The 144,179-nt window shown below is 40.5% G+C and overlaps 2 protein-coding genes across 3 annotated transcripts; one reads left to right on the forward strand and one right to left on the reverse strand.

The window, feature by feature from the left end:
- Positions 1-228: 228 nt before the first annotated feature.
- Positions 229-52,106, forward strand: ccser2b (coiled-coil serine-rich protein 2b). Of its 2 annotated transcripts, XM_079577139.1 has the most exons (16): positions 229-361; positions 25,248-26,242; positions 27,078-27,245; positions 29,446-29,625; positions 31,047-31,114; positions 32,669-32,926; positions 35,824-35,914; positions 37,187-37,262; positions 37,447-37,530; positions 38,578-38,680; positions 39,796-39,879; positions 39,982-40,068; positions 42,763-42,885; positions 43,031-43,130; positions 45,498-45,537; positions 51,918-52,106. In XM_079577139.1, exons 2-16 carry the CDS (start codon positions 25,291-25,293, stop codon positions 51,958-51,960), a joined length of 2,457 nt encoding a protein of 818 aa, XP_079433265.1. In that variant the 5' UTR covers positions 229-361; positions 25,248-25,290; the 3' UTR covers positions 51,961-52,106. The 2 variants fall into 2 exon arrangements, with proteins under 2 accessions (XP_079433265.1, XP_079433266.1); XM_079577140.1 differs by lacking the exon at positions 45,498-45,537.
- Positions 52,040-61,010, reverse strand: LOC306978380 (uncharacterized protein; the record flags this gene model as incomplete). Its single annotated transcript, XM_079576903.1, has 3 exons — positions 52,040-52,226; positions 56,837-57,261; positions 60,471-61,010. 3 exons carry the CDS (start codon positions 61,008-61,010, stop codon positions 52,040-52,042), a joined length of 1,152 nt encoding a protein of 383 aa, XP_079433029.1.
- Between the last annotated feature and the right edge of the window lie 83,169 nt (positions 61,011-144,179).

Raw genomic sequence — 144,179 nt, forward strand, 5'->3', positions numbered from 1 at the left:
TTACGGACGAAATCACCGCGGATACGGAGAGAACACACGCCTGGGTCACCGGGTCTGCCTCAAATCCTACTTTTAAACCCTGTTACGGACTGGATATTTGTTGAAAACGTCACCGAACCGACGACAAACCGCAGAGAGAGTCGAGCAGCGCCGAGGAGGAGGAGGAGGAGGATAGCCGTCTTTACGACCGCCCTCGTGGGATTTTAACACCTTTTAAAACACTGGGATTACATTTCAGCAACATAAACATCTGTACATGACACTAGACTGTTGTTTTTAGGCTGTAAAATGGATGAAAGCCGCTGCTGTTCCGCGTTGGGTGTCGGATGCCGCCGCCGCCGCTGCTGTTAGCACTTGGCAGGTGAGTTTCGCCTCCTCGAGCCTAAAGCTGCACAAATGTCGCTTTATTCACTTTATGTTGATTTATCTCACGCATTTCCACCCCTGTGTCGTCACATCTATGCGTAATCGTGTTGTTTAAGGCGGGAAGCGGTGGTGTTGTGGGTGAAATTAGCCCTAGTTCGGTGAGGAAGATGCTCCTGCGGCTGCCTGATGGATGAGCTCATGTAGGTCACTCGCGCTGCATAAACGTGGCTCATTAAACGTTTAGAAATACACGGGTTTAATGGTGTTTGTCGTGGAATGAACGTCGGGAGTTGCAGCAAAAGCCACATGGATCAAAAGGGTTGACGGTTGATCTTACCACCCGCCTGAAACAAGTGCATTCTGTCCTCTTTGGCCATTATATAGGGCTGTGTAACGCCTCGTTTGAAAGAAAGACCCGCAAAACTGATCTTTTTCCTCACGTTGTTGCTGTGTTGTGTCACCTTTTGTATGTTTTATTTATTTATTTATTTTGTCACATTTTTGTTGAATTTGTGTCACTTTTTGGTTGAATTTTTGTCACTTTTTGTCATTTTTTTGTTGAATTTTTGTCACATTTTTGTTTGAATTTTTGTCACATTTTGTTAGAATTTTTGTCACATTTTTGTTGAATTTTTGTTGAATTTTTGTCATTTTTTTGTTGAATTTTTGTCACATTTTTGTTGAATTTTTGTCACTTTTTGTGTGAATTTTTATTGAATTTTAGTCACATTTTTGTTGAATTTTTGTCACATTTTTGTTGAATTTTTGTCACTTTTTGGTTGAATTTATGTCACATTTTTGTTGAATTTTTGTCACATTTTTGTTGAATCTTTGTCACTTTTTGGGTGAATTTTTATTGAATTTTTGTCACATTTTTGTTGAATTTTTGTCACATTTTTGTTGAATCTTTGTCACTTTTTGGGTGAATTTTTATTGAATTTTTGTCACATTTTTGTTGAATCTTTGTCACTTTTTGGTTGAATTTTTGTCACATTTTTGTTGAATTTTTGTCACTTTTTTGTTGAATTTTTGTCACTTTTTGGTTGAATTTTTGTCACATTTTTGTTGAATTTTTGTCACATTTTTGTTGAATTTTTGACAGTTTTTTGTTGAATTTTTGTCACATTTTTGTTGATTTTTTGTCATTTTTTTGTTGAATTTTTGTCACATTTTTGTAGAATTTTTGTCACTTTTTGGTTGAATTTTTGTCACTTTTTGGATGAATTTTTGTCTCATTTTTGTTGATTTTTTGTCACATTTTTGTTGAATTTTTCTCAAATTTTTGTTGAATTTTTGTCACATTTTTGGTTGAATTTTTGTCAAATTTTTGTTGAGCTTTTGTCACATTTTTGTTGAGCTTTTTTCTCCTCCGTCTGAGTCAGTGTTTAAGCTGCTCAAGAAGTTAGCATGATATTGGTTAGCACCTGTCAATGGCTTCAACACGATAAACACACGGGTGTCTCACATGTATGAACACTGAGGAAACACTACAGTAACATCTCAGCTCTGACCTCTGTCACGTGTTGTATCCAAGGCTAGATGATTGGAGTGTGGTTCAGGGCTTTCACTTGGAGAGGCTTATTGTGTTGAAGCTAAATGCTAACCAGTAGCATGCTAACGTCTTGAGTGACACCGACTCACTGGTTTCTTTACATAAACGTGCGTCTCTGGGGCCGTGTTTTCTTCTTGAGCAATGATCATGACTACATAAAAATGTCACGGTCAGTCAGTTTTCTTTCATTTATATCCTGAGTAGAGATATTGTTACGTGTTGTAGTACTGCATAATTCTACTTTGGTATCCAAAAATGGCCGCCACAACAACAAAAGTCACATGACAGAAAGGCAGGTATAGCCCCAACTCGTCTAAGCTTAAGCAAGAACATATCACACATGGAAGAACTGTGGCCTGTTCCTTTAATGATTTATGAGGGGAGATACAGCTGCTAAAAGTACAATTATTACTATTTTCAGGGTTATCATAAGGGACAAGTTGTCAATCGTTCCATCCACGCAGCTTTTCCCTCACAGATTTATAATGGAAATGGAAAATGTGATTAACATTTTTCTCACATTGTGACACTTATAGACGCCATTTTTCCATGTCTTGTACTTTACTATTTCGCTTTTTAACCCAATAAAACAAAGCAGAATTTGAACTTTCCCCCCAAGCTATAAAACCCAAACGATATATGCAAATTCTAGGATTGGGCCGCCACAATTTTCATTATTCCGTTCATTTGAAAGGCAAATGCAACGGCAGCCTTTATACGAGTGAAGAAGAGCAGAAACAAGTCACAGCTCATAATATCTACAACATATAAGAAAACGTATAAGAAAACCTGCTGCCAGTGACGCCGCACTCTTCTCTTGTCTTTAATCCGTGACTTTCCTCAGTAATTAATGACTTTAGTGTTTTATTATCAGTGTTTGTTGAGCACTTGGTGATTATTTGAAGTGTTTTACAGCTTCACGTTGTTTTGAGTCATTGGTGACTTGCATAATGATCCACCGCAGTCCAATGTGTCACTTCGGGTGTGTCATGTTTTCTTTACGATGTTTAGATAAAGGTTCATGTCTGTAAAGTCCTGGATTAAAGGCAAGGAACCGAGGACGGGACCAGAGCCTGAATCAGAGTTGGTTTTATTGCCTTGGTTATGAACAGGTTCACAACTAGGAAACATATAACTTTATAATAATAAACTATAAAAAACAGTAAGACTATAAGGGCACGTGTAAGAAAATTAAATTGAAACTATGATAAAGACAACAATCTCACATAGAGCATCAGCGTGAGTGTATTTTCATATCGATTCATTGAGTGTTAGCGGTAAATATGAGTGTGGACAGAACACATAGTGCAGGAGTCTGGACCTGTAACACCAAACCATCAAACCATTTCAAACCAAATGAAAGTCTCAAGGAGCTGCAATAGTTTTAACGTTTAAACGACCGGACAAAACTGATGAATATTATTGTTGATTTGTTTACAAGCAAATTCACACTAGTAATTTAAATGAATTATGCTTTGTTTTTTTGCAGCATTCTGTTTTATGCATTTTAGATACTATATATTTTTAGCCGCTTGCATTGATACAAAATTTTGATCCCAAACGCTCCGAGCAGCTGGAGTTTAACCAACAGCAGTAACTTCAGCTTCTGCGGCTAAAGCTAAAGGTAAAGGTAAAGCTAAAGCCCATGTGTTTCTTGTTGTCACTGCTTTTCTCTTTGTCTAAGAGTCTAGTTTCTTACTCAGTCCAGGTTTAGTCCTGGTTTAGTCCTGGTTTTTAACCAGTTTACTGTAAGTCCTGGTTTAGTCCTGGTTTAGTCCTGGCTCAGACCGCGGCTCTGCCATCTCTGATAATGACTGAAGTGTGAGTAAGTTACAGCTTTGCTTCTGCATTTGTGCTGAAGCTGCTCATGAGTTCAGGCTTTTTTTTAGACTCACTGTGGATCATTGATTGACGTTTGGAGAGAAAAAGTACCGAAAATTAGCACCAAAAAAAAAATTGAATGAATTCACAAGTCTGTAACTGAGATATCGGGTCTTGTTATTGTTCATGAGTCTGATGCGGAGGGAAAAACTGTTCATGTGGCAGGAGGGATGGGTCTGTATGGACCATAGCCTCCTGCCTGAGGGGAGAGGGGGGGGAAGAGTCCATGTCCAGGGTGAGAAGGGTCAGCTTTGATCCAACCTACACCCCTCTGGGTCCTGGAGATTTGGGAACCGAGGACGGAACCGAGGACTGAACCTTGAATATGGGGTGAAGCGAAGCTGGTATTGAATCAACATTTCTAAACGTAGCTGGTATTGAATCTAAATTTCATGTAATAAAATGACATTGTGTGACTTTTTACTGCACAAGTCCATCAAAAGTAACAAAAAAAAAGTCCTGCCGTTCTTCTGTTAGATGGGACGTCCACCTCACAAAACCCGACGATGTAGCGTTTAGTGCCTTCAGTGTGAACTCGTCCCGGAGACTCCACATTCCTGCGTCCTTCAGCCCATTCTTCTCATTCTTCACTCTCACTTGGCCTCAAGTCTGAAGCTTTTGGGTCTGAGAGTCTCACGGCCTCTTCGTCAAAACAAAGCAACGAGCGCCGTTTCCCACAAACGCGATCGGGCTTCGATTGGAGATGAAGCTTTTCCACCGACCGCAAGTGGAGTTTTTTGAATTTGAAAGATAAATATGACACTTTCTTCTCCACTACATTTTTTCTAAAGGCTCTGAAGTACATTCGTCTTCATCCACAGTTTGAACTCCTCCTCCAGAGACGTTGCAAATCCGGCGGGTTGTGGGATTCTTGCGGAGCCTGAGGCGTTTCCATAGAGACGGGTCTTTGGCTCAGACACTGGCTCCTGTTGTGAGGAGGGGACCACAGTGAGGATCCTGTTTTAGTCCTGGTTTAGACCTAGTTTGGTCCTGGTTTAGCCCCTCAGAGTCCCTTTCATTGCGACGGCAGGAAACAGAGATTTGACAGACATTTCCTGTTGATGTTTTAGCAGATCTGAGTCTGGATCCTCGTCGGTTTCACCCGTTAGTCACGTTTTAATTGAAGATTTTGCTCAGACGCTGTGGCTTAACTTTATAACCATTACAAAAGAAATACAGGATGTTTTCACTGCAACACAAATAATGTGTTTTCCGCCACAGTCTGTCAAAATAAGACTTAGAAATGACAGAATGTCGACAAAAACCTGGCTTTATTAGGAAAACTCTAATTGAATATGAACTTCTGCATGTTTCTAAGTAGGGCTGGGACCGTTATATTTGTTTTCGATACCGATACTTGAACCATACTTGGTTTTCGACACCGATACTAAATAATTTGTCATATAGAACATACAACAAATAATGTTTCTTTTCCTTACATTTCATTTCTTTTGCATTTGAATCATTTGTTTGAGGTGAAACAACCAAGAAACTTCCTTTGAAAAAAAAAAACACTTTCCAAGTCCCCCCCCCACTGTTAACAATGGTTTTCATGTTTTTTTCTAAAATTTTTCATATTTTTTCCACTTTCCCCCCCCCAATTTTTCCACCTTGTTTCCTCAGTTTTTCCACTTTTTCTCCCCTATCTTTCCTCCCCCCCAGTTTCCCCCCTTTTTTTTTATTTCACTTTTTCTACGTGCTTTCAAAAATGTTTCCCAATATTTTCATTCCCCCCCCAATTTTTCCACATGTTTTTTTCCCAGTTTTTCAGCTTTTTGTCCCCCAGTTTTTCTACTTTTTTCCCCATTATTTCCCAGTTTTTCACCCAATTTTTTCCTCCTTTTATCATTTTTTTTTCCGGCTTTCACTTCCTTTATACATTTTGATGACCAACAGCATTAACATCTTGAATATAAGGTTTTTATATTTCTTTTCAGTATCTGCTTTCGATACTTCATATCACGAGTACTAAACCTTTCTTCTTTCTCTTCTTTCTTCTTTCTTTTCTTTCTTCTTTCTCTTCTTTCATATCACAAGTACAAAACCTTTCTTTCTCCTTTCTCTTCTTTCTCCTTTCTCTTCTTTCTTCTTTCTTCTTTGCTTTCTTCTTTCATATCACGAGTACAAAACCTTTCTTCTTTCTCTTCTTTCTTCTTTCTTTCATATCACGAGTACAAAACTTTTCTTTCTTCTTCTCTTCTTTCTCTTCTTCTTTCTCTTCTTTCATATCACAAGTACAAAACCTTTCTTTCTTCTTTTCTTCTTTTCTTCTTTCTCCTTTCTCTTCTTTCTCCTTTCTCTTCTTTCTTCTTTCTTCTTTGCTTTCTTCTTTCATATCACGAGTACAAAACCTTTCTTTCTTCTTCTCTTCTTTCTTCTTCTCTTCTTTCTTCTTTCTCTTTCTTTCTCCTTTCTCTTCTTCTTTCATATCACAAGTACAAAACCGTTCTTCTTTTCTTCTTTCTCTTCTTTCTTCTTTCATATCACGAGTACAAAACCATTCTTTCTCTTCATTCTTTCTCTTCTTTCTTCTTTCATATCACGAGTACACAACCTTTCTTCTTCTTTCTTTCTCTTTCTTCTTTCTCTTTCTTCTTTCTCTTCTTTCATCTTTCTCTTTCTTCTTTCTCTTTCTCTTTCTTCTTTCTCTTTCTCTTTCTTCTTTCTCTTCTTTCTTCTTTCTCTTCTTTCTCTTTCTTCTTTCTCTTCTTTCTTCTTGTTTCTCTTTCTTCTTTCTCTTCTTTCTTCTTTCTCTTCTTTCTTCTTTCTCTTCTTTCTTCTTTCTCTTCTTTCTCTTCTTTCTCTTCTTTCTACTTTTTCTTCTTTCTCCTTTCTCTTTCTTTGTCTTCTTTCTTTCTTCTTTCTTTCTTCTTTCTCTTCTTCTTTCTCTTCTTTCTCTTCTTTCTTCTTTCTCTGGGCTGTGTCGTGCTCAGACGTCAGTGGAAAAATGGAACAAACGTTTCCGTCTCAGGTCTGAAACTTTAATCAGCTCCGACACGACAAACGACTGAAATATAAATGATGTGAGGTTCGACTTCAGACTCGACCTCGGGCGGTTTTGAACTTCTGTGCAAAAACATGAGGCAGACGTGGCTTCAATTCTTTCACTTTTTTCATGGAGTCGTGCAGCTCGAGTTCACAGGCTTTTCCATTAGGCCAGTGTGAACAACGAGGTGGGCAATGTATGAATATGGAAAGATTTGTAAAATAAAAAGATTGAGAAAAATCAGGGCAAAATGGGGTAGAATAGATAAATAAAATGGGATGTAAAAGTAGGAAAATGTGAAAAAATAAAATTTAGGATAATGGGAAATAAAATAAAAAATACATGTGGGAAAAATGTAAAAAAAAAAGAAAGAAAAAGCGAAAGAAAAAGAAAAATGGGGAAAATGTAAAGAATGGTAAAAGAAATTTGGGAAAATAAGGAAAAAAGGAATAGATAAAATGGAGGAAAACGGACAAATTTGGCATGAATAAAAAAAAGAATGAGACCCCCTCCAGACAAAAACCATAACATAAAAACAGGGGACGAGGGGTAGCTCATAAAAAATATTTAATAGTATATAATATTTGTACAATTAAATTAATTTATATATAAGTAGGGCTGGGTAAAAGCTCCGTTAGGGGGCGGTATCGAAAATAGGGATTGTCCGATATGAAATTTTTCTGCCGATATCGATATCCGATATTTGCCTTGCTGCTGTGGCCGATATCCGATATTTGCCGATATTTATTTAGATATGCGCGAAAATGCGACATAACGCCTAATTTTCACGGGTCATAAACATGACAGAAGTCAGCAGAGTAAACGTGAATACAGACATGATCATCACTGTAAGTTAGACCTACATGATGACAGAGGTCATGTTTACGTGTCGTAGCCTTTAGCCTGTTAGAAGCTATGCTAGCGCTAACAAACAAAGTTATAAATCTGGCGTCAGGACGGAGACACTTTCGCAACACTCACCTCAGATGTAGCGACAAATAATCCATCAGAAAATGATTCCTGTTAATCCTGACTCAGAATAATGTCCATGGAGGCAGATTTAGTCCAGTTTGTTACAGCAGCAGCTTGTGTCTCTGCATCTCTGTGGTGTCCAAGTGTCCGCTCCACTTTGTTTAAACTTAGTAAAAACATATTTTCTTTTGGAGACGTGTGAATTTATGCTGGAGTTCTTTATTTTTAGGAGCCACTGTTTATTTTAGATAATTTGAATAAACTGTTGCCCCAGTCAGGTAATTGTAGCCCGTCTACACTGCTGCTGCATTCAGGTGCGCTATGACATTACGGTGCAGTAAATAATTAAAAGAAAAAATAATAATATCGGCCGATATTTCCCAATATCGGCCATCCCTAATCGAAAATCTTTTTTTTTTTCTGTACTTTTCTCTCCAGACGTCAGTAAATGATCCACAGTGAGTCTAAAAAAGCCTGAACTCATGAGCAGCTTCAGCACAAATGCAGATGTTTTCTTAAAGCAAAGCTATAACTTACAACACTTACTTAGTCATTATGGCAGAGCCGCGGTGTGAGCCAGGACTAAACCAGGACTGACTAAGAGACTAGACTCTTAGACATCAGCTTTACCTTTAGTTAAAGCCCCACAGAGCCTGAAGTTACTGCTGTTGTTACTATGTGGATCTGTCTCTGCAGCTCAGGAGGTAATAATGTCCTTTCTGTCTTATCGCTGCTTAAAGCTGTAATAAGTAACTCTTGCCCCTAGAGGCCATAAGTGCAACTGTAGGTGTCTTGGAGAGTAAATACTACGCTGACAGGAAAGGCGAAGGGACAGAGGGATATTGTACATCCAATTATACAATGGAAAAAAATAATTCACTCAAACTTGCCTGTAAATACTGTCTAAAGTGACGTTAGCCCGCAGTTAGCTTTGCCCGTTAGCCTGTTAGCTTCTTCTTCGTGATTCCATTAGTGTGTATTGGTAACTCCGGTCTGGTGGTAGTCAAGTTGCAAACATGGTTTTCTGGCCAGAGACACCAGGGGGCGATGAAAGACCCTCCAATCATCCCATAAACACTTATATTACCCCCACAGCTACTATGGAAAGGATTTATTAAGGTAAACATGTTACTTAGTTCTGCTTTAAGTGCGAATTCTGCTCAAAAATGAAGTTTCCGTTGTGCTGTTTTTGGATTTTCTCCTGAACAATACTTTTTATTATTATTTTAATTTAATTAAAATAACAGGTATCGAAAAAAGTACCGTTAAGGCACTGGTACCAAAAAGCAGGTATCGTAGTAGTTTTATCGGGAACGGGACCCAACCCTAGACATCACAGTTTAATAGAACCGGCTCCAGAGAACTCGACACGACACTCATGTTTGGTCAGGATGTGAACTTAAGACTGCAGTGAATTTACTCTGTTTGTTCGAGCGTTCGTGAAGTCTCGCCCACAGAGGTTCTGCGTCGGCCACATCGGTGCAAAACTCTTCCTTCTCATCGTTCTCATTGAATACGGGCGCTTTCTTGTCGGCTTTGTTAATAAAACAGCAGAGCAAATACAACACGATGCCTCTATGTGGTTTCCTACGTTATGAGAGTGTTTCTGCCCTTTAGTGTCAGTTCAGGACAGTTTTCTTATTATCATGGAAGTCCCACATTCATTTTTGTCGATGTCCCCCAGCCCTGATAATAGTGAGTCATTTCCCGCCTGAACCGAGAGGATCTTTTTCCTCACGTCATCAGATTTTTTTTTTCCATCATTTTTTTGTTGGGTATTCAACTCATTTTTGTAACTTTTTTGTCATTTTTTGTCAAATTTTTGTCACATTTCGTCCTTTTTTCGTTAATTTTTTAATCACTTTTTTGTCACATTTTGTCAATTTTTTGTCATTTTTTTGTCACATTTTTTGTCATTTTTTATCAGATTTTTGTCAGATTTTTGTCATTTTTTCGTCATTTTGTCGTCATTTTTTCGTCATTTTTTTTGTCATTTTTTATCAGATTTTTGTTATTTTTTTGCCATTTTTTTGTCACATTCTTGCCATTTTTTTGCCATTTTTTGCCATTTTTTGTCACATTTTTTGTCATTTTTTCGTCATTTTGTCGTCATTTTTTCGTCATTTTTTTGTCATTTTTTATCAGATTTTTGTTATTTTTTTGCCATTTTTTTTGTCACATTCTTGCCATTTTTTTGCCATTTTTTGCCATTTTTTGTCACATTTTTTGTCATTTTTTGTCAATTTCTTGTCAATTTCTTGTGACATTTTTGCCACTTTTTCATACATTTTTCGTCACTTTTTTGTCATTTTTTCGTAAATTTTTCATCACATTTTTGTCATTTTTTCGTCCAGTTTTTCGTCCATTTTTTATCACATTTTTGTCACATTTTGTCACATTTTTGTCAATTTTTTGTCATTTTTTCATACATTTTTTGTCACTTTTTTGTCAATGTTTTCTCACTTTTTTGTCACATTTCCATCATTGTTTTCGTCTCAGTTTTGTTGCTATTTTCACAGCTTTTTTCCAGAAGCTTTTTGACTGGGGTAAAGCCAAACTGGAGAAAATGTGCTCGGTTCAGGTGGGAGTTAAGAGGTTAAACAGTCATGGCCCTAAAACCTGACGCTGTGACGCCTCCTCCAGAGAAAACCGCTGAGTGCTCGGGCTCGGGCTCGGGGCAGGTCTGAGTCCGGTTTAACTGGATTCACTGCGGAGGGAGCGATATTTTAAACATTTAGACCCCGAAGCTGTTTATGAAAGAACCTGGGGCTCATCCGTTATTTAGATTTTGTTGCTGAAATGATAGAAGATGATGTCATTCTGCTGCAAAACATGTTTCACAAACTGCAGGTTCGATTCCTCGCGCTTTAAAAATGTGATGTTGCTGCTCGGCTTGTAAACCTGGAATGTTCCGCAGCGTGGCTTTAAATACCGTGGTAATGTTGCCGTTCTGTGTTTTTGCCGGCGTGGGTTTGTGGGAGAGGGTAAACAGAGTCCCATTGATGAGCTGCAGCCCACAGACCCTCAGCACACACGTCCGTCTGTTTACAGCAGGAAAACAGCTCCGAGTCGGGAGAACAGGCCCCGGGAGTGTGTCAGATGCCCTCCCGCTCCTCCCGCTCCTCCTGCAGCGTTTAACAGAGCCTGGGGCAGGGCAAATGTCTGCTTAAGAGGAGAATACATACATGTAGAGACATCCATTTGAAACTTTTGTAGATTACTGACAGAAATGTAGGACCGGGAAATACTTAAATATAACATTTTAAAACTCCATATAGTCCCTTTAAGTGGCGCTGCTTGAAGCTGTGTCGATGGAGTAAACTAAAGGGACATGTTTGTTGGAGGCTTTATTCATGAAATTTACAATGTAAAAAATGTACACAGACCCTAACTATATAAACAAAGTAGGTTTTCATTAAAAAAATGCTACATTTTATGTCATTTTTGCTCCATTTGAGTCTGTGTGAACCAGAAAACGATGAATCGATGCTAAAATAGTTGTCGAGTATTTCAATAATCGATTTCAGCCCTGTGATACTGGTAAAATAAAAGAAAGCAGAGACTGAAAAGAAATATAAAATCTTCAATATCTTCATATTCAAGTTTTGATGCTGTAGGTCATAGAAATATATAAAAGAAAAAAAGGGGGAAAAAAGTGAGAAATAAAAAGAAAAATTTGGTGGAAAAAATTTGAAATTTATGTGGAAAGTTTAGGACAAACACAACACAATGTGGGGGGAAAGTAAACAAACATGGAAAATGTGAAAAAAAAGTGTTAAAAACTGCAGGGAAAAAAGAAAAATGTGGAAAGTATTTTTTCTACCATTTTGTCGTTGTTTAACCTCAAGTAAATGATAAAAATGCAAAATAAATTAAATGGAAGGAAAAGGATTAAATGAACATTATTAATCTGTTTTATGGATTTATGACAATTTTTTTAGGATCGGTTTCGAAAAAAGAATTGTTCAGGTATTGATATAGAAAAAAGCCAGCCCTACAGGAATGTATTTCATTCTGTATAAAGTCAGTATAAAGGATAGAGGCCGGGTTTAAACAGATGCCCTGATCTGATCCTGGCAGTGCGTTTGTAAAGTCTGAGTCTGCAGGAGCTGCTGAAGATGTTGTTGCAGGAGCGGAATGAAAACCTGATCTTGAAACCTGATCATTAAAATAAGAAGTTAAAGAAGAACAGGAGACACATGTTTCCTGCAGTGGTTGTGTTTGGATAATCAATCAAAGCATTTGCGGTTTCGTTATGAAGTTATGGATCATTTACAGGCTCCGGTTTTGTCTGAGGCCGTTAGACTTCGGCCTCTGCTCTTCCGGTCGTTACGTAACGGCTCCGGCTTATCAATAACTCACGTCAATCCATATTTCTTAGATTAAATCTATACTTCACGGTCGAACCATTGAAATAGTCAGAGCTTTAGCACTGATTCTACTGAACAGCTGCACAGCAAAGGGGAGCAAGAGGAAGGGGGTGGGAGGGGCTCCTGGTAGCTCACATGGAGGAGCAGGAAGTGAAACCACTGGATATTTAGTTTCAGCAGTTTTAGATCAATATTCTCAGATCATAATCTAGTTTCTGGAGTTTTCAGATTATTCAAGAGACATGTAAACAACATAATCTGATGAAGATGTAATCTGATTTATTTCGGATCTTTCACCCTGACCGGGAACATAAAACGGTGGCTCAGTTGGTGGAGCGGGTCTCCTGATCAGAAGGTTGGGGGTTCGAATCCCGCCTCCTGAAGCTGTGTACTTTGGTGTGTGCATGACAGAGTGAATGGCTGAGTGGATCCATGCTGTAAAGTGCCTAATGTAGGAGGAAAGGCCCTTTTTAAAGGGACTATACAGAGTTTAAAAATGTCAAAATGAAGTATTTTCTTATTTCCTAATGTGTAGAATGAGCTCAGACCTGTTCACCACAACTGCCTCTAAAATCCTGCCCTGTCACTCAGAAGGTGTTAGTTTGGGTCTGAAGTGCCGTCATGCACGAGCTTAAAGGGGGGGGTATTATGGAAAATTGTTTTGAGTAATCTGTACAAACTCTGATGGCGGCCATTTTAGGGATAGGTTTGCCTGAGTCCTCCTAGGAACGCCCCCACCTCCTGGAGACGCCTCCGAGCTTTCGTCACCAGCCGAGTAACCAACCACTGCTCCTCAGCAGAACCCCCTCCCCGCTGATGCCACAGACAGCGTGTGGAGGGGGCGTGTCGGAAAGGCTCAGAGGTTCTTAAAGAGACAGAGGCCTATTTCAAGACATTCACTACAGCCATTATGAGAGAGACATTTTATACAAGGCAGTTATTCTAATGTACTGCATTTACAGACCAACAGAAGGTTTGTCATCATTGTAGTGTGATATAGACTGGTGCTGTGTGACTGAAAAAAGCAGAATACCCCCTCTTTAAATATGAACTTGATTGTCTCTGCAGCTCATCCCTCATAAATTGTTCCAGAAGCGATTATTTTTAGAGAATGTAGAAAAAAATTACCCTCCTAGGTCCCGCCCTCACTTATGGTCTTGAGATCTGGGTAATGACTGAAAGGGACAAGATCGCAAATACAAGTGGCCGAAATGAGTTTCCTTCCAGGGTGGCTGGGGGTGAGGAGCTCAGTTACCCGGGAGGAGCTCGGAGTAGTGTTCCGGATACCTCCTGGTCGCCTCCAGCTAGAGGAGGAGTGTGTGGATCAGGAGGTCTGGGCATCTCTGCTGAGACTGCGGCCCCCACGACCCGGCCCCGGATAAAGCGGAAGAAAATGGATGGATGGATGAAAAAACTAAGTGGTTGCATTTGTGCCGGCAAATGCAACCACGCACGCTTCTAATATATTGAAGAAGTCAGCTGGAAGTCGGCTAAACTTTCTGTGGATTTCCCTGTAGAAAAAGGCAGCAGAAGTTCCGTGTCCCAACATGATTTAATCTTCTGTTATTTCCTGCCAACTTCCCGACAGTTTGTTCCCCACAGAAGTGTTTATTTTTCACTTTTATGTTCGCCTTTTGCCGCAGTCCCGCACGGGCTCGAGAGCTGCCCCGGGGTAGACCGGCGGGAGCGAGGCTGCCCGTCTGAGCCCTGATGCGCTCTCTGCAGAGGACGTTCTCTTACCTCCGTGATTTCAGCCTTTGTGATTCGCTCACGTTCATTGTTTTGCTTCGGGAGCCGAGCGGATCATGTGACCGTCATCTATCATTCATCCACGGAGAACACGAGACTCTCAGATCCTTTTACAGCCAGTTCCAACTGAGGAGGAGAGACGTTTATCAAAACGTCTGCACCAACAGGGCTGCTCCCTGACTGACGACGTCCAAAAGAAGCTTAAGATTTGACATGGTGAGATCTTCTCCTCTCATTTGTGTCTCTGAGGTTGCTGTGGAGGTTCCTGGGTCACAGCGAGGCGTCCGAGTCGTGTCTGTCGCTTCAGGCGCTTTTCACTTCGCTGAACATCGGGGGCACGAGCTCTGACCCACTCTGCAGCAGCACATGTGCATTTACGTTTACTGTAAAGTGGGACAGAAGCAGGGATAAAGCAAGAGGCCGGTCACGATGATTACTATATCGACTTACAGATAAACAACACGTTCAGCTCTGTGTGTCTATCGTCTGTGCATTTACAGTGTTTCTACAGGCAGCAGCAGGTTTCATTCAAAGCTTTTAATGCCCTAAAATCCACATTTTTAACCCCTTAACTCCCACCTGAAACGAGCACATTTTCTCCAGTTTGGCTTTACCCCAGTCCAGAAGCTTCTGAAAAAAAGGTGTGAAAATAGCGACAGAACTGAGACGAAAACAATGATGAAGATGTCACAAAAATGTCACAAGAAATTGACAAAAGTGTGATAAAAATGTGATAAAAATTTGACAAGAAAATTACAAAAAATGGACGAAAAAATGACAAAAAAAATGACAAAAAAAATGACAAATGTGATAAAAAATTGACAAATAATGGACAAAAAATGAGTTGAATACCCAACAAAAAAATGATGGGAAAAAAAAATCTGATAACGTGAGGAAAAAGATCTCTCGGTTCAGGCGGGAGTTAAGAGGTTAATGCAACATCCATCCATCCATTTTCTTCCACTTGTCCGTTGCCGGGTCACTGCACCAGCCCCTGTGGCGCCCCCTGCAGGTTGTGGGTCCACAGAAGGACGGCCTCATGATTAACCGGGCCTGTTGGTCTCTCGTAAGGGGCTTCTGAACCGCTCTTTGTCTGACCCGTCACCTATAGCACCTGTTTGTCCTGGGAGCCCCTACCAGGCAGGGGCGGACTGGCCATATGTCCATTCTGGAAGAGCGCAGAAGGGCCACTGGCTCTTGGGCCACCAGTCTAAATTTTCTCCTTAACCTCTTAAACCCCCGCCTTAACCGAGCTTTACCCAAATCTAAGAGCTTAAAAGCAAAGCATCAAAATAGCAACAAGTGAGCCAGAAAAGCAACAAAACGGTGACAAAAAAGTGACTAAGTTGTGACGAAAACATGACAACAAAGCAATGAAATAAGCAACGAAAAACCAACAAAAAACATGCTGCAACAATGTGACAAAAGGGTACAATCACTTTTGTAGGTCTTAGCTTTCAAATGAGGTGTTATACTGTTGTGGAGAAGCTTTTAGATTTGGGTAGAACCGAACTGGAGGAAATGCACTCGGTTAAGACGGGAGGTAAGAGGTTCACATATATGTCTTTGTGGAAGTGCTGCATTTACGCTAATTCGGGCCAGGCTGGTCAGAGTCCAGGGCCCTTTTTCAGTCCCAGTCCATCCATGCTACCAGGGACACCAAGCCCCCGACACTCAACCCCCTCAAACCCCTCCACCACGTTAAGGTGGCGGCTCCAGGAGGGGATGAATGCAACAGATGTGATATTCAAAAGCAAATCGGACACAATGGGAAACTTTTCAACAGCAACAAAAATCGTGCCCAGTTTCAGCCAAAACCGCTCTTTACTGTGTTTTAGACCACCATTTTTGTGTTCAAGCAATGCCATTATTTTCCTTTATCTATTGAAATTAGATCCAGTGTGAATCCAATATAACGCTTTTAATATAGGTGCAGTTCATTCACTTTAAATGCGATGATTTCCATTTCATTTTGAGGCGAGACGAGACATCAAGTGCAAACATTGATTTTCTGGCAGTGGTCGATGTCAAGCATTTTTTTCTAGTTTTCTCCTGTAACATCTTAGTTTTCATGTTATAAAAAAGACAAAACTTACCCTGTGCGATGCTTGTTTTATGATGTTTTGTCGTGAGGCGGAGGAATCCAGGAAGTAGCAACTGCGTTCCTTAGCAAAGCCGTCGTTCTCACGGGTATTCATTCACCAACACTATAACTAAGGAAGCACCGATCCGATACTGGTGTCAGATATCGGAGCGATACTGAAAACAATATATCGGGAATCGACTGCGAATTTTCAATACTGAACCAATACCAGTTTTGGCTCTCAATACCTTAAAACAGGGGTAGGCAAGTTTTCTTGGCGGAGGAGCCGATTTTCTGTATTGTAAACAAACCGAGGGCCGAAGCCGCTGATTATTAGCCCAAAGTAAAGCACAACACTGGAAATTGACCAACTTAAATGAGATAAATTACTTAAAATTGCTTGAATAAAAGTTCTTCTATGTTGAATTTGAACTCGGTTTGAACTAATCCAAGATACAAATGCTATAGCGCCAATGGAACAAGAATAAAACCCACTTGAAATCAGACAAATCATTGTTTTTCACTTCAAATGACACCAAATTATCTGAATTAAGAGAATATTTACTACTAGAGGTTTTATCTCGTCTAAAACCAGAACAAATCTACTCAAACCTTAGATTTAATCTGCTCATTCAAGTAGATTTATGCCACTTCTTCCTTTAAACGATTATTCTTTGTCCAGTGCACTTTTTTCAAATGCCAGTGTTGTACATCATATATGACCTCATTGGGTGTATTGACAGTATTTCTTTCTCCCATTCAACTCTAATGTTAAAAGTACTCAAAAGTACTCAAGTTCTCAAAATCATCTTGAGGGCCAGAGGTGTGCTGGAGGGCTAAGTCTAAGTGAAAAGGTTTTTTCTTCCGTTTTTTCAGTGGGATTTTTCAATATGTAATTTCCAGCCTGATTTATTCATCTTTAAACCCAAAAAAACAAGAAAAAATATGACTTTTTTTTTACAGATTTTTTCACTTATGATGAACTTATTCAAAAAACAAAGAAGATCCAAAATCCTCTCTGAAAAAAAATCTCTGTCATAAAACATGCTTTAAATCTGAGTTTATCCATTGCTTAGATTTCGTCCCTGAAAATGGAAGAATTTTTAGCCACTAATGGTTAAAGTATATCGGCAATAATCTAAAAATACTCTTCTGAAGCCTGTGTTTCGTAACAGGAGGCGTTTCTGAGGCGCCGAAGGGTTAACGCTGGAGAAATAATAAAAACAGAGAACAGTGAACGCCTCATGACTTTCGCTCAGGCTCAGGCTGCAATACAAGACTGTAATACTGCAATACAAGTACTGCAACTACAACGGGATACAGCTCAGAGAGATTTGTACTTTTCCGATGAAACGATGGTAAGGAAAGAGAGAATTTCTTCTTCCACACCTTAACTCAGCTGCCTCATTTGAAAGCTAAGGCCAGCAAAACTCATCTAAGCTTCTTCCTGGTTTGTGTTGTCATGTTTTTGTTGTTTTGCGTCAGTTTTTATTTTCACTTTTTCATAGCTATCTGTGATTAAGCCACAAATATGTGACCAAAGCAAACGGTGAGAGTCATAACGAGGAAGAAGCCTAGATGAGCCGTGTTTCAGATGCTCTGTAGAGACGGTTTTCGGGAATGGGTTCCCCCCAGAGGAGAACCCGGCGACTTTCTGACGAACTTTTCTGCTTCACATAGGCCGTGTGTTGTGTTTTAGGAGTGAGCGATGGAGTTTCCCCCGGTCCGATCCTCTGAGCGGAGACACACAGCTTAACCTCTTAACTCCCGCCTGAACCGAGAGGATCTTTTTCCTCACGTCATCAGATTTTTTTCCCATCATTTTTTTGTTGGGTATTCAACTCATTTTTGTCACATTTTTGTCATTTTTTTTGTCCATTTTTTCGTCAATTTTTTATCATTTTTTTTGTCATTTTTTTTGACACTTTTATGTCACATTTTTATAATTTTTTGTCACATTTTTATTGAATTTTTGTCACATTTTTGTCAATTTCTTGCAACATTTTTGCCACTTTTTCATAGATTTTTCGTCACTTTTTTGTCAATGTTTTCTCACTTTTTTGTCACATTTCCATCCTTGTTTTCGTCTCAGTTTTGTTGCTATTTTCACAGCTTTTTTCCAGAAGCTTTTGGATTGGGGTAAAGCCAAACTGGAGAAAATGTGCTCGGTTCAGGTGGGAGTTAAGGGGTTTAAAGGAACAGGCCACCGTTTTCCCACACTGAGATACGTTCTTGCCTGAGCTTAGACGAGTTGATGCGTACCTGTCTGGTCTTTTATGTTGTTAGCATTTAGCCTCTCCTTGTCTCCTCTATGGGGCCAAACGAGGGTGAAGTTAGAAGCGACCAGGCTCTTCCACGTTTTCCCTATTTAAGTACAGTGACATGAGCAGTTACACGATCCAAGTATACAGAAAATTAAACCTGTCCATTTTCTCAGCGGATAAAAGGGGAACTATATTATGAGGCGTAATAACACCTTAGGAGTACTTTGACTTTACTGCACGACCCCAGTACCAGACAGGTACGCATCATCGTCTGAGCTCAGGTATGAACATATCTCAGTATGCTAAACCGGTGGCCTGTTCCTTTGACTCCGCCCCTTTCCCCTTTATGTGTCTGTATAGAGACGGTTGTCAATCACAGCAGAGCTCAAGGCATGAGGATGATCAAACTTAAACGCTTTTGGAAACTCCACGGCTTACTAAGAAGTTTTACTTTTCAGAGCAGACAAGAAATAAGACCATGTAGGCTGTATTATGAATCTGAGTATAAATGGGCAACTTTATTCATATTAAAGAGGGGGTATTCTGCTTTTTTCAGTCACATAGCACCAGTCTATATCACACTACAATGATGACCAAACCTGTTGGTCTGTAAATGCAGTAAATTAGAATAACTGCCTTGTATAAAATGTCTCTCTCAAAATGGCTGTAGTGAATGTCTTGAAATAGGCCTCTGTCTCTTTAAGAACCTCTGAGCCTTTCCGACACGCCCCCTCCACACGCTGTCTGTGGCATCAGTGGGGAGGGGGTTCTGCTGAGGAGCAGTGGTTGGTTACTCGGCCGGTGACGAAAGCTCGGAGGCGTCTCCAGGAGGTGGGGGCGTTCCTAGGAGGACTCAGGCAAACCTATCCCTAAAATGGCCGCCATCAGAGTTTTTACAGATTACTCAAAAATACGTGAAAGTGCCAAGGCAACACTTCAGGCATGTTTTTAATGAGGGAATGACATAAAAACATGATGTAAAGCTTGAAAAAGTTGATTTTGCATAATACCCCCCCTTTAATGATCAGCAGAATCCTTTAAGTTTATCTCCAATAACATCGATTCACATGGTAATCGTCCAAACTGAGTAAAGAAAAAATATATTTTTTGGCCAAATCTTCCAGCCCTTATAACGGCACCGAGTCCTATTTTACACCAAAGATGTTTTTGTTCCGAGTCCTGACTCCAACATTCCTGCCTCTTGCAGATTTGCATGTTATTGCTAGTTTTAGGCTCTTTTATGGACAGATTAAAGCCGTGGTTCATGTCAGGCCTTGGATTTTAAAGGTTGTGGTGTGGGTTGCAAAAAAAACCCTGACACGTTCAGTCAGTTTAAGTCTCAAATATCACCCCATTAAAACTCCATTTGCTCTGTGAAATGTTTAACCCCTTAACTCCCACCTGAACCGAGAACGTTTTCTCCAGCTTTACCACAATCCAAAAGCTTCTGGTGGGTGTGAAAATGGTGAAAAAGGTGTGAAAATGGCAACAAAACTGAGACGAAAACAAGGATGAAAATGTGAAAAAAGTGAGAAAAAATTGCAGAAAAAGTGACAAAAATTTTACGAAAAAGTGAGAAAAATTGGACAAAAAATGGAGAGAAAATGGACGAAAAAGTGACAAAAAATTGACAAAAAAGTGAGAAAAATTGGACAAAAAAATGCAAATAATTTGACGAAAAAGTGACAAAAAAGTCACGGAAATTTGACAAAAATTAGATGACTGCCCAACAAAAAAAGTGATGAAAAAAAATCTGATGATGTGAGGAAAAAGATCAATTTAGTTTTGTAGATCTTAGCTTTCAAATGAGGCGTTACACTGGCCTACAGGATTTGGGTAAAGCTGAACTGGAGAAAATGCTCCCGGTTCAGGCGGGAGTTAAGAGCCAAAATTGCTGAAGTATTTCCAGTGGAAAGTACTTCAAGGTCAAAAGTACAGATCTGCTTAAATATGTGTTGGGATCCTCAGTTTGCCGAAGCCTAAACCGCTGCTGCAGGTAAACAGTGACTCTGCGAGTGAAGGATCTCTTTAATTATTGACATTTGTCCCCGGTTCACACGTCACTTTCGGGCTCAGACTGAAACAGAATCAGAAAGAAAACACGTCGTCAGCGGAGACGGGGCTGGACCATGATCTCTGATGATGATGTAACTTCTGATACCGTGGAACATGTGATAAGTGTTCTGATGAGGCGTCACAGCAGGAGTTTGTTCTCTCACCTTTAAAGTGGAGACATCATGGTCGTTTTTGAAAGTTGAAACCATTTTATAGCCTCGTTCTTTGGTCATTAACAGATCTGGAGTAGAAATACGGCTAAAGACGGGAGAAATTAGGTTTTCATTCCACTCTTTAACCTCTTAACCCCCGCCTTAACCAAGCTCATTTTCTAAAAGGTACGACTTAAAAGGGATATTTCAGGATTTTTGACATAGGGCCTCATTTCCTAGTTATCCAGTGTTGTTCAGTCCTTATATTTAACCCCTTAACTCCCACCTGAACCGAGCACATTTTCTCCAGTTTGGCTTTACCCCAGTCCAAAAGCTTCTGGAAAAAAGCTGTGAAAATAGCAACAAAACTGAGGCGGAAAACAATGATGGAAATGTGACAAAAAAGTGAGAAAACATTGACAAAAAAGTGATGAAAAATTGATGAAAAAGTGGCAAAAATGTGACAAAAAAATTACAAAAATGTGACAAAAATTTGACAAAAAAAATGACATAATGTGACAAAAAAATAACAAATGTGATAAAAAATGGACAAAAAATTGACAAAAAAATTACAGAAATGTCACAAAAAAGTAAAAAAAAAAAAAAAAAGTTGAATACCCGAGAAAAAATGATGGAAAAAAAAAATCTGATGACATGAGGAAAAAGATCCTCTCGGTTCAGGTGGGAGTTAAGAGTATAGTGGTGCTAGGCTAGTGCTAGGCTAGTGCATGTCTATGGTAAGTAGTAGCCTACATTAAAAACAGTCTGACCCAAGCACAGTGCACCTGAGGCAAATCACTCATAACACCAGACTAACCACATCTGTGTCGACCATTTTGCATTTAAAATAACTTATATTTGATCAGCTTCCTGGTTGTAGCTTCGCAGCGGCGGAGTGATCTGCTCGGTTACCTGATCTACAGTAGTTTGTTTACCTGCAGCCGCATTACTGCAATTCACAAAGGAGCTTTCTACAAATCAGATATGGCAACGTTTGGAGGAAGAGGATTTTAATGCAGGCTACTAGTTACCATAGACATGCGCTAGCATAGCGTTAGCCTAGTACCACTAAACCCTTCAAATATAAGGACTGAACAACACTCTGGATAACTAGGAAATGAGGCCTATGTCAAAAATCCTGAAATATCCCTTTAACCAAATAACCAAAGCTTCTTGAAAAAAAGAGTCAAAATAGCGATGAAATCAAGACATAAAAACGCTGGAAAAAAGCATCGAAAGAGCTCAAAACCCGGCGCCATTTTTATGCATGAAGTACTTTTAAATGAAAACATAACATGACAGAAAGCTTGTTTTTTTCACTTGTATATTATGTCAGTATAGCAAAACTATCAAATCGATATGTCTTTATTTGACTTTTTCTTACCCTAGTCTCCTGCAGAGTCTCGCCTTAAAGAGACTAGATGCAAGTTGGTCATTTTATACTCACTACTGCCACTTCAGGTCTTATGCGTAACTGCAGCTTCTATATTAAGCTCACAGGCAGTTGTGGTGAACAGGTCTGAGCTCATTCTACATTAGGACATGGCTGGGACATGGAGGGGGAGGACATTTTTTAAACTCCGTCTAGTCCCTTTAAAGGTTTGTTGTTGCAATATCAGCTTTTTCCTCATGTCTTACTTATGCAAAGCTTCCATGCACATTAAAATCCAGTGATGTAGCCGCAGCTCGTAATCGGTAACTGAGTTTTCCTGGCGAGTTGAGAACGTTCTCCGCTCCAGGCCGCGTCCAGATGATCCTTTCACACCAAAATCACAAGTTCTTCCTCCCGTTTGAAGGAATAAAGGCTCGTTATGTCCGCGCTAAGATAAGCCGACCCTGTGATTGAGGTACGGTGGCCCTGCAGGGACAAATCTGCAGATATTATTAGACAGCGTGTGGCTGCCATGTGTCCAGCTCAGAAGGACGGGTCATGGAGTTATCCAAGAAGGTTTCTGTGAAAGAGGAGCTTTGTCTGGTGGAGCTTTGGGAGATGATAATGTGATCCACGCCGTGAAATCGAGATCAGATGGGAAAATGCAGAAATAATATTTTATGACCTTTTTAGAGGAGCAGACGACGACTGAAACCAGGAGTCTGTAATTATGTTTTCAGAGGCATTTTTCACCAATAAAACCCATTAGTCGATAAATGACTGAGTCTGTGTGGCAGAGATTTACATCATGTCCAATTTCTTTAACTGATTTCAAAGTACCCCTTGAGTCGTGGATTTATACTCTGTACCCCCTACCTTGAGGATTTTGCCAATATTATTACAAAGTGACCAACTAAATTAATATTATACAGTATTTAACAGTGTGTTGTGTTCAAAATGAAGCAAAAATACTCTCAAAATCAAACCATTTACTGAAAAACATGATTAAAACTAGGGATGCACCGATACCACTTTTTCTAAATCCGATACGAGTACGAGTACTTTGATTTAAGTACTCGCCGATACCGAATACCGATACGAGTACAAGGCATTTTCTTCAACATTCTTTTCTTTTCACAGCAGATTGGTTTGTAATTAGTTAATTTACTCATGTACATTTCCTTAAGTAAAGTAGGCGACACATTTAAGAGCAGTTATATTAGAATTGTGCTGATGCCATTTATTTATTTTATTTTCATTCATTAATTTTTAATTTTTTTTGCTGTGTTCATCACAGACAGAAAAGCCCATGTCCTAAAGCTCCTCAATGCATGAGCTTTATTCATTTATGTATTTTTATTTAACAATAGTATTGAGATGTTACTTAAATGGTCTCTTTTCGTCTTTACTTCAGCTCCTGTAGATTTTCTCGTGTGTTTGTAGTAACTTAGCGAGTAGCTTCAGCGTTTTCATTGTTCTCCTGCAGCTCATTTTCCCTCAATATAAACATGCTGTATGTCTTTAATTTGGATTTTCTGAGGACTTTTTTGGGTTAGTTTTTCAGATGAATAAAGCCCTGGGCTTAAAACGGCATCAGAATGGTATTAACCGCTAGCCGCGAGTTAGCCACGTTAGCCTGTATGTTGTAAACACTGCAGACGCTGCAGCTCTAACAACATTAAGCTCTGGTTAAATCCAGCTCAGACTCTGATTTAGAGAGCGCAGTCTGTAATAAAGTCAGCTCTATGTGGATTATTGTATTTACACTTAAGAATTCTCCAGTTTGTTGCTTCTTCTCTCCTCAGCTGAGAGCTGCGCCTCGTAGCTGCGCCTCGTAGCTGCGCCTCGTAGCTGCGCCGGCCGCACGTCAAATGGTATTGGTTTCTGGTATTGGGACCTCATGAATAAGTACGAGGTCCCTGTACCCCTGGTTGGGAAACACAGTTTTGCTTTTTGTGTGTGTCCGGAGCCATTTGGACAGCTTTATTGGAAATCACTGCAGTTACATTGACTTGGACATTGACTCGAATGTATCTCCTGGGGCGTTTTGCTTTGACGTTCCAACTAAAGGCTTGGCAGGTTGGATGTCCATCAGTGACAAAAACACCTGGTCATCTCGGTCCCACTTTGAGTGTTTTTAGTGAAGGTATTGAAAAAAAGTATTGTCCAGGTATTGGAATCGCAAACCAAACACCTGTATGGAAATAAAAGTTATGGTGTTGAATGGTCCGGTCAAATGTGGTGAAGGGAGCGGTTCTTCTAATGCACTTTCATGCAGGCTAAGCTTCCCCGACTCTGTCCCTGAACATAAAGCCTGGTGTTTGGAGTCGTCATGTCGTTTGCAGGCTCCGGTGCTTGTGAATGGAAGCTCCAGACAGGTGTTTGTGAAGGGAGGGGCTCATTCGGGAGTCTGTTAGTTTTAGAGGTGTGGCACATTCACTTTTATCCCTCTCCTTCCTAATCCACATTCAGAGCTCTTTTTATTTGCTGAGAAACTGCCGACTGCTGACAAACAAAACACACACTCACTGTCTGGATGAATGAAATATAACAGTTAAAGAATCACACACCTTTCTACAGCAACGTATCTCTGGTTTCAGACCTTACTTTGGACATATTACCAAAACCATTCCAGTCTTTGTCATTGGCTAAATGCAACCATTAACATTTAAAGAGGGGGTATTCTGCTTTTTTCAGTCCCATAGCACCAGTCTATATCACACTACAATGATGACAAACCTTCTGTTGGTCTGTAAATGCAGTAAATTAGAATAACTGCCTTGTATAAAGTGTCTCTCTCAAAATGGCTGTAGTGAATGTCTTGAAATGGGCCTCTGTCTCTTTAAGAACCTCTGAGCCTTTAGACACGCCCCCTCCACACGCTGTCTGTGGCATCAGTGGGGAGGGGGTTCTGCTGAGGAGCAGTGGTTGGTTACTCGGCTGGTGACGAAAGCTCGGAGGCGTCTCCAGGAGGTGGGGGCGTTCCTAGGAGGACTCAGGCAAACCTATCCCTAAAATGGCCGCCATCAGAGTTTTTATACGTGAATGTGCCAAGGCAACACTTCAGGCATGTTTTTAATGAGGGAATGACATAATAACATGATGTAAAGCTTGAAAAAGTCCCCCCCCTTTAATCAAAACACTGCTGAATATTTTCTGTTTTCTGAACAGTCATAAAAGTACAAAATGAAGTGAATTGTGAAGGGAAAATAATCCCAGCGCCGTGAAGTAATGCAAGTCTGCTTTGCAAAAAAGAATAAAAATGTGTTCATTTTTTTCAATAAAGATTAGAATCGTTTTTTTGCGATTATGCTAGTTTAAGTTTAAATGAAGTTTTTCCTGCGCAGATGAACCAGTGACGTTGTATTTCACGTTTGAGACTTTGTGCCTAAACAATCTCTCGTACATTATATTCACAGCCACTTGTTTCTTCCTATTTCCGCAGATTCTCTCCGCTGCGGCCTCCATGTTGAAGTGGGCGGGGCCTGATGTCAGCCCCGCCTCCCGTCACCATGCCGACCGCCGTCATGACGACCGCGCCCGTGTCTAGGCTGCCGAAGTTCAGCGCCTCATCATCGTTATCGTCGCCGACAAAGCAGACGCTAACGCCGAAAAACTCCAATAACGCGTCGCCCGTCGCTAACGCTGCTAACGCTAACGGCGACATGGGCCAGGTTTCCACTGTTAGCAACGGACTTTCTGCTAGCTCCGCAGCTAGCCGCCTCAGCAACGGCTTCTACCAGCATTCGGCCGCGAAAACCAGCTCGGTCGGCGCCAACGGCAGACCGAACGGCTTCATCCGCACGCCCACCAACTTCTCCGCAAAATGGCGCAAGGAGAACGTGGAAGACGCGACCGGCGACTTCGAGTACAAGCCGGGGAAGTGCGCTAAGAAACCGTCGCCGAACTCTTTCACGGGGAAGACGCGCACGCTGAACCCGAGCGCCGTTTCCAGCCCGAAAGCCGTCCCCAAAGCGGCAAAGGCGCCGCAGAGGTCGACGCTGAATTGTCTGGCGAAGAAGCAGAACGTCTGCGGTTTGACGAAATCGAGAAGCGAGTCGCCGCTGGAGGTGAAGAAGCAGGTGGCGGGGAGGTCCCACTCCAGCGACAGCATCGGCGCCACGCAGAACGCCCAGCTGACGGCGAGGGACAAGGCGCGGTCGAGGAGCCTGACGCAGGTGCAGAAGCAGCCGGCGAGTCCGGCGGCGAAAAGCAGCCGCGCCTACTCCACCAACCGAGCGGAGAGGAAGACGGCGGGCGGCGGGAAGGCGTCCATGCTGCCCACGACGATGATGAAGAAGCCGCTGACTCCGAGGCCAAACGGAGGAGGGAGTTTCAAGTTAAGAGCGGGGGTTTTTAAAGAGGCCGGGCCGATCAGAGCGCAGACGGACGCGAAGAGGAACCAGAGGAGGAACTCGGTGGAGACGCCGAGCAGCCCAGGTAAACTACGACCGGCCCGTAGCTTAACCTCTTAACTCCCGCCTGAACCGAGAGCATTTTCTCCAGTTTAGCTTTACCCAAATCCTGTAGGCCAATGTAGCACCTCATTTGAAAGCTAAGACCTAGAAAACTCATCTAAATTTGGGTCTTTTTCCTCATGTCATCAGATTTTTTTCCCATCTTTTTTTGGGGGGTATTCAACTCATTTTGTAGCTTTTTTTTAAAATCAATTTTTGGTCATTTTTTAAAATCTTTTTTTGTTGTCATTTTTTGGTCACATTTTTTGTCATTTTTTTTGTCTTTTTTAAATCAATTTTTTGTCACATTTGTCACATTTTTTGTCATTTTTTTGTCACATTTTTTGTATTTTTTAAAATGATTTTTTTTTCATTTTTTTGGTCACATTTTTGTCACATTTTTTGTCTTTTTTTAAATCAATTTTTAATCCATTTTTTGTCACATTTTTTGTCACATTTTTGTCATTTTATCGTCACTTTTTTGTCACATCTTCATCATTGTTTTCGTCTCAGTTCTGTCGCTGTTTTTCCAGAAGCTTTTGGATTGGGGTAAAGCCAAACTGGAGAAAATGTGCTCGGTTCAGGTGGGAGTTAAGGGGTTAAATCTATTGACATTTCAAATCTTGGCAAATACCGTATTGCAAGAAGCCACAATATATCACAAAATATTTTCTCTCAGTCTACCTTTGTTTTTGTCCCATTTTAGTGTCATTATTTTGGCACAAATTTATTTACCAATGCAGTATTTGAGCATTAAAGTTGACTTCCCGCTGCTGGATTAAGTGTTTAGTGTTGTAATTTCCCCGTCCCGTTCTCAGGCAGTTCTCCGGAGGCCCCGGACTCGCGGGGGCCGTCCTCGGAGCGCGGGTCCCAGAACGAGGTGTCGATGCTGGGGGAGACTCTGGAGGACATGTCCCTGTCGTCCACGTCGTCTCTGGATCGTCACGACACCAGCCAGGAGTACATGGACGACTTCGACAACCTGGGTACGTCCACGCAGATGTTCTATCATTATTATTTTCTAACTAAAATGAGACTAAAACTGTGACTGAAATGTCCAGATGTTTTTGAAAATGAAAAGAAGAGGGTAAAATTGTCAAAATTCCCAATGACTAGAAGAGCCTCATATCATTTAAATTCTCTGCCAAAGGAACAAGTCTGAGCTTTGTTCATGTGGGAGAACGAACATGACACACAGGACCTTGAATAAATATGATTATAATGAGTATTAAAAATTGACTAGATTAATCTTTAGTCGACGAAAATGGGAGAGAATCATTTCACTAAATCTTGAACGTAAAATTAAGAATGGACTGAATCGCGTTCATGCTGCAGTTTGACTGTGGACAGATGTGTTCAATAATGACTTAAGGTCAAGAGGGGAAAAGAAGTTTCAGGCCCCGTCCGAAACGAGCAGATTGGTCTTACGCCAAACCGGATGTGCGTCAGCGTCCGCCATGATAAGAAGCGTCCGAATTGGGCTGTCAGTGAGGAAGGAGTTAGGGGAAGGAGCCTCAATGCTAACTATCATAGCCACTTTAGCATAGGGACCTCTGATATTAACTAACAGGTGATTAGGATTCGTCATGTGCCATCCCATAAGCCACTGCACCTCCTCGCCCCCACCCTGTGATTCAACACTGTTGATTGACAGGCGCACATTTAAGATAAGATAAGATAAACCTTTATTGATCTCACAAAGGAGAAATTCACTTGTTACAGTCGGCTCAAGAAGATCACTCAGAGTTAATAAAGTGCAGCTGATACAGAGATTATTGCACATACTTTACAGTCTTATTGTACAGTCTGACAGCAGTGGGGATGAAGGCTTTGCGGTAGCGCTCCGTCCTGCACTGAGGGTGTCTCAGTCTGCCACTGAGAGAGCTGCTCAGCTCTTCTACAGTCCCCTGCAGTGGGTGGGAGGTGTTGTCCATGATGGAGGTGAGCTTGGCTAACACCCTCCTGTCACTCACCTCCTCCACAGAGTCCAGGGGGCAGCCCAGGACGGAGCTGGCCCTCCTGACCAGCTTGTTCAGTCTGTTCTTGTCCCGCTCTGTGCGGCCCGGGGCCCAGCACACGGCAGCGTAGTGGAGAGCAGAGGCCACCACAGAGTCATAAAAAGTCCTGAGCAGAGGCCTGCTCACTCTGAACGACCTCAGTCTCCTCAGAAGGTGGAGGCGACTTTGGCCCTTCTTGTACAGGGAGTTGGTGTTGTGGGACCAGTCCAGTTTATTGTTGAGATGAACACCCAGGTACTTGAAACTGTTCACCTCCTCAGTATCCTCCCCCTGGATGTTCAGCGGTGTGTGCGGTAGTGGCTTAATCATAAAAAAGATTGTGCACAAGCCAAACTTTATAAAAGTGACAAATCCATGTTGTCGTCCCCACAGCTCAGTCACATGTCAGTGTTAAAGAGTAAACTCAGTAAACGGACTAAATGAGACAGTTTGTGCTTTTGCTTTCATTTAGTAGAAACTTAAGCCACATGGATCATTTGCTTCTGTTGCTTTATGAAACGGCTGTGGAGATCAAATAACACTAAAGGGAAATGTGAAGCATCATTTGGAAGTCAATAGGAACCAGGAACCTTTGCAGCCAGTCGACGTTTCCTTACGGTTACAGGAAAAAGTCGGCCTTAAAAGTCCTTTCTTAATTTGTTCTTGACTAAAATAAAATGATATTGTAGTCATAAAACTAAACCTTTTTTAATAATGATTTTTATTCAATACATTTACAAAGGATATAAACATATAAGGAATATATTAAAATATGTTGTCAAAATGAACATGGGTTAAGAACAACAGAGTTAGATGAAGTTTGTCCCTTTAAATGTTGCAGAGAACGACTCAGCATGAGCAGATCAGACGGTCACACTTCATTACAGGAGCTAAAAAATTCAAAATTCCAAAGTGTTGATTTGCACGGGACAAGAATCACCTGAGGAACGTAAAGTTTGCTTATCACCGACTCGGCAGATTCTCTCGGACATATGATCACCTTCAGTTTGAGAAACGCGGGCCTTGTTTTAGTTTTAAAGGCTGATCCTTTGGTGAACATCATGACTCCCTGTAACGGTGGCGTCTCCTCCTCCTCTGCTCCTCCTCTCCTCTGCTCCTCCTCTCCTCCTCCTCCTCTTCCTCTCCTCTGCTCCTCCTGCTCTGCTCCTCCCCTCCTCCTCCCCCAAAGGTAACGGCGGCGTGGCGATGCTGCTGGGCTCCTGCTGTCAGAACGAGGACTCCGACTCGGGCCTGGACCGCTCCCGCTTCCACGACGACGAACGGCTGCTCGTCAACGCCGTCTCCGCCGCGACGGAGCTCTGCTTCCTCGACGACGGCCTCGACTGGAACCACATCCGCCTCACAGCAGGTCCGTCTCAGGGTTATTTCACACATTCCATCAATACTTTGGGAATGGCTGAATGATTTTTTTTTTACTTTTTGTAAACTTTTTTCTATATAAAAGTGCATTTTCTCCAGTTCAGCTTTACTCAAATCTAAAACCTTCTCGACTGGAGCTTACAGCCTGTAGGACTTGCGTAGCTCCCCATTTGAAAGCTAAGACCTACAAAACTGATCTTAACTGATCTTTTTCCTTGCGTTGTTGCCGGGTTTTTTCACATCCTTTTTCCTCAAATTTTTGCCACTATTTTGTTGAATTTTTGTTGCTTTTTTTTTTTGCACCTCTATCACTTTTTTGTCACATTTTTGCTGCTTTTTATAGGCTTTTTTGTGTCACTTTTTGATACTTTTTTGTTTTGTGTTTTCATCCTTGTTTTCTTCTCGATTTTGCGGCTTTTTTCAATAAGCTTTTAGATTTGGGTTAAGCCGAACTGGAGGGTGAGGGTTAAGAGGTTTAAACAACGAGGAGCTTGAGGCTTTAATTCAGGGGTGTCCAAGTGTCCAAACTACGGCCCGCGTTCCAATTGCGGCCCACTTTTAACTGGCCCGCTGCAAATTCTAAAGATATAATTGAATTTTTTATTATTTTTTAAAAATATAATTGAATTTTTTTTTTAATATGAAGAAAGCGCTCGACTGCATGTAATTCTCAGTCTTCACGCTCAGTGGCGCTGCTGTCTTGAACAAAGCCTCGGCATTTCGCTGTGGATGACCTTTTTTCTTTTGTTAAAAATAAATGAAAATCCATGAATAGAAAGCTGTGATGAACGCTGTTTTTTACTTTAAGCTTATTCAGTTAAAAAGCATAGTTAACATTTTATTTAATTTGCTACCTTTAACCCCTTAACTCCCACCTGAACCGAGCACATTTTCTCCAGTTTGGCTCTACCCCAGTCCAAAAGCTTCGGGAAAAAAGCTGCAACAAAACTGAGACGAAAACAATGATGGAAATGTGACAAAAAAGTGAGAAAACATTGACAAAAAAAGAGATGAAAAATGTATGAAAAAGTGGCAAAAATGTCACAAGAAATTGACCGAAAAAAATACGAAAAAATGACAAAAATGTGACAAAATGTGACAGAAAAATTACAAAAATATGACAAAAATTTTATAAAAATTTGCCAAAAAAATTACAAAAATGTGACAAAAAAGTAACAAAAAAATGATAAAAAATTGAAGTTAAAATTGACAAAAAAATGTGACAAAAAAATGTGACAAAATTGACGAAAAAATGAGGTTAATATAGTGGAGGTGAAGTTATATATCTGACCTCTACTGTACTGAGCGCGGCCCAGTTGTTTAAACATATGTATATTTTTGTGTGTGTGGCCCTCAGTGAAAAAAGTGTAGACACCCCTGCTTTAATTAGTATTTTTGTGTCCGATTCAGACCGAGATCACCATCTGCGCAGACTCTCACGGAGAAGACGGTCCAGCCAGCCGGACTTCCACAGCCAGGTGACCCTTCAAACACTCTACAGGCCTTAAACATTTTTGTAAAGCCAGACGTCTGTGCAGAAGAGAGACTCAGCTGCTTATTAAGTCTTCAAATAATCCGATTCCAGTTGGGATTACATCACCGCACTGTCGTGATCTTTCCTTTAAGAATGTAAACGTCATGAGCCTGAGTCATGTTGAACAAAAGGAGAGGCCCATCGTTCTCATACCTGCAGACGCGCCTTAAACACCTTATCGCTCCCCGGTCTTTCCCACGCTTTGTCATTCACAAATACTGGCATGTTTGGTATCCACGTGTAGCACGAAAGGATGGCGCTGTAATCCAAATATGGTCATTTCCTTTGTGGGAGACGGCGGCGGCTAAAGACGGGAGAAATAGGGCGCATGTGGAGACAAAGAGACTAAAGTTTACTTTCTTTCTTTCTTTCTTTCTTTCTTTCTTTCTTTCTTTCTTTCTTTCTTTCTTGCCTTTCTTGCCTTTCTTGCCTTCCTTTATTTCCTTCCATTCCTTTCTTTCCTTCCTTCCTTTCCTTCCTTTCTTTCCTTCCATCCTTCTTGCCTTCCTTTCCTTCCTTCCCTTCTTTCCTTTCTTTCCTTCCTTTCTTGCCTTCCTTTCCTTTATTTCCTTCCATTCCTTTCTTTCTTTCCTTCCTTCCCTTCTTTCCTTCCATTCTTGCCTTCCTTCCTTTCCTTCCTTTCTTTCCTTCCATTCCTTTCCTTCCTTTCTTTCCTTCCTTTCTTTCCTTCCTTTCTTTCCTTCCATTCCTTTCCTTCCTTTCTTTCCTTCCATTCCTTTCCTTCCTTTCTTTCCTTCCATTCTTTCCTTCCTTTCTTTCCTTCCATTCCTTTCCTTCCTTTCTTTCCTTCCTTTCTTTCCTTCCTTCCTTTCCTTCCTTCCTTTCCTTCCTTTCTTTCTTTCCTTTCTTTCCTTCCATTCCTTTCCTTCCTTTCTTGCATTCCTTTCTTTCCTTTCTTTCCTTCCTTTCTTTCCTTCCTTTCTTTCCTTCCTTTCCTTTCTTTCCTTCCTTCCTTTCCTTCCTTTCCTTTCTTGCCTTCCTTTCCTTCCTTCCTTTCTTTCCTTCCTCCCTTTCTTTCCTTCCTTCCCTCCTTCCTTGCTTCCTTCCTTCCTTTCCTTCCTTCTTTCCTTTTCCTTCCTTCCTTCCTTCCTTCCTTCCTTTCCTTCCCTTCTTTCCTTTCTTTCCTTTCCTTCCTTCATTCCTTTCTTTCCTTCCCTTCTTTCCTTTCTTTCCTTCCTTTCTTTCCTTTCTTTCCTTCCTTTCTTTCCTTTCTTTCCTTCCTGTCTGTCCTTCCTTCTATTCCTTTCTTTCCTGTCTTTCTTTCCTTCCTCCCTTCCTTTCCTTTCTTTCCTTCTCTCCCTCCCTTCTTTCTTTCTTTCTCGCCTTCCTTTTTCTTTCCTTCTTTTCCTGATGCTGTAATCCAAATATGGTCATTTCCTCTGTGGGAGACAGCAGAGGCTAAAGACAGGAGACATAGGTTCGCATGTGCAGACAAAGGAACTAAAGACCTGTCTTGATCTGTTCTGTTCTCCTCCAGTGCGGCTCGTCCCTGGACCTCTCTCCCTCGGACAGCTGTGGATCAGGAGGGACTTTCCTGTGGGACGAGGAGGTGGAGCCTCTGGGGGGCGCCGTCCACCTCCCGGTCCAGCCCTCGGTCCAGTCGACGGTCCGGCCCGAGATCCGCTCCCCTCGCTCCGTCCTCCAGAACGGCTTCCACCAAATCCAGAACAAGCGAGACGTGGAGAGAAGCGGCTCCCTGAACGTGGGCAGCCTGCACTCGGACGTCAGCAGCATCGTAAGGAATCAGACGCCCACACTCACCCTTAACTAGTTATTTACTATATATGTATTACGATATTGTAGATATTATTTGCCTGAAGGGGGCGCTATCAATCATCATTTACTTAACCTCTTACCACCCGCCTAAACCAAATGCATTCTGTCCTCTTTGGCATTATTTTTTCTAATTTTTTTGTTGATTTTTTGTTGATTTTTTGTTGAATTTTTGTTGAATTATTGTCACATTTTTGTTGAATTTTTGTCACTTTCTGTTGAATTTTTGTCACTTTCTGTTTCTGTTGATCAAAAAAGTATCCTGGAGCGTTGAGACTTATTTTTGTCACTTTTTCATCATATTTTTGTCACTTTTTCATCATATTTTTGTTGCTTATTCATCATATTTTTGTCACTTTTTCGTCATATTTTTGTTACTTTTTTGTCATATTTTTGTCACTTTTTCATCATATTTTTGCCACTTTTTCATCATATTTTTGTTACTTTTTCATCATATTTTTGTCACTTTTTCGTCATATTTTTGTCACTTTTTCGTCATATTTTTGTCACTTTTTCGTCATATTTTTGTTACTTTTTCGTCATATTTTTGTTACTTTTTCGTCATATTTTTGTTACTTTTTCGTCATATTTTTGTTACTTTTTCGTCATATTTTTGTCACTTTTTCATCATATTTTTGTTACTTTTTCATCATATTTTTGTCACTTTTTCATCATATTTTTGTCACTTTTTCATCATATTTTTGTCACTTTTTCATCACATTTTTGTCACTTTTTCATCATATTTTTGTCGCTTTTTCATCATATTTTTGCCACTTTTTCATCATATTTTTGTCACTTTTTCATCATATTTTTGTCACTTTTTCGTCATATTTTTGTTGCTTTTTCATCATATTTTTGTCACTTTTTCGTCATATTTTTGTCACTTTTTCATCATATTTTTGTCACTTTTTCGTCATATTTTTGTCACTTTTTTGTCATATTTTTGTTACTTTTTCGTCATATTTTTGTCACTTTTTCATCATATTTTTGTTACTTTTTTGTCATATTTTGTCACTTTTTCGTCATATTTTTGTCACTTTTTCGTCATATTTTTGTTACTTTTTCGTCATATTTTTTCACTTTTTCGTCATATTTTTGTCACTTTTTCATCATATTTTTGTCACTTTTTCATCATATTTTTGTCACTTTTTCATCATATTTTTGTCACTTTTTCGTCATTTTTTGCCACTTTTTGATCCTGGAGTGTCCTGCAGGTCATCAGGATGGGAAGTAAAGCTTCTCTGCTAATCACCCAAACCACCCAATATAGAAACATGTTTACTTAAAAAGTTGCATAGTGCATCTTTAACAGTTTAAACTAAAGGTCGGCATCGTTTTTATTCAGTTTTATTGGTCAGTATAGTTTACAACACAATATTACTCTGACTAAAACTACAACACAAAGGTTTAGCCGCAGGTAACAAACAAATGAACTTCACTGACAGTTTTTAATTTAATTTACTGCCAAAGGGAGCTCAGAATATCTTTAATTACGACAAACAGCAGCCAGAGAGTGATTATATTCCACTTTAGTCGTTACACTTTGGCAACAAGAAGAAAACTGTGGTGAAATTAAGCCTGAGTCACGTTTGGAATGTGTTTTAATGGTTTTAAACTCGCCCGGACTCGTTTCTGAACTTATTTAAATCTCTGTGACACTTTTGGATCTGCAGTTTCCCCTTCAGCCATCGCTCTGCAGCTTCTGCCAAGAACATGTTTGTTTTATGAGTCAGACAAGTCGCTCTTCCTGGGACGGACATGGATTTATCATGTTAAGAAGAAAAGTAAAAGCCAAAAAAGGTTCAGTGTTTGGGGAAATACAATCCTCTGGCTCCCTCTAGTGGACACAGTGTGAATAACTGAGTGAGTTTAAAGCCAGTTTGGTCTCACCTCGAGGCTAAACCAATGCTTTTTCTCCAGTTCAGCTTTACCCAAATCTAAAAGGTTGCAACCTATAGGCCAGTGTAGTGTCTTATTTGAAAGCTAAGACCTACAAAAGTCATCTATAAACATTTTCGTCTCTTTCATCATATTTTTGTCACTTTTTCATCACAGTTTCGTCACTTTTTTGTCATATTTTTGTTCCTTTTTCGTCACTTTTTTGTCATATTTTTGTCACTTTTTCATCACATTTTCATCACTTTTTTGTCATGTTTTTGTTGCATTTTCATCACATTTTTGCCACTTTTTCATCACATTTTCGTCACTTTTTCGTCATGTTTTTGCTACTTTTTCATCATGTTTTTGTTACTTTTTCGTCACTTTTTCGTCATATTTTTCCAACTTTTTTGTCATATTTTTGCCACTTTTTCATCATATTTTTGTTGCTTTTTCATCATGTTTTTGCTACTTTTTCATCATATTTTTTTTGCTTTTTGTCACTTTTTCGTCATGTTTTTGCCAATTTTTCATCATATTTTTGTTACTTTTTCATCATATTTTTGCCAATTTTTCATCATATTTTTTTTGCTTTTTCGTCATATTTTTGCCACTTTTTCATCATGTTTTTGTAGCTTTTTTGTCACTTTTTCGTCATGTATTTGTTACTTTTTCATCACTTTTTCAGCACATTTTTGCCCCTTTTTCATTGCTTTTTTGCATTCTTGTTTTCGTTTAATTTTTTGTTTCTATTTTGACACTTCATCAAGAAGAGAAACTGGAGAAAAAGCACTCGGTTAAGGCGGGGATTAGAGGTTAACAAATAAACTTTCACCTGGAAACAACAAGGCTTTAAATATTGCACTGATTGAATGTTTCTACATAAAAAAACATATTCCGTGTATATCCGTTGACAAAGTTGTCATCTGGACTGTGTTATATCCCCGGGAGCTCAGGTGTTTTTTCGTTCGGTTTGTGCAGGACGCGCTGAACGACCTGGAGTCATGTGACCTGGACGAGGACGACCTGATGTTGGACGTGGACTTCCCCGAGGACCAGTCCCTCACCAGCGGTACATTTACATATTCACATGTTTAAAGCCACACCGCGCGACTTTGCTTTCATCTGCTGTAGTTTTCTGATAAATGCCCGGAAACTTTCAATGGGAACTTTGAAATGTTGGGAATTTTCAAATATTAAAAATAGTCAAAATGCATTTATTAAAGAGATATTTCAGGATTTTTTTGACATAGGGCCTCATTTCCTAGTTTTCCACAGTGTTGGTGATTTCTGGAGTCCTTATATTTGAAGAGATTAGCGGTGCTAGGCTAGTGCTAGGCTAGTGCTAGGCTAGTGCTAGGCTAGTGCTAGGCTAGTACTAGGCTAGTGCTAGGCTAGTGCTAGGCTAGTGCATGTCTATGGTAACTAGTAGCCTGCATTAAAAACAGTCTGACCCAAGCACAGGGAAATCACTCATAACACCAGACTACACTTTTTCATCGCTTTTCCATCAATTTATCGCTTTTTTGTTGAGTTTTTGGATGTTTTTTTAAAAGTTTGTTTTACTTTTTTTACGTAAAACATTTTTTTTTTACACTTTTTTGTCACTTTTCCATCACTTATCACTTTTTTGTTGAGTTTTGAAAGTTTTACATTTTTTGGCGTTTTTTTTGTATTTTTTGTATTTTACTTTTTAAAAAATGTTTTGTTTTTTTACCTTTTCCTTGCACTTTTTTGTTTAAAACGTTTTTTATGTCTTTTTTTTTACACTTTTTCGTCGCTTTTCCATCGTTTTTTGTTGCATTTGATTTTTTATTTTTTTTAATGTTTTGACTTTTTTGTGTTTGTGTTTGTCGCTTTTTTTTTTGCTGCGTCTTCATCCTCATTTATGTCCCGTTTTTGTTGCTATTTTGACCTTTTTTTCCTAGTTATCCAGAGTGTTGGTGATTTCTGGAGATTTTTTTTTGGAGCAGTCCTTATATTTGAAGAGATTAGCGGTGCTAGGCTAGTGCTAGGCTAGTGCTAGGCTAGTGCATGTCTATGGTAACTAGTAGCCTGCATTAAAAACAGTCTGACCCAAGCACAGCACAGGGAAATCACTTATAACACCAGACTACCCATAGAAATGTCTGTGTCACTAGCCTAGCACTAGCCTAGCACTAGCCTAGCACTAGCCTAGCATCACTGCACTCTTCAGGACTGCATGAATAAAAAAAATAATAAAAAAAACACTCTGCATAACTAGGAAATGAGGCCCTATGTCAAAAATCCTGAAATATCCCTTTAATCAGTATTTGAGAGTAAATCCGTGTCAGGTTTAACGATATTTTGGTGCATGTCCCAGACGGAGGGTCCCACATGGCGGAGTGGAGGAGGAGGCAGCTCTGTTGGACTCAGGACGTCCACAACGACACAGACGGGTGAGAACAGGATCAAACCACACATTTCTGTTGAAACTTTGTGTAGTTTTTGCCCCTGATGTGCCGCTCCTCACACACCTGTATTGGGGGTGGCTTCCTGAACCTTTAGGCCACACCCACACCTGTTCGATGAAAACCTGGTGCACGTTATTCCCCAAAGTGACTTTATCTCGTCCTGTTCCAGTGAGTTCCACACAGACAGACTGAGCGAGGAGCAGCAGAGCAAGAGGAAGAGCTCGGAGCTCAGTTTGGATTTGTGCCTCGACAGGTGAGAGATTTAACCTCTGACCCCCGCCTCAACCGAGCATGCTTTCTACAGGTCAGTTTTACCCAAATCTAAAAGGTTACAGCTTAACGCCTCATTTGAAAGCTAAGACCAACAAAACTGATCTAAGATTTTTCCTTGTGTTGTTGCGACTTATTTATCACTTTTTTGTCACTTTTTTGTTATTTTTTCATCACTTATTTGTTGCTTTTGTGATGTTTTTTTTTACTTTTTAAAAAAAAAAGTTTTTTAACTTTTTTTAAAAACTTTTTTTACGGTTTTTTTTGCGCTTTTCTGTCCCTTTTTATCACTTTTTTGTTGAGTTTTGAAAGTTTTTTGTTCTACGTTTTTTGCCATTTTATTTTTTGTTTTATTGTATTTTATGTTTAACCTTTTTCTTACACTTTTTTGTTGACGTTTTTAAACTATTTTTTTTTACACTTTTCATTGTTTTTTGTCACTTATTTGTTGCTTTTGAGACGTTTTTTTTTTTTTTTTATGAATTTTGACTTTTATTTAGCTTTTTTTTTAGAAGTTTTTTATTTTAAACATTTAATTTTTTTAAACTTTTTTTTTACACTTTTCATCACTTTTCCATCAATTTATCGCTTTTTTGTTGAGTTTTGTTTTGAAAGTTTTAAAGTTTTACATTTTGGGGCATTTTTTTTCCCGACTTTTTGTAAAATGTTTTATTTTTTTACCTTTTTCTTGCACTATTTTGCTGAGTTTGTGACATTTTTCAACTTTATTTTTTTTAAATGTTTTTTTAATGTTTTTTTTTTTTTTTCTTGATCTTTTTCCTTTTTTCTCACTTTTTTTTTTGCTGCGTCTTCATCCCGTATTTGTTGCTATTTTTTTTTCACAAGCTTTGGGTAAAGTCAAACTGGAGAAAAAATGCTCGGTTAAGTTTACTCACCTCTGATCTGTCCTAAACAAACCTTAGAAGAGTTTTTGTCGTCTTCCTCTAAACCGTGTCGTCCCTGGGTTTTACCAAAGAAATGCCGGATATTGAAAGTATTTTCAGTGCAGGTTTGTGTTTCTCCTCCTCAGCCTGAAGTCGTGTCCGGGTCTGGGGGCGGACGTGGAGGAGCTGGTGGAGGATTGTTCTGCTGTCAAGTCTCAGCTGGAATATCTCCAGAAGCTCCTGCTGCAGGTAACGCGCTCCCCAGGTTCAGCCGAGGCTCTGGCACCGACACAAAAAACGATTCAGACGCTGCAGGCAAAACATGCAAACTTTCACTTTTTACTTCACTGTTTCTGATTTTGTCAAGTTTGAAAACCCAAGTGTGAGTCGAAAAACTCCACTCTGGAAATAAACTCTTTGTATTTAAACGTAGTGAGTAAAGCCTTGTAACACTTTAACCTCTTAACCTTTTACTTTTTAGTCATATTTTTTTCCCTTTTTCATCATATTTTTGTTACTTTTTCGTCATATTTTTGCCACTTTTTCATCATTTTTTTGTCACTTTTTCGCCCTTTTTTTTTTTCTTTTTCATCATTTTTTTGTCACTTTTTCGTCATATTTTTGTTACTTTTTTGGCCACATTTTTGTCACTTTTTCATCATATTTTGTTACTTTTTCATCACATTTTTGTCACTTTTTCGTCATATTTTTGTTACTTTTTCATCATATTTTTGCCACTTTTTCATCATATTTTTGCCACTTTTTCATCACATTTTTGTCACTTTTTCGTCATATTTTTGCCACTTTTTCATCATATTTTTGCCACTTTTTCATCATTTTTTTGTCACTTTTTCGCCCTTTTTTTGTTTCTTTTTCATCATTTTTTTGTCACTTTTTCATCATATTTTTGTTACTTTTTATCATATTTTTGTTACTTTTTCATCATATTTTTGTCACTTTTTCACTATATTTTTGTTACTTTTTCATCATATTTTTGTCACTTTTTCATATTTTTGTTACTTTTTCATCATATTTTTGTTACTTTTTCATCATATTTTTGTTACTTTTTCGTCATATTTTTTGTCACATTTTTGTCACTTTTTCATCATATATTTGCCACTTTTTCGTCATATTTTTGTTATTTTTTCATCATATTTTTCATCATTAACTGAATCTTCCTAAGTTCAGCTTTACACAAATCTAAAAGTTTATACCCTTTAGGCTCATGTGAATTATAAGCCCTTCAAAAGCTAATTTAAACAGATCTTTTACCTTGAATTTTTGTCGTTATCACTCTTTTGACATTTCTTTTGGTAGTTAAAGGGATACTTCAGGATCTTTCTGTGCCTCTTGTTTCATTGTAGGAGGACGATGCCGACGAAGACACTTTAACCACAGACACTTTAAGCCCGGAGACCGACTCCTCGTCCGACGGAACCGAGACTCAGGTGCGTCTCCGTAAAACATCTCCCATGATGTTTTGTGACGAGACTCCTCACGCTGTAGTTTAACGTATTTTGACTGCGTTTCCCATGATGCCTTGCTCTCAGGTGGAGGTGCTGCTGCAGGAAGTGCTTCAGCTCCGAGAGGAAGTGAGGAGCAGAGACCGCACCATCGCACAGCTCTCACAGCAGCTGGTACAAAACACTTTCATCACTTTGTTTAAAGCGGCTGTATCGGATTATTCTGTTTTTAAACCACACAATGAAGAGAAGTAAATATGTTTGGCAGTGAATGGCATTAAAGCATTACCATATTTTCCGGGCTAAGTCGCTCCAGCCGCCCTGGTCCCTCGTTAAACAGTGACGTCAGCTGAGAGGAGGCAGTGGTCAACAGTGATCAGGAAACATTAATTAAATTTATAAAAAATAAACATTATAAGAGGGATTTCCTTGATTGATGATTTGGGCATTTTTATCAGTTGTGGATAGGGCTGTCACGGTATGAAAATTTTACCTCACGGTTTTCGGTATTACCACGGTATTTTATTTAATGTGTGTTGATATGTTCAGAAAGCATTGATAGTCCTGCACAAACTGAAATAGTTTCAAAAAAGAAAAACAGACAAAGCCTTTTCAAAAGTGCAACTTTTCACATCAAAGTAAAGGAACTATAACGATGTGTTGTTGATCGTTTCCAGGGTATTACATGTGCTATTTATAGCGCCAGAAACGAAGAATATTTTTGAACAAGATAAACTGTCTATATCAGACACGGCTTATGTTGGCGGTGGCGCTGCAGCCGCACTATGGGGCGACTCGTTACATTCTCCCTCAACCCAAAGTCCCACATCAGCATTTCAGCTAAAACGCTAACGTTAACTTCCTGCTATAGAGGGAGACGGTCACGCAGGAGAGTCAGAGGTTCGAAGTGTCGCTGCTTTAGAGACACTTTTTCCTGCAGGTTCCACAAACAGGAAAACTGTCTCTATCAACTGTCCTTCAGCTTCTTAAAATACACAAAACATGTCCAGACTTCAGGCTCGGTCTCTGAGGCTGATCCTGCGCTGTCGTGTCGGACATGATTCCAGCTCAGAGACAGTTTAGTTATGGTTGTAGCTACAGAGGCGCCTGCGGCGACTTCAGCAGATGAGACGGCGGCTCATGAGGCTCATTTTGCCTAAACCGCGGGCGCCGTAATCCACCGCGGTAAAATATTTTTTAAGCAAGACAGTAATTATTATTGTCAACATTTTTACCGGGGTTTACCGTGACACTGGTAACCGTGACATCCCTGGTTGTGGATATGGTGTGAAGAGGGCGGAGCCTCTGACCTGTCCCACACACTGACCTCAGCTCATCCACTCTCGCTCTCTTCCGTGCTGTGTTTTTTTTTCGTCCCGAAGATAAAATACATTTGTAAATGGATTTTTGTCGGGCCGTTGTTTTTTCTATCATCTGGATAAAGAATCTGGCACAAGAACAACACGTTGAACTTGTTTGTTCAACTTTAAATGCATTTTGAACGACCCGAGGTAAGATCGGCCTTTGCTGCACTGACCCTGGAGGGGGCGCTGTGTCTTGCACTGCAGATCAGTATGATTTCTCTGCACCGTTTCGGAGAGGTTTTAGACACAATGGGGTGTTTTAAAAGTGAAATCTTTATTGACAAGACCGGCCTTTTATGGATGAAACGCTATAGTCGTTATCCTGCAAATGTCGGCTCAACAGGATCGTTTAACGAGTCCCAGTGATGGACACTTTGTCTTTTTAATTTACTGGCAATATCGTGAGAACTTTTTTTTTTTTTTTAGGTCAAATTTACTTTTTTTGGTAAATGTTATTTCAAAGTAACATTTACACAATTACTGCAATTTTGTTTACTTTATATTGAAGTCTACACACCATCACCAGCAACAAACCTCACTACGTCCCAACCTCTCCCAGCATCATGTTGTTCAAGCACTCATTTGTGAACTCGTTCCTCTCGCTTTTAACCCGTGATTCCCTTTTTTGTTTTGTTTTCTTCATTACAGTCAGTTCTCCGGTCCCTCACAAGTTTCTCGCCCCCTCTCCAAACTTTCTCCCTGCTGATCGATCACCGTTTTTGTTAATTTTCAGTAGTACAAGAGTAGCATATAGTGTTCCCCAAGCCTAGAGCGCCCTCTGGCTGTCAGTGTGAAAATAACAAAGATATCCGTCCATCCATTTTCTTCCACTTTTACGATGCCGGGTCGTAAATCACCCTGCACCAGGCCCTTACGGCTCCTCCTGCAGGTGGTGGGTCCACGGGAGGACGGCCTCATTGTTCCAACCAGGCCTGTCGGTCTCTCATAAGGAGCTTCTGAACCGCTCTTTGTCTGACCAGTCATTTAGGACCATGGGAGACCCTACCAGGGGCACGAAGCCCCGACAACAGAGCTCCAGGATCATTCGGGCTCAAACCCCTCCACCATATTAAGGTGGCAGTTCCAGGAGAGGAAAACAAAGATGTGAAATTATATATTTTGATACACAAAGCCCCAGCCAAACTATGAAAAGTGCGACTTGTAGTCCGGAAAATATGATACAGTGGGGAAAAAAAGTATTTAGTCAGTTTCACATAGACATTCTATTGGATTTTGGCCAAATACTTTTTTTCCCCACTGTAAATGTTTCTTTGGAAAGGGTAATACTGGCCAAAATACAAAAAACACATGCCGTCGCAGCCTTTCCGTAAATTTTATTCCCATATTACATTTTTTGCTCAAATTTTGCCCTTTTTTTTCCCATTGGTGGCATTAAAAAGATTATATTTAGGCCTTACATTTGACCTGTTGTTCTCGGTATAAACCCGGAGCCTCTTTAATTTCTGATTAAATTATGAAGCCTTTATCATGACTGTGTCCTCAGAGCGCTGCGGCGGCGTCCAGCAGGTGTCGCTGTTTGGACGTGGAGTCGACAGAAGCTCAGACTCAGACCAGAGAGAGAGACACGGAGACGGTGGCGTCGCAAACTCCCTGGACCAACATCACGGTGAGATCATACGTTTGAAATCCCTCAGAGACAGAAGCGTCGGACACAAAGAAGAACTCTTTCCACTAACGTTCCTCCTCCTGCTTGTGAATAACCTCTGTCTCTTGACTCCTGTATCTTCCTGTCGTTCGGGCGTAAACTCCAGGCGCCCGGGCCTTTCCTGTCTCCTCCGTGGCAGTACCAGAGATCCAGCCCCTTTAGAACCCGGCCTAAACCAGGACTTTCCCCGCATTATTCCAACAAACGTGAGTCTGAACCAGGGACTTCAGTTCAGCCGTTCGTATCCTCTTACAATGCGACTAAACCGCAGCAGTTCAGGGTTCCCACTCGTCCTGGAAATGTCTAATATCTGCAGTTTACCCCTTAACTCCCACCTGAACCGAGCACGTTTTCTCCAGTTTGGCTTTACCCCAGTCCAAAAGCTTCTGGAAAAAGCTGTGAAAATAGCAACAAAACTGAGAGGAAAACAATGATGGAAATGTGACAAAAAAGTGAGAAAACATTGACAAAAAGTGCAGAAAAAGTGGAAAAAAATGTCACAAAAATATCACAAGAAATTAACAAAAAAAATGACAAAAATGTGACAAAATGTGACAAAAAAAATACAAAAATATGGCAAGAATTTGATGAAAATTTGACAAAGAAATGACAAAAAATTGAGAAAACATTGACAAAAAAAGTGACGAAAAATGTATGAAAAAGTGGCAAAAATGTCACAAGAAATTGATGAAAAAATGACAAAAATGTGACAAAAAATTACAAAAATGTGACAAAAATTTGAGAAAAAAATACAAAAAATGACCAAAACAAATGACAAATGTCACAAAATGTGACAAACAAATCACAAAAATGTGACAAAAAATAACAAAAAAATGACAAAAAAGTTGCAAAAATGAGTTGAATACCCAACAAAAAAAATTGTTCAAATCTGTTGACGTGAGGAAAAAGATCCTTTCGGTTCAGGCGGGAGTTAAGATGTCAGCTTCATGCAGCAACAAGATACGAATCTGTAAGAGGCAATTTATGAGTGATTCTCTCATAAAAGTGGCCCCCTCGCACTATTTCTCTCTATTCGGATACAGAACTGTACAGAAAAGATGCAAAACGCTGCTTGTTTGATAAAAATCCGCCTCATATTTACGTCAAACCCGCTTTAAAGACGTTACATTTACAGTGGGGAAAAGTATTTGGCCAAAATCCAATAGAAAGTCTATGGGAAACTGACTAAATACTGTTTTTTCCCAGTGTAGACCCCGCTTAACCTTAACTCCCACCTGAACCGAGCACATTTTCTCCAGTTTGGCTTTACCCCAGTCCAAAAGCTTCTGGAAAAAAGGCGTGAAAATAGCGACAAAACTGAGACGAAAACAATGATGGAAATGTGACAAAAAAGTGACGAAAAATTGATGAAAAAGTGGCAAAAATGTCACCAGATATTGACAAAAAATTGATGAAAAAATGACAAAAATGCGATAAAACATTTGACAAAAAAATGTGGGAAAAAATGACAAAATGTGAAAAAAAAAATGACCAAAATTTGATAAAAAATGGCGAAAAAATTACAAAAATGAAAAAAAAAAAAAGACTAAAATGTGACACAAATGTGATAAAAAAAATTGATGAAAAAGTGGCAAAAATGTCACCAGATATTGACAAAAAATTGATGAAAAAATGACAAAAATGCGATAAAACATTTGACAAAAAAATGTGGGAAAAAATGACAAAATGTGAAAAAAAAAATGACCAAAATTTGATAAAAAATGGCGAAAAAATTACAAAAATGAAAAAAAAAAAAAGACTAAAATGTGACACAAATGTGATAAAAAAAATGGACAAAAAAATGACTTCAAAAATGACTTCAAAAATTACAAAAAAATGACAAATAAGTTACAAAAATGAGTTGAATACCCAACAAAAAAATGATAGAAAAAAAAAAGTCTAAATGTATTACAGATTTGATCAAATGTACAAAATCGACCACCTAGTCTTGCATTTTGATGTAAAGTAATAATATCTATATTTAGTATTTTTTTTAAGTCCCTCCTTCCTGGACCGTAGCAACTTATCCTCCCGCGTTGACCAATGAGATGAGCGTTTCCTGCGAACCAGCTTGTCAGGTCCAATCGGGGGAAGGGGAGGAGCTTGTTTACATTTGAAAATTCTGTTCCTGATCTCATTGTGCAAATTTGATTCTGTACTTTAAAATTTCCCTCTCTTAACTTACAGACTATCACTTTAACCGAGCGCATTTTCTCCAGTTTGACACTTTTGTTTCATGAAGCTTTTAGATTTGGGTCATTCCAAAGAACTGGAGAAAATGCACTTGGTTAAGAGGTTGATACGATGCGATGAGCAGAACTTTATTGTTTTATTGCATATTTTCGCTGTTTCTCGTGTCCTGAAAAATCCTGGAAAGGACCTGGAAAATGGTTAAAGGTAAAGAGTGGGAGCCCTGAAAACTGAGGTCGTATTTGAACTAAATTACAGAAGAGAACGACCTGTAGGTGCAGCTAAACCTCGCATTAACTCTGCTTCCTTTATTAACAACACGTCTAACCCTCTTCTTCACTGCTGTTCTCCCTCTGTCTCCCTCTCCGTGCTGCCCCCTGCAGGAGTGGAGAAGCTAGTGCTGTACTTCACTGACAAAGCCTGGTACTGTGTGACTGACTCCTCTCTGCCTGCTGCCCAACACCTTCCCCTTCACTCCCTCTCATTCATTAACTTTTATAAATGATCAGGGAAACCATTTTTCACATTCCTCAGATTTGGATACAGGATACCGGCTTCCGCTCCGTCTGACAGATTCACTTAAGAGTCATTAATCATTGTAAAGGCTCACAAGTAAATGAAGCTACAGCACATTTCGCAGAGACGAGAAGCCACGAAAGACAATGAAATACAAATGAGTCGCCTCACCGAGCACAGGCAGCGTCTTTCTCCCCCTAAATGAGACGTAACATTCAAAAAACGTCTTTTTTCGATGTGTTCAAACACCCTCTGGATCCACTGGGCATGAACACCATTAAAAGTCATAAAATTGTGGCAAAATAAAGGCAACACTTTAGTTTTTACTCCCATTTTTCAGCATAAATTACAATTGTGGAAATGGACTTTAATAAAGGCTTGACATACTGTGAGTCACTTTGCATTAGGGAGGCACAGATCCGATATTATTGACACTTCGTCTGGCCGATACCGATCCGATACAGTCTTTTTGTATTGTTATATTTTTATATATTACAGTACGTTTACCAGTTTTTTTTTTCATAAACATGCAATTGGTTTTGGCTTTAGCTTTAGAAAGTTTTTCAGAAGCAGATGTTGTAGGCAAATGAATTTATATCCTCCTGTGATGTGGAGGTTGTTCTGTTAAGATCGATTGTACAGTTTCTGTGATTTTATTTTGGCAGAATCTGAATTCTGTTTTGAAATGTGTCGTGTAAACTCATGAGGACATTTACTGATGTGCAAGACGCAATAATAACAATAAATCAAATCAAATAAATCAAATCAGTATCCGAGCTTTAGCCTGGCTAACACCAGACTAAAATCACAAGTGATAATTAGTCTCGAGACACCAATTCATTTTCTCATAGGAGAGGTTTGGTTTACGATCGTCCATAGTCGTTTATTGGGTGATACGAATATCATGTGTCTGCACGAGGCCACAGCCAATCGTATCATCGTACCCGCTGTAAACGTTCGAGCTAAACTATTTAGAACGCGGCCTAAAGTCACATCTGCTGCTGTCATGTTGGATGTGTACATTTTTTATTTTTATCCGTAAATAAACTACAAGCTTCTGTATCTCAAATAGCTCGTCATCATCTTGCCGTCCCTCCTCGCTCTGTGATTGGTTCCCAAATCCATGCGAACATTTCCCAACATGGTCCCCAGGCTGCTGTGCAGTTCCAAATGATTGGAGCGCACACAGCAGCCTGGCCTTAGCCAGGTTAATCCGAGCTTAGTGAAAGCATGAAAGCCATGAATCTGTGGTCCTGGATCTGCAGCGACTCCAGTCTGCGGGTTTACCGCTGTGCTGCGGTGCAGATCCAGGACCACAGATTCACGGTCGTCTTGTATCGGACCCGTCCAGTCATCACATCAGATCCAATCCGATACTCTAAAGCAGTGGTTCTCAACCTGGGGGTCGCGAGACAAATTTGGGGCGTTGCCAGATCATGTAGATAACATATTTTTATTAGCGTATATTATTATATTTTAATGTCGCAAGTGTGTGCTATTTTACCATTATATGTTCGTAATTTGATTAATTTTATTTTAGCCATTTGTTTTTTTCTTTGTTTTTAAAGAATGATGTCGGCTAATGTTCCGATTTCTCACGGTGTGACCCGGGCGGGGGGTTCCGAACCCCTTTAAAGGAATAGGCCACCGTTTTTACATACTAAGATATGCTCTTACCTCACTTTAGCCGAGTTAATATATCCCCGTCTGGTCTTTGTCCGTGCGCTCTGTCACGCAAACGGAGCACATACGCAGCCTCTCCCACATGTCACAAAGCTCCAAAAAAGCTCACGATAGAAGCTACCAAGCTCTTCCACATGTTCCCTATTTAAATAAAGTTACGTGAAGTGTTTTCATGCGAAGTATATTTACACAGAAATGTAGCATGTCGATTTTATAAGCAGATAAAAAGGGGGACTATATTGTGAGGCGTAATGATACGAGGAGCAAAACGTCCGCGCAGTAACTCCTAAAGACTTCCCCCGCTCACTTCCGTCAATAACCTTTAGGAGGCTCCAAAAGGTTGAGAAACACTGCTCTAAAAAAGCCTGATCGGCTACCGATGCTGAATATCGGATCGGCACATCCCTACTTTGCATGTAATGAATCTATCATATTTCACATTTTAAGTTGAATTACAGAAATGAACTTTTGAAAACTTTTGAAACCTGTATAATGAGGTGCTGTAGAAACTAATTTCCCTGCAGTTTTCAGAGCTGCTGCATTTGTCTGAATATAGACTCAAAAGTAGAGGAAAAATACACTCCTCAGAATAATGCCAGCTGTCTGTTCAGTTTTAACAGTGCGCTTCATTAGCCGGAAAAGTGAACCTTTAGATTATAATATTAAAACATGAAGTGCACTGTGGTGATTGTAATGAGGAACCGCAGGGTTAAAAATGAAATCTTCTCAGGGGGTTCATAAAGCCACTCATCTGCCGTGGCTTTGTTACCAAGAGTTTGCCTCCAACAATCCCAACACACACAAATGAGCAGAGACAAAAGTGCTTTTATTGGTTAAATCTACTGCTCCGTTTCTGGAAGAACACCTTGAACGTCAGACAATTCCCGGTGAAAACACAACTTTGTCAACAGGCTGAGCCGCAAAGTTAATTTATCTCTTTAAATTCCGATAACACTCGGGTTCTGCTTAATTTGCAGCTGCACAGAAGCCGCGTCCAGATTCCGCAGCTTCAGGCGTTTTTAATGCCTTATCTTAATGACACCATTCTCTGCTGGGATTTGTAAATTCACCGAAATAAACATTAAAGTTTGTCCTGAAAGTCTTTGAGCCGGAGTACTGGCAGGAAACGCCTCGGCCGCGTCCAAAAAACAACTTAAGACTCCGCAAGGTCGATCGGCGGAGTTCAGGAACATCTGCTCCCGCTTTTACTCATCGCACTTTTACGTCTCCGCCCACATTTGACTCGTCCTTTTGTGGCTTTGAGCCGGAGATTTACCCAAGAAGTGACTCCAACATGGCTGTGTGGCTCCCTGGTCTTTCCCCACGCTTATTCATTCACAAATACTGATGTGTTTGGTGTCCACGTGTAGCAGGAAAGGCCGAGATGGCGCTGTAATCCAAATATGGTCATTTCCTCTGTGGGGAGAGAGCAGCGGCTAAAGACGGGAGGAATAAACACGGGGAGCATGTGCAGGCAAAGGGACTGAACTTTAGGGCCTTCTATACATCCTTCCCTCCTTTCTTTCTTTCTTTCTTTCCTTCTTTCCTTCTTTCCTTCCTTCCTTCTTTCCTTCTTTCCTTCCTTCTTTCCTTCTTCCCTTCCTTCTTTCCTTCCTTCCTTCTTTCCTTTTTCCTTCTTTCTTTCTTTCCTTCCTTCCTTCTTTCCTTCCTTCTTTCCTTCTTCCCTTCCTTCTTTCCTTCCTTCCTTCTTTCCTTCCTTCTTTCCTTCTTCCCTTCCTTCTTTCCTTCCTTCCTTCTTTCCTTTTTCCTTCTTTCTTTCTTTCCTTCCTTCCTTCTTCCCTTCCTTCTTTCCTTCTTCCCTTCCTTTTTCCTTCCTTCTTTCCTTCCTTCCTTCCTTCTTTCCTTCCTTCTTTCCTTCTTCCCTTCCTTCTTTCCTTCCTGCCTTGCTTCCTTCTTTCCTTTCTTTCTTCTGTCCTTTCTTCCTTGCCTCCTTCTTTCCTTTCTTCTGTCCTTCCTTCTTTCCTTCCTTCCTTCCTTCCTTCCTTCCTTCCTTCCTTCTTTTCCTAATGCTGTAATCCAAATATATATATCCTTTGTGGGAGACAGCAGCAGACTGAAATTATGATCAAAACAACCCAATAACATTCACTTTAACACAGTTAGTGTGTTATTTGCATAATAGTATTTCTCTAAATCATCTTGGGGGCCAGAGGTTGTGCTGGAGGGCCAGATTTGGCCCCCAGGCCTGCGGTTGCCTACCCCTGGACTAAACTTTAGGGTCATTTTCATTCCACTCTTTAACAAGACTCCACACTTTACAGCCTCCCAAAAAAAATCCTTCTTAGAAACTTCCAAATCTTGAGTTTTTAGCCCAAAAAACAAGGTGGAATTTGAAGTTTGGCAGATGTTTCTTTTCTTATAATTTATTTAAAAACTAATCAAGATCCAAAATCCATCTGAGGAAATCTTTAACTAATAAATCAACATCTTTTCTGTCATTTTTTATCAGTAATGTTCAGTAAAAGTTTATAATTGATATCTCTTTTTTTCCCCCATTCACCTGCAGTGTCTCGCCTTGCCAGTTTACATCAAAGTGTTTTCTCCCATTCACTGATATTAACAGTTTTGCAAACACAGCTTATTAAAAAAACGCATATAACCTAAAAATGTGACTGTTTAGTTTGTAATGAGTTTTCTAATTTAGTTCCATTTTAGCCTCATTTTGTTTTCACACAATTAATTTGAAGAAACGTCCATTTCTCGTCATCCTTCCCTCCGTCTTTAATCCACTGTTCGTTTCCTTGTGTTTCATCCTGCAGTTCCCGCCTCCTCCTCCAGGGGTCACTGTTGCTCTGCGCATGCCTCTCCATTTCATCGACTGTATTTTCTGATTTTCACCTTTTCACTCCGATTCTGCAGCTTCAACACATTCGTTTGCAGCAAAAGCCTTTCCTTCTCCTGTAGAGCTCGAGTACTTTTATCATGCAGTACTTTTTACTTCTTGAGTCAGATCAAATGAAGTACTTTGACCAGCCCTGGATGTGACGATGGTCATTTGTGCCACTAGTTTTCACTTTTTTACAGCATATTAAAGGCAGTGTAATGCAAAGTTGGCTTTTTTCTTTTCTTCCTGTTGGTGTTTTCTCATCCAAAACAAGCCACTCGCACATGTTTGAATAATTTGTGGATCTTTCCCGGTGGCAGCTCCTAATCCTTCTCCAGAGGGTCTGCGTTTCCAGGAAATGCTTTCCTCACCTCTTCATCTCTGGATAAGCTTCAGTCTTTCATTGCGAAGTAAAAACCCCTTAAAGGAACAAGCCACCGTTTTTACACACTGAGATATGTTCTTACCTGAGCTTTGACGAGTTCTTTAGGACCTGTCTGATCTTCCCCCGTGCCTTCAGTCACGTAAACACAGCGCAGACGGCGTTAGCATTTAGCCTCTCCCTCTCTCCTCTATAGCTCCAAAACAGGTCAAGATAGAAGCTACCAAGCTCTTCCACGTTTTCCCTTTTTAAATATGGTTACGTGAAGTGTCCCACTAGAAAGTATAATACACAAAATTAAACAATGTGGATTTTCTAAGCGGATAAAAGGGGGGACTATATTGTAAGGCGTAATAATACCAGGAGTAGTTTGGCATCCGCACAGTAAAGTGAAGATTACTGCGCGGATTTCGAACTACTCTATAGAAGCTGCGTGACTTGTACAGAGCCTTTAACAAGCATAAAATATATTTTGGGAAAGTGCTGGCGCATTCCTACCTCATGGTCGAGGTCCAGAGTCCTGTGTCGTCGTCCGGGGTGAGTTGTATCTGTGAAACATTACTGCACTATATACTTTCTGCTTGTTATCACAGCCCGGCACGATGCACGTAAAAGGCATTGTTCACAAGTTATCAACGCTTCTTCAACTGTTCTCTGCAGCTCTCTACAAGTCACGCAGCTTCTATTGACGGAAGTGAGCGGGGGAGTCTTTAGAAGTTACTGCGCGGACGCTGTGCTCCTCATATCATTACGCCTCACAATATAGTACCCCTTTTTATTTGCTTATAAAATCGACATGTTACATTTCTGTGCAAATATACTTTGCACTGAAAACGCTTTTTTGGAGCTATATAACATGTGGGAGAGGCTGTGTATGTGCTCCGTTTGCGTGACAGAGCGCACGGACAAAGACCAGACGGGGATATATTAACTCGGCTAAGGTTAGGTAAGAACATATCTCAGTATGTAAAAACGGTGGCCTATTCCTTTAAGCTTTGGTTTAGTGGAATTGGATATTTTTTTAATGGTATTTTGAAGATTATTATTAGTCTCTTCGATGACAGCTCGGAACGCCATATTGTTTACAGCAGCGAACCCCCCCCAAGGCGCAATGCATTATGGGATTGCACAAGTAGCGAATGTGTTAAGGTTTAGTTTTAGTTAAGAGTCCCAAGTAATGCTGCAGCTAACGATGATCAAATGTAATGGTGCTATGCTAGCCACTGATACAGTCACTGGGTCAAAGGTCAAATCTGCACAAATTTAGCTTTAACTTAAGTTACTCAAGTAGAAGTAGAAAGTATGTGGTAAATGGTTGCTCCAAAAGGAATTCCTGCTGCTTCATTTATATTAAAGTATATTTTCTGTGTTTTTCAGCCTGCGATACTTACGCCCGATCCGAGCGTCCAGGCCCCACTGATTGACAGCGGCTCCGTCCAATCAGGAACCCCCTCTGAAGCCCCGCCCTCTCCCCTCGCCGCCTCCACCGCAGTCAAGGATCAGGCCAAACGCAGCCCGCAGCCCTCCAAGCTCCGCCTCTTCATGTTCTCCGGCTCCTCCCCCTTAAAGTCCGCCGCCTCGCTAAGCCCCGCCTCCAGCAAGCGCGGCCCCGCCCTCTCGCCGGGGAGCAGAGCCCGGCCCGGCCCCGCCTCCCCCTCCTGCCCGTCGCCCTCGCTGTTCTCGCGTCTTCCCAAACCAAAGACTCACTGAGGGCTCGGGGACGCTCATGCAAATGACGGGGGAACGGGCCGCCGAGCTAACCACGCTAACGCTAACGCCGTTTTAGTTCAGGAAACGCAGCGACGCCGCAAAGGCTCATGGGAAACGGAGGCAAACGCAAACAGGGAGAGGAGTTCGTGGGTCGTTTTTTGATGATGGAAACGTTTTGGTCAGATTTTAACCTCTTAACTCCCACCGGAACCGAGCACATTTTCTCCAGTTTGCCTTTACCCTAGTCCAAAAGCTTCTGGAAAAAAGGTGTGAAAATGGCAACAAAACTGAGACGAAAACAATGATGGAAATGTGACAAAAAAGTGAGAAAAAATGGACGAAAAAGTGTCAAAAAATGTACAAAAAAATGACAAAAATTTGACAAAAAAGTGAGAAAAATTTGACGAAAAATTGAGAAAAAAATGAGAAAAAAGTGACAAAAAATGGACAAAAAAGTGATAAGAATTTGACCAAAAAAATGTAAAAAAAAGTGACGAAAAAGTGACAAAAAAGTCACGAAAATTTGACAAAAATGAGATGCCTCCCCAACAAAAAAAAGTGATGTGAGGAAAAAGATCAATTTAGTTTTGTAGGTCTTAGCTTTCAAATGAGGTGTTACACTGGCCTACAGGATTTGGGTAAAGCTGAACTGGAGAAAATGCTCTCGGTTCAAGCGGGAGTTAAGAGGTTACATTCAAGTTTTGATGCTGTTGGTCTTCAAAAAAAAAAAAAATAATAGAAAAGGAGGAAATGTTTATAAAATGGGGAACAATAAGTGGAAAATTGGGGGTAAATTTAGAGTAACAATTAAGAAAAAAAATATAAAAATTATCGTTCTGGTATCTATTGTAAACCAAGTATCGTTGAAGTACTGGGATTGAAAAAAAAAGTAGACGTTTCTGTTCAGACTCCCTGAAGTGCAATGATCATTCATCAAGTCTAATAAACTAGGAACAAAAGGATCTTGGGAATTTCAGTTAAGTTTCTGCCATCTGTTATATCAGTCCACGAGCCTGGAGCTCCCCCTGCAGGCTTTAAACTGCATCTACAACAAACGCTTTCTGCACATTTGTCCTCGGTGCGTCTGAGAACCGTTACTTTCTTTTCAATACTTTAGCAATACATGGTTTCCGATACCGATGCCTGAACGATCCTTTTTCCGATATGATACTAAAATATTTGTCGTCAAGGACCAACATCGGGTTCATCTGCAATGTCAAGAAATGTGTGAAAAATGGGGACGAATTTTGATAAATGAAAAATAAGAAAATATTAGCGAAGAAAAAAGTAATTTAAAAAATGAGGGGAACATTTTTGAAATTATGGACAAAAAAAATAAAGAAAATTGACAATTGGAAGAAATTGTGGCAAAAATTTGAAAAAAATAAATAAATGTGAAGTTAAAAATTGGGGGGCAAAATAGGGGGGAGGGAATGGGGAATAAATTGGGGGGAAATGGAACAAATATTAATAAAACATGAGCAAAGATGAAGGGAAAAATTGGGAAATTCTGAAAAAAAAATTGACAATTGGAAGAAATTGTGGCAAAAAATAAGAACTGTAAAATAAAAAACTGAGGGCAAAGATATGGGGGGAAATGGACAAAATGAGAACAAATGTAAATTTTAAAAATGAGCAAAGATGAAGGGAAAAATTGGGAAAATATAATTTAAAAAAAAATTACAATTGCAAGAAATTGTGGCAAAAAAAAAAAGAATTTAAAATTGGGGCAAATATAGGGGGTGGGGTAACTAGAACAAATATTAATTAAAAAAAGGTGAAAAATAGGGAAATTATGAAAAACAACAAAAGACAATTGGAGGAAATTGTGGGAAAAATAAGAAAAAAAAAGTGAAATAAAAAAAATGAAGGCAAAAATAGGGGGGAAAACTGGGGAATAAATTGAGGGAAAAATTGGGAAAATAGAAAAAGATTTGTAGAAGCAAAAATATTTCTAAAAATGTGTGGGGAAATCATTATTTTAGCTGAAACGAGTCACTTTTAATGCTGTTCTTGGACCAACAGTGTCAAAACTTGGATCTAAAAATGGACGATTTTTTTTCCCAGTATCTGTTTTCGATACTTTCATTTCTCCGATACCGATATAATTTAACCCATCCCGCTCTGATATCGTTTAACGGTGCCCACCCCTCGTCCTCATCTGATTAACCGACCATTTAGCCGCCATTTTGAACCTGAACCTCCCTCCGCTTCCTGTCTGCGTTTGAATTCCCGCCCCTTTGAGTCACGTGAGCGGCACTAACCAATCACAGCCGCCGTAGCAGATTCAAGTCTCTGAATCAGACGACTTTAAATTGAAAACTAAAAGCGCTTTAGGAAAGATATTACTAACCAAACGTTTATGGATTATACAGAGAAAATAAGCTGAGAAAGTGTAACATGTCGTAAGTTATTATTGAAAATGTATTTAAACTGGAGTAAAGTATTTATTGTGACTTTGGAAGCACTGTGACTGACAGGAAATAAACGGTTAATTATGGAAACAGCTGGTCTGCTCGTTTTTTCTTTTTTTTTTACAGTGGTCAAGTCTAGATGCACTGATCAAAATGACTGACCTGAGTTTGGAAATACTTTTTATGGTTCAGCTTTTCTTCATTTTCAGCATCATTTCCATCGTGATTGTCATTGAAGACTTTAAACTCTGAATAAACACTCAAATTATGCTTTATATTTTATTCTTCAAAATGGCCGCCTTTTTTCTCCGCATTTCCTCAGTGAGCTTCATGAGGTCGTCCCTGAAGTGAAAGTTAAGATATTCCAGTGACAGAAATGACTTTTTTGCGCTTTGTATTTGTTTATTGCACTTGTCGCTGTAAATTGCCTGTGATCTGTAATTCTTCATTTTCTTGTGTAATTGAGTAGGAGCACAGATAGAAATTATCTTAGTGCTAAATCTGGTGCAGCCATTAATGTAACCGCACACTGTCCTTCAAATGAACTCAACTAAAACCATAGAACTACAGACAGATGTTTGGGTCAAGAACATTTAGAAAGAGGCTTTGTAGAACCACATGATTTCTTATATTGTATTTATTTCTTCTTTGTATTTTTTCTGTCTTGCCTCAGGCACCAAACTGCCGAGGACCGGCCCTGGTGCTAGCAAAGGTTTAGGAGGCATGATTGGACAATGTCCGGTTTGGGGCGGGGCTTTTGTAAAAGATCAGTTTTCTGTTGATAAAGCTGCATTTTTGGGGCGAAAGTGGCACAGATAGTAAGGCAAGGCAAGTTTATTTGTAGAGCACAATTCATACACAAGGCAATTCAAAGTGCTTCACAGTTGCATAAATACAAGAAAACAAATACAATCAATAAAAACATCAACATAAATTAATCAATTACAGTAAGAGGCAAGAGTGTAGATAAAATACTTTCAGTCATGTGCATTTTTAAGTCTTGTTTTGACTCACTCTGTCTTGAGCACTATTTTTTCTTGCTCGTTCACACAAAGTTACCTAACCTCTGTTTTGTCGTTCCTTCTCCTCTGGACGTCAACATAAAATGAATCAATTACAGTAAAAGGCAAGAGTGCAGATAAAATACTTTCAGTCATATTCACGAGCAGAAAGAACTGTTTTCAGCCTGGATTTGAACATTGTCAGAGTTGAGGCCTGTCTCACATCCTCGTGAAGACTGTTCCAGATTTTAGCTGCATGAAACTCAAACGCAGCCTCACCGTGTTTAGTCCTGACTCTGGGAACCACCAGGAGGCCCCTCCCTGAAGTTCTCAGGGCAGATAGTAGAGCGCGTCGCCTTGTGATCCGAGGGTCGGGGGTTTGAGTCGACGCTCACACTGATGCATGAATGAATGGGAGACTGTTTGCTCGTGATTTTTTTTCCTCCAGATTTCTTCACACAGGAGATAAACTCAATATTGTACATTTTCCAATACAGCAATTCTGATTATTATCTTGCCCACGTCTAACATGCACATTTGTAGGTTTAAAATCAGTCCCACTGTAAGGTTCACCGCAAAAAGTAATTAACTAGATGAGTATAAACATCTCAATTTGAGCACAATAATCCAAATTTTAGTTGTTTTGACTGGGCAAGTTGTTCTTGGGCTTTTTTCCTCAATTATTTCACTTGTTCTGTGACGTTTCTGACTCATTACAATACATTCCATTCTTATTTCAGGTCATTTTCTTTGCCAATGGGGTAAGAAAAACGGTCTTATCTCATTGGCAATTTTACTTTCTTATTTCAAGCGAGATTTACCCTAGAACTGGTCTGAAATGTCCTCAAACAAGCAAAGCAAACTGGGTCCGATCAGGAAAAGTGTCTAAATGAGTGAAAACCGCTCAAAACAAGATATATTTCCTCAATTCAAGTCATTTAAGCCAATGCTTGATATTTACTTTTTGCAGTGTTGGATCATTTGAATCAAAAGGTGAAACTCTTGACAATTAGGTCGGACAATTTTTTATCTGGTAACGTGAAAATCATAACAAAGATTCCAACGAATATCCATGAATCCCATCTCTATTGTAATATTCAATGTTCTTCTCCAGAACGTTCAGACGTGGGCCTTGTGTGGAGCGGCTCTAAAGGTTTGGCCTCAGACTGACGACTCTTCTTCTTGATTCTCTCGTCTCTCACGTTGATTCTCTCGTCTCTCACGTTGATTCTCTCGTCTCTCACGTCGAATCTCTTCCCTCCGTGTCTTCTCCTCCGGCGTCTCGTGGCTCATGTAAAAGTCTGAAGCCGATATCTCGCTCCAGACGTTCTCCGCAGCTTCTCCTCCTTCCTCGATGTCTGTCAGACGCTTCTCGCAAAGGGCCTTCGCTCGATCCTCTGCTCGTTTAGTCAGCTCCTCCTCCAGGTGTTTGCTGACCTGCTCCTCCAGAAGATGCTCATGAACAGCTTTGTAGTAAGGAAGGCAGCAAACATCTGTGCACCCGGTCTGGTGTTGACATCGACAGCAGCAAATCAACCCGACTTTAGCCAAGGTCCACAGAAGAAGGAAGGAACAAATTACTATCATCCCATATTCCTGAGGAACAAACAGGAATTTGACATGAGTATAACATACTTGTGTGAAGTTCGCCCCCCCCCCATAGTGTCCGATTTGCTTCAAAATGGTGTCATTCGTTTGTGCTTCGTTTGTGCTTCGTTTGTGCTTCGTTTGTGCTTCGTTTGTGCTTCGTTTGTGCTTCGTTTGTGCTTCGTTTGTGCTTCGTTTGTGCTTCGTTTGTGCGCACTTCGTTTTTGAGGTATTGATTGACTGTGGATCCGTCCGCATCAATAATTGGTTTTCATGTTTCTTCATCTTTTATTAAACTTCCGTCTTTTTCCTGATTTTCAGCAGTTTTCAACTTTTTCAAGACTAAAACCAAGACCCGAACCATGACCCAAACCAAGACCCAAACCATGACCCAGACTAAAAGCAAGACCCAAACCAAGACCCAAACCATGACCCAAACCATGACCCAGACTAAAAGCAAGACCCGAACCATGACCCAGACTAAAACCAAGACCCGAACCATGACCCAGACTAAAACCAAGACCCGAACCATGACCCAAACCATGACCCAGACTAAAAGCAAGACCCGAACCATGACCCAGACTAAAACCAAGACCCGAAACATGACCCAGACTAAAAGCAAGACCCGAACCATGACCCAGACTAAAACCAAGACCCAAACCAAGACCCAAACCATGACCCAGACTAAAAGCAAGACCCGAACCAAGACCCGAACCATGACCCAGACTAAAACCAAGACCCAAACCAAGACCCAAACCATGACCCAGACTAACACCAAGACCCGAACCATGACCCAGACTAAAACCAAGACCCGAACCATGACCCAGACTAAAACCAAGACCCGAACCATGAGCCGAACCATGACCCAGACTAAAACCAAGACCCAAACCAAGACCCAAACCATGACCCAAACCATGACCCAGACTAAAACCAAGACCCAAACCATGACCCAGACTAAAACCAAGACCCAAACCAAGACCCAAACCATGACCCAGACTAAAACCAAGACCCGAACCAAGACCCAGACTAAAACCAAGACCCAAACCATGACCCAGACTAAAACCAAGACCCAAACCAAGACCCAAACCATGACCCAGACTAACACCAAGACCCGAACCATGACCCAGACTAAAACCAAGACCCGAACCATGACCCAGACTAACACCAAGACCCGAACCATGACCCAGACTAAAACCAAGACCCGAACCATGACCCGAACCATGACCCAGACTAAAACCAAGACCCAAACCAAGACCCAAACCATGACCCGAACCATGACCCAGACTAAAAGCAAGACCCGAACCATGACCCAGACTAAAACCAAGACCCGAACCACGACCCAGACTAAAACCAAGACCCAAACCATGACCCAGACTAAAACCAAGACCCGAACCACGACCCAGACTAAAACCAAGACCCGAACCATGACCCAGACTAAAACCAAGACCCGAACCATGACCCGAACCATGACCCAGACTAAAACCAAGACCCAAACCAAGACCCAAACCATGACCCAAACCATGACCCAGACTAAAACCAAGACCCAAACCATGACCCAGACTAAAACCAAGACCCAAACCAAGACCCAAACCATGACCCAGACTAAAACCAAGACCCAAACCATGACCCAGACTAAAACCAAGACCCGAACCATGACCCGAACCATGACCCAGACTAAAACCAAGACCCAAACCAAGACCCAAACCATGACCCAAACCATGACCCAGACTAAAACCAAGACCCAAACCATGACCCAGACTAAAACCAAGACCCAAACCAAGACCCAAACCATGACCCAGACTAAAACCAAGACCCGATCCATGACCCAGACTAAAACCAAGACCCAAACCATGACCCAGACTAAAACCAAGACCCAAACCAAGACCCAAACCATGACCCAGACTAACACCAAGACCCGAACCATGACCCAGACTAAAACCAAGACCCGAACCATGACCCAGACTAACACCAAGACCCGAACCATGACCCAGACTAAAACCAAGACCCGAACCATGACCCGAACCATGACCCAGACTAAAACCAAGACCCAAACCAAGACCCAAACCATGACCCGAACCATGACCCAGACTAAAAGCAAGACCCGAACCATGACCCAGACTAAAACCAAGACCCGAACCACGACCCAGACTAAAACCAAGACCCAAACCATGACCCAGACTAAAACCAAGACCCGAACCACGACCCAGACTAAAACCAAGACCCGAACCATGACCCAGACTAAAACCAAGACCCGAACCATGACCCGAACCATGACCCAGACTAAAACCAAGAGCCGAACCATGACCCAGACTAAAACCAAGACCCGAACCATGACCCAGACTAAAACCAAGACCCGAACCATGACCCGAACGATGACCCAGACTAAAACCAAGAGCCGAACCATGACCCAGACTAAAACCAAGACCCGAACCATGACCCGAACCATGACCCAGACTAAAACCAAGACCAGAACCATGACCCAGACTAAAACCAAGACCCGAACCATGACCCAGACTAAAACCAAGACCCGAACCATGACCCGAACCATGACCCAGACTAAAACCAAGACCAGAACCATGACCCAGACTAAAACCAAGACCCGAACCATGACCCGAACCATGACCCAGACTAAAACCATGACCCGAACCATGACCCAGACTAAAACCAAGACCTGAAACACGACCCAGACTAAAACTAAGCAAAGACCAAGTCCCGAAACAAGATCAGACCAAGACCGGACCAAGACCACAACTAAGAACCAGACCAAGACCCGAACCAAACCCGAACAAAGATCAAGACTAAGAACCAAACCAAGACCAGACGACGCACCAGCGCACTTCGTTTTTGAGATATTGATCATTGATTGGTAATTGATAGTGTTCTATTCACTCCAAACTAGTGTCATTGTTCAGCTCTTCGTTTGTGCACATAAAAATGCACATAAAACGCTAATTTTATGTGCACACCATTTTGAAGCAAATCGGACACTATGGGGGGGTTGATCAATTATCAATCAACGATCAATACCTAAAAAAACGAAGTGCGCACAAACGCTAATTTTATGTGCACAAACGAAGCACAAACGAATGACACCATTTTGAAACAAATCGGACACTATGGGGGGGGCTAACTTCACACAAGTGCATAACATGGATTAAAATGTGCTTTTCCAATGTTGAACTTCACAGCAGAGGTTTTTGAGGATCTTTGACACTTACCACAGATTCAATTTTGAGCTTGTGCTGGAATTCTTTTTCTTCATCCACGAGTTTGTTTTGGTCTTTGCAGGGCAGCCCCTCGTGGTGAGGATCAGAGTTGGTCTTGATGCAGATGTACCAGTCTCCATCGAGCAGGACCGCCGTGAACCAGACGACGAACACAGAGAGGAACTTCAGCAGAATCTGACAGACGCAGCTCCCGAACACAGAGAGGAACTTCAGCAGTTTCTCACAGAAGCAGCTCCCGATCACAGAGAGGAACTCTGGCAGTTTCGGACAGCAGCAGCTCCGTTTGCTGGTGCCCCACTGGGTCCTGTGGTCGTAGGACTCGATGTACCCGAGCACCCAGGTCAGGATCAGGGCGGGCGCCGTCAGGTACAGCCCGTCGTAAACCTGCACGCCGCTTTTGCACGAGCACTGGAAGTTCATGTCGAAGACGCGCTGCAGGACGAAGAACAGCACGATCAGCAGAGACGTGCTCATCGCCTTCACGAAGAGTTTCTGGAGTTTAGCCACGACTTCTGGACCAACGTGCACCATGATGCCTGCTCGGATGTTCACTTCAGTGTGTGGATCTATTAGGCTGAGTCTTCTTAAGCACTTCTTTAGAGAAGCTCCGCCGATGACAGACCGACCACAGACTGACCACAGACTGACCACAGACTGACACTCTGCAAATACAGGCCACTGAAACAACACTTCTTCTTTACAAGAATCACATATTTTTATCGAGAATCTCATCATTCCAAGACATGAGCTCAAACTGCCCCTCCTGGAACCGCCACCTTAACGTGGTGGAGGGGTTTGAGCGCCCGAATGATCCTGGAGCTCTGTTGTCGGGGGCTTCGTGCCCCTGTAGGGTCTCCCAGGGCAAACAGGTCCTGGGTGACGGGTCAGTCAAAGAGCGGTTCAGAAGATCCTTATGAGAGACCAACAGGCTCGTTCAATCGTGAGGTCGTCCTCCCGTGGACCCACCACCTGCAGGAGGAGTCATAAGGGGCTGGTGCAGTGTGATTTGGGCAGCTCCAACAGCGGCCCCCACGACCCAGCAACGGAGAAGTGGAAGAAAATGGATGGATGGATGGATGGATGGATGGATGGATGGAGCTCAAACTGTCAAAGTTCTGTGCTCAGGTGGACAATGGAAAGGTTGAATTCACCTAACCAGGATAGAACTCATGAAGACGAAACAGAGTCCTGGTCCGGAGGCAGAGGCGACATTACAGCCACATGAACAGACTGAAGTGCACCTTCCCAGAGTGGAGTTCAGACGGTGGTTTCTCTTTTTCCGCTGCGTCCCTCGTAACTCCCAACAAAGTTTGGATCAGTCTCCCTGTTTGTCTGTGTCCCTGCAGAAGAATATAAACCTGCTTTGTCACGTTTTAAAGTATGAAGTGACTCCTGTTCTTTCAGTTGACGCTCATTCTGGAGTTTACCTCTCAATTCCCAGTCTGCACACGCCGTACTTGTGGGTGCAGACTCGGAGTGTTACGGTCCTGTACCAGACCTGTGGTGAGGCAGGTCCTGCACCAACCCCCCCCCCAGACTCGGGTCACAACTCTTCACCAGCCTGGAAACCATTCATGGATCCCATACTTCAAATATTTATATCATGTCCCGCCTTAAAGGAACAGGCCACCGTTTTTACATACTGAGATACGTTCTTACCTTAGCTTTGACGAGTTATTTAGGACCTGTCTGATCTTCACCCGTGCCTTCAGTCACGTAAACACAGCGCAGACGGCGTTAGCATTTAGCCTCTCCCTCTCTCCGCGCAGTAATCTTCACTTTACTGTGCGGATGCCAAATTACTCCTGGTATTATTACGCCTTACAATATAGTCCCCCCTTTTATCCGCTTAGAAAATCCACATTGTTTAATGAGCTTGGTAGCTTCTATCTGGACCTGTTTTGGAGCTATAGAGGAGAGAGGGAGAGGCTAAATGCTAACGCCGTCTGCGCTGTGTTTACGTGACTGAAGGCACGGGGGAAGATCAGACAGGTCCTAAAGAACTCGTCCAAGCTCAGGTAAGAACATATCTCAGTATGTAAAAACGGTGGCCTGTTCCTTTAACCGAGTGCATTTTCTCCAGTTCAGCTTGAACCACGTCTAAAAGCCTCATGACTGGAGCTCACAGACTACAGGCCAGTGCAGCACCTCATTTGAAAGCTAAGACCGACAAGACTCACCTAAACTCATCTTTCTCCTTGTGTTGCTGCCGTGTTTTCTCATTGTGCTTTTGACACTTTTTTTGTACTCACACCCCAATGCGGTCACAACACGAGGCTGAATCTTTTTAGCGTTTCTTAGAAAGCAGAAGAGACTGACCACATGCTGACCACAGGCTGACCACAGGATGCCACTCTGCCAAGTCAGGCCCTGAAAAACTCCACTGTGTTCGGCAACTTCTTCATTTCATCAAAGATCTGATCATCCCGAGACACGAGCTCGACTTTGCTTTCTCTTTCATTACAAATACTTCACTCCACTTTACTACACGAGTACTTATTCTTCAGAACTTGTTGCCTTCTCGTCTTTGTTTAGGCGAGGGCTTCCTGTTGTTCACATTAAAACTCACAGCTGTCGACTCCCCACAGGAAGCTCCCAAGGACAGACCCCCCGCCAAAGTAAGAGCCCGCACAACAGCCGCCTCTGATCCAGCTGCTCAGAGACGACTTTTACAAATACTTTATATGGAAATATGCACAGAGGACACGAGGAAGACTCTGGATCAAGAGATTTACTGCACTTTTCATTAGACACTCTTGTACGTCGGGTTTCACTGCTCTCCGTGGAACATCAGCCGCACTAATTGGGTTTATTTTTTTCTCTGTATACATTTGCATTTGATTCTATCTGTGCAATAGATAGAATAAAATGTTATCTATTGCATTTTATTGCATTTTATTCTAGTACCAAGCTCTTCCACGGGCACAAAGACCAGAGAGGTACAGATCAACTCGTCTAAGCTCAGGTAAGAACATATCTCAGTCTGGAGAAATGGTGTCCTGTCCCTTTAACTCAAATTAAATGCCATTTTAGATCATTTTGAAAGTGTCAGTTCAGCATGACGTCCATTTTCAACACGTATCTTTGTGGACGCCCCCAGTTCGACACTGGTGGCCAAAAAGTGTACTGCACCCATACTGTAAGGCACGGGTCATTGCTCATTTTCTCCAGTTCGGCTTGTCCCAAATCTAAAGGCATGAAAAGTGTCAATATAGGATGGAAACGCAACAAATGAATGACCAAAAGGCAAAAATAGAGCAACAAAATACATGAAACGAAAACACAACAAACTATGAAAACAAATCAAAAGTTACGGTCAGTTTTGTAGGTCTTGGCTTTCAAATGAGGAGCTGCCCCATCGGCCTGTAAACTCCAGTCCAGAAGCTTTTAGATTTGGCTGAAGCCGAACTCAGCCTCCCCGGTAAGGTCTACTCCAGGGTGCTGGAGAGGAGGATCCGGCCGATAGTCGAACATTGGATCCAGGAGGAACAATGCGGTTTTTGTCCTGGTCGTGGTACACTGGACCAGCTCTATACCCTTCATCGGGTGCTCGAGGGTTCGTGGGAGTTCGCCAACCAGTCCACATGTGTTTTGTGGATCTGGAGAAAGCGTTCGACCGTGTCCCTCGTGGTGCCCTGTGGGGGGTGCTCCGGGAGTATGGGGTCCGTGTCCCTCGTGGTGCCCTGTGGGGGGTGCTCCGGGAGTATGGGGTCCGGGGCCCTCGTGGTGCCCTGTGGGGGGTGCTCCAGGAGTATGGGGTCCGTGTCCCTCGTGGTGCCCTGTGGGGGGTGCTCCGGGAGTATGGGGTCCGGGGCCCTCGTGGTGCCCTGTGGGGGGTGCTCCGGGAGTATGGGGTCCGTGTCCCTCGTGGTGCCATGTGGGGGGTGCTCCGGGAGTATGGGGTCCGGGGCCCTCGTGGTGCCCTGTGGGGGGTGCTCCGGGAGTATGGGGTCCGGGGCCCTCGTGGTGCCCTGTGGGGGGTGCTCCGGGAGTATGGGGTCCGGGGCCCTCGTGGTGCCCTGTGGGGGGTGCTCCGGGAGTATGGGGTCCGGGGCCCTCTGCTAAGGGCTGTCCGTTCCCTGTATGACCACAGCAGGAGCTTGGTTCGCATTGCCGGCAGTAATAAGTCAGACCTGTTCCCGGTGCGTGTTGGTCTCCGCCAGGGCTGCCCTTTGTCACCGGTTCTGTTCATTACCTTTACGGGACGGATGGAGCGTGAGATGGACAGACGGATCGGTGCGGCGTCAGCAGTGATGCGGTCGCTGTATCGGTCTGTCGTGGTGAAGAGGGAGCTGAGTCGGGGCAAAGCTCTCGATTTACCGATCGATCTACGTTCCCGCTCTCACCTATGGTCATGAGATCTGGGTAATGACCAAAAAGACAAGATCGTGAATACAAGCGGCCGAAATGGGTTTCCTTTGCAGGGTGGCTTCGAGATCGGGTGAGGAGCTCAGTTACCCGGGAGGAGCTCGGTGTAGAGTCGCTGCTCCTTCACGTCGAAAGGAGCAGCTGGGAGAACACCTCCCCGCGGGCATGTCCTAGTGGGACAAGGCCTCGTGGAAGACCCAGGACACGCTGGTGGGACTATGTCTCCGAGCTGGCCTGGTGTCGCCTCGGGGTCCCCCCAGAACAGCTGGAGGAGGTGTGTGTGGACCGGGAAGTGTGGGCATCTCTGCTGAGACTGCTGCCCCCGCGACCCGGCCCCGGATAAAGCGGAAGAAAATGGATGGATGGATGAAGCCGAACTGGAGAAAATGAGCAATGAGAATTTACTTCGGGCGGTTTGGCCCTCGGTCCTTTGACGATGAAGAAAATCGGCCCTCCGCCAAGGAAACTTGCCTACCGCTGCTGTAAGGGCTTAGCATGACATAGGGCCTCATTTCCTAGCTATCCAGAGTGTTGTTGATTTCTGTAGATTTTTTTGTAATTCATGCAGTCCTTATATTTGAAGAGTTTAGTGATGCTAGTGCTAGTGCATGTCTATGGTAACTAGTAGCCTGCATTAAAAAGCAAATCACTTATAACACCAGACGACCCATATAAATGTCTGTGTTTTTTTTTTAATATGACCATTCAACGTTTGGAGGACGAGCCCGTGATTTTGAAGAGGTTTGTAATGCAGGCTACTAGTTACCATAGACATGCACTAGCCTAGCACTAGCCTAGCACTAGCCTAGCGCCGCTAAACTCTCAAACAGATGCACAGATGATGGAGAAACCACAGTCATGACCTTAGACGAGCTTGCTCCAGAAACGCTTGATAAAAACAGCATTAACCGAGCCTCTATTGTGTTATGTCTTCCCCGAACCAAAATGAAAGAGTGATGCATCGTGGGTAATGTAGTCCCCCACATTAAAACTCCATTAGCTTCACAATAAGCGTCCTTTTTTATGAAAACTGTGGCTCATTTGAACAGTCGTCAGCTGTTTGAGGTCTCTAATCTCCCCCTCCGAGTCCGTCACGCGGCGCAGACGAATGTGCTTTTAATGAACGCTTTTATTATCGTTATTGTGTTATATAAATGTGATTTTAATGCGCCGCTCACTTCATCTCCAGGGCACGGCGTCAGGGCGGTAATGATGAAAATAAATACAGGGAGAGATTGTGCAGACGCAGAGGAAACGGCCGGGTTTGGAGAAGACTCTGAGTATTTACAGACAAAAGGAAAAACAAGGAATGTACAAAAACAGATTCAAGAGAAACACAGAGTAGACTCGAGCTCTAATGCAGGAGTTCCCAAGATGATTTCGAGAGACACCAACCTCTTAACCCCCACCTGAGTCCAGCACGAGGAGAATGAGAATACAACAAAAAAGTTACGAGAAAAGAGCCACAAAAAGTGAAAAAAACTAAAACAAACGCATGACTAAAAAGACCAAAAACTGGACAGAAAATAAATAAAAAACTACAAAAAAAACATTCCAGCGGCAGAAACAGTACAAACAACACTGCAAAAAGTGCCCTACTAAAAACATGGGGAAAAAAATCTTAAAATAAGACATTTTGTCTTGTTTTAAGGAAAAAATTCTACCAATGGGTTAAGCATTTTTTTCTTGCTAAGAATTCTTATTTCTAGAATATTTTTCTCATCATAAAACAAGAAAGAAACACTAAATTTAAGCAAATAAACAGCTAGAATTAAGCAAAATGTCCTCAGAAAATGGAATAATTTAAGGAAAACATTCTTATTTAGTGAAATATTGTGGGTATTTTACTTAAATGTTGCTTGATTTAAGCAAAATGCATTTTTGAGCAAAATGTTCTTAATAAATACTTTTAAGAAAATATTGCCAGCGCCCGGAGACCCGTCTCCATGATGTGGAGCCAGGCTGATGGTCAGAATCACCTGCTGGAGGATTTGCCTATTGTACATGTTTTTGGTGGTAGACACGGGGAGAACATGCTCCACACAGAAAGGCCTCGTCCTGGTGGGAATCGAACCCAGGACTTTGAGCTGTGAAGCTGAGGCTCTAACCACTGTGCCACCGAGCCGCCCACTTTAAAGAATGAAATGTATTTTCCATCTGTGAGAATCAGTTCTTACATTAAGAGTTGTTGAGATCTTACATTTTCTTAAAATGTCATCAATCATCTTTGTCTAAAGCTGAAGAAGATTCAAAAAGTTTTTCTTTCTTGTTACAAGAAAAAATATCATGTTTTTTAGCAAATATATCTGAACAAGAAATGGCTAGATTTTATTTCCTAAAACGAGATTTTTTTTCTCAAGAAAACTTTGCTCGGCAAAACATTATTACTTTTTAGGGAACAAATAAAAACTTATTTCTTAACCTCTTAACTCCCACCTGAACCGAGCACATTTTCTCCAATTTGGCTTTACCCCAATCCAAAAGCTTCTGGAAAAAAGCTGAGACGAAAACAATGATGGAAATGTGACAAAAATGTGAGAAAACATTGACAAAAAAGTGACAAAAAATTGATGAAAAGGTGGCAAAAATGTGACAAAAATGTGACAAAAAAATGACAAAAAAAGTTACAAAATTGAGTTGAATGCCCAACAAAATAATGATGCAAAAAAAATGTGATGACGTGAGGAATAAGATCCTCTCGGTTCAGGCGGGAGTTAAGAGGTTAAAGCAAGATATTTTTTATTTGCTTAGGATCCACTTTTTGCAGTGAATGACGGACGACTTCTTGGCAAATGACAAGACGACCGGCAAACCAGCCTTACCTTTGTTTTTTGTTTTTTTTAGAGCGGGTCGTCTCATGATCGGAAGGTCGAGGGTTCGAAAACCCAGCTTTCCAACATCAGTGTCTACGTGCACTGGTGTAAGATTGTGCCAAACTGAAGGCCAGCAGCTCCGCTCATGACCAACACTGGAGCCCCACAAGGCTGTGTGCTCAGTCCACTCCTGTTCCTATTCCCAGCTCATCCACCACAACTGTGCACGTCAGATCTGCAGATGACGCTTCCATACGGGCACTTCTGAAGGACAGATGCTCCTTGGTACAAGGACTCCACACAACACTTCACACTGGTGCTTTGGTTTGTGAATGAGAGAGCGTGAATGGGTGAATGGACATTTGTTATGAAGCGCTTGGGGCCTAATGAACTTTTACCACTTCAACACATGACCACTAGGGGGCAGACTTTCCTTTTCACAGTTTTCCTCAGTCGCTTTGACACATTTCACAGAATAAATCAACAAAACAACTCACACTCATTTCAACGACAAGTTTGATCTCACTTTAAAAACGACTCAATCATTCGCCAAAATCTACTTTTTGCCACAAACTGTTTGAACTGTTGATGCTTTTTCCTGCTCTTTGGTTTGTTCCACACAGCAGGTCTAAGCTCTCAGACATGTTTGTGACTGACACGTGTGTTTGGGTTCAGACTTTAACCAAAGGAGTGAGAAAATGAAAAAATGTGACAAAAACTCAACAAAAATTAAAAAAAATGCAACAAAAAATTAAAAAAATTAAACAAAAAATCAACAAAAATTCAAAAAATGACAAAAATTAACAAAAATGTGACAAAAATTAAACTAAAATATGACAAAAATGTGACAAAAATTAAACAAAAAATGACAAAAATTAAACAAAATGTGACAAAAATTAAACTAAAATATGACAAAAATGTGAGAAAAACTCAACAAAAATGTGACAAAAAATCAACAAAAACTCAACAAAAATATGACAAAAATGTGACAAAAACTCAACAACAACTCAACAAAAACTCAACGAAAATGTGACAAAAATTCAACAAAAATGTGACAAAAATTCAACAAAAATTCAACAAAAATGTGACAAAAACTCAATGAAAATGTGACAAAAATTAAACCAAAAAGTGACAAAAATTCAACAAAAATGTGACAAAAATTCAACAAAAATTCAACAAAAATGTGACAAAAACTCAATGAAAATGTGACAAAAATTAAACCAAAATGTGACAAAAATTCAACAAAAATGTGACAAAAATTTAATAAAAATTCAACAAAAACTCAACAAAAATGTGACAAAAATGTGACAAAAATTCAACTAAAATGTGACAAAAACTCAACAAAATATGACAAAAATGTGACAAAAAATCAACAAAACATGACAAAAATGAACAAAAATGTGACAAAAATTAAACTAAAATATGACAAAAATGTGACAAAAAATCAACAAAACATGACAAAAAATCAACAAAAATGTGACAAAAATTAAACAAAAAATGACAAAAATTAAACAAAAATGTGACAAAAATTAAACTAAAATATGACAAAAATGTGAGAAAAACTCAACAAAAATGTGACAAAAAATCAACAAAAACTCAACTAAAATGTGACAAAAATTAAACCAAAATGTGACAAAAATTCAACAAAAATGTGACAAAAATTCAATAAAAATTCAACAAAAACTCAATAAAAATTTGACAAAAATGTGACAAAAATTCAACTAAAATGTGACAAAAATTAAACCAAAATGTGACAAAAATTCAATAAAAATTCAACAAAAACTCAACAAAAATGTAACAAAAATGTGACAAAAATTCAACTAAAATGTGACAAAAATTCAACAAAAATTCACCAAAAATGTGACAAAAACTCAATGAAAATGTGACAAAAATTAAACCAAAATGTGACAAAAATTCAACAAAAATGTGACAAAAATTTAATAAAAATTCAACAAAAACTCAACAAAAATGTGACAAAAATGTGACAAAAATTCAACTAAAATGTGACAAAAACTCAACAAAATATGACAAAAATGTGACAAAAAATCAACAAAACATGACAAAAATTAACAAAAATGTGACAAAAATTAAACTAAAATATGACAAAAATGTGACAAAAAATCAACAAAACATGACAAAAAATCAACAAAAATGTGACAAAAATTAAACAAAAAATGACAAAAATTAAACAAAAATGTGACAAAAATTAAACTAAAATATGACAAAAATGTGAGAAAAACTCAACAAAAATGTGACAAAAAATCAACAAAAACTCAACTAAAATGTGACAAAAATTAAACCAAAATGTGACAAAAATTCAACAAAAATGTGACAAAAATTCAACAAAAATTCAACAAAAACTCAACAAAAATATGACAAAAATGTGACAAAAACTCAATGAAAATGTGACAAAAATTAAACCAAAATGTGACAAAAATTCAACAAAAATGTGACAAAAATTCAATAAAAATTCAACAAAAACTCAATAAAAATTTGACAAAAATGTGACAAAAATTCAACAAAAATTCACCAAAAATGTGACAAAAACTCAATGAAAATGTGACAAAAATTAAACCAAAATGTGACAAAAACTCAACAAAAATGTGACAAAAATGTGACAAAAATTCAACTAAAATGTGACAAAAACTCAACAAAATATGACAAAAATGTGACAAAAAATCAACAAAACATGACAAAAATTAACAAAAATGTGACAAAAATTAAACTAAAATATGACAAAAATGTGACAAAAAATCAACAAAACATGACAAAAAATCAACAAAAATGTGACAAAAATTAAACAAAAAATGACAAAAATTAAACAAAAATGTGACAAAAATTAAACTAAAATATGACAAAAATGTGAGAAAAACTCAACAAAAATGTGACAAAAAATCAACAAAAACTCAACTAAAATGTGACAAAAATTAAACCAAAATGTGACAAAAATTCAACAAAAATGTGACAAAAATTCAACAAAAATTCAACAAAAACTCAACAAAAATATGACAAAAATGTGACAAAAACTCAATGAAAATGTGACAAAAATTAAACCAAAATGTGACAAAAATTCAACAAAAATGTGACAAAAATTCAATAAAAATTCAACAAAAACTCAATAAAAATTTGACAAAAATGTGACAAAAATTCAACTAAAATGTGACAAAAATTAAACCAAAATGTGACAAAAATTCAATAAAAATTCAACAAAAACTCAACAAAAATGTAACAAAAATGTGACAAAAATTCAACTAAAATGTGACAAAAATTCAACAAAAATTCACCAAAAATGTGACAAAAACTCAATGAAAATGTGACAAAAATTAAACCAAAATGTGACAAAAATTCAACAAAAATGTGACAAAAATTTAATAAAAATTCAACAAAAACTCAACAAAAATGTGACAAAAATGTGACAAAAATTCAACTAAAATGTGACAAAAACTCAACAAAATATGACAAAAATGTGACAAAAAATCAACAAAACATGACAAAAATTAACAAAAATGTGACAAAAATTAAACTAAAATATGACAAAAATGTGACAAAAAATCAACAAAACATGACAAAAAATCAACAAAAATGTGACAAAAATTAAACAAAAAATGACAAAAATTAAACAAAAATGTGACAAAAATTAAACTAAAATATGACAAAAATGTGAGAAAAACTCAACAAAAATGTGACAAAAAATCAACAAAAACTCAACTAAAATGTGACAAAAATTAAACCAAAATGTGACAAAAATTCAACAAAAATGTGACAAAAATTCAACAAAAATTCAACAAAAACTCAACAAAAATATGACAAAAATGTGACAAAAACTCAATGAAAATGTGACAAAAATTAAACCAAAATGTGACAAAAATTCAACAAAAATGTGACAAAAATTCAACAAAAATTCAACAAAAACTCAATAAAAATTTGACAAAAATGTGACAAAAATTCAACTAAAATGTGACAAAAATTAAACCAAAATGTGACAAAAAATCAATAAAAATTCAACAAAAACTCAACAAAAATGTAACAAAAATGTGACAAAAATTCAACTAAAATGTGACAAAAATTCAATAAAAATTCAACAAAAACTCAACAAAAACTCAACAAAAATGTGACAAAAATTCAACAAAAATGTGACAAAAACTCAGCAAAAGGAGGATTAATATGTTCATTGTTTCATGTGTCGAGCCTCACAGTAACATATTGTAAAATAGAAACAAATCCACTTGCTGACTCGTGTGCGTCCTGGTCTGAACTCTGCTCATATTTCCTGGTCTGAAACTCCGCAGGCGCCGGAATCGTCTCTGTAAAAGTCAGCGCCGTAAACCAGAGCTCAGACAGATTTACGAGCGGCCATCTTTAATCCGACGCCATCTTTATTTGTGGCGAGCGAAGGAGACGGCGCTCGACTTCTGACCTAAAGGGGAGAGGGAGGCCAGGGATTTAGCTTTTGTGTTTTCAAGTTGTAACACAGACGAAAGCTTTGAAATGAACTGTAGGCTTTTCACAAAATCCTTTTCAGAAGTTGATCATTTTGTAAGGAATTGAAGCAGATAAATACTCTTTAACACGGACTCTCAACAATATGGATTTACCTGACTGACTTATACTGTGCATTTCCACTTCCTGTTTCAAAGGAGTACCTTAATATGATTGATTTTAAACTCCTGTCCTTTTGGTTTCACTGCAGCCGTTTAGACCTTTGTCCCCCGTCCCACTTAGTAACATAATGTCCCACTTTTTTGACAGATTGTCCTCCAGTGTTTCCCAGTTTTCTGAGCCATTAAAGGATTTGGGCCAAAATGTCGGCCTTAAATGTCAGATTGTAAATTTATTTTTATTTTTTTTAGACTAAAAGGTTGAGAACCACTGTTTTATGCCATGAATTCATTAAAAAACAACAAAAAAAACAAACATTTTGTTTGCCTTGAACTATGCTCTGTTCAATTCTGATGAACTGTTGAAGTTGAACTAAAGGAAACCTCGGCTGTGAATGTGAACAATAAGAAGCTGAACTAAATCCCTGTTTTATCCAGGTTATTGTGAAATGAATGAACTGATTATGTGTTTACAGTCTGTCATCAATTTACAAACCTTATTTTGGTAGTTTTGTTTTTGGTCCCAAATCCGACATTGACCACTCGGTGGCGTTGTTGTGCAACATCTTTAGAATAAAAAGCTCAGGTTAATCAAATTATCTTCACCACCATCTTTCTGCTATAGATCCACCCATCTTACCACCAGAACCACCTTGTCCAATGGGCCAGCAGGGGCTGGAGCCCAGGGGCTGGAGCCCAGGGGCTGGAGCCCAGGGGCTGGAGCCCAGGGGCTGGAGCCCAGGGGCTGGAGCCCAGGGGCTGGAGCCCAGGGGCTGGAGCCCAGGGGCTGGAGCCCAGGGGCTGGAGCCCAGGGGCCAACCATAGTCAAGGGCCGATCAGGATTAACCCTAGAACTCTATCGCCGGGTGTTTTTCACCCGAGCAAATCCATGTGTGTGATGTTCCTGATGCTGAGTTTATCTGAGTGTCCTGGGTCTTTGTCTTGGACATCTCTGATGGCCTGGGTGTTTCTCCTACAGGCTCATGTTTCCACAGTGTTGAAGGTCGGGGAGGGTTAGTTATTTATTTATTTCTTTGCTCCTGTGTCTCTGGCCTGGTAACACAGAGTTATTTATGTTTCGTTTCTCTCTCCTGAAGGACACTGAGCTTCAGCAGAGACGTCTCACACATCCAGGAAACTACGTCACATCTTCCATTCTTCCATTTCCAGTAATTTTGGAGCATTTTTATCTGGTCGTCTCATGATGCTTTTCTTTCATTTTATTAGACATGACACAGTTTAATATAAAAGACTCACATGTGTCATGTTTTGATAGATTTTGATGAAGTTCTTTTTCTCGGGTAAAAATCACCGGCGTTAGTGATGGTGTTATGAGTTTAATATATGTTGAGACCATTTACATTTACATAAATGCATAGATTTGTTGCATTCAAGGATAACACGAAAAAACTTAATTTTGCATAAAATGTAGCATATTGTGACCTGTTTCTATCCATGTGTAATGTTGAGCCCAAAAACTAAAGGAAATGCTCCAAATACTGATGTTTGTGTGATACGTTTGAATTTCTGTCCCTTCACATTCACGACGTGTCCCACATTCTCTAACCCAGAGTTCAGCCTGTACTTTATTTATTCCCCTCAGTGATGAACTGAAAGAGCAGATTCTCTTTCCTCGTCTGTTCCGTGGTTTGTTCCTCGTCCGTTCTGTGATGAGGAAAGGTGATGAACTGAATGAGCAGATTCTCTTTCCTCGTCCGTTCCGTGATGAGGAAAGGTGATGAACTGAATGAGCAGATTCTCTTTCCTCGTCTGTTCCGTGATGAGGAAAGGTGATGAACTGAAAGAACAGATTCTCTTTCCTCGTCCGTTCCGCGGTTCGTCTCCGTTTTGTTGTGAACTTTTCCTCTCGCCTCCGCAGACTCTGATCCCGCTCTCTGATGTGATAATCCCGCTTTAATCCCGGACTTTTCTCTCTTTGGTTTGAGCGAAGCCTCCTCTGATCAGCCGCTCCCACAGCGCCCCCTGGATTTAGCCCCGGGTTTAACGCTTTAATTCCACTTCGGCCCAAAAAACCCCGAGAATCACAGAGGTTTCAGAGACAGATGAGTCGGAATCAGATACAGACGCACGGCGGAACTTTACAGGGTTTACATTTACGGAACTTCAGGACGTTTTCATTTCACTTTTACTACAACACTTTTTATTTCAGAGGGATTTTTATTAAAATCTAGACCATCATCATAGTGGTGGCAGCTCATTCATCAATTAACCTCTTAACTCCCACCTGAACGGATCCCATTTTCTCCAGTTTGGCTTTACCCCAATCAAAAAGCTTCTTGAGAAAAAAGCACCAAAACGGCCACAAAAAATGAGAAGAAAACAAAGATGTAAACACAACAAAAAAGTGACAGAAACGCAACAAAAAAAGAGACAAAAACTCAACAAAAATGTGACAAAAAATCAACAAAAAAGTGACAAAAAATCAACAAAAATTTGACAAAAAATCAACAAAAATGTGACAAAAATTCAACAAAAAATTGACAAAAATTCAACAAAAATGTGACAAAAACTCAACAAAAATGTGACAAAAATTCAACAAAAATTCAACAAAAATGTGACAAAAACTCAACAAAAATGTGACAAAAATTCAACAAAAATGTGACAAAAATGTGACAAAAATTCAACAAAAATGTGACAAAAAATTAACAAAAATGTGACAAAAATTCAACAAAAATGTGACAAAAATTCAACAAAAATGTGACAAAAATGTGACAAAAAATCAACAAAAATGTGACAAAAATTCAACAAAAATGTGACAAAAAATTAACAAAAATGTGACAAAAATTCAACAAAAATGTGACAAAAAATCAACAAAAATGTGACAAAAAATTAACAAAAATGTGACAAAAAATCAACAAAAATGTGACAAAAAATTAACAAAAATGTGACAAAAAATCAACAAAAATGTGACAAAAAATCAACAAAAATGTGACAAAAAATCAACAAAAATGTGACAAAAAATCAACAAAAATGTAACAAAAAATTAACAAAAATGTGACAAAAAATCAACAAAAATGTGACAAAAAATCAACAAAAATGTGACAAAAATTCAACAAAAATGTAACAAAAAATTAACAAAAATGTGACAAAAAATTAACAAAAATGTGACAAAAAATCAACAAAAATGTGACAAAAAATCAACAAAAATGTAACAAAAAATTAACAAAAATGTGACAAAAATTCAACAAAAATGTGACAAAAAATCAACAAAAATGTGACAAAAAATTAACAAAAATGTGGCAAAAAATCAACAAAAATGTGACAAAAATTCAACAAAAATGTGACAAAAAATCAACAAAAAAGTGACAAAAACTCAACAAAAATGTGACAAAAATTCAACAAAAATGTGACAAAAATGTGACAAAAAATCAACAAAAATGTGACAAAAAATTCAACGAAAATGTGACCAAAAAATAACATAAATAAGGTGACACAACACAGCAACAACGCGAGGAACAAGATCAGTTTTGTGGGTCCAATGCATTTGGTTCAGGCGGGTGGTAAGAGGTTAACCTTGGGATTTGTACTGTAGGGCCCCCTAGTGGACAGAAAGGCCAGCACTGACACTGGGTAAACACTGTATATTTATATAATCGACAGATAAAGTTTTAAATTAATGACTTTAAATTGAGTTTTCACCTGCAGTGTGTATATTTGACTAAAGGTCAGAGAAATAAAAGTGTGTTTGTGTGAATAAACCAGGACTAAAGTGAGTCTCGTATCTCTCTCTAATGAACCTTCTCCAGTGTTTTCATTTCCCGAGCCTCGGCTTCTGCTTCTGCTTCTGTTGTTTTAGTGAAATGAGGAAAAAGCGCTGTTTCTCTGAGCGTAAAATTAATTTACTTTTTCATGAAGACAAACAAAGGAATGCGCCGTGGGTTTATTGGAGAGCGCTGGAGCTACAAATACAGAGGAAATATGCAAAATCAGCACAAAACACTGTGAGAGATGATAAAGAGGAGATGGAGGAGGAGAGGCGTTTCTCAGAGCAAATATATATATATATATACATGTGCGGACAGGGAGCTAATGTTCATGTTTTATACATCTGAAATGTGTAAAGGAGGAGCCCAGGCCTTCGCTGACATCGAAGTTTGTGTCACATATGACTGTTTTAAAAATGTTGTTAAGCTACTTTGAGTTACTTTTGGCAAAGGCTGAAGGATTCACCTATTGTATATGTTTTTAGTTTTAGGGGAGACCGGAGGAAACCTACGCAGACATGAGGAGAACATGCAAACTCCACACAAAAAGGCCCCGTCCAGTTGGGAGTCGAACCCGGGACAGACGTCTTTCACAAATCCAGGTTCAATTTTAAAGCAATGGAACGAACTGTTACAGTGACAGGAATCAGTTTATGGAATAAACTCCAGAAAGAAGTGAAAAAGTCAGAAACTCTCCTGGAGTTTAGAATACACATAAAAGCTACAATGTTAAAAAAGTATGAAGTATGAATAATAAGTATGAAGTATGAATAATGTGGGATATTTGATTTGAACAAACATGAATACGACGTTTGTTTCTTTTTGACCATTTGTAAACATTCAAGAATACGAAGGTTCTGTATTTTATATATTGAAAAAACTGAATATAGAATACAAAAACATATGTTAATACTGTAAATATATATATATAAATATATATATATATATATATATATATATAGATATATATACACAAGACTGTAAATATATGTATGTAGACCAGTGTTAATTTCGTCGACTAAATTATTTAGTCTTAATTTTAGTCAAAGTGATATTTTTGTGACTGAAATTGGACTAAAACTAAATTAAAAGTTTTTCATGAGACTAAAACTGTGACTAAAATGTCCAGATATTTTAGTCGACTAAAATAAGACTGAATAAAAATGAAAAGGAGAGACTAAAATCATCCAAACTTCTATTGCCCGTCTGAAAGAGCCTCAGATCATGTAAATCCTCTGTTAAAGGATCAGCTCTGAGCTTTGTTCATGTGGAGCAGAAACATGAAGCAGAGGAACAAGATTAAATATGATTATAATGAATATTTAGTCGACTAAAACTAGACTAAAATTGATTGAATTGATTTTTTTGACTGAATCTCGACTAAAATTACATAACATTTTAGTCAAAAGACTAAAACTAAATTAAAATATGTTGTCAAAATTAACTCTGGTATGTAGACATAAATACGTACCAGTTTCCAAAGGACAACAGTGTGAAGTGTAAAGTGTGAAGTAACAAAAGGGGCAGATATTATGAGACTTGTTCTTCTCCTCTGCTCCGTTTCATTCGTGCTGTGTTGGCTTGGCGGTTTTATTGTGATTGCATAACATTACTTTTGAATGAAATAAATAAATAAAAATGAAAAATTCCAGCTGTGAAGCACATGCGCTAACCACTGTGCCACTGTGCCATAGTCATCACGCCTCCCTCCAATTATAAAGCCTTTGTCAAGAGTCATTGTTCTCATGACCTGCTCACTTGGCATTTATCTGTGACGGAAACTTTCCATCGGCCCATGGCTTTGCAGGTGTGTCAGAGACAGGTATGAGGGCTAACAGGTTATTGACAGGTTATAATCATAAGCCTCAATCATCCCTGTCATTACCAAACAGCAATAATGGCCATGTTATTAGAATGTCATCTGTTCACTGCTGTTTAACGCCAGCTAAAAACCCAGACAAATGTACAAATCTGTCTCCGAAATCACATTTTCGGGGGTTATCGTAGACAGCAAACTTAGCTGGAAGCCTCATATCGACCACATCAAAGGTAAAGTTAGTACAAATATTGGTGTCCTATATAAGGTTAAACACATATTGGATGAGGCTTCATTACAGCTTTTACACCAGTGTTAATTTCGTCGACTAAAATATTTAGTCTTAATTTTAGTCAAAGTGTTATTTTTGACGACTAAAATTGGACTAAAACTAAATTAAAAGTTTCTCATGAGACTAAAACTGTGACTAAAACGTCCAGATATTTTATTCGACTAAAACAAGACTAAATAAAAATGAAAAGGAGAGACTAAAATCATCCAAACTTCTATTGATCGTCTGAAAGAGCCTCAGATCATTTAAATTCACTGCCAAATGAACAGGTTTGTGCTTTATTCATGTGGAGCAGCTCCATGAAGCAGAGGAACAACATTAAATATGATTATAATGAATATTATCAATGCAAAGTCGACCAAATTAGTCTTAAATTTAGTCGACTAAATTGACATGCTGTTTTCTTGACTAAAACTAGACTAAAATTAAATTACATTTTAGTCAAAAGACTAAGACTAAAACTAAAATAAAATATGTTGTCAAAATCAACACTGTTTTACACTCAGCCTTAATTGTTCCTTTTATAACATACTGTATTGAAGTAATGCACCAGTTAAACAGAGAGGCTGTTCTTACTCCTGAAGAAAGCGATAAGAATTGTGACTCTCAAAGGTCCACGAGACACAAACAAACTATTCATAAAATTGCAGACCTTGAAATGTAATGAATTGGTCAAATTTAAAATACTACAAATCATGTGGAGAGTGAAAAATAAGTTGGTGCCAATACAAATCCAAAACAAATGTATGTTAATCACAGATAGTAACAACATAAGAAAGGGGCATTTCTGGGCACCATATTCACACACTTCACAAACACAAAAGGGGGTTTCTTGTAAAAGGGATCAGTTTATGGAACTCTTTGTTCAAAAATCATGTAACACAATCACTCAATTCAATCAAATGTGTATAAAAAAATGTACTTGGAAAATACGAAGGCAACGAAACATAAAACCAATGTTTGACAAATTTGAAACAGTCATTGATTTAGATGTAAAGTATTATGTAAAGTACCTTGATATGGGATAAAACAAATCAAAAACGGGCGAGCCGTCTGTTCAGAGCCAGCTCAGATTTTGGAAAAAAAAGGGGGCATGAAATTTATAAGACAATGTCTTCCTCATGCTCCTGTTCAGCATCGAATACTTTGCTGTTGCTGTTGTTGTTATTGTGCCTGTAATAACGCCATGGCTGAATAAAAAAAATAAAAAAAGGAATTTGAATTTGATGTACAAATCTCATCTGCTTCAAGCTTTTTGATCAAATATATACATATGTTTTTTTCATTGATTAATTATTAACTATAGCGTTTCACTGGGCTGCAAATTTACTATCATTAAACTGATTTTTATTCTAAATCACATTTCCCCGGCAATCCTGGACTTCCTCCACTAAATAAAAAACTTGGTCTATAAAACCGGCTCCTCAACCCAAGCACTACCTCAGACCATATTTAACCAATTTCAACCATCTGGCTCTAAAAATATATAAATTAGAACTGCTGTAAACTGACTTGGGTAAAAAAGAAAATATATTTGACTAACCATTGTACAGTTCTGTCTGATTAGTGAACAGCCTGGTTAAGCTGGAACAACATGTTATGACAGTCAGACAAGTATCTGCATGTGTTTGTTTGAACCAGAAGCCACAGGCTAAAGTAAGGCGGCCAAAAGGAACATTAAAAGAACATTGAACATTTATTATTCGGCATCAACTAAATGGAATCAGCCGTGCAACTGATGCTAAAGAACACAACTACAAGAGACTGGTGTGACAATTGCTCATTCTATCTTTGTCAAGGAAACTTCTGACTAATAAGAAGAACAGGATTCCTACACCAGTAAATACTCTTGGCCAATGTTTAATACAAAAGGTTATGACAGTTCATCTGCAGCACTGCCTGTTTACTTTTTTTTTTAATCATTTGGTCGGCCTTTACTCTTGCTCCTCTGTGTCCCCAGATTTGGAAGCCCTTTACTTCTGATCCAGGAGAGCTTTAAGCAACAACAAACGTTCAATCACATTGTCCGTGTATAAATACTATATACAGACAAACACCTGATCATGTGATACAATCAGTTAGTTATTGTCTCTGAACAGCTGATCATTGCCAAACTGGTTACAAAGCAATAACGGCCATCCGAGTGTCCCCTGGATATGACCTGTATGATCAAATCAGTGGGGGGGTCCGCCCCTTTACACCCGTCTCCAGTTGTGCTAGTGGCAGGCCGTGATATTGCAGCCAGCAGCCCAAAAAGCCCTTTTTGTCATAGACACTCATGTAAAAGGAGCAGCCTGTAAAATGGTCCACAGGGCATCTAGAGTTTCAGACTATGGCAAATATATTTCTTAAAAATTACTATTTTTAGGACATGGACTTTTTTTGTTCGAAAAAAAATTGTAAAGCATCAAAAATACATTTTTAAAAGTTTTCTAATGACGTGACGTCACCAGGGCCGTAGACGTGCGCGAGCGTGTGCGTGACGACTCATGAACGAGCAGATTCTCCCTCGTGTGATTTAGCGGCTGAAGTCTGAGCAAAACAAATGAACTGGACTAAAAACAAGAATAAACGCGAAATAACAAACATCTCAAGTAAGTTTATGTTTCTCTAAGTCTTTAGCCAAAAACGAAATATGAAATGTATGATGAATATAGCATGTGTTTATAGCATTGGATTATGGTTAATAAGAAACAACTAGTCTACATGTTATTAAACTCATTTCTGAAAATTAAATAATGGCACTAATAACCTGTAACTGTTTTATTAATTAAAAGAATACTACCAGCATTTAATGTACTTATGTACATGTATATTATTTGTGTAAGTAGAATGAAACACAAAAAAAATGCATGATTTCCGCATCTGTCCTGGATCCAGTACAGTACAGTACAGATAAATGCTATATAAAAAACAATATCTCACATTTTACCAATGAAAATGTAATATAAAACACTTTTGCAGTGCTCATTCTTTGTATTTCAGCCAAACAATTCTAGTTATGATGTTATACTAGCAAATACAGTGAAGTAATAACTCGATTTTTATCAATTCTATCACAATATCAAGACTTCCAGCACTTACGAAACTTCCCAGAAAAGTGACCGAGCGGAAGTTAATGAGCGCGGCTACGTACGTCCGAAGGGCCGCTAAGAGCCCGGTTGTTCCAAGAGCTAAACTAGCTTTTTAAGCCCCGCACTGACAAACTAACCCCCAAAGTCATCGTAGCATAGCAGCTTATTCGCCTGAAATGGCCTTAAAAAAACATTTTGTATTTAAAGAACGATGATATTAAGAGATTTTACTTTTTGCGTAATGGCGTCCGCTCCGCTCTGAAGCTTCGTCGGCAGCCGTGCGCTCACGCTGCTTTCACCCACTTGGGCCGTGGGAGCATAGATACAGGTGACGCGTCATACGGGTACTTTGGGCCGTTATGGCGGACGAAACTGGAGTAATGCGCCACTGAGCACCCCTATGTAAAGAGATAGGAGCTGGGACAACATGCCTCTTCCATGTATATATTTCTATGGATCAAATCCATAATCAAATTATTATTACTTGGCTGTGAGCAGCTGCTATTATTATTATTTTTTGATGACCCTGCTTTATAACGATATACACGGTGTAAGATGGACTCAATGTGCGATCATTTATAAAACTTTGAGATGTGCTGGAGAAGGCTTTTGCGAATGGTCACACTCTCCCGTCATCTTGGTGAAAAACTAACACTGGTTCTTTGGACGTGGAAGAAGCTCATTGGAACAAGGCCACAGAAAAACAATCCGAGCTAAAGGCGCTACGACCAGATATTAGAGCGTGTGACCTTTTTGTTAGTACTGAACATATATCGTTTGTGAGCAGTGTGTCGTGCAGTCACAGATAATGTGCATCTTTGAAACGTTATAAGTTCAGAGATGCAAAAACACATTTGTCTCAAATCGAAAACAGCAAAAACAAGCAGCAGAATCAGCAGTTTCAGTCAGACTCCAGGGAGTGGACAGGTCAGTACAAAGTGTTGTGTTTGTGGATTATGTAAAGTAAACTGAATAGAATCACTGCTGCAGCCACTCCTCTTTCTTTGCACGCCCAAATTGCCACATGTTACTGTGACATGTGATTTAAAAGGTGAGGCTGAGCTTCGTCCCCTGGCACAGGCGTAATATCAACCGGGCACAGAACATCGAGCACAACCATGGAGCTGTCCGTCCTCCACAGGTAATGTTGGACTGCACATTTGAAATATAGCTCTTTTTTTAAATTTATTTCAGTGACATAATTCTATATGTTTAATTGAATATTTTATTTTTGACCTATTTTTGGGACCCAGAAAGTCCCACTGAGATTAACAATCCATTTTTCAGGGGAGTACCCGGAGGAAGCCTACACAGACACGGGGAGAACATGCAAACTCCACACAGAATGGCCCCGTCCAGGTGGGAATCGAACCCGGGACCTCATTACAGCTTTTACACCAGTGTTAATTTCGTCGACTAAAATATTTAGTCTTAATTTTAGTCATAGTTATTTGTGACGACTAAAATTGGACTAAAACTAAATTAAAAGTTTCTCATGAGACTAAAACTGTGACTAAAATGTCCAGATATTTTATTCGACTAAAATAAGACAAAATAAAAATGAAAAGGAGAGACTAAAATCATCCAAACTTGTATTGACCGTCTGAAAGAGCCTCAGATCATGTAAATTCTCTGCCAAAGGATCAGCTCTGAGCTTTGTTCATGTGGAGCAGCTCCCTGAAGCAGAGGAACAACATTAAATATGATTATAATGAATATTATCAATGCAAAGTCGACTAAATTAGTCTTAAATTTAGTCGAGTGAAACTAGACTAAAATTGAAAGGTTTTCTTGACTAAAACTAGACTAAAATTAAACTAGAAATGCAATGGCTGCGCGATTGACTGCGGAATTGCGGGAAGCAAATGCAGAAATTGCATAAACTGTTCAAATTGCATAAATTGCCTAATTTGCATAATCTAATTTGCATAAACTGGTAAAATGCATAAAATGTCATGTTGCATAAACTGCATAAAGTGGTAAAATGCATGAATTGGTTAATTTGCATAAACTCTTAAGTTGCATAAACGGTTTAAAATGCATAAAGTGGTTAATTTGCATAAATTGTTAATATTGCATAAACTTTTTAAATTCCATAAACTGGTCAAACTGTTGAAATGGCCTCAGTGCTTGATTGGCAGAAGCACAAATGGCTGAAAGGCCTGGAGTCGCCCCATTGGCTGGATTCCCCCATACACACCAATGCAAACATTTCAAACTCTCGTATAAAAAAACTGGAAAACTGCAGAAGGTCAATTTTTTCTCAAAACCCACAAGTTGCAGAAGCTGAACATGCACAAAGTGCAGAAATTGCATAAAATGCAGAAAAAAGTGCAAAAAAGCATGGATTTGCGGCAGCCCCATTATAAGTCAATGGGAAAAATCTCCGACATTTTGGCCGATTGCAGAAAAAACGTAAATTGCAGAAGTCCCAAAAGTAATAGCACCTTCTCCTCAACATGCGGAACATTTTGATGCATAACTTGCATAAATTGCACAAAGCATGAAGGTGCTGAAAGCTCTAGAAAATCGGGAAAAAGATGGAAGAGGAATAATAATAAAGAACATGAAAACCAATAATTGACTGCGGAAGAATTCCGCAGTCAATCAATTACATTTTAGTCAAAAGACTAAGACTAAAACTAAAATAAAATATGTGTCAAAATCAACACTGTTTTACACTCAGCCTTAATTGTTCCTTTTATAACATACTGTATTGAAGTAATGCACCAGTTATACAGAGAGGCTGTTCTTACTCCAAAAAAAATGTATTAAAAAAAATGTACTTGGAAAATACGAAGGCAACGAAACATAAGAACCAATGTTGACAAATTTGAAACAGTCATTGATTTAGATGTAAAGTATTATGTAAAGTACCTTGATATGGGATAAAACAAATCAAAAACGGGCGAGCCGTCTGTTCAGAGCCAGCTCAGATTTTGGAAAAAAAAGGGGGCATGAAATTTATAAGACAATGTCTTCCTCATGCTCCTGTTCAGCATCGAATACTTTGCTGTTGCTGTTGTTGTTATTGTGCCTGTAATAACGCCATGGCTGAATAAAAAAAATAAAAAAAGGAATTTGAATTTGATGTACAAATCTCATCTGCTTCAAGCTTTTTGATCAAATATATACATATGTTTTTTTCATTGATTAATTATTAACTATAGCGTTTCACTGGGCTGCAAATTTACTATCATTAAAGTGATTTTTATTCTAAATCACATTTTCCCGGCAATCCTGGACTTCCTATAGCCTCCACTAAATAAAAAACTTGGTCTATAAAACCGGCTCCTCAACCCAAGCACTACCTCAGACCATATTTAACCAATTTCAACCATCTGGCTCTAAAAATATATAAATTAGAACTGCTGTAAACTGACTTGGGTAAAAAAGAAAATATATTTGACTAACCATTGTACAGTTCTGTCTGATTAGTGAACAGCCTGGTTAAGCTGGAACAACATGTTCTGACAGTCAGACAAGTATCTGCATGTGTTTGTTTGAACCAGAAGCCACAGGCTAAAGTAAGGCGGCCAAAAGGAACATTAAAAGAACATTGAACATTTATTATTCGGCATCAACTAAATGGAATCAGCCGTGCAACTGATGCTAAAGAACACAACTACAAGAGACTGGTGTGACAATTGCTCATTCTATCTTTGTCAAGGAAACTTCTGACTAATAAGAAGAACAGGATTCCTACACCAGTAAATACTCTTGGCCAATGTTTAATACAAAAGGTTATGACAGTTCATCTGCAGCACTGTCTGTTCTTTTAGCTGTGAAGCACGAACACTAACCACTGCGCCACCGTGCCACTTATAGCAAGAAGGAAGGGAAGGAATCACATGATTAGTTTGTAATTTGTTTAACTCTTATATCAGTTTTGTGTAGTGACGTGCCAATTTACAAATCTACAATTTACATTTACAAATTACAAAAATTTACAACAAATACAGAGTGCACACAAAGTTATTTAAAAAAAAAGGTCCAAAACAAAGCTGTCCTGCCCTGACTGAGGCTAGAACCCCCCCCAGCCCCCAACTGTCCCCGAACTCCTCCAGCCTCATGGACATTTGGGCGACCCCAAACTCCAGCAGGAGCCGAGCCTGCACCATCTTTACAAACAGCACCTCAGCACTGACCTGACTCTGCCCCTGCACCTTCCTCTTCCTGCTCTGGTACACAGCCATCTTCGCTTGGCCCAGGAGGAAATTCAGGACCCGTCCCTTCCTCTTCGCTTCGGACTGTCCTCAGTGTTCAAGCCCAGATGAGTCCTCCACACAGTATCTGTGCGGCCGGAGAGTCTTTGGTGGTTCAGGGCCTGCACCATCAGCCTGTAAAAAGTTTTTTCCTGGGGAACCCTCCAGTGAGGTAGAGACAGGGCTGGACAACAAGGGGCCTGAGGAACTTTCCAGGTCAGGGCTAAGAATGATACTGGGGAAGGGATCTGCAGAGTCAGGGAACAGCTCACCGGAACTGAACCTCCTCAAAAGCGCCCAGTCATGTCCTGTCAGTCTCTGTCTCCAATGGGTTAGAAGACGTACAAGTGTTCGCACTGACCTCAGAAAGAAAGAAAGAGAGAGAGAAAGAAAGAAAGAAAGAGAGAAAGAAAGAAAGAAAGAAAGAAAGAAAGAGAGAAAGAAGGAGAGAAAGAAAGAGAGAAAGAAAGAGAGAAAGAAAGAAAGAAAGAGAAAGAAAGAGAGAAAGAAAGAGAGAAAGAAAGAGAGAAAGAAAGAAATGGGGAAAATACCAGAAAATATGTAAGAAATAAAAGTGGAAGAAATAGGGAAATCAAAAGTGGAAATTTGAAAAAAAAAAAAAGAAAAAAAGAAATTTAAACAATGGGGGAAAAGTGCAAAAAAATATTCATAACAATAATGTGTGTCGGGAATAATGTATTCATTGTTTTTGCCTCTTGTAGATATTCAGGACAATTATCTTTGTAGTGACAAAGTAATGTAATCTTAATAATGATCCGGCTCCAGCGACAGGTCCACTCCAGACGACGACGAGCTGCATTCATGGGTAGCACCGAATGTTCTGGAAATAAATCATTGTTTTGTTTCATTGTTTCAATGTGTGTTTTGTTTTTTAAAAAAAATAAAAAAAGTGCGTAAATAAAGTTTGGATGGTAAATCTGATTATCAAGTTAGAATTAAAAGAATTAAAAATAGAATTAAAAATAATCTATAAAAAATGTGTGACGTCAATACTCGTACGACCGTTTCCGTCACATGCCCCTATAAAAGTCACGGTTAGCGCCGCCTCATTTTCAAACATCCGTGTTCTGCTAGCATACGGTCGACACTCGCAAAAGTTTATTTTGCCTTTTATATTATTCATACACGTCTCCTGTGCTTTCCGAGGTCTACAACAACAATCCCAGTTCAGGAACAGTTAAAAGGTAAGTCTGACGGCTTTTAGGGACCGAGACAAACAGCGTCACGGCCAACAGCGTTAGCTACAGTTAGCAACTGCGTCACAAAGGATTTATCATGAAAAATAGGTCAAATAGTATTTACTTAAAGAATTTGAGTGAAGGATTAGCATCAGCGTGGAGTGTAATTATGAATCGATACATTTTAGCGTTCAGTCGAGTATTCGTTTATTTGTTTTTTTAGCGTAAAGCCTCTGAGTTAGCCATAGCATTAGCATTTGAACGCTGACGTGGCCCAGGGGCGAGGCTCAGCAGTGACATGGCGTTAACAGGAGCATGATCGGTAATTAGCTATAGTTAGCAACTGCGTCACAAAGGATTTATCATGAAAAATAGGTCAAATAGTTTTTACTTAAAGAATCTGAGTGAAGTATTAACATCAGCGTGGAGTTCATTGGGTTCGGTTGAGCATGAGTTTATTCTGTTTTTTGTACATAAAGCCACAGCGTTAGCATCCGCGCTGACGAGGCCCAAACCTGTAGAGACCTGGCACTTTCATAGACACAACAGTGGTTGTTGCTATGGGAACCTGCTCCGGCAGCCATGTTGCGACTGTAGGTTTTAGTCTAGCAGTGGTTCCCAAAGTGGGGGTCGCATTTTGATTTCTGATTGATAACAGAATATTACAATGAAATTAAGTCAAATATAAAATACAGTATCCAAACATCATGAAACCAACTTTTACAGATTAAATGACTATAAATGCTTGTTACATTTTACATTTTTGATAATTACGTGTTAATTAGGCCATAGTTTAGATGCAATCAGCCAGACATTCCTGAAGCCCGCTTATTGATCCTTAATACTCATGGGGCCCATAATAATAATTTATTATATTCTAAGGGATTATTTTACAGCTAAAGTTACATAGAAGCAACACAACTATTGGCTGGTTTAAAGTATTTTTTTTTTTTTTCAAAAACATTATTATTTACTTTTCTTCATACTTGTTTTGTAACAAAGCATTGGGGGCCCCACTGTAGTGCCTCTGAGGACCCCCAGGGGGCCCTGTACCCCACTTTTGGGAACCACTGCTATAGGCTACTTGCATCGACTTTACTCTTGTTAGACCGATGGATCTTTATAACAGTCCCTTCAGCAGGTGACTTTATATGTATACATTCAGTGTAAAGGATACTGGAGAGGATAAAGGTTAAAGGATTAGAACCGACATGTGACGACCCACAAGTAGCTTGAAGACTTCACGCTTTGTCAGTGTTTAACTCATGTCTGTATATTATTATAATGTCTTGTTTGTAACAGGAACAAGAGAACTGGGCAACATGGAAAACCCAATCAGTGGCAGAGGAAGTGAGTTTTACGCTGAAGATTTATTTCCTTCAGGTTTAACCAAAGTAATGACTTTTTAAAAATGTTTTTACAGATGGTCCAGAGCGCCAGCCTGAGGACCTGGTGACCGGAGACCAGCCTGAGGACCGGGTGACCGGAGACCAGCCTGAGGACCTGGTGACCGGAGACCAGCCTGAGGACCTGGTGACCGGAGACCAGCCTGAGGACCGGGTGACCGGAGACCAGCCTGAGGACCTGGTGACCGGAGACCAGCCTGAGGACCTGGTGACCGGAGACCAGCCTGAGGACCTGGTGACCGGAGACCAGCCTCAGGACCTGGTGACCGGAGACCAGCCTCAGGACCTGGTGACCGGAGACCAGCCTCAGGACCTGGTGACCGGAGACCAGCCTGAGGACCTGGTGACCGGAGACCAGCCTGAGGACCTGGTGACCGGAGACCAGCCTGAGGACCGGGTGACCGGAGACCAGCCTGAGGACCTGGTGACCGGAGACCAGCCTCAGGACCTGGTGACTGGAGACCAGCCTCAGGACCTGGTGACCGGAGACCAGCCTCAGGACCTGGTGACCGGAGACCAGCGTGAGGACCTGGTGACCGGAGACCAGCCTGAGGACCAGGTGACCGGAGACCAGTCTGAGGACCAGGAGAACGGAGAACAGTTGAGGTAATTCACTCTCAAATATCAGAAAAGAGAATGTGGCTCAGACTCTGGTGGGTTTAGTTTGGACAAATGAAGTCCTGGTTTAGTTTCATCATCGTCTCTGAACTATGACTGTAACATCGAGAATCCATTTCTTTGCTGCAACTTTGATATTTTATATTTGGCTCTGATTTGACTTTTGCATTAGACTTTTTCGATCCACAAGGGAAATTATCTTCTCACAACAGCTTTAATAATCACACAAACGAATGATTGAAATAATACAATTAAACAGAAAAGGTGCTCATGCATATGTTTAATGAATTTGTTCAAATTTATAATAAAAAAACATGGTAAATAAAATGACAATATATGCAAGAGATGGGGATATTGTGGAAAGGCTGGCCAATGTGGTTAAGTAGGAGGCAGGATCAATAACAAATACATTAACAGAATAATTAATTAATTAATTATAATAAAGTAAAATGAAAAAAATATAATAAAGAATAAAAACTTTAATTAATAATGAATAATGATAGTGCTACATCGTCATTATGCATTCACTTGGTGGTGGTAAGCTACTATTGCAGCCACAGCTGCCCTGGGGTCGACTAACGGAGGTGAGGCCACTAATCTGCACCATCTCTGGGTGAAGTGCCTTGCCCAAGGACACAATGACAATCTGCAGAAGCCGGGATTCGAGCTGCCGACTTCTACTTGGGTGGAATCGCTCTAACCATCGAGCTTCGGTTTCCGGAGCGGTCAGAATAACTCCGCTCTGTTTTATTCATTATTCATGAAGATTCTTTTATCCCGTTATTATCTTTATGTATTTACACATTCATCTTGTTCGTCTGCACTTCACTTGTGTGTTTATAAGAGCTGCTGTAACCAGTGAATTCCCCCATTGAGATCCATAAAGCTCTTTCTTACCTTTAGTCCTGGATTGTCCTGATGTCGTCATATTCACGATACATTCTTTTGCTTTTGCAGGGCTGTGGCGCGGCTCTGGCGGCACTTTTCACCTGTCGTCTGGCAGGGGTCTCGTGAGCTCACTCTGGTCCTGCGGCTGGAGCTGCTGTACTTTGTGCGAGACACCGTCATCGAAATGGGGTCTCCAGCAGATATCGCTGAGGCGATCACCCAGATCATCGCTCGGCGTCTGCCTCAGAGAGAGGATCTGATGGAGAGAATGGAGAGGTGAGAGTTGAGCAGTGCCTACTTTGTAAATGAGGAGTTTCAGGAACACTTTTGGTCTGATGTGATGGATTCGGGGAACAGGCCAAAACATTTGCCGGAACACTATGTAGAGACCACAGTTTCAGAGGAAGAACGTGCCTCGTCTTGAGAAATAGGCTGTATCCGAATGTCCACACTATCCCCTATATACTGACTATATAGTGACTATATAGTGACTATATAGTGACTATATAGTGACTATATACTGACTATATAGTGACTATATAGTGACTATATAGTGACTATATAGTCACTATATAGTGACTATATAGTGACTATATACTGACTATATACTGACTATATAGTGGTAGGGGTGTCCGAATGTCCAGAGAGAAAAAAGTAGTCCACTCGAAATTTCCCACAATGCATCTCGAAAAGTAGTGAGCATCGATGGTCACTAAACGGGTCAATATAGACCACAATGCATTGCGAGAGTCGGGGGAAGAGCCTGACAGAGACAGGTCTTTGAACTAAACATGACTGAAGTAAATCAGCTGTTTCAGTCGTGTGTTTGTGTTTCTCATGAATAAACGACCTAAATATAAACGGTTACGGTGAAAAGATGCTAACGTTAGCTGCTAGCCTTTAGCTGGAGCTGTTAAATGACCGATAGCTTCATGCTAACGTTAGCTGCTAACCTTTAGCTGGAGCTGTTAAATGACCGATAGCTTCATGCTAACGTTAGCTGCTAACCTTTAGCTGGAGCTGTTAAATGACCGATAGCTTCATGCTAACGTTAGCTGCTAACCTTTAGCTGGAGCTGTTAAATGAACGACAGCTTCCTCTCGAATAATCCAAGCCATTCATGTAAAATCCATCTTAAATATAAAGTATCTGACTCATATTTATCCATAAATATTCCACTGTCTCTGAGTTTGGTTTTTATCACAGAAATACTTTATTCCCAGAGTTTATCGAACTTTTAGCAGATCTAGTCCCTCAATCTGCTGGTGTTCGGACACCGGGCTCTGACCCACTTTCGGCGTCTCTGAGCTCACGCTGGGGTGACTTTTTTTTTTCTTCCTTTTTCTGGTTTTAATTTAAATTTAAATGAAAAATAAAACGCCTGTAAAAGTGCCAAAATAAAAGTTTGTAACAATAAATGAATTCAGTTAAAAAGAAAAAAAGAAACATATCTGCAGTCGCAGCTCGGAGAAAGTAGTGTCTTGTGTCCGAATCACCAACAGAATCAGTGACTAAATAGTGACTATATAGTGCGGCCTATGTAGTGAATAAGGGGTAGGGACTAGTGTGGACATTCCAATACAGCCATAGACCAATATATTTTCTTAACTAGACACTGAATTTCTAATATAAGAATTATCACTCTCAAATATCAGAAATGTGATGAAGAGAATGTGGCTCAGACTCTGGTGGGTTTAGTTTGGACAAATGAAGTCCTGGTTTAGTTTCATCATCGTCTCTGAACTATGACTGTAACATCGAGAATCCATTTCTTTGCTGCAACTTTGATATTTTATATTTGGCTCTGATTTGACTTTTGCATTAGACTTTTTCGATCGACAAGGGAAATTATCTTGTCACAGCAGCTTTAATAATCACACTAACAAACAATTGAAATAATACAATTAAACAGAAAAGGTGCTCATGCATATGTTTAATGAATTTGTTCACATTTATAATAAAAAAACATGGTAAATAAAATGACAATATATACAAGAGATGGGGATATTGTGGAAAGGCTGGCCAATGTGGTTAAGTAGGAGGCAGGATCAATAACAAATACATTAACAGAATAATTAATTAATTAATTATAATAAAGTAAAATGAAAAAAATATAATAAAGAATAAAAACTTTAATTAATAATGAATAATGATAGTGCTACATCGTCATTATGCATTCACTTGGTGGTGGTAAGCTACTATTGCAGCCACAGCTGCCCTGGGGTCGACTGACAGAGGTGTGGCCACTAATCTGCACCATCTCTGGGTGAAGTGTCTTGCCCAAGGAAACAATGACAATCTGCAGAAGCCGGGATTCGAGCTGCCGACTTCTACTTGGGTGGAATCGCTCTAACCATCGAGCTTCGGTTTCCGGAGCGGTCAGAATAACTCCGCTCTTTAAGTGTTTTATTCATTATTCATGAAGATTCTTTTATCCTGTTATTATCTTTATGTATTTACACATTTATCTTGTTCGTCTGCACTTCACTTGTGTGTTTATAAGAGCTGCTGTAACCAGTGAATTCCCCCATTGAGATCCATAAAGCTCTTTCTTACCTTTAGTCCTGGATTGTCCTGATGTCGTCATATTCACGATACATTCTTTTGCTTTTGCAGGGCTGTGGCGCGGCTCTGGCGGCACTTTTCACCTGTCGTCTGGCAGGCGACTCGTGAGCTCACTCTGGTCCTGCGGCTGGAGCTGCTTTACTTTGTGCGAGACACCGTCATCGAAATGGGGTCTCCAGCAGATATCGCTGAGGCGATCACCCAGATCATCGCTCGGCGTCTGCCTCAGAGAGAGGATCTGATGGAGAGAATGGAGAGGTGAGAGTTGAGCAGTGCCTACTTTGTAAATGAGGAGTTTCAAGAACACTTTTGGTCTGATGTGATGGATTCGGGGAACAGGCCAAAACATTTGCCGGAACACTATGTAGAGACCACAGTTTCAGAGGAAGAACGTGCCTCGTCTTGAGAAATAGGCTGTATCCGAATGTCCACACTATCCCCTATATAGTGACTATATAGTGACTATATAGTGACTATATAGTGACTATATACTGACTATATAGTGGTAGGGGTGTCCGAATGTCCAGAGAGAAAAAAGTAGTGCACTCGAAATTTCCCACAATGCATCTGGAAAAGTAGTGAGCATCGATGGTCACTAAACGAGTCAATATAGACCACAATGCATTGCGAGAGTCGGGGAAGAGCCTGACAGAGACAGGTCTTTGAACTAAACACGACTGAAGTAAATCAGCTGTTTCAGTCGTGTGTTTGTGTTTCTCATGAATAAACGACCTAAACGTAAACGGTTACGGTGAAAAGATGCTAACGTTAGCTGCTAACCTTTAGCTGGAGCTGTTAAATGACCGATAGCTTCATGCTAACGTTAGCTGCTAACCTTTAGCTGGAGCTGTTAAATGACCGATAGCTTCATGCTAACGTTAGCTGCTAACCTTTAGCTGGAGCTGTTAAATGACCGATAGCTTCATGCTAACGTTAGCTGCTAACCTTTAGCTGGAGCTGTTAAATGAACGACAGCTTCCTCTCGAATAATCCAAGCCATTCATGTAAAATCCTTGTTAAATATAAAGTATCTGACTCATATTTATCCATAAATATTCCACTGTCTCTGAGTTTGGTTTTTATCACAGAAATACTTTATTCCCGGAGTTTATCGAACTTTTAGCAGATCTAGTCCCTCAATCTGCTGGTGTTCGGACACCGGGCTCTGACCCACTTTCGGCGTCTCTGAGCTCACGCTGGGGTGACTTTTTTTTTTCTTCCTTTTTCTAGTTTTAATTTAAATTTAAATGAAAAATAAAACGCCTGTAAAAGTGCCAAAATAAAAGTTTGTAACAATAAATAAATTCAGATAAAAAGAAAAAAAGAAACATATCTGCAGTCGCAGCTCGGAGAAAGTAGTGTCTTGTGTCCGAATCACCAACAGAATCAGTGACTAAATAGTGACTATATAGTGCGGCCTATGTAGTGAATAAGGGGTAGGGACTAGTGTGGACATTCCGATACAGCCATAGACCAATATATTTTCTTAACTAGACACTGAATTTCTAATATAAGAATTATCACTCTCAAATATCAGAAATGTGATGAAGAGAATGTGGCTCAGACTCTGGTGGGTTTAGTTTGGACAAATGAAGTCCTGGTTTAGTTTCATCATCGTCTCTGAACTATGACTGTAACATCGAGAATCCATTTCTTTGCTGCAACTTTGATATTTTATATTTGGCTCTGATTTGACTTTTGCATTAGACTTTTTCGATCGACAAGGGAAATTATCTTGTCACAGCAGCTTTAATAATCACACTAACAAACAATTGAAATAATACAATTAAACAGAAAAGGTGCTCATGCATATGTTTAATGAATTTGTTCACATTTATAATAAAAAAACATGGTAAATAAAATGACAATATATACAAGAGATGGGGATATTGTGGAAAGGCTGGCCAATGTGGTTAAGTAGGAGGCAGGATCAATAACAAATACATTAACAGAATAATTAATTAATTAATTATAATAAAGTAAAATGAAAAAAATATAATAAAGAATAAAAACTTTAATTAATAATGAATAATGATAGTGCTACATCGTCATTATGCATTCACTTGGTGGTGGTAAGCTACTATTGCAGCCACAGCTGCCCTGGGGTCGACTGACAGAGGTGTGGCCACTAATCTGCACCATCTCTGGGTGAAGTGCCTTGCCCAAGGAAACAATGACAATCTGCAGAAGCCGGGATTCGAGCTGCCGACTTCTACTTGGGTGGAATCGCTCTAACCATCGAGCTTCGGTTTCCGGAGCGGTCAGAATAACTCCGCTCTTTAAGTGTTTTATTCATTATTCATGAAGATACTTTTATCCTGTTATTATCTTTATGTATTTACACATTTATCTTGTTCGTCTGCACTTCACTTGTGTGTTTATAAGAGCTGCTGTAACCAGTGAATTCCCCCATTGAGATCCATAAAGCTCTTTCTTACCTTTAGTCCTGGATTGTCCTGATGTCGTCATATTCACGATACATTCTTTTCCTTTTGCAGGGCTGTGGCGCGGCTCTGGCGGCACTTTTCACCTGTCGTCTGGCAGGCGACTCGTGAGCTCACTCTGGTCCTGCGGCTGGAGCTGCTTTACTTTGTGCGAGACACCGTCATCGAAATGGGGTCTCCAGCAGATATCGCTGAGGCGATCACCCAGATCATCGCTCGGCGTCTGCCTCAGAGAGAGGATCTGATGGAGAGAATGGAGAGGTAAGAGTTGAGCAGTGCCTACTTTGTAAATGAGGAGTTTCAAGAACACTTTTGGTCTGATGTGATGGATTCGGGGAACAGGCCAAAACATTTGCCGGAACACTATGTAGAGACCACAGTTTCAGAGGAAGAACGTGCCTCGTCTTGAGAAATAGGCTGTATCCGAATGTCCACACTATTTCCTTTATAGTGACTATATAGTGACTATATAGTGACTATATAGTGACTATATACTGACTATATAGTGACTATATAGTGACTATATACTGACTATATAGTGACTATATAGTGACTATATACTGACTATATAGTCACTATATAGTCACTATATAGTCACTATATAGTGGTAGGGGTGTCCGAATGTCCTGAGAGAAAAAAGTAGTGCACTCGAAATTTCCCACAATGCATCTGGAAAAGTAGTGAGCATCGATGGTCACTAAACGAGTCAATATAGACCACAATGCATTGCGAGAGTCGGGGAAGAGCCTGACAGAGACAGGTCTTTGAACTAAACACGACTGAAGTAAATCAGCTGTTTCAGTCGTGTGTTTGTGTTTCTCATGAATAAACGACCTAAACGTAAACGGTTACTGTGAAAAGATGCTAACGTTAGCTGCTAACCTTTAGCTGGAGCTGTTAAATGACCGATAGCTTCATGCTAACGTTAGCTGCTAACCTTTAGCTGGAGCTGTTAAATGACCGATAGCTTCATGCTAACGTTAGCTGCTAACCTTTAGCTGGAGCTGTTAAATGACCGATAGCTTCATGCTAACGTTAGCTGCTAACCTTTAGCTGGAGCTGTTAAATGACCGACAGCTTCCTCTCGAATAATCCAAGCCATTCATGTAAAATCCATCTTAAATATAAAGTATCTGACTCATATTTATCCATAAATATTCCACTGTCTCTGAGTTTGGTTTTTATCACAGAAATACTTTATTCCCAGAGTTTATCGAACTTTTAGCAGATCTAGTCCCTCAATCTGCTGGTGTTCGGACACCGGGCTCTGACCCACTTTCGGCGTCTCTGAGCTCACGCTGGGGTGACTTTTTTTTTTCTTCCTTTTTCTAGTTTTAATTTAAATTTAAATGAAAAATAAAACGCCTGTAAAAGTGCCAAAATAAAAGTTTGTAACAATAAATAAATTCAGATAAAAAGAAAAAAAGAAACATATCTGCAGTCGCAGCTCGGAGAAAGTAGTGTCTTGTGTCCGAATCACCAACAGAATCAGTGACTAAATAGTGACTATATAGTGCGGCCTATGTAGTGAATAAGGGGTAGGGACTAGTGTGGACATTCCAATACAGCCATAGACCAATATATTTTCTTAACTAGACACTGAATTTCTAATATAAGAATTATCACTCTCAAATATCAGAAATGTGATGAAGAGAATGTGGCTCAGACTCTGGTGGGTTTAGTTTGGACAAATGAAGTCCTGGTTTAGTTTCATCATCGTCTCTGAACTATGACTGTAACATCGAGAATCCATTTCTTTGCTGCAACTTTGATATTTTATATTTGGCTCTGATTTGACTTTTGCATTAGACTTTTTCGATCGACAAGGGAAATTATCTTGTCACAGCAGCTTTAATAATCACACTAACAAACAATTGAAATAATACAATTAAACAGAAAAGGTGCTCATGCATATGTTTAATGAATTTGTTCACATTTATAATAAAAAAACATGGTAAATAAAATGACAATATATACAAGAGATGGGGATATTGTGGAAAGGCTGGCCAATGTGGTTAAGTAGGAGGCAGGATCAATAACAAATACATTAACAGAATAATTAATTAATTAATTATAATAAAGTAAAATGAAAAAAATATAATAAAGAATAAAAACTTTAATTAATAATGAATAATGATAGTGCTACATCGTCATTATGCATTCACTTGGTGGTGGTAAGCTACTATTGCAGCCACAGCTGCCCTGGGGTCGACTGACGGAGGTGAGGACACTAATCTGCACCATCTCTGGGTGAAGTGTCTTGCCCAAGGAAACAATGACAATCTGCAGAAGCCGGGATTCGAGCTGCCGACCTCTACTTGGGTGGAATCGCTCTAACCATCGAGCTTCGGTTTCCGGAGCGGTCAGAATAACTCCGCTCTTTAAGTGTTTTATTCATTATTCATGAAGATTCTTTTATCCTGTTATTATCTTTATGTATTTACACATTTATCTTGTTCGTCTGCACTTCACTTGTGTGTTTATAAGAGCTGCTGTAACCAGTGAATTCTCCCATTGAGATCCATAAAGCTCTTTCCTTTAGATTGTTCTGATTTACTCGTATTCACGATACATGACTGCTTACTGATCATTCTTTTGCTTTTGCAGGGCTGTGGCGCGGCTCTGGCGGCACTTTTCACCTGTCGTCTGGCAGGGGTCTCGGTTCCTGCTGCCGGAACTCCTTTACTTTGTGCGAGACACCGTCATCGAAATGGGGTCTCCAGCAGATATCGCTGAGGCGATCACCCAGATCATCGCTTGGAGTCTTGTTATGGAAATTATGGAAATCCAACTGTATATTATATATCATTATATGTTTATTATATATTATAATATGTTTATTATATGCTTTATTGTAATCACATTACGTATGTGTTATGAGCGACTGACAAGTACGCACTGTACCCTGTTTACAGCTAAGAGACAGTGTTTACAGCTAAGGGACACCTGCTCGGACACCTGCGTGGCCGGGGTAGTACATCTTATCTCGAATTGGAGACAGGGGGTCTGTGTCCTTGCTGTGGCGACGTTTGTCTTATACATCTTCGTCAGCGTTTTTGAATGTCTTAGGTCAATCTGAACCATTACACCATTGGGGGCATTCCACAATCGTATGATCATTGTTTGTCTTTGTGTATAAATACTGTGAGCTCTGAACTGTTCTTCAGAGCATCTTGTATCTCGGTACTTGATGTGTCTCCATGTCCACATGTCCAATAAATCGGCACGCTTGACTTACGACAACTTCTCTCCGGTTTTATTGAATATGGTCTCAATATTTACCATAACAATCTGCCTCAGAGAGAGGATCTGATGGAGAGAATGGAGAGGTGAGAGTTGAGCAGTGCCTACTTTGTAAATGAGGAGTTTCAGGAACACTTTTGGTCTGATGTGATGGATTCGGGGAACAGGCCAAAACATTTGCCGGAACACTATGTAGAGACCACAGTTTCAGAGGAAGAACGTGCCTCGTCTTGAGAAATAGGCTGTATCCGAATGTCCACACTATCCCCTATATAGTGACTATATAGTGACTATATAGTGACTATATAGTGACTATATACTGACTATATAGTGACTATATAGTGACTATATAGTGACTATATAGTGACTATATAGTGGTCACATGTCGTAGGGGTGTCCGAATGTCCAGAGAGAAAAAAGTAGTGCACTCGAAATTTCCCACAATGCATCTGGAAAAGTAGTGAGCATCGATGGTCACTAAATGAGTCAATATAGACCACAATGCATTGCGAGAGTCGGGGAAGAGCCTGACAGAGACAGGTCTTTGAACTAAACACGACTGAAGTAAATCAGCTGTTTAAATCGGCTGTTTCAGTCGTGTGTTTGTGTTTCTCATGAATAAACGACCTAAACGTAAACGGTTTCGGTGAAAAGATGCTAACGTTAGCTGCTAACCTTTAGCTTGAGCTGTTAAATGACCGATAGCTTCATGCTAACGTTAGCTGCTAACCTTTAGCTGGAGCTGTTAAATTACCGAAAGCTTCATGCTAACGTTAGCTGCTAACCTTTAGCTGGAGCTGTTAAATGACCGATAGCTTCATGCTAACGTTAGCTGCTAACCTTTAGCTGGAGCTGTTAAATGACCGACAGCTTCCTCTCGAATAATCCAAGCCATTCATGTAAAATCCATCTTAAATATAAAGTATCTGACTCATATTTATCCATAAATATTCCACTGTCTCTGAGTTTGTTTTTTATCACAGAAATACTTTATTCCCAGAGTTTATCGAACTTTTAGCAGATCTAGTCCCTCAATCTGCTGGTGTTCGGACACCGGGCTCTGACCGACTTTCGGCGTCTCTGAGCTCACGCTGGGGTGACTTTTTTTTTTCTTCCTTTTTCTAGTTTTAATTTTAATTTAAATGACAAATAAAACGCCTGTAAAAGTGCCAAAATAAAAGGTTGTAACAATAAATGAATTCAGATAAAAAGAAAAAAAGAAACATATCTGCAGTCGCAGCTCGGAGAAAGTAGTGTCTTGTGTCCGAATCACCAACAGAATCAGTGACTAAATAGTGACTATATAGTGCGGCCTATGTAGTGAATAAGGGGTAGGGACTAGTGTGGACATTCCGATACAGCCATAGACCAATATATTTTCTTAACTAGACACTGAATTTCTAATATAAGAATTAATCTATTTTCCAGTTAGTCTCAATAGTTCTAAAATGTATTCCAATCTATGTCTTTTCAGATCCGGTTGGAGAGGTGGCAAACCTTTGGAATAATAACGTCCTGAGAGATGCTGTTGTTGACCCTATCCAACCCATCACCCATCACGTCTTACCACTACCACACTGACCACTACCACTTATCTGTAAATCATAATGTTTCATTTCAGGTCAGGTACAATCACACAAGTATTATTATAGGATTTTTGTTTCACCTACAAAAGTATTTCATGGTTTTCTGTTTCTGGTTGTGGAAAAGTATTATGGAAGTATTACAACTGATTGTATTTGTCAACATCGAGCTATTGAATTGTCAGTAGCACTTTACATTACGGCACGGTAATAATATGGTAACAGTAGGGTAATAGTGTGGTAATTAACTTGGAAATAACATGAACTTAACCGAAGTGTCCACAGTTTAGCCGTGTTTGTAACAGGAATAACAAACTGCATGTTAAGTTTTATGTTGTTTCTTACTGGCTACACGAGTGTTTCGAGTGCATCAAAAACAGACAAACCACATTTATTTCATCCGTTCATTTCAAAGAGTCATTCAAAAGACTGCTTCTTTTTAACACAGAATTTCAATCATGTCCAAATATCATTTTTAGTGCATTTTGCTTTGACTTAACTGTTAAAAGCTTTCACTTGTGTGGCCTGACCCCGACCCTGACCCTGATCCTGACCCTGACCCTGACCCTGATCCTGACCCTGACCCTGACCCTGATCCTGACCCTGACCCTGACCCTGACCCTGACCCTGACCCTGACCCTGACCCTGATCCTGACCCTGACCCTGACCCTGATCCTGACCGTGACCCTGATTCTGATCCTGACCCTGACCCTGACCCTGATCCTGATCCTGATCCTGACCCTGACCCTGACCCTGACCCTGACCCTGATCCTGACCCTGACCCTGATCCTGACCCTGATCCTGATCCGTCTTTTGTTTCTTCAGGGGAGTTCAGGGTCAAAATGACTGAAAAAAAGGTCTGTCTCTTTCACAATTGATCATGAATGTTACATCACCACTAAAGAAAGACATAACTTAAATGTCTATAATCATGTTTATATAGAGACTTTTTAATGCCCCACACTGAATGAAAATTGGCATTGAGTAAACACCAGATTCAACAATAACATCACAGTTGAAAAAGGATTGAATGATGTTGTACCTGACTTGTTTGAACTTTCATGACTTAAAGCCTAAAGAATAAAGGCCTGTGGATGGGACTTGTTTGTGAGTTGTGTGGTTCTTGCTTTGATGCTCCTCTAGCGCCCCCCAGAGGGCAGCAGTAGTGAGTTGTGAGGGTGTGTGTGATCCTAAAGTCCTCTTGAACACTGCTCTGATGTTTGTCCTGTAGACGGGACAGTTACTCCACACATGTAAAACACTGAAGAGCCTTGATGGAGTTGATGACCAGGCTCTCCACTTCTACAGACGTCACTCAGGATTCAGGATTCTATCTATCTATCTATCTACATAAGTGTGTGTAGTATCTTTGTTAAACGACGTGCTCCTCATCAATATCAACCTGAATGTTCACAGTCACATGACCTCCTTTTCCATTCAATTTCATTCATTAAGCTGAATCTAAGCTGGCATTGAAATGTTGACCATACCGATATTTTTACACCCATAAAATTCATAGCTTTACAGTAAAATTGATAATGTAGCTTTTGCTTCGCTCTGCGGTTCTGTCACTGATATACAAAATGAGCAAGGACACTTGGGCAGAACCCGTGTGCCCTAAAGCGCCTTATCTGTTAATTTTACTTTGATCTTTTATCAAGACAACGCCAGTGCAAGTTGGAAAACAGCATATTGTTTGTTGTTGGAATGAGGCGTCCGATTTACCTTTTGAAACGGCAAGTGTTACAGTGTTGGGGCTCGACCCTGATGTGTAAAAGAGAAAATGCTGTGAGCAAAAAAAAAAGAAAAGAGTCGTCTGCTGATGCACTTTAGCCCATACTTGTGTTGCACATGGTAAAGGAGCCCTTAGAGCAGGGGTGGGCAAGTTTGTGAGGCCACTGAGGCCAATTTTCTGCAATTGCCGATGTTTTACATTATATTGGATGTTTTTCCTGGATTATTATTTTTTTTTTAACTCCAGTTCGGCTTTACCCAAATCTAAAAGCTGCAAAGGAACAGTGTAGTGCCTCATTTGAAAGCTAAGGCCTGCACAACTAATTGTAGATTTTTGTTGCGTTGTTGCCCCTCTTTGGTCAAATTTTTGAAGCGTCTTTGAAGTTTTTATTGTGGGTTTTTAAGTAAGTTTAACCCCTTAACTCCCACCTGAACCGAGCACATTTTCTCCAATTTGGCTTTACCCCAATCCAAAAGCTTATGGAAAAAAGATGTGAAAATAGCGACAGAACTGAGATGAAAACAATGATGGAAATGTGACAAAAAAGTGATGAAAAATTTACCAAAAAATGACCAAAAAATGGACAAAAAATGTACAAAAATTTGACCAAAAAATTATGAAAAGTCCCAAAAAAGTCCCCTAAATGTCACAAAAATTTAAAAAAAAATGTGACAAAAAGTGAAAAAAAATGAAGAAAAAAAAATTACAAAACAGTTACAAAAAAGAGTTGAATACCCCCCAAAAAAATGATGGAAAAAAATTCTGATGACGTGAGGAAAAAGATCAATTTAGTTTTGTAGATCTTAGCTTTCAAATGAGGCGTTACACTGGCCTACAGGATTTGGGTAAAGCTGAACTGGAGAAAATGCTCTCTGTTCAGGCGGGAGTTTAAGTAAGTATTTTTGCCCTTTTGCCTCGTCATTTTTTTCTCGCTCTTTAGTCACTTTTCTGTTGTATCATCGTTGCTTTTCTGGCCTGTTTTAGTCATTCTTTGGTTGTGTTTATGTCGCTTTTCCGTCACTTTGTTGCGTTTCGATGCCATTTTGATGCTTTCTTTTCAAGGGGCTTTTAGGTTTGGGTAAAGCCAAATGGGGGAGAATGTGCTTAGTTCAGGTGGGAGTTAAGAGGTTAAAAAACACATGTAAACAGCAACATTTTGTATTTATATTATACTGTTTTTACACAATAACCACCGAAGCAAAGAGTGGCTCATCTTCCCCCAACTTTGGCAGGTGTGTGAGCAAATTCATCTTGGGGGCCAGAGGTTCTGTGCAGGAGGGCCTTAGAGTGTTCAATGTCTCCGGTTCACGAGCTAAATATTGGTCACAATCTGTCTATTTTTCTTCTTCAGTGACTTAAGAGCAAATAAACTGCTTATGTTTTGTAGAAATGGTCAATGGTCCCAGTCTATATCGCGCTAAAGGACTAATGTTTGCATGTGATGTAAATAAATACAGTCCTGTAATACAATGTTAAATCATATGAAACAAATGTAAATGTATGTGTTCACAAGAGGAGCATCTATAGCAGCCAAATATAATCACAAAAATGTAAATGTATAGGAATTAATGGGATTATGAAAGGAGTTAATGTTTCTTCTTTACAGGCCCATGATCTGCACATTGTGTTGTATGGATTACACAGAATGACTTCTTTTTTCCCTAATAGCCACGAGCCACACAACCACAGGCCCCCATGATGATTTTTAAGAAATAATATTACACAAATCAGGGCTCTAAAAAGGCTCAAAATACTGAATTTCTTCCAAATGTCCTAAGGGACGCCCCAACCCCAATACTAGATGAACAACTCTGGGATCTGGAGGAAGTGGGGCGTCATGTGGGCCACAATTTGGAGTTTTGGCCCCTGGACATTTTCAGGCGAATGTAGTACCCAGGCAAACATTAAGGCCAAATAACCGTCAGCTGAAGGTGGTGAGGAGCGTTGTGGGTGTGGTTCCTCTGTGGACAGGGCTAAATCTGAAATGGGGGTAATATTGTATCATAATAAGACACAGTCTGCAGTAAGAAGAAGAAGAGGACAGCGCTCAGTGTTTCTTCTAAAGCAGCTTTACTTCAGGCTGTGGGTCAGAGCTTTACCAAACTGACCTGATCATGAGCTCATACGAAGAGGTATGTTTTAAATGTCGTAAATGTAGAGAGTGTGTCTGCTTCTTTAACATGAGCTGGGAGTTTATTCCATAAAACCGGGGACATGGCAAAGGAAGAAACACCAAAAAAGTGGTTTGTGCTGGAAACAGGTGCTCAGTGAGAGCTCCTCTCCTCAGTCTGAAGGCCAACATCAGGCCAACAGGCTTCAGTCTCTGTGAGTTCACACGTTAAGGCTGACGGCAGCATGAGAATCTGGTTTGATGGTTACTATACTCAAGAGCATTTTTTCCCCTTCCCAATATCAAGTATTATTTCTTTTATTGTTCTTAGACATTTGCCCTACTAAGCCAACATGTGCTGAAAATACAGTTTTAGTGCTTAACAAATGGCGCTTCATGCCTCCTCTGCCTCGGCCCTTTAGTCTTGGTTGAGCACCTGCCCCTCAAAATGTCTGCATACGTCACTGTGTGTCACTGCACAGATGTTTTACAAAGTTTGATGTTTGCCCCTGGCCACCAGGGGGTGGTATTGGAGGGATATCAGCTCCCTCCATGACTTGGACCCATGTTGTGTATATTCACCACAAGTGTTTGCAGTATTATAATAATATATTGTTTGAAGAGTCTGTGAGTCCTCGTACAGAACTGGTCACATTTGTCATGATCTGAGTCAGAGACGGGTTCAAAGTCCCATTATTTATCCCAGAGGTTTAGGCTAAATGTAGATTTAGGAAAGTTGTGTTTTGTTTTGATGCTGTTGTCCTCACTCTTTGGAGTGCGTGACAAATGTGTCTTTCATGACTCAAAAACATCAAAGCTTTTCATCTGCTTTTTGTTTGGAGGTTCATCCGGTACAGGCGTGTCTCTCACATGATCCTCAGTCACAACTGTCACTGCCAACACAAATAAAGGTTTATTTGATTTGTCCTTTATTTATCCAGGATTCAGTTAGTCAGAATTTTCCTGTTTCAATTCTATTTCTACAAATTATATATATATTTTTTTAAATTGATTCATTATTAGTGTTTCACAGATTTACTATAATTAAACTTTTGCCTCTTTTTGCTTCGTCTCGGCACTTCCGTTGTCCTGACACTTCTGGTCTAGCGCGAAGCTCGTTCATTAAAAGGAAAACGAGGGAGAAAGTTCTCCGCTCAAATCTGATGTTTAGTCGAGTGATTTGTGTTAAATGTCCAGTGTTCATTTGCACTGTAGCTGATGTTATCTGGACTCCAGCCCCATGTTAACTGATATGACAAAAGGGAGGGGCATAATTCATGGCGGCGCCCACGCGATCCTCCACAAGAGCAGAAGAAGAAGAGCATCCACTAAATTAACAAAAACCTGGTCTATAAAACCGGCTCCTGAACACAAGCACTACCTCAGACCATATTTACCCAAATTCAAGAACCATCTGGCTCTAAAAATATCAATTAGAACTACTCTAAACTGATTTGGGTAAAAAACTGACTTGATTAGTGAACAGCCTGGTTAAGTCGGGACAACATGTTCCGACACATTCAGTCAGACAAGTATCTGCATGTGTTTGTTTGAACCAGAAGCCACAGGCTAAAGTAGGGCGGCAAAAAGGAACATTAAAAGAACATTGTACATTTATTAATCTGCATCAACTAAATAGAATCAGCCGTTGCCAAAGTACAAATGTTCAAGTGCATCTGTTAAACGATACTGGTGAATTCCCTGGCAGAGCAGCTGACGCCCTAAAGCAAACAAGAGACAAAACAGGATTTTTATTTACCAGTGATCTGCTCTTGGCCTGTGTTTAATACTAAAGGTCATGACGGTTCATTTCCTGCCTTTTCTCTTGTGGAGTTCATCACCAGCTGAACTAAGAACCATCTGAGTTTAAAACGTTCGAGACTCGAGCCCTGTGTCTGTGCGTGAACATACTTTCATTTGAATGTCGTGTAGAAAAGCCCAACTAACTAACTACAAACATTTTCTGATTATTATAACCTTATTTTTATTATCATCATTAGCGAATATCTAGTCCAATATTGGATTAAATTAACATAACATTGAGTGTCATGGTGAAAGAAAATATCTTTATCTATTTATAACTTACAAGTTTTATTTCTCTTAATAGGTTTACTGGTTTGGCCTGGACTAAGTTGTATAAGTACAGCTGGGCAACTGAACTTTGCTTGATTTTCAAAGTCACCTTAGGTCTTTACCCTTAACATGCGTAACTTTCTCAAGGCTACAATTTTGACACAGCATGTTTACATACATCTATGGATGTTCATTACCTTTGACTATCGCACCCAAACAAACAAATAGAATATAATAAAGGTATGGGAATTATTTATTTATGCATCCTATATCTCTTCCTTGACGTAGCTCTGTATAAGTGGTCAGAGCCAATCCCCACGATGGATATAGCTTCTATAGCTATATATTCTTCCTCTATCTGCCAGGACCTTGTGCTGGCCAGAAGAAAACCCTTGTTTAGCTTTTTTTCTTCTTAGAGGTTGTGCTGTTGTTTCAAACTTGGTAACACACGATCAATTCCATGTCCCACATTTGATTTGCTACTTCTGTCTTTCATGTTTACATTAGGTTTAAATAAAGCTTTAATTTCCTTTGTTCTTTCCTGACAAATCATTCTTTTCTTTTTTTTCCCATAAATGTACATTTTAGTACGATCTATTTTACTAGGTCTCTCCCCAGGATGTCAATTTACAACTTTTGCTGTATCTAATCCAATGTTTCCGAATTAAACAGTAAATATTCTCATCCCTTGGTCTCTTGGATACTCAAGAAATTCATATAAATGTTCACCCCCTTAAAAGTTTAGTTTGGAAAAGGCAATCACAGAGTGTCAAAATCACACAACATTCACACAAATTATAATCAGACCCCGTCTTGTATCAGAAACCCTTACAGAACATGTACCCCAGGTCCGCACCAACCTCACGGAAGCCCGCTGACTTCGCTGCACCCAACAGTTAAAAGTTAACAACTTCAATGGTCTAGCGCCACAAAATATTTCAGATCTAATGTAAGCCTCAAAAACAAACAGTTCCGAGTTCTCTGGAAGAGACCCTGAGTCTCTCACGCGACTTCTGCGCCCGTCTCGGCGATTACCTCAGACCTTGTCACCTTTTATCCTAGTATGTAAATGAGGAACTGTAAAAGTTGTTATTCTCGGTGAGGCTGGTTGAGACAGACTGTGTGTCTGTGAGGCCCCGAATCACTCACTGTCACGGTGACAGGACGGCCATATATGTGAGGCCTTAAGATAGAAAAACACACTCCCTGGCCTTTAGGTGACCAATACCTCCCACGTAGTGCAGGAAGAATATACGTGGCACACTCAAGTACTGGCATGCTTATTCATTTAAAATATTATTTGGACATAGAAATGTTAAAATTATGATTTCAAATACTGTACAGACAAACACTCAACACCGGATCACGTGATACAATGAGTGAAAGCCCTAATGAGGAGTTCTTTAAGACTTTGCTTTGTCTCTGGGGCTGATTTTATCTCCATCATTTCCAAACTGGTTACAAAGCAATAATGGTCATCCTATTGACCTGTCAGAATGGGCAAATCCATCTGAGACGGAGCCCCCGCCCACAGTCTCGCCCAATCTCACTCCACACTATAACCTTGTGAATAAAATCTTAATTGAATTGATTTCTCAGGAACCGAGACACGTAGAATTAAACTTCTTTGGACGTGGAAGAAACTCCAATAGATCATTCAATTTACTTCAAAGGTTATTCAAAAACTAAACCAGACCCAAAAGTCTCTCTGAACAATGTCTCTGAATAATGTCTCTCAGTAATCTACACCACACGTTTCAAACTGATGTCTCTATTTATTCACCTGCAGCAGTGGCTCCACCTGTTTAACAGAAACTGTGTTTGGCAGAGCTCCGCCCCTTTTACCGGTGTTTAAAGCAGGCTCAGACTTCCCCACAGTCAGATGGGACACGCCGCCTTCGCCATGGCCGATCCCGTCAGACCTCGGAAGCTAAGCCGGGAGGGAACGGAAGGACTCGGATGGAAAACACCAGGAACCCTGGGAAATGTAGTGCGTGTGGCTGGTGTGCGCAGACTGGACATTATTATTATTATTATTATTATTATTATTATTATTATTGTTATTTTTATTAAATGCAACCATGGAGCTTTGTTTCCTCCACAGACGTGACCACAGGTAATGTTGGGCTGCAGATTTGAAACATAGGCTTTTCTTTTTTATTATTACAGCAGCAACAACATAATTATATTTATTAAATACAATGTGGTGGTGCTTTTTTTTTTTTTTTTACAAAAATTTGGAAAATGGGTGAGGGTGTGGAAAAAATTAAAGAAAGGATTAAATGGGAAAAAACAGGAAAATATGGAATATGGAAGAAATAGGGTGGAAAAAGAATATATATATATATAAATATATATATATATATATATATATATATATATATTTCTTATAATAATGGGGGTATAGAAAAATAGGGAAAAAAATGAGGAAATGCTGGAAAGAGTCGGGAAAAATGTGGACTTTTTTCCCCTTTTGTTGTCGGGACAATTATCTTTTTAGTGACAAAGTAATGTAATAGGTCGGGGATATTTTGATGAAGCTCCAGCTCCACATGAAGCTCCGGAATCAACACCCGGCGACGGCATCCACGGGCCCTGGGCACCTAATGTTATGAAAATAAATAATTGTTTTGTTTCAGCTTGTTTTAATGTGACACGTCTTTTTTTTTTTTTTTTTTTTTTTTTTACAAAAACAATAAATAAAAGGAGCTGTGTGTACACAAAGTTTGGATGGTAGATCTGATTATGAGTTGAATTTACGAATGTTGAATTAAAAAGACATATCCGGGTCCTGTAGGTCACATGCCCTTCACCTGCGTATAAAAGGGCCCGCCCCTTCCTTTCAGTCCTTCCTACTTCCCAGTCTTTCTCAGGACACGCTTTTGTTTACACGGTTTGTTTGTTTCCTCTCTTATTTCCTCTTATTCAAATACAATATGCGTCGCCTGTGCTTTCTGAAGTCTACCCGGCAACAACGATGCCAATTTAGGAGCGCAGTCATTGCCGCAGCCGTTAGCAAATGCGTCACAACGGATTTACGTCGTAGAATGAGTCAAATTGTATTTACTGAAAGACACATCAGCATCAGCGCAGAGTAGTTATGAATCGATACCTTTAAGGGTTTGGCTGAGGATTGTTTTGTTCAGTTTTTTGACATAAAGCCTCCGAGTTACCGTTAGCATTAGCATTTGAACGCAACCTCGACATCCCTGGGCGGCAAAAATTATAAATCTACTTCTTATTGAGCCAAACTCTGCAGCCCAAGGGCCAAAACAAGTGACACACGCACAGTGACTCCCACATTAAACGATCATTCGTGCCATGAGCAATGACTGCGGTATTTCTGTCACCTGCACAACGCCTACCGCCCAAAACATGATGAAAAAACAAATCTGTTTGACTGAACACGACACGTGTGGCAGAAGAGTTGTTGTTGTTGAAGGGCACGACCCCTGAAAAGTTTGGGAACCCCTGAAAAGGAACACAGGCTGCAGTTATAACAGTGATATTTTCATTTATTTTGATGATTACGTGTTAATTAAGCTGTAGTTTAGATGCAGTCGGCCAGACATTCCCGAAGTCCCTTATCGATCCAAAATACAAAGGACCTTTTAGCAAATTAATGTATTTTTGTTTCAAAAAGGTTTTTTTGCCCAGTACTTGTTTTGTAGAAAAGCTTTGGGGCCCCTCTGTAGTACCTCTGAGGACCTCCAGGGGGCCCCGACTGCTATAGGTTTGTATCAACAACTAAAATGATGTTTTCTTCCTGATAAATATGAATAAGCCTAAGTATCTGGAACTTATTTAAAAGTTATTAAAGTAAATTGAACTTGATGCCTCGACTTTGTTCATGTTAGACCTGGATCTTTATAACAGAGACTTCAGCCTAAACCATTTATACATTAAGATTCAGATCCATCACAACATTCTGTATGTTCTGTCATTTGTGTAATGCTGATTTAAATTTAGTTTCCATCCATCCATTTTCTTCCGCTTTATCCGGGGCCGGGTCGCGGGGGCAGCAGACTTCCCGATCCACACACAGGCCGGCTCAGAGACATAGTCCCACCAGCGTGTCCTGGGTCTTCCACAAGGCCTCCTCCTAATAGGACATGCCTGGAACACCTCCCGCAGGAGGCGACCAGGAGGCGCCTCAGCTGCTCCTCTCTACGTGAAGGAGCAGCGACTCTTCTCTGAGCTCCTCCCGGGTAACTGAGCTCCAGACACCCTGCGAAGGAAACTCATTTCGGCCGCTTGTATTCGCGATCTTGTCCTTTCGGTCATTACCCAGATCACATGACCATAGGTGAGGGTGGGAACGTAGATCGATCGGTAAATCGAGAGCTTTGCCTCGACTCAGCTCCCTCTTCACCACGACAGACCGATACAGCTGATCCGTCTATCGATCTCACGCTCCATCCCTCACTGAGAACAAGACCCCGAGATACTTGAACTCCACTTGAGGCGAGAACTCCCCACCGACCTGTAATAGTAATTTTGATTATAAATGAAAATGTCAGGTGTTCTCTTTCCAATATCAATATATTATACCTCACAGAATATATGTAATAACCACACTGAAAAATAGTCAGAAAATACCCACATTACAGGCAGCTCAGGCAGACTTTAAAGTGTCAGAACTGACGTGTAACAGAATCACATGTATAACGTCTTTTACCATTTGGTTTGTTTGTAGCAGGAAGAGGACAACTCAGAATGAGAAACATAATCCGAGGCAGAGGAAGTGAGTGTTTGAAGATTTCTTTCCTTCATGTTTAACCCAAATAATGACATTATTTACCCTGTTTGTACAGATGGTCCAGAGCACCAGCCTGAGGACCAGGTGACCGGAGACCAGCCTGAGGACCAGGTGACCGGAGACCAGCCTGAGGACCAGGTGACCGGAGACCAGCCTGAGGACCAGGAGACCGGAGACCAGCCTGAGGACCAGGAGACCGGAGACCAGCCTGAGGACCAGGAGACCGGAGACCAGTCAAGGTAATTCCCTCTCAAATATCAGAAATGTGATGAAGAGAGAGAATGTGTAATTCCCCCATTGTGATCCATAAATCCTAATTTAGTCGTTTTCACGATGAATGAAAACTCACAGCATGATCTTGTCCTCACTGATGATTCTTTGTCTTTGTGCAGGTCCAGCTGGAGACAGGCCGTGGGGGGGCTCAGGCAGGCGACTCTTAAGCTCGCTCTGTTTCTGCTGTGGGAATTGTTTCTGGATCAGCTGAACTTTGTGAGAGACGGGATCATCGAAAGGGGGTGTCCAGCACGTGTCGCTCAGGCCGCCGCCCGGTTCCTCACCCGGATCATCACTCATCATCTGCCTCAGACTGTGGCTCTGATAGAGGCAATGAAGAGGTGAATGTTGAGACAAAGGGTCCAGTTTAGACTTCGCTTTAGTCCTGGATGTTTCCTGATCGAGTCATTTTCACAAGACACAAAACATATCATTGACTTGTTTTTTTTGCTTCTTGCAGGGCGAGCTGCACAGAGCTCTTTGTGCTCCTGGCTGTTTTCTCAGGACTAAGGCTCGTGCTGAGGCGTTTGCCTCTGGACTGGCAGGCGACTTACATCTTACAGTTTGTTCAGGTTATTTTATTTATTTATATATTTGAAAACATGAACAAAATAATCACATTGTTCACGTTTCATTCAAGCCTTTTGCTTCGACTTCCCTGAAGCCATTTGTCATTTATAAAAGAACGGGCCAGGGGCGGACTGGCCATATGTCCATTCTGGAAGAGCACAGAAGGAACACTGGCTCCAGGGCCACCGGTCTGGCCTCTCACTTTACCTCACCCTCACCCCTGGATGTAACCGAGCTTTACCCAAATCTAAAAGCTTAAAAGAACAAAAAACAAAAATGTGCAGGAAAAAGTGACAAAAAAGTGACAAAAACACAACAAAATGTGACAACAAATGAAAAAACATGAAAAACCCCCCGAAAAACCAGAGACGAAAACCCAACGAAAAAGTGACAAAAAAGCAACAAAAAAGTGACAAAAACACAGCAAAATGTGACAAAAACGTGACGACAAAGCAATGAAAAAAAAAAAGAAAAACAAGGGACGAAAACCCAACGAAAAAGTGACGAAAAAGTGACAAAAAAGAGACAAAAAAGTGACGAAAACACGCCAAAAAGCCACAAAAAAGTAATGAAAAAGCAACAAAATCATGACAAAAATGCAGCGACAACGTGACAAAAAGTTACCATCACTTTTCTACATTTGAGCTTTCAAATGAGGCGTTACAGTGTTGCTCTCCAGTCAGGAAGCCTTTGGGCCAGACTGACCAGAGTCCAGGGCCGTTTTTCAGTCCCAGTCCGGCCCTGGCACGGGCCATAATGCAACATATAAAACATACACACACATGTGAAGATTTAATCATGTGCCACACAGACCACATCATACCTTACACTTAGAAGGTCCCGGGTTCGATTCCCACCTGGACGGGGCCTTTCTGTGGAGTTTACATGTTCTCCCTGTGTCTGCGATAACATGATCCAACTGTTGTTCTCTGTGAGCTTCAGGAGCTCAAGCCTGTAAAGGAGAAGGAGCATTAGTCTGTCCATGACATAACACGTATAACTTAACCCTTAATAACACCTTTAAAAAACTTACGTTCAGTGTTCATTTCGTCGACTAAAATATTTTGTCTTAATTTTAGTCAGTGTTATTTTTGTGACTAAAATTGGACTAAAACTAAATTAAAAGTTTCTCATGAGACTAAAACTATGACTAAAATGTCCAGATATTTTAGTCGACTAAAATAAGACTAAATAAAAATGTAAAGGAGAGACTAAAATCATCCAAACTTGTATTGAGCGTCTGAAAGAGCCTCAGATCAGGTAAATTCTCTGTTAAAGGATCAGCTCTGAGCTTTGTTCATGTGGAGCAGCTCCATGAAGCAGAGGAACAACATTAAATATGATTATAATCAATATTATCAATATAAGTCGACTAAATTAGTCTTAATTTTAGTCGACTAAAACTAGACTAAAATTGAAAAGTTTTTTTTTTACTAAATCTTGACTAAAATTAAACTACATTTTAGTCAAAAGACTAAAACTAAAACTAAAATAAAATATGTTGTCAAAATTAACACTGCTTATGTTAAGGGAGCGTCAACACAAAAATGTGCTTGCAACTTTAAAGAGCTATAACTCAATGACGGAACAATATTTTTAAAAACGTTTTATTTTATTTTGAAGGTGTGACTGTCCCCTTTTCATACATATAAACATATTATAACTTTATAAATATCTTAACCCTTCAAATGCCAACTGTCTGACCCAAAGTTACAATAGTGCACGTTCAAAAAACACAAAACATGAAATATCTTAACATTTTCCAAAGGAAAATGGTCCATTTCTGTTCTGGCGGGGGGATTTGTTTCTAAGTTAAAATGTGTTTATGTAGCGGCGATTTTAGTAAAAAACTCACGTTAAAGGAGCTTCGAAACAAAAATGTGCTTGAACATTTCGAGAGCTAGAACTCAATGAAGGAACAATATTTTTTGTAACTTTTTTTTTTCGTTGTGGAGGTTGAACTCTCCACTTGTCATACATATGAAAATAATCAAACTTTTAAAATATTAGAGCCTTTTCATGAAGTGAAAAGCACATTTTTTTGGAAGCTCCCACAACGCAACATGTTATACTAAAATCGCCGCTACATAAACAAATTTTTTATTTATTTATTTATTTATTTATTTATTTATCAGGGACGATACAATCAACATAGTTACAATGAATATTTGCAGCTGATGCGATGCATGAAGAGCTTGTAGCTAGTGCTAGTTCGCAGCTCATGTCCCTGGTTGGGCCTTTCTACACAGTTTACAATAATAAAATACATAAATACAACATTTGTATAAAACTTTGTCAGTCACACTCACACACACTGTGTATGCTCACACCTACATTCACACAGACTCAGTGCTATTTACAAATGGGTACAGCTTTGGTTTGTTTTTAGCCACGACTTAACCCTAGAAGTGAACTTCTACTTTCAACTTAGAAACTAATCCTTCGGGTCATTTCACACAGACATCAGGCCACATCAGCCAGACCAGACATTTCCCATTTTGGGTTTGAAATTTTAAAAATATTTCATTTTTTGTGTTTTTGGAACATGCGCTGTAGCAACTTTGGGTCAGAAAGTTGGCAATGAGAGGGTTAAAACATTATGAAAGTTATATTATTTTTATATGTATGGAAAGAGGAGAGTCAGACCTTCACAATTAAAAAAGTGAAAAGTAATATTGAGTTATAGCTCTCTAAAGTTTCAAGCACATGTTTGTTTGAGTGTTTACAATGGGTTAAAAATCCAAATGACATCAAATTATTTTAGATCATCAAAACATACACCCCCGGGGAAGTTTCACCCAATTGGCTTTAAAAATGTAGGAGTTACGCAACAAAATAAAAGTCCAAAAGCACAAACATGTGCTTGGGTGTAATTAAGGGTTAATGTAGAATCTGCAGTTTTTTAAGGCAGAAAGTTACACCACATTATAATCATTTAGATGTTTGTAGAGACCAGAGCTTCAGAGGAAGAACGTGCCTCAACTCGAGAAATAGACCAACATATTTTCTAATACAAGAATTAATCAATATTAGTCTCAATAGTTCTAAAATTCATTCCAATCTATGTCCTTTCAGATCCAGTTGGAGAGATTGCAAACCTTTGCGATAACAGCTCTGCTCAGCGTCCTGAGAGATGCTGTCGTTGACCTGACCCAGGCGGCAGCGCAGTTCCTGACCCGACCCATCACGACTGACCACCACCAAATGTAGAAGTCACATTTTACACATGAGTATTTTATGTTTTTCTGTCTCTGGCTGTGGAGAAGTAGGCCATGTGTTTACAGTGTTACAACTGATTGTATTTGCCGTCAGCGAACAAATTGAGTTCAGTTGTCCACAGTTTGTAACATTGTAATATTCTGCAGTGTTTCGAGCGCATGACCAAAGACGGATAAACCAAGTATATGTCTTACGTTCATTTCAACGAACCATTGAAAAGATTCTTCTTTTTGACATAGAATTGCACTAACTTGTGTGGCTGCTCCTGCTCTGCTGTGGGACTGATTCTCGTGTTTGCTCAGGGGAGTTCAGGGTCAAACTGACTGAAAAAAAGGTCTGTCTCTTGCACAATTGAGATCCGGTTCGAACTGCTCGGTCACTAAAGGACTAAAGGAATAAAGCTGTTCCAAAACCAAGCTGTGTGGTTCTTGCTTTGATGCTCCTATAGCGCCCCCCAGAGGGCAGCAGTTCTAATGAGTGTGTGATGGTTATGGTTATTATTCATTCAACATAAAAGCTACACTTACAGGTAGTGCACCAACACAAAAACCCACCCTCCCTCCCTCCACCCCATTCACACTCATTCACACTCATTCACACTCATTTACACTCATTCACACAAAAGGGCTGTTACCTACAGTATCAATACTCTGGCTCCCACAATATACATCACTGCAGTCTGCAAGAAACAAAGTTCGTGGCACACAGGACTGCGTGTGTTGCTGGTCCATTAGCACCAATCTCCAACACTTAACTCTACTCATTTTCATTGATTACAAATTCATGCATAATTGTTTGTATTTTATTTTAGGTTCTTTTTTGTCCAGTTGCACTGCTCTGGTGTTTGTCCTGTAGACTCGACAGTGACTCCACACATGTAAAACACTGAAGAGCCTTCCTGTCCCACGTTTCCATCCACACAGTGATGCAGTCGGTGACCAGGCTCTCCACTTCCACAGACGCCACTCAGGATTTAGGGTTTGAAGGGCAAAATCTGATGAGCTTCCTTTAAAAGTGATTAACTTTGTAACTAACAAAGGAACAAACCATCCATCTGTGGGTAAGATTGCTCTTCCCTCTCCTCCTTTTCATTCAATGTATATATTGTACATGTTTTTATTCATTTATATATCAAAAAATAAACATAAAAAGGAATGAATTTTAATACTTTCATGAGCTAAAAATATACCCTAAAGTGGACTGGGGCACGAGTGCTTTGTAAAACCATGAGCTCCTCATCACTTCAATCATGATCAACCTCAATGTCACATGATCACAGTCACATGACCTCCTTTTCCATTACATTTCATTCATTAAACTGAATCCAAACTGGCATTGAAATGATGACCATACACATCAATAAGGAGCAGTAAACAGGGTCAGAGGTCACCGCCGCTCGCTCTGAATGCCCCCCTCACCTGGGGTTGGCATCCATAGTGGCGCCCCCGTGACCCGGGCGGGATCCAGAGAGAGGGCAGAGGAGCTCACGCAGCAGAGCCTGAACTGACAAAACAAGATGGCCGCCGCAGAGATCAACACAGGAAAAAATCAGGCCCTAATAGTTTCATCCGGGTCAGAGGGGCGGGTCTGAGGAGGGGGCATTCGGAGGGGAACACTTTCTTTGGGCTGGGGAGTCAATATAATGTTTGACTCAAGAACAAGATTTATAAAGGAACAGGCACCGTTTTTCCAGACTGAGATATGTTCTTACCTGAAATCGGCTGAAAGGTCTCCTGTTAACACACATTGAGGTTCGGTTATGCACAATTCATTTCATTTCATTTTCATTTCATTTTATTTTATTTATTTATTTCATTCAAAAGTGATGTTATGCAATCACAATAAAACCGCCAAGCCAACACAGTATGAATGAAACGGAGCAGAGGAGAAGAACAAGTCTTATAATATCTGCCCCTTTCACCAACCCTAACTCTAAGATGGCAGATAACAGGTTAAATGATACTTGTTTTACGATACTGCGGTTTTTTGGTACCCTATACTGAATAATTTGTCATCTAGAACACTGGTTCTCAACCTTTTGGAGCCACGACCCCCATTATAACAGTTAAAGGGGTTCGTGACCCTCCGACCTGGTCACACCATGAGAAATAGGCACAAACAAATGGCTAAAGTAAAAGTCATCAAACTACATTAAAATAATGGTAATCTAGTCAAATAGCACACACATGCTACAATAAAATATTAGATTATATGCTAATAAAAATATGTACATTTTATCTATAGATTCTGGTGACCCCCTCAACTTGTCTCGCGACCCCCTTGGGGGTCCCGACCCCCAGGTTTAGAACCACTGATCTAGAACCATGAATAGGCGGCTGCATATATGGAAAAAAAAACACCTAACCCCCAAAAAAAATTCTACAAAAGGTTTTTCAATGGTTTTCTGTAGTATCAGGTGTGCTTGTTAACATACTAAAAGTCTACCAAAATCTGACCACTGGAAAGGTCTCATTTTCAAGATGGCGTCCAAGAGGGTGGCGAGATCCTTAAAATGCCCATTACTCCTTTATTATTCATCCTAGACAAGTCATTTTGCTTCTAACCCCATGTTCTGGGTGTCTAGGAATCCAATGGGCTTGTTCAAGTTGTAGTCACATGATCACATAATTGTGAAATAGAAATCGTGGACAAAGACTCTACATATTAACATTAGCGAGTTTGTCACGGCAACGGCACACATTTTCAATGCAACCTTACATCGCCGACGTGGTCGCTCGCCTCGCAGACTTTAGTGAATATCTCCGCGAGTAAATGTCGTTAAGATTTGCCTTTTATTGCGTTGGGAAGAAGAGGGTCGGGGCTTTAAAACGAGCCCATCCATGCCCCGCTAAGCCTCTGGGAAGCGATGACAAACTGCCGTGACAAACTCGCTAATGTTAATATGTAGAGTATTTGTCCACGATTTCTATTTCACAATTATGTGATCATGTGACTACAACTTGAACAAGCCCATTGGATTCCTAGACACCCAGAACATGGGGTTAGAACCAAAATGACTTGTCCAGGATGAATAATAAAGGAGTATTGGACTTTTTTTTTTTTTAAATCTTTTTTTAAATTATTTTTCTTTTAACTTCATTAGTTGTACATGGGAAATGATATTGGTTAAAACATAGAACAGATACAAAAAAGGAAGAGCAAACAAATGGAAAGGAAAAAATAACTAAATAATAAGAAATCTGAAAGAATAATAAGAAGAAAATAAAAAATAATACTACAATACTACTCTCACACACAGGCACAGACAAAGGCTGATTCATGGGCTATGGATACGATTCGTTGTACATATGTATTAGAAAAATAAAGTTGGAGGTTGCAGAACACATTGTTTTAAGGCAGACAGATGTGGATTCCACTGGACATAAAAAGCATTTAAGTTTCCGCGCAGGGTAAACTTAATTTTTTTCAGGTTTTAGAAAAAAAAAGAAAATCATGAACCCAGTTAACGTTGAAGTTAATTAGAAGTAAGAACGATTTCACCAAAGAGAATCAGTGCCATTTTAAAGTGTGAATTATTGCTGGGAAACAGGCGGGATGTGTAATACAGCCACAAGGATCAGAAAAAACCGGAGATGTGTGTCCGAGCCTCATGGGATAGCAAAAAATAAAATGACTTACCAAATGAAAGCACTTAGGAAGAGAAGGACTATTGGAGCCAAAACGACGACTGTAACTGAGTTTTCAGTTGAGTTCGCGAACATACGGCCTTAAACTTGCAGCGCCGGACCGGAAACGGGGCCGTCTGACTCTATTTTCAGATTGTGTATTGTTATTAATATGTATAGTTTGAAGGAGAACGGTGTCTTAATCTAATATTTGACAGACACGCCGACAGAAACACTAAAAATGTTCATTTGTACAGCAAAATGACGAGAGGGTCTTCACCGCGTGCTTCTCCGCTTCGGGCAGCCATCTTGATTTTTCCAATTTCGTGCGTCAAAGTGCACAACGTTTTGGTGACGTCATGACGTCAGCCACGAAAAAGCAAAGGTTTTGATTCAAAGTCAATGAACATTATCTGTATTGAACTTAAATCACCATTAATGACATTTTGTACACCAAACATTTACATCCAATGAACTATTGTCATACTTATAAGTGAGGTGCTTAAAAATATTATGAGTTTTTTTTTCAAACTTTGTTTTTTTAAGCTTTTACATTTTTTACAATTAAACGGTAGTGAACTAAAAGTAACAGATAGACCGACCAAAGAAAAATAATCACTATAATGTAAAGCCACAATACAATGAACCATGTTTTCCAGGCACATATTAAGTTAAAATATATATAGTTTATAATATATATATATGGTAACTATTTATCAACAAATGTCTTCCATTTCTTCCAGTAATGTTCACCTTTTTCTGCAGCATGTTTTAAAAAAAAAGTCAGTTTCTCCATGTTGTATATTTCGTTTGTAATTTCTATCCACTGCGAAGAAGTTAGGTGGTCCATGTTCAGCCATTGACGTGTTATAGCCTTCTTGCTTGATGCTTGTAGAATTTGGAGCAGATATTTGTCCTCCTTTCTTATTCCGCTTGGTATGTTGCCAAGATAAAACACAAAAAAAGTCTCATCTAATTGTAATCCCATTATAATTTTAATGTATCCAATAACCTCCTTCCAGTAGGGGAAAAATATTATGAGTTGGTGTGTCTGTTCGGGTTTACAGTGTGTGTGTAGGTGGGTGGCAGGCGATCTTTCCATTTGAATAAAATAATTTGACGGGCCAAAAGTGAGATGAAGGCAATGGAGTCTGACTCAGCTTTAGACAAGCCTGGAATGTTGTTGGCACCACATATGGCCAATAGGGGGCGTGGTTGTAATGACTTATCAAGTGCAGAATTTATTAGTGTAAACATATTATGCCACAGGAGGTGAATTTTTTGAGCAGGACCAGAACATATGAACATGATTGGCTGGAGCAGCACCACAGCGATTGCAGTTTGGGTTCACATCAGGAAAAATCCTCGCTAACTTCTGGTTGGTCCAAAAACAGCGGTGCAGAATTGTATATTGCATAAAGGACTGTTTGGCACAGACAGAGGAGGTGTGGACTCTATTGAGAATTGAAAGCCAGAGGTCATCATTGAGGGTCACACTGAGCTCATTCTCCCATTCACTTTTTAGTACGGAAGACCCAGACTTGTCGTTTTGTAAAATTTTGCTGTATAAGATTGAAATTACTCTTAAATGTTTGTGGTCGGGCTAGAATGAGGTCACCAGGATTTTTTTGTGGAGCGTTGGGAAGCGGTTGGGTATATTAAATCTAGTATGGAGATTGGTGAATTAAATACATGTATCATTCCGATATAAATCAGCAAATGATTTAATGCCCGAGTCATCCCACTCAGCAAACGTTTTGTCTGATAAGGATGGTTTAAAAAGGTGGTTTGAGGAAACTGGAGCTTTTAGAGAGAAAGATGTCCAATTACAATGTTTTTTTTTACATTGAAACCAAATTTTGACAGTATTTTTGACAACAACATTCTTAGTATATTCAGATGGGGGAGGTGTATTAGAAAAAGTTCAAGCTGACAGGGATGAGGGGCTGCAAGATGATGCCTCTAGCTGTAGCCATGAAGGGGCATCGGCTCCCGGATGTTCGTAGAGCCAGTGGACTCTTGGTCTGATGTTTGCAGCCCAGCAATAATACTGAAAGTTTGGTGATGGGCATTTTAAGGATCTCGCCACCCTCTTGGACGCCATCTTGAAAATGAGACCTTTCCAGTGGTCAGATTTTGGCAGACTTTTAGTATGTTAATAAGCACACCTGATTCTACAGAAAACCATTGAAAAACCTTTTGTAGGAATTTTTGTAGAGCATTTTCTCCAGTTCAGCTTTACCCAAATCCTGTAGGCCAGTGTAACGCCTCATTTGAAAGCTAAGACCTACAAAACTCATCTGAATGGATCATTTTCCTCACGTCATCAGATTTTTTTTCCATCATTTTTTGGGGGGTTTTCAACTCATTTTTGTAACATTTTTGTACATTTTTGGTCAAATTGTTTGTAAATTTTATGTCACTTTTTGTCACATTTGTCCTTTTTTATCATTTTTTTGTCAATTTTTTGCCACTTTTTCATATTTTTTTTGTCTCTTTTTTGTCTTTTTTTTTGTCCTTTTTTTGTCAATTTTTTGCCATTTTTTCGTCAATTTTTTTGTCAATTTTTGTCACATTTTTGTCACATTTTTTGTCATTTTTTCATCATTTTTTGTCTATTTTTTGTCAATTTTGTTGTCATTTTTTTGTCAATTTTTTGCCAATTTTGCATCATTTTTTCGTAATTTTTTTTGTCAATTTCTGTCATTTTTTTGTCCTTTTTGTCAATTTTTTGTCACATTTTTTGTCACATCTTCATTGTTTTCGTCTCAGTTCTGTTGCTATTTGAGTTGGTGCATTGAGTTGCCTTGTGTACGAAATGCGCGGTATACATAAAGTTGCCTTGCCTATTTTCTCACCTTTTTTCCAGAAGCTTTTGGATTGGGGTAAAGCCAAACTGGAGAAAATGTGCTCGGTTCAGGTGGGAGTTAAGGGGTTAAAACATTCCCCCCAGCTTTGATCAGGCCTGGAACCTTAAAACCAGTTCTATCTCACAATAAACTGTTAGTTTTGGAGGTTTTAATCATGTTAAATGATTAAACTCGAACCTCAGACCACTGAAACTGGTCAGAGGGCCGCACTCTGGGCACCACTGCTTTACACAAACATCTGAGCACATGAATGTTTGAAGCAGCCGATGCAAATTCAAATAAAAGGTGACTTTCACAACCCAAGGGCCAACATGCAGAAAACAGACGGGTAAATGTCAGCAGATGAGATCGGACTCTCAACCTTAGTTTGTGCTGCTATCTGTCATAAGCAAATACTAACACATAAGTTACTACTTCACTACAGGCTGACGTCATTTGAATGTTGAACTAAACTCCTGAACAAAAGTCATTTTCTCTCGTACAGAGCCGGGGCCCTTCACACAAGGCACATTTGTATTATAATTGTCATTTAAAGAGCTTTCAGATGACGACGTAACAAAAAAAAAAGGTTCATATTTCTGTGGAAATAAAGTCATCATTGCTCTCAATACTTTTTTACTGAAAACAATGAATATTCAATACCAAGACTTTATTTAGTCGCATCTAAACACTTTCATTTCCATTGTGACCTTAGTTTCACTGAGCACTATTTTCCTCCTTCTTCATTTGATAAGCAAACCAGTTCCATGCAAAGGGAGTTTCTTTCAAAGTGTGTTGTGTGGAGTTTGCATGTTCTCCTCATGTGCGTAGGTTAGTAGTAAAAACTTGTACAATAGGTTAATCCTCCAGCCAGGTATTTCTGATCATCAGCCTGGCTCCACATCATGGAGATGGGTCCCCGAGTGCCGGCCCATCCTGGCAGCTCACGGATCGCCCCTGTGACATTGAGGATGGGTCAAATGCAGAGAACAAATTTCTCTACAGAGATTAATAAAGGATAATTTAACTTAACTTAGATGTGCTTCGTTCCTATAAAGGCCACAAAACCAAAAACTCCCTCCCACAAACAGGAAAAGCCAGTTTATTTTTACAGCAAAGTCTGTTTATCTAAGTTTAGACTTTCCCCCGTAATAACCTGCGTCGTCTCGAGTTCCAAGGTGGGACAGGGATATTAAACATTACAGAACAACAAAAATACAAAAATAGAAAATGAGGTGTCTTATGTACAATAAGTAAAGCAAAAATCTCAGGGGGCGGAGTAATAACAATAGGGGAATAATAAATAAAAATGGGATAAAAGTTATATAAGTAGAATATCGGGGTGTAAAGTACAGTCCTAGTGCAGGTTGTCAATAAGTGATGCTGGTACAGGGAATAAAGTGCAGCTGATACAGAGATTATTGCACGCAGTTTTGCAAGGGGGGTTATTGCACATGTTACTTTACAGTGTTGTTGTTCAGTCTGACAACAGTGGGGATGAAGGACCTGACGGTGTCTCAGTCTGCCACTGAAAGAGCTGCTCCTCTACAGTCCAGTGCAGTGGGTGGGAGGTGTTGTCCATGATGGAGCTGAGCTTGGCTAACACCCTCCTGTCCCTCAGCCCAGGAACGGAGCTGGCCCTCCTGACCAGCTTGTTCAGTCTGTTTTTGTCCCGCTCTGTGTGGCCCGGGGCCCAGCACACGGCAGCGTAGTGGAGAACAGAGACCACCACAGAGTCATAAAGAGTCCTGAGTAGAGGCCTGCTCACTCCGAACGACCTCAGTCTCCTCAGAAGGTGAAGGCGACTTTGGCCCTTCTTGTACAGGGCGTTGGTGTTGTGGGACCAGTCCAGGTTATTGTTGAGGGGAACACCCAGGTACTTGAAATTGTCCACCTCCTCAATGTCCTCCCCCTGGATGTTCAGCGGTGTGTGCGGTAGTGGCTTCCTCGTGAAGTCGATCAACATCTCCTTCGTCTTACTGATGTTCAAGCACAGGTGGTTGCGCTCACACCAGTCCACAAAGTCTAGGATGACTGGCCGGTTCTCCAGGTCGTTCCCCTCAGACACACAGCCCACGATGGCGGAGTCGTCGGAGAACTTCTGGAGATGACAACTGTCCGTGTTGTATGTGAAGTCCGATGTGTAGATGGTGAAGAGAAACGGTGAGAGGACGGTGCCCTGAGGAGCCCCGGTGCTGGAGACGACCACCTCAGACTCACAGCTGCGCAGCCGCACATACTGTGGTCGGTCCGTGAGGTAGTCGATGGTCCATGCGGTGAGATGTTCATCCACTCCCGCGTCCTCCAGCTTCCCCCGCAGCAGCGCCTGCCTGATGGTGTTGAAGGCACTGGAGAAGTCAAAGAACATGACCCTCACAGCGTTCCCGGCGTGCTCCAGGTGCATGAGCGCCCGCTCCAACAGGTAGATGACAGCGTCCTCCACTCCGATGTTGGGTCTGTAAGCAAACTGCAGCGGGTCGAGGGTGGGGCTCACCACAGAGCGGAGGTGGGTGAGGATGAGCCGCTCCATCGTTTTCATCAGGTGGGAGGTCAGGGCGACTGGTCTGTAGTGGGCCGGCTCCCTGGCGTGCGCTGTTTTAGGAACCGGGATCAGACAGGAGGTCTTCCACAGGACGGAGACCTTCTCCAGGGATCAAACCGATTGAAATGTTCGTTGAATTCATTGGCCCCGCGCTGGTCTCCATCAGCTGTCCCTCTGGCATTCTGTCCAAATCCACACGTCCCACCCTTTGACCTGCACCTGTTTCTGCTCCAGCTTCTCCCCATAGTCCTTCTTGGCCTTCCTGATCCTCCACTGGAGCTCGTGCTGGACTCTCCTCTGCTCTTCTGTGTCCCCTGAGTTGGAAGCCCTTTACTTCTGGTCCAGGAGAGCTTTAAGCTCAGGGGTCACCCAGGGGTGGTTGTTGGAGAGCCACCATACAAACGACAACCAACTACAAACATTCAATCACATTGTCCGTGAATAAATACTATACAGACAAACACTTAACACCTGATCATGTGATACAATCAGTTAGTTATTGTCTCTGAACAGCTGATCATTGCCAAACTGGTTACAAAGCAATAACGGCCATCCGAGTGTCCCCTGAATATGACCTGTATGATCAAATCCATAATCAAATTATTATTACTTGGCTGTGAGCAGCTGCTATTATTATTATTTTTTGATGACCCTGCTTTATAACGATATACACGGTGTAAGATGGACTCAATGTGTGATCATTTATAAAACTTTGAGATGTGCTGGAGAAGGCTTTTGCGAATGGTCACACTCTCCCATCATCAATACAAGATCTTAGAGAAACATAAACACAATACTGGTTCTTTGGATGTGGAAGAAGCTCATTGGAACAAGGCCACAGAAAAACAATCCGAGCTAAAGGCGCTTCGACCTGATATTAGAGCGTGTGAACTTTTTTTTATACAGATTGTTTGTGAGCAGTGTGTCATGCAGTCACAGATAATGTGCATCTTTGAAACGTTATAAGAAAAGTTCAGAGATGCAAAAACACATTTGTCTCAAACAGCAAAAACAAGCAGCAGAATCATCAGTTTCAATCAGACTCCAGGGAGTGGACAGGTCAGTACAAAGTGTTGTGTTTGAGGATTATGTAAAGTAAACTGAATCACTGCTGCAGCCACTCCTCAAAAGGCTCTTTCTTCGTTCACCAACCACATGTTCAAGGAGACATGGAAAACACCTTGGCATTGACTTTTGCATAGGCAAAGATTTGTCCTACTGATGTCACTTAAGACAGCTGATGTTTAGTACAAAACATTCATTACTACATATGTATTACTACATAAGCACAGAAAACATTGAAACAGCCGTTAAAAACTCTCTTTTGATACTCGTTATCTTTGTCAGTCTTCAGTCTTTAGAGTAAACTTTAAGGCTGACCCTGAAGAGAATGTGAGTCCATTTCTTCATGAAAACATGAGTTGATGCAGAAATCCACTTTGCATCAACTCTGTCCAAATCAAGATTACAACAAAATCTAAATGACTTAAGCAAAGATCAGAGTTTGGTGATCAGGCTGTGCACTTAATCCACTCTCAATAATTGCCACATTTCTTTTCATCAGACCACGTTTGCGTCTCCGGTGTGACGTGTCTTTGCGGATGCTGAGCTCTGCCCCACCCTGCCACTGATGTAATATAGACCAGCGCAGATTTCCCGGAGGCAACATCGAGCGCAACCATGGAGCTGTCCATCCTCCACAGGTAATGTTGGACTGCATATTTGAAATATAACTCTTTTATTATTATTATTACAGTGACATAATTCTATATGTTTAATTTAACCCCTTAACGCCTATTGGTACATTTTGACAACATACCTCTTCTTGCCAGACTGTGGCTAAAATAAGGCATGTTTTCCCTTGATACCTGTTTGAGCACATCCATGCCGTACCTAGGAACGTTTTGCAAGCACTAGTTTCTCGTAGGACCGGTCAGAGAAGGAACCACAAGCGGGTCATGGTAGCTATTTAGCGAAAATAGCATTTCTGCAAAACGAGGCAGCAACTTTGATCTGAACTGAAAACTGAAATTTTCAAATGTAAACTGAGTTGTGCTAAAATAAAATTATGTAGCAGCTCATTGTATCCATCTTTAGATTATTGATTGGAATGAACTTCGTGTAATGGATTTTTTATTTGTTATTTGAAGATTTCAGTACTGTTATGATTTGGTTTGTGTGCTGTCCCCCTCCCCTTTTTGTTTTCTTTTTGCAGCAGAGCAGTGTGTGGCAGGGGGCGTGGCTGACTCCTCCTGGTGCTGCAGACTGGACACCTGCACGTCATTACCTAATCAACCACAGTATGAAGGCCTGGATGTCTCAGCACCACACTGCCAGATAATTCCGTCCTGTTCAGTAGCGTTACTGAGCTCCTTGTCTTGGAAGCACTTTGAGTTTTTACTTACCTGGAAAATACTTACCTGCTGTGTCCTCATCTGTACAGATTCTCCTGGTGTCTCGTTCCTGGTGACCTGCTCCTCGTCGGCCAGCTCCCTTCCTCCACTGCTGCCACCATCCGTTTGTAAAATAAACTGTGTAACTTGCCTCCTGCTTCTGTCCTCTGCTTTGGGGTTCTTTAGTTCAACCTAACAGAATTATCTGGCCAACATGAACCCCGCAGAGACAGAAAGAATCAAGCAGGCCCTGGCTGAGACTGAAAAATTCCAACGAGCTGTTGTTTCACAAGGAGTGCTTGTCGGGCAGCAGGGCGTCGCCCTTCAGGAAGTTATGTCCACTCTACAGGAACTCACTACGGGAATGCATCAGCTCGGTGGTCGTCTGAATGAAGTAACTGCTCATCTTTCCTCGCTTCAGCCTCTCAACCAGGCACAATCTCCAAACCCTGACCAAGCGGCGGATCCAAATCTCCAGGTCCCAGCTCCCACCGGTCCCCTGACATCTCAGCCCCGTGAGCCTTTCATACCCACACCTAGCAGGTACTCAGGAGAGATAGGGATGTGTAAGCAGTTCCTACATCAATGCTTGTTAGTGTTTGAACAGCAGCCACTCACCTACTCCTCGGATAGATCTAAAGTAGCTTTTATAATGAGTCTACTTTCTGGGAAGGCATCCGCTTGGGCTGTAGCATTATCTAACAGTGACTCTCCAGTTTGTTATGCACTCAAGTCATTTACATCTGAAATGCAAAGAGTATTCGATCACCCACTGCAGGGTAAGGAGGCTAGTAGTCGTTTGCTCTCTTTACGTCAGGGCTCTGGTTCAGTTTCGGCTTATTCCATTGACTTCCGCATTTTAGCTGCAGAGTGTGGGTGGGATGATAAAGCACTACAAGGCATTTTTTTCCGCGGTCTTGGTGAGGAGGTGAAGGACGAGCTGGCGGCCAGAGATGAGACCGCTAACCTAGAGGACTTGATTTCGCTTTCTATTAGACTGGATAACCGCCTTCGTGAGAGACGCAGGGAAAGAAGTGTCAGGTCCAAACACTTTGTTCCTACCTTCCAGTCCAGGACCCCTCACCTGCTGGAACTACCAGCCCCTCCAACACAAGGGTACTCTAACGCCACAGAGGAGCCCATGCAGCTCGGGAGAGTGGGACTCACCCAGGATGAGCGTCAACGCCGTTTTCGGGAAGGACTCTGCTTCTATTGTGGCCAGGCCGGCCACATCCTGCTCAACTGTTCCGCTCGGCCAAAAGATCAGGCTCATCGGCCTCGGGAGGGGCGCTGGTGAGCCACACTCCTATGGATCCCTCCGCTAAGCGCATTCAACTCAAAAGTACTGTGTCTTTCAACACCGTTTCTCTTACTGTTCAAGCTTTAGTGGACTCTGGTGCAGATGATAACTTCATTGACTCTGAATTTGTCTCCCAGGCCAACTTTCCTACTGAACCTCTCTCAGAGCCCAAGAATGTATATGCTCTCGATGGACGAGTGCTAGCCAGTGTAACTCACCGTACAGTCCCAGTGTCCCTGTTGGTTTCCGGTAACCATTGTGAGTTAATTTCTCTGTACATAATTCCCTCTCCGTCAGCTCCACTTGTATTGGGCCTTCCTTGGCTTAAACTCCATAACCCACACATAGACTGGTCCACCCAATCCATTGTTAATTGGAGCTTGTTCTGCCACTCCCATTGCTTACACGCAGCTGTTCCACCCACTAATTTCCACACGCCTTCTACTCCTAAGCCCATTGACTTGTCAGTAGTTCCGTCTATGTATCATGACCTGAAGGAGGTTTTCTCTAAGGACCGAGCGTCATCTCTGCCTCCTCACAGACCTTATGACTGTCAAATAGATCTGATACCTGGTGCTCCATTACCCACTAGTAAGTTGTATAATCTCTCCAAACCAGAAAGGGAGTCTATGGAGACTTATATTACTGAGAGTTTGGCTGCAGGACTTATTCGCCCCTCCTCTTCTCCTGTAGGAGCAGGTTTCTTTTTTGTGGATAAAAAAGACAAGTCTCTACGACCATGTATAGACTAGGGGCTTGAACGACATAACTGTTAAGAACAAATACCCCCTTCCACTCATTGATTCCGCCTTCAACTCCCTTCACCAGGCTACAGTGTTCACAAAGCTGGATCTTCGGAATGCTTATCATTTGATCAGAATCAAAGAGGGGGATGAGTGGAAAACGGCATTCAACACCCCCCTTGGGCATTTTGAATATTCAGTCATGCCGTTTGGATTAACTAATGCACCTGCTGTTTTTCAGTGCCTTATTAATGATGTTTTGCGTGACATGCTGAACAGATTTGTGTTTGTTTATATTGATGACATTTTGATTTTTTCAAGTAACCTTAAGGAGCATGTTCAGCATGTCAGATTGGTTTTGCAGCGACTCCTTGAAAATAGACTTTTTGTGAAAGCTGAGAAATGCGATTTTCATGTGTCCTCTGTCAGTTTTCTTGGATTTGTGGTGGAGAAGGGGCAAATCAAGACAGTTCAGGAGGCGCAGGGAAACCTTCCTACCCCTGCTGAGTGTCCACCAGGGCTTCTGTTTGTGCCACCTACTGCCCGGTCTGCAGTGCTTCAGTGGGGACACAGCTCCAAGGTCGCATGCCATCCCGGTATCCGCCGCACCCTGACCCTGCTTCAGCAACGTTTTTGGTGGCAATCTATGACAGCCGACACAAGGGAATTTGTCTCGGCCTGTTCCATCTGTGCCCGCAACAAGGCATCTCATCGTCCCCCTGCTGGTTTGCTGCGGCCACTTCCCATACCTCATCGCCCTTGGTCCCACATAGCAGTTGATTTTGTGACCGGCCTTCCCCCGTCAGAAGGTAACTCCGTTATTTTAACAATTGTTGATCGTTTTTCCAAGTCAGCCCACTTTGTTCCTCTTCCCAAGCTCCCGTCTGCCTTTGAGATGGCTAATCTCTTGGTTGAGCATGTGTTCAGGCTCCATGGACTCCCTCAGGACATAGTTTCGGACAGGGGTCCCCAGTTCATTTCGCGAGTATGGCGTGCGTTTTGCCGTGCCATCGGAGCCACTGTGAGCTTATCTTCAGGTTATCACCCACAAACCAATGGCCAGACTGAGCGGGCCAACCAAGATCTGGAGGCTGCCTTACGTTGTGTCACGGCCAGCCACCCTGCCTCTTGGTCCGTTCATCTCCCCTGGATCGAATACTCCCACAATACCCTGATCTCCTCGGCCACAGGTATGTCTCCATTCATGGCGTCTAACGGCTATCAGCCTCCACTCTTCCCGACACAGGAGAGGGCTGTGTCAGTGCCTTCGATTCAGGGACACCTGAGGAGGGCCCGACACGTATGGAGGGAGGCCCGGGCTGCTCTGTCGCAAACGAGGACTCGTAACCAGCTGCTGGCAGATCGGCACCGTGTCCCAGCCCCTGACTACAGCCCTGGACAGAGTCTGGTTGTCCACTCGTGACATTCCTCTGCGGTGCGAGTCCAGAAAGCTGTCTCCCAGATTCATTGGGCCGTTTGTGATTGAGCACGTCCTCAATCCCACGGTCGTCCGTTTAAAATTGCCTTCCTCTTTGAACATTCACCCTTCTTTCCATGTCTCCCTCCTGAAGCCTGTCACCTCCAGTGATCTTTGCCCTCCGGCCGAGCCCCCTCCACCCCCCCGGGTTGTCTATGACCATCCGGCCTTCTCTGTTCGCTGCCTGTTGGATGTCCGGCGTCGGGGTCGTGGGCTGCAATTCTTGGTGGACTGGGAGGGGTATGGGCCTGAGGAGCGCTCGTGGGTTCCGCGCTCTTTCATTTTGGACCCTGATCTCATTAGGGATTTTTATGTTCTTCACCCGGATAAGCCTGGTGGGTCGCCAGGTGGCGCCCTTTGAGGGGGGGGTACTGTTATGATTTGGTTTGTGCGCTGTCCCCCTCCCCTTTTTGTTTTCTTTTTGCAGCAGAGCAGTGTGTGGCAGGGGGCGTGGCTGACTCCTCCTGGTGCTGCAGACTGGACACCTGCACGTCATTACCTAATCAACCACAGTATGAAGGCCTGGATGTCTCAGCACCACACTGCCAGATAATTCCGTCCTGTTCGGTAGCGTTACTGAGCTCCTTGTCTTGGAAGCACTTTGTGTTTTTACTTACCTGGAAAATACTTACCTGCTGTGTCCTCATCTGTACAGATTCTCCTGGTGTCTCGTTCCTGGTGACCTGCTCCTCGTCGGCCAGCTCCCTGCCTCCACTGCTGCCACCATCCGTTTGTAAAATAAACTGTTTAACTTGCCTCCTGCTTCTGTCCTCTGCTTTGGGGTTCTTTAGTTTAACCTAACAAGTACGTCGGCAACATCAGGCCATAAAGGAAAACTCCATCTGGTGGCCACAGTGACCACATTTTAGTAGTATTTAGATGTATTACAGTGCTAAAACGTTTTTTAGAACATGCCATTTTAGTCAAATTCTATAATCATTGTAACAATAACATACAAGGATATTTAAAAAAAAGTTATCCCTTTTTTTACACAGAACAAAATGAAACCGTTGGTGTTGTTTGCAAAGCGACCACCAAGTGGATCTATTGGACCACAAACAAGAATTCCAAAATAATGTGCAATTATAGTATAATTTGCAAATAAGTAATGGTAAATAGAGGTATCTGATGTACAATGTGTTATAAAACCTCAGGAAAGGGAGCAAAATATGATAATTAGTCATACAAATTGTAGATATTTTGTAGATAAATTGTCTGCACCTTTATAAAGTGCTTTTTTTCTCCTCCCTGCATCAGGTGATGAAGCAGCAGCAACAGGGAAGGCACTGATGACAGGAACAGCAGTAATGAAGATGTTACTGAAAATCCTGATGCCCTTCCTGTTACCAGAGCTGCTGCTGCAGGACGACATCAGCTGCTCAAAATCAACACTTAACAAGCATTTAGTGAAAAGCATTAGCTCTGTTTACTGTTCTAATATCCTAACCTGAACACACAAGTGTTCAGTGTATCTTACAGTGCATTTACATTGTAGTCATTCAGAACAAACTAATTTTGTCACTTTAATACATTTACAACGTTTGCCTGTTGTTGCCGATTTGCAACATACCTAAAACTATATCTGTATGTGCGACATAAAAATTAACAATCTCCACTTAATTTAGCATCAGCTTGAAAGCAAAAACACTGATAATATATATTTTTTATATAATTGGAAATACATTCAGGCGTTAAGGGTTTTTTAATGTTCACTGAGAATAAGAATCTATTTTTCAGGGGAGTGCCCGGAGGAAGCCTACACAGACACGGGGAGAGCATGCAAACTCCACACAGAATGGCCCCGTCAAGAACCCACGACCTTCTAGCTGTGAAGCACGAGCACTAACCACTGCGCCACAGTGCCACTTATAGTATGAAGCAAGGGAAGGAATCACGTGATCAGTTTGTTTTTTTACGTTTACATCAGTTTTGTGTCGTGTACAAATTTACAATTCAGTACAATTTATCTCCAATGTGACAAAAATTACAAAAATTAGGATAAATTGGCAAAGGGGTCTGGAAAGAAAGAAAGACAATGGGGGAAAAGTACAAAAAAAAATCATAATTATAATGTGTGTTGGGAATAATGTGTTAATTGTTTTTGCTCTCTTGTACATATTTAGGACAATTATCTTTGTCGTGACAAAGTAATGTAATCGGTCAGGGATATTTTATCATGACTTTTATCTTTTATCTTAATGATCCGGCTCCAGCGACAGGTCCACTTGACACGAAGCTCCGACGACGGCCCCATCCAGGACGAGCTGCATTCATGGGCAGCACCCAGGGCTGGACTGGCAGAAAAAAACATATTCAATGCAATAGTCGAGGTGATGAGCAAAACAATAAGCCCATGGCTTGAACTAAAACAGTATAAGCTACGAATCGAGGACAATAGTTAGGCCCGAGCGGCCTGCCGTCGCAAGGGCCTATTGTAATCGCAATCGCAGCGCAGTGCGCACAGCGCACTGAACCTAAGTGAACCGTAAACTCACCGTGTAAAATTGAATGCAATAATATACTTATTATTGCATTAAAATGAATGGGGGTATATAGTGTGAATGGGGGTATATAGTGGTGTAAAACACCGTGTAAAACACCTGTTTTACACGGTGTTTTACACGTAAACTCACCGTGTAAAACAGTGACAGCCCACACCGGAGGTGTGGGGCCTTTATACTTATTATTGCATTAAAGGGTATATATGTGGGGTATATATAGTATATATAGTGGGGGTATATAGTGTGAATGGGGGTAGCGCGAAGCGCTCGTCATCCACCCAGGAACCCCACGGATGCGTGCGGATCGTTGAAAGCTTTCCAAAAATGTCGCGAAAGCGACGATATTGTTTTTGCCGAAAATATTATTATTCTTTCTCGCTTCTTCTTCTTCTTCTTTCTTTCTTCTGCTCTTTGAGCAGGAATTTGACCCCCTGAACATAGTCGAAAAGTCACCAAACTTTGCCCAAAATTCAGGTTCGGTGAAAAATTTATTAAAATGTGTGTTTCATATTGGGGAAAAAAAAAATGGCGCGACAGCGCCACCTACAAAAGTGAAAATACATTACGCCAATGGGGGAGGGGCCGAAGTAAACTTTGTCGTAGAGCGACGAGATTTGGTACAGACATTCGTCATGTGACGCCCCAAAAAAAATATTATTGTGGCCACGCCCCCTGACAAACCGGAAGTCCGCCATTTTGAAAGGAAGACCGGAGAATGCTGAGTCAGCGTTTTCGCTGACGTCGCATTTTAACGAACTCCTCCTAGGGCGTTTGACCAAATGAGCTCAAAATCGCTCCAGCTCATCTCGAGATTTGGGGCATCAAAAGTTATCAAAATTTTTTGGCTAAGTTTTACGGTTTGTTTGCGGCAAATCGCAATCTTTACGAAGTATTTTGCGATTCATCATAAACTAAAAATCACTCCCATTCGCACAAACAAACTCCGATTAAAAATCGGAAATATACATTTTTTTGACCTTTCACCCCTGCACACAAAAAATGTGAAAAAGTGACACTGGGTGCGATAGCGCCCCCTCCAGGTGCAGAAGAAAAATTGCATTATGGGAAAAAAATTAGTTTGTCGGAAATGGATAAAATTTGGCACAAAAATAGTTGATGGCGTCCCGATCCAAAAAGCCAATGAGACCCATATCGTATTTTGTACGGTGTTGCCATGGTGATGCCCGGGGCCCCCCATGTAATTCTAATGGGGCTGACATTTGAATCTCACATTATGCAACATTACAGCGCGTTAGCGCCCCCTGTCAGGAGCTTGTGGACAGTGGTCATGGAAATACGGCCCGTTAGGGCCGTCTGATGCTAAATGTGAAATTAAAAAGATTACGGGCGCGCTAGCGCCCTCTGCAGGCTGGAGCCATTGCTTGCATGGAGAGGCTAAAAATGTAGTTTTGATGTTTACTCACAACGATTAATGGCATATCAGGGCAATAAAATGCAGTGTGGCCACGCTGGCTTTCTCGGTAGGGCTATGGCGCGGCAATAGAGGCGCTAAAAGAGGCACGGCCCGCGAGGGCCGTTCGATGCCGCTTGCGGCTTTAATTCTTTCTTCTTCTTCTGCTCTTTGAGCAGGAATTTGACCCCCTGAACATTGTCGAAAACTCACCAAACTTTGCCCAAAATTCATGTTCGGTGAAAAATTAATTTAAATGTGTGTTTCATATTGGGGGTGAAAAAAAAATGCCGAGTCAGCGTTTTCGCTGACGTCGCATTTTAACAAACTCCTCCTAGGGCGTTTGACCAAATGAGCTCAAAATCGCTCCAGTTCATCTCGAGATGTGGGGCATCAAAAGTTATCCAAATTTTTTGGCTAAGTCTTACGGTTTGTTTGCGGCGAAGCCGCAATCTTTCCGAAGTATTTTGCGATTCATCAAAAACTAAAAATCGCTCCCATTCGCACAAACAAACTCCGATTAAAAATCGGAAATATACATTTTATTGACCTTTCACCCCTGGACGCAGCAAATGCAAATTAGTGCCATTGGGCGCGATAGCGCCCCCTCCAGGTGCAGAAGAAAAAATGCATTATGGGAAAAAAATTAGTTTGTCAGAAATGGATGAAATTCGGTACAAAAATAGTTGATGGCATCCTGATCCAAAAAGCCAATGAGACCCATATCGTATTTTGCACGGTGTTGCCATGGTGAATCAAAATGCATTGCGTCCATGGAGGCGGGACCAACGTCAACTTTGTCGTAGAGCGACGAGATTCGGTACAGATATCCGTCATGTGACGACAAAAAAAAAATATTATAGTGGCCACGCCCCCTGACAAACCGGAAGTCCGCCATTTTGACAGGAAGCTCGGAGAATGCTGAGTCAGCGTTTTCGCTGATGTCGTATTTTAACGAACTCCTCCTAGGGCGTTTGACAAAATGAGCTCAAAATCGCTCCAGCTCATCTCGAGATGTGGGGCATCAAAAGTTATCCAAATTTTTTGGCTAAGTCTTACGGTTTGTTTGCGGCGAAGCCGCAATCTTTCCGAAGTATTTTGCGATTCATCAAATCTAAAAATCGCTCCCATTCGCACAAACAAACTCTGATTAAAAATCGGAAATATACATTTTATTGACCCTTCACCCCTGGACACAAGAAATGTGAAAAAGTTACATTGGGCGCGATAGCGCTCCCTCCAGGTGCAGACGAAAAAATGCATTATGGGAAAAAAATTAGTTTGTCGGAAATGGATGAAATTCGGTACAAAAATAGTTGATGGTGTCCCGATCCAAAAAGCCAATGAGACCTATATCGTATTTTGTACGGTGTTGCCATGGTGAATCAAAATACATTGCGTCTATGGAGGCGGGACCAACCGGGGCCAACGTCAACTTTGTCATAGAGCGACAAGATTCGGTACAGATATTCGTCATGTGACGACAAACAAAAAATATTATTGTGGCCACGCCCCCTGACAAACTGGAAGTCCGCCATTTTGACTGGAAACCTGGAGAATGCTGAGTCATGGTTTTCGCTGACGTCGCATTTTAACGAACTCCTCCTAGGGCGTTTGACAAAATGAGCTCAAAATCGCTCCAGCTCATCTCGAGATGTGGGGCATCAAAAGTTATCCAAATTTTTTGGCTAAGTTTTACGGTTTGTTTGCGGCGAAGCCGCAATCTTTCCGAAGTATTTTGCGATTCATCAAAAACTAAAAATCGCTCCCATTCGCACAAACAAACTCCGATTAAAAATCGGAAATATACATTTTATTGACCTTTCTCCCCTGGACACAACAAATGTGTAAAAGTAACATTGGGCGCGATAGCGCCCCCTCCAGGTGCAGAAGAAAAAATGCATTATGGGAAAAAAATTAGTTTCTCGGAAATGGATGAAATTCGGTACAAAAATAGTTGATGGCGTCCCGATCCAAAAAGCCAATGAGAACCATATCGTATTTTGTACGGTGTTGCTATGGTGATGCCCGGGGGCCCCCATGTAATTCTAATGGGGCTGACACACTTAAATCTCACATTATGCAACAGTACAGCGCGTTAGCGCCCCCTGTCAGGAGCTTGTCGACAGTGGTCATGGAAGCACGGCCCGTTAGGGCCGTCTGATGCTAATTTATGAAATTAAAAAGATTACGGGCGCGATAGCGCCCTCTGCAGGCTGGAGCCATTGCTTACATGGAGAGGCTAAAAATGCAGTTTTGATGTTTCCTGACAAAGATTAATGGCACATCGGGGCAATAAAATGCAGTGTTGCAACGCTGGCGCCCTTCGTAGGGTTGTGGCACGGATATATAGAGGCGCTAAAGGAGGCACGGCCCGCGAGGGCCGTTCGATGCCGCTTGCGGCTTTAATTGCATTTTGTTTCTGCTGAATTCAAGCTAACACCTCATAGCACTCAACACTTTAATCTTGTCATTTACAATTGAAGGAACTTTTGTAAAATGACTTAACAATCTTAAAATGTGCTTTCCGTTAATGAAGTTCCTCTCACGACTGCGACACAAATAAACTTCTCAAAACCAACCAATTGATCCCACTGTAGATGAAGATGAAACGGTAAAACTCACCACAGAGTTCAGGAGGTGTGGAGTGAGAATAGAAATCCCAAAAAGGCCAAACATTGTAAATCCTTTCAATGGAAACTAGAAGATTTGCACTGACGACGAGGGGCAAGAGGAAGTCACCTGACAACTCCCAGCATGCACTTCTTTGCAAACATTTGTCTAAAATGTATAAAAAAATAGAGGTCTGAGGTTCTGTGGGTCCTGGAGGGAGTTACAATAAACTATTTCCTCTTATATGGGCAATGTGAGGGGCATGAGTGTGATGTCCCAGAGGCCCATTGCTCATTATACGAGGTTATCTGGGAACCATGACTCAAGAAAGGCCACCAGAGGGATATAAAAGGCGTCACCTCCCTCTAGTGGAGGAGTTGTGTAATTACATCTATGTAATAATAGAGATCTAGAGAGATTCTAATGGCTTTTCCCACTAATTGTGGGCCGGTGTCAGGTATTACGGGCCTTATCTTGATTTGACTGTCAGCCCACCGGGAAAACTCCCGAATCTCCCGATGGCCAGTCCAGCCCTGGTAGCACCAAACGTTATGAAAATAAATCATTGTTTTGTAATGTGTGTTTTGTTTTTGCAAAAAAACTAAGAAAAAAAGTGTGTAAATAAAGTTTGGATGGTATCTGCTCAAGTTACGATAGTTGAATTAAAAATGTGTGACATCTTTACTCGTATGACCGTTTCTGTCACGTGAGTGTCCCTATAAAAGCACCTGGTTAGCGCCGTCTCATTCTTACATGTCCGCGTTCTGCTAGCATACGGTCGACGCTCGCTCGTTTGTAAAGTTTATTTTGTCTTTCATATTATTCATACACGTCACCTGTGCTTTCCGAGGTCTACAACCACAATCCCAGCTCTGGAACAGTTAAAAGGTAAATCTGACGGCTTTTAGGGACCGAGACAAACAGCGTCACGGCCAACAGCGTTAGCTACAGTTAGCAACTGCGTCACAAAGGATGTATCATGAAAAATAGGTCAAATAGTATTTACATAAAGAATTTGAGTGAAGGATTAGCATCAGCGTGGAGTTTAACTGTGAATCGATACATTTTAGGGTTCGGTTGAGCATGAGTTTATTCTGTTTTTTGTACATAAAGCCACAGCGTTAGCATCCGCGCTGACGAGGCCCAGACCTGTAGAGACCTGGCGCTTTCATAGGCTGTGCCTCAAGGCGAGAGGGAAGAGAAGCATAGGGCACATATACACAATAGTGGTTGTTGCTATGGGAACCTGCTCCGGCAGCCATGTTGCGAATGTAGGTTTTAGTCTAGCAGTGGTTCCCAAAGTGGGGGTCGCGAGATGATTTTTTTTTTTTTTCATTTCTGAGATTGAATTTGATGTATTTCTGACAGAAATGTTCTATGTTTATTGTATTTTATTTGTTTGTAAACAGATCACATCCTGTCAGACACAAATGGAGAATATAATGAGAGGAGGTAAGTCTTTCTCTTCTGCTGAAGATTATTCCATTGAAATAATGACTTAATTCACCCTGTTTTTTACAGATGGACTGGAGAACCAGCCTGAGGACCTGGTGAACAGACAACAGCCGAGGTAATTCACACTCGATAAGAAATGTGATGAAGAGAGACAGAATGAATGCTCGGTGGTGGTGAAGAGGAGGCTGATTTTCAATGGTAATTGAGCAGATGAGGGTTCTAGTTGAAATGGCTGAATGATGGAGGGGAGAGAGAGAGCATCTGTTGAAGTGGATTGAGAGGCAACGGGTTCAGGACAGTCCTGATTGTATTGTTGTAATTACTCATTCTTGTGTTTTTTTTGTTTTCAGGGCTGGTTGGAAACTTTGGGTGTGCCTCATCACAGTGGTGTGCCTCCTTGTTTTAACACTGTGGCTCCTACAGCTGCCCAGCACCCAGGTCAACATCCAGCGTGGCACACTGAACAACACCCAGTTTGGCACCTACCCTGGCACACCGGTCAACCCTCAGAAGCCCACTGAAAGTCCTGTGAACCTGCCTGAGGACCAGATGAATGAGGAGCAGCTGAAGTAATTCACTCTCAGTTTTCTTGTAAATTGTTTGGGGTTAGTCTGTACAGTGCTATTGTTAAACATCTGATTACTCTAGATTAAAAGTTGTATTTTTTTTAATTTTCTGGATAAGGGGCAGGGCTGTGGTTGGCAGAGGGTGACAGAAGTAATTCCACACTTCCAAAATATGTGCTGTCGTGTTCATGCTGCAGCAGGGGTCTTCAGAATAAAAAATAACATTCCTCTGAAATGTGACTTGACAAGTATTTCGGAAATAAAGAAGGTGCTTGGTCGTTAAGTTTAGTCCTGGATGTGTCATGATTTAGTCATTTTCACTTTACGCTGAAAAGATTAACCCAAATATGTAATTGTACTGACTCATTCTTCTCATTCCAGCTGGATATGTCTTCTTGGGCTCCTCGCTGTTATTTCAGCACCAAAACTCCTACAGCTGTTGCCTCCCGCCTGGCAAAGATCTTGTTTTGGGCTTTTCCTTCACGACGTGTTTGAGGAATTCAAATCACGTGCACTAAAGGCCCTGCGTGAAACCATCGTCAGAATGGGATGTCCAGAACCTGTCGTGGAGATCATTATGCGTGCCATTCACCACTTCCTTATCGCTTAACTACAAGTGTGGAGTCCCTCGCCCTTCCACCCGCTGACGGTGGGTCAGGGGGGGAGGTGAACAAACCAGATCGTGCATTCTGTATATTGTGCATCAAATTGAATAAACTAAATTTTTGAAATGGCTTCATTCTGTTTTATTTACTACTTACACCTGTTTCAGCTCTCACAATTCATGATCTTTATTCAGTAATGATCAACATTTTAATTTGGAAACAATGTATTGTTCTTTTTAATACACAATGTAGATTTGATAATAATTCTGCAAATATTATATACATGGGACGAATTTGACGAAACTGAAGTAATGACGCTTTGCTGCAATAAAACACAGACATTCATGTAGAAACTGATGGTAAATGGTCAAATGGTTGTAAAGCTCTTTATATCAAGGAACCGATCATCCATTCACACTCTCATTCGTACGTCACTGTAAACAGACACTGGAGGCATGAACACAATGGCATGTGCACCTGCAGAAAGAAAATTAAAGGACTTATTTGTATACCAGCTTTCACATGGTCACAAAGTGGGGGTGGTAAGCTAACTTAGCAGCCTCACCTGCCCAGGGATGACTGACGGAAGCACAGCTGCCAATCTGCGCCATTGGTCCCTCCAACCACAACCAACCACTCACTCTCACATACAGTGGATAGGAAAAGTCTACACACCCCTACACTTTTCCCAAAGTTTGAACAAGGGAACGGAGCAGAATCGAGTTGTTGATCAATAGCATTACACACTTATTTTTAGCCCAAAGAACAGATGTAGTAGCAGATGTTCAGAGGAGAGTAGTAAGGAATATGCTGCTCCTGCACCAATGCTAAGTGGCAGGATGTTTAGAGGCGAACACTGCAGCTCAAATTACTATAGTCTCCTCCAACAAGCATGTTCCAAAAAAGCAACAGAAAGGTGAGAAACTCCGCCCCCGTGAGGCGGGCTGAGCAGCAACAAGCCTCCAAAGTGCTCCTGTTAATCAAACCCTAAAGCTATGCTTTACAAATATAACAAAAATCAGCGTGTTTAAAGATATTTCACTCTTCTCAGCATCATGGGAATAAACTGTATGTAAAGCTGTAAGCCACATGTAAAGTCCCCATGGAGTAATGGGGGAAAGCGTACTTTTCCCCCTATTTGTTTCCCCTTGGCTGCTTCGAACATGAACATCATCATCAACGTCTAGACAATGAACGCAAACCACTGGTCGGATATGGTTTCCCCCTCACCTGGGGTTTCCACGGCAACACCTCATCGGCAGCGGCATTCCCCGACCCAGGCTTGACCCGGAGAGAGAGGGCAAGAGGAGCTCACACAGTGGAGCGTGAACCAACAAAACAAGATGGACGCTGGAGAGAACAGAATCCCTGAGAGACATCAGGCCTCTGTGGTCTCATCCTGGGGAGTCAAATAAAACTAAATATACAGTTGGAAATGATGATTAAACCTGAGTGAATCTCCAGATGTACAATAGGTTAATCCTCCAGCCAGGTGATTCTGACCATCAGCCCACTGCTCCTTGCAAAGAAGACAAAGCTCCCTTAGTACGGGGACAATAAAGTACACTTTAAATTAAACATAAAAAGTGAAAATTGAAAAAAAACCTCTCTACTATCAATGAAAGAGCCATCATCAATGATGTAAATAAAAATTGAATTCCCCAAAAAACAGGTCTGGTTGTTGTTTGTATATACATGATTGAATAATTGGCTGTGAATGTAAACTTGACATGACAATGCATTAAACACAGAGGATAGATGGTTGGATCAAAACAGCAAAAATTGTGAAATCAACACACAAAAAAGACTGCAACTTAAAATTAGCAAAGCTTTATTATACATATGTCCAAAAAACAAAAATAAAATAGTTATTAAGTAAAATAATAAAATAAAATAAAACCTAAATTAAAAAGTGTGTGTCAAAAGGAACAATGCAAAACATATATTTTGGCTGAAAGACTTAAGCCTGCCCCAACTTCTATGCTGTTTGTTATACTTTTAAACTGGTGCGTTTTCGGCTAATTTGGCTGGTGCAAGGCTGGTGAAAGATACACCTGTGGAATTAACCACATGCTAATCAACATAGTGTTGTGGGCACCCGACCACGCCCACAACACAGACCAAGGGAGGGCAAGGCTCATAGGCAAACAAAGCAAGACATTTCGTCCAATTCACGAGGGCGTTGACGTCTTGGAGACAGGAATGTTAACCTGACTACACTTTGTCATTTAAATGTTTTTTTTTTTTTTTTTAATAAAATCTTGAAACCTGAAATTGTTATCTTTTCTGTAACCAAGGATCAATAAAAACATTACTATGTATTGTTGAAGGAAAATAAAACACAAATGAAAGTTAAATGACCAAGAAACCTATTATTAAACCTGTCAACCAGGTTATTTCACCTTCCAGAAGATTCCAGTAGATTCCAGAAGAGAGTCATCCCCGATAAACGTCACTCATATCCGCATTATCATTCATTTGCGCGATTTAGCCTGCGAGGATTGCGTCGCTCAATAATAAGGTAAGACCGAAAACCTATACGTTTTCTATATTTGTTTTGATTTTATTTGCTTTAGTATGACATCAGTGTTTAATTGGTCTAGTGATTTGTTTACATTGGTTCCAAACTTCCAACAATACATTTTTTGGTTAATTCACGGAACAGTCATTGTAAATTTTACACACATCAAAATCACCTCCAAATGGCGTTTACATTGATTTTTAGTTTCAGTGCAATTAGCCTTATATATATTTTTTGATTTTATTTAACTCAGTATTAAAGGTTCAATAACTTCTCTAATGCTTGAAACCACAAATTGTTATTGATTTAAGGTTAACAATGTTGGTAAAGTCACAACTTGACTTAAATACTGATCTGAAACTAACTTTGTGTTTTCTATTCTCAAGTTATTCACTGTTTAAAAACTGGATTGATAAAATGTGCCTAAAATGTGTAAAGAAGTCGACCGATAATAAGTGCTATGAAGATTGTGCCTGTATTTGTCGGCGTAGTGGGAGTAAAGACTGGTTTATGGTTTGATGGTTGACTAAACACGTGTGTAAATTTAGTCAACGAAATTTAAGATTAATCTAAACAACTTTGCATTTCTAATATTTATTATAGTCATATTTAATCCAGGTTCTCTGCTTCATGTTTGTTCTCCACTTGAACAAAGCTCAGAGCTGTTCCTTTGCAGTGAATTTAAGGATACAAGGCTTTTTCAAACTTTCAGTGGAAGTTTGGATGATTTTAGATGATTTAGTCAGAGTTTAGTCCACAAAAAATTCTTGACATTTTAGTGGAAGCATGAGTCTCAAAAACAACTTTTAGTTTAGTTTTAATCGCATTTTAGCCTTACTTGACTCAAATTATGCCAAAACCGGTTAGGGTGTGTCTATAGACCAAAATATGTGTGCCTAAACACATGAATTAACTTTGTGTTCTGGGAATTCTGAAATCACATGACTCACGTTTACTGGCGCTGGCACAAAGCAGGTTACGCAAGGTTTATTATTAGAGCAAAGTCACCTGCCAATACACTGATCTGAAGTGAATCAACTTTGTGTTTTATATGCTTCGCTCTGCTTGATCAAGTTATTTACCAAAATGTAAAAAAAAAAAAATGTCTAGAGAAGAAGATTGATAGCAAGTGTTATGAAGATTGTCCCTGTACTTGACGTAGTGAGAGCGAAAACGTCTGAGCCTGTGCACACATGACATTGTGTGTTCTGCTCAAACTATTCAACTTTGGTTTCATCAGTCCACAGAATATTTTGCTAGGGCTGCGGAGCATCCAAGCGCGTACACTACAGGGGATGTATAATGTTTGGATTTTTCTTGCTTTGTTTGAACATTCTGGGAACATGATGTTGTTGGGTAGCCTTATGGGAACCTTTGGAACACGTTTTTGATTTTTGGGTAGGTCACTAACCTCACAACCACCTCAGGCTATTGTTATTTGAACATTTTATGTTACCAATGGGGGCGGGCGCACGTGTTGTCACGTTGCAAAAGCATGGCCAGGCACCTTTGATACCGGCGCTACACAGAGAACATGCTATGCACTCTTTTTCTCAGGACAGCGTTTAAGTTACACTAGATAAATCAGCAGTTTGGCTCCTGTTTGTGCGTAAAAAGTAGCTTTTGCAAATGCAGCGAGATGTTCATGAACGAGGAGGTGGAGGAAGAGAGAGAGACAGAAAGAGGAGAGACGTGCACACTTCTCCGCCTAACTAACTAATCTTTGTTTTACTCTAATTTTAGTGATCATGCCTGGAGAAGTTTATCAGTGCGGGTAATCCCTTTTCTTAATTTGTCAAAGATGTGATGAAGAGAGAGAATGAACGTAACAACATGTCCGTATGGGACACTTTCACAAGAAAATCCAATAACATGTTTAATCACTGACTGTTCACAGGCCAGGGATGATCCTCGGGTTCGCGGTTGCTGTTCTTTCAGCTAAGTGGGGCTTGCAGCAGTTGCCTCAGAACTGGCAGGAATCTCCTGCCTGTAAGTATGCTCAGGGATGGTTGGAAACGTGCGCCAAACATATACCAGCTCTACTTATTATTGTGCAAAATATCATCGCTGAAAGAGGTTATTTAGAAATTCCTGAAATTGTGGCTATAGCTATTATTCAAATCCTTTATCTAACTCTCGACGGGCAGCGCAACATCGTTCAACCTGAAGCTATGAAAACGGATCGCAAAGGAAATGAAAGTATCGTTCAACCTGAAGCTCTGAAAACGAATCGCAAAGGAAATGAAGGGATCGTTCAACCTGAAGCTATGAAAACGAATCGCAAAGGAAATGAAGGGATCGTTCAACCTGAAGCTATGAAAACGAATCGCAAAGGAAATGAAGGGATCGTTCAACCTGAAGCTATGAAAACGAATCGCAAAGGAAATGAAGGGATCGTTCAACCTGAAGCTATGAAAACGAATCGCAAAGGAAATGAAGGGATCGTTCAACCTGAAGCTATGAAAACGAATCGCAAAGGAAATGAAAGTATCGTTTAACCCGCGGGCCAGGAAAATGGGCGTAATATGTAAGATGTAGCTGCATTTGTATATCAAATAAAGCTTGCGCATTACATGTTTTTCACGGGTATGTGTAAGTCATTAACCCTTTAGCTCTCCTTAATATGCACGGTCGCTTTACTCTTGTTATATTCTACCGATTATTTCCCTCTGTTTTTCCTCTTCCTCCTGGTTGAGACAGACAACCATCTCCTCCTTGAGCCTGGGTCTGTCAGAGGTTTCTTCCATTAAAGGGAGTTTTTCCTCTCCACCGTTGCAAAGTGCATGCTCAAGGATTAGTTTTATACATACTTATTATATGGCTCTTCACACATTGTTTTTTGATAGAGTTCCTCCGCTTCGCGTCGCGGTCCGGTTATTTTCCCGATAATGACCAGCGTTCTATACATTATCCCTTACATACACACTGCACAGACATTTTAATCTTTAAAATACACATACACAGCTCTAATGACTCAATGTAGATTCTCAGTCATCCAGGCATGTCAAAAAAGTAAAGTAAAACAACAAGCCTTGGCCAAAAAAAAAAAAAAAAAACTTCCCAGTGAGATCGCCACCTTGCCGTGGTTGGGAAGCTTGTGAGTCTCAGTGACCCTGAGAGCTGCCAGTGGGAGATTATATCTCCTGGTAAAGTCACCAACACTGGACAGGTCAAAGGTGAGAGGCCAGACTAAGAGCGATCTTTCTTCCTATTTCTCTTCTTCATATCTTCATACTTACAGCTTATTTTTATTTTTCTACTCAACCATCGTTGACATGTCCCAGGCTGCGTCGCAGTTCCTCATTGTTCGTCTCAATTGAACTATTTTCATCTGTGTCATTTTCCAAACAGCTTCTGTAAATCTCTTTGATTTCAGGTCAGCTACAATCAGGGGCGTAGCACCAAAGCCGGTTCTTCCTATACGCAAACTACGCAAGGTGCATAGGGCCCCTTAGCCGCAAGGGCCCCGCATCTCAGTCAAACTACGGTGTTGTGTCACTGATTAACCAACGCATTGTTACG

Source organism: Gobius niger (assembly GCF_951799975.1).
Source record: "Gobius niger genome assembly, chromosome: 19".
Lineage (NCBI taxonomy): Eukaryota > Metazoa > Chordata > Actinopteri > Gobiiformes > Gobiidae > Gobius > Gobius niger.

Bases quoted from the DNA above. Each gene is read 5' to 3' on its own strand.
- ccser2b (XM_079577139.1), top strand. From the start codon at position 25,291: ATGTCAGCCCCGCCTCCCGTCACCATGCCGACCGCCGTCATGACGACC. The intron at 31,115-32,668 runs GTGACCCTTCAA...GTTCTCCTCCAG, and splicing joins AGCCGGACTTCCACAGCCAG to TGCGGCTCGTCCCTGGACCT. The intron at 40,069-42,762 runs GTACAAAACACT...CTGTGTCCTCAG, and splicing joins CACAGCTCTCACAGCAGCTG to AGCGCTGCGGCGGCGTCCAG.